Source organism: Echeneis naucrates, chromosome 1 (genome assembly GCF_900963305.1).
Source record: "Echeneis naucrates chromosome 1, fEcheNa1.1, whole genome shotgun sequence".
NCBI lineage: Eukaryota > Metazoa > Chordata > Actinopteri > Carangiformes > Echeneidae > Echeneis > Echeneis naucrates.
Window position 1 is genome coordinate 17666153 of NC_042511.1, and position 141170 is coordinate 17807322.

Consider the following 141170-nt stretch of genomic DNA (forward strand, 5'->3'; position numbering starts at 1 on the left):
AGCAGTCAGAACAAGGCCAGTTTGCCTTGGTGAATATATTCCTATTCATTTGATCTCACAGTTCTCTGCCGGAGGCTGCATATATAGCAATAAAACACACTATGATTACATGGGGCATTAATATTACCTCAGCTATAGTTTCCTCGCTTACAGTAGCAATGGCTATTATAGTGTAGTTAATGTAAATCATAGCAAAATATTTAAAATGTTTGATGTAAAACCTAGAAAATGTCAGAGACTCTTGCAATGCAGATGGACCTACACCTACACTATATCTATAGTGTTACACACAAATTATATCTGTTGTACTTTCACCATTCATTTCAAGATCTAAATCTGCCAGCCAAACTATCCATGTTGTCAGTGTGAAAACTGTTTTTTAAACTGAATCACCCCCACAAACCCATGGTGTGAACATACTGAGGCAGAGTTATACATTTACAGACTAAGCAGTGATGACAGTAGCCTGCTACAACTGTCAGCACCCAGCCCACCCCAAAATATGATAGCAGAGAAAATGTAGAAACATTTGGTCAGAAATGTGAAAAACCTGGTGACAGGTTTAGGTGGCATTACAATGACATTAAAATGTGAAAAGCTACTAATCAGTCTGATGTTAAGCATCATTCCATCTACCCATTTAATCAGAGTAAGTTTATTGGCCAGAATAACAATTAGTTACATATGGGTATTTTATTTATCCCCTATTAGTGTTCAGGGCTGATTTTATTATGTGGCCTGAATCAACAATCTTTCCACTGCAGCTGCCTCTCTGAGTCGTTTTGAGTCGAAAAAACTGAGCAACAACTGACTTTTTACACTCAGTAGAAATATTTGTAATTTGAGATGTGGTTTGTGGTTATACTGTCACTACATAGTCAAAGTGGTTCAGCACTTTTTCAAGGGAAGAAAGCTTTCAAAGACAGGATCCTCTGACCAGCTGGTTGAAAAAGAAAATGCAAAAAAACCAAACCATCACCATGTATCCACAAACTGCAGATCCCAGGGTTGACTCTGACATCCCGACTGCCCCCGCAGAAACTGTAAACAGAAAAAGTGACCTATGGAACAAGAAAACCATATCTTTAATGTTGAATACCTGAGGCGGATGTCTGGTGACACACTAGGCCTCACTTTTCAGAGTCTCTGCCGCTCTGCACCCAGGATGCCTTGCTCTCCCCAGAGTCTTTTGGAAACCTGAGAGGAGGATGTGATTGAGACGAGGAAGAGGTCAGCAGAGTGGGAAGTGGGTAGAACTGCACTCTACAACGATTATAACAAATAATAATGAGGAAGATAGTGATGACAAACATTTTTGAAGGTGATTAGATAAGTGCGATGACAATTGCCATAGTGAGTCAGGAACAGTAATCTGCTGCCAGAAAGAGAGAGCAAGATTTCTGGAAAATGTCTTTCTATGTGTGCCTGTCACATACATTGAGCATCACCTCAATGTCTCCTCCAGGTCATTTGAATATAAATGCAATGTGAGTCTTTCCCTGTGTGGAAGCAGTTCATTCTGCATGATCACTTTCTGAACCAACACATTGTATTTAGCTGGTTGGTACAATTTTACTCAGTGAGTGCACACAAAGCCAATTTGATTCCCTGATGATGTCTCTTAATGCTATCTACAATGGAATGGAATTAATAAATGAGCTGCCTCTTCAAATGAAATAAAGGGTATTGAAAATTTTAAATTGAATCATGTTTTAGCTACCACCTGCAGTTGTTGCTGTAACGTAACAGGTCTAAAGTACAGCCAGTACCCAGGCCGTACATAAAAATAAATGTTCATGTCAGAGTACCATACTGAAGGTTTAGATGGGTTTGTTCTGTGCACTTGCTACGCTACTCGCTAAATTATGAATAAATGCTGAAGCTGTCATATATTTAATGTGAAAATGTATCTACATGTCAACATCTTGTCAGGGCAGCAATATGTGTTTATCAAAGTACATTTACTCAGTGAAAATAGTTGCATACAACTGTAATTAATTTAATTAGGCATTATTAGCCGAGCGTGAAAAGAAGTCCTTCTCTGTTCCCTCCATCACTTAAGACCATTTTGATACAGACCAGTGATATAGACTTATCTTAGTTGTTTGTTTATGTAGCTGGATGTCAGAACAAAGAGATAGCTATTATTGGATGTACCAAAATAATTAAGAAAACGATTCATTTGAACCTGAGAGAAAATGTTTGTGATAAAAAAGTGTCTTTATTTACCAGATACAGTGTGTTCTGTCATGAAGTTCTGTTAAGTATCTCCATGTTATGTTAAACTCCTTCTGAAGGAGCATGTCCTCTTATGGTGTAGAGGCAACACAGATATTTGCTCATGTATTCATGCAAAACAGCCCTTCACCACCTTGTATCTGCTTTCAAATCAGCCAGTGTTGATGCTGTTCTCAACATAATAATCTCGGCATTTGCAATCAGTATTTACCAGCTCAGCTCAGAATAGCATCAAGCTCTCGGAGATCCCCTTCAGTGACAAAAAAGGCACTATTAGGCTGACTGACCGAGACGGACGAAAACATTTCACAGTAATCAGGATTCGTTTCCAAGCACACAGTCACCTTCGAATCAATTCAAGCCCCAAACCGCAATGTTATTCACACCACATAATTACTTTGTTTGTCTGTGGATGTTCAACCTCTTAATGAGCTAAAGATCCAATGACAGAGCCTGCCTGGGGGCTGAGCATCTGAAGGCAAGGTTCATGGAAAATGGCTCATGTGGTGGTCTCTACTTGTCATGCTCTGGCTTTAGAAATGGATCTCCAGCTGAGGCCCTGTACCTCATTACACATTATTGTGTGGAGGGATCAATATCTGACAACCTGAAGATGAGGACATCTAAAGTAATTTATTCTCAAATATGAAAATCTCTGCACATCTAGACCACCTGAGGAAAGCAAAGCCATTTCACTCCCTGTTTTCTGGAGGTGATGAAATGAGTAGGTTTTCTAAGGCACATCTGAAAAATGAATTACTACTGAATTTAAAAAACTACATTTCAAACATATGTTTGTCCTAATTAGTTACAGCATATGCACAGAGGCAGTGCTCAGTAAAGGTGCAATATTTCACCACAAAAAGGCTATAATTTGATGATAATTGTGTGGATGACAGCAAGGCTTCAGATTTGTTATGAAGATTTGTTATTTTTTTATTCTTTTCTGAAAGATGGGACAAGCAGTCAGGAGTGCAGTGTCCGGCAATTAATTTTAGGAAATGAAAGGGTAAGATACCAAGAGGTGTTTACATGCTGTGATGATATTTCTGACAATATATACATTTTTTTTTTTTTTTTTTTAATTTAAGAGAAATTTAGTTTCCACTCCCAAAGTAACAGCGGAGTCTTAAATTTACAGATAAGAACGCTGAATAGCTAAATGAACAACTACTTTTTAAGATTTTCTTTGTTACAGTACTTTGAACTTTTTTATTTGTTTGGATTAAGATTTCTTGGATGGGTGGGGCTTTACGTTTTCTTCTGCTTCAAAATAATTTAATTTAAAGTTTTAATTTACAGTGACCATGTAGTGATATTATAAAAGTCCAAAGGAAGTGATTTTAGCGATTCATGTCGTTAAAGGTCATTTGATTCTATTAAAATTATAAATGTAAAATATGCAAATCTTGTTCTGGACAGATGAAAGTGAAACAAGAAATCAACTCACGTCTTGACTTGGCCGGCGAAGTGCTGGCGCAGTACAAGAGCCAGAGTGGAGAGAAACATGATGGTGGTGCACATGGCCCCCAGAGACCACCACTCAGCTGACAGGAGACGGCAGGGTTAACATGAGGCATCCATCATAAACAGTGGACTCTTGCAGCCACCAGGTGTTTGTCTCTTCCCCTCTCTGTCTGTCTGCTTGGATCAGTAACGTTGGGGGATTAGTAAATCCCAGATTACAAAAGATGACATGGTGCATTATTCAGACAGAGCACTGCTGCTGCATGTCTAAGCCATGTTGTGATGTGTGTGCAGTTACTGTGCATGAGGCAGATACTCACCTCCCTCCAGGTTTTTGTCATTGTTTTTCTTTTGACTGCTCCATCATGGTTATTTTTGCATCATTTTCTGCCTTTTGCAAAATCCCCCTGCTTCAGCGTTTCCTGTTGTCTCGTGGCCCAGCAGGTGTGCTCTTTCTGCTGCTCTGCAGTCTTGCCTGATCATCGCCTGCCTGCATATAGGGGGTTAGTGTTATTACGTGCTGAAAAAAGATGCCTCCTGTTTCCAAAAATGTGGGAAACAAAGATAGTGCAGTGTTTGAAACAAGCAAACCAAAAATATTTTTAGTGGGTTTATCGAAGAGAGGTGAAAAGGGGAAAGGAAAAACATGCAGCAAAGGTTGCTGATGTCCAGACCACAGTCAGTGTCGGGTCAGATGTTTCAGCAAATTAAATGATAATCTGTGTATCTTGCATTTGGGCAACTTTTGAGTCCACAAAACAACTAATGGCAACAAATCAGACTTTCCCTAACATTTATACTTTGACCAACAGCAGTAGATCTGAGCAAAACTCAATGACACACTGGGCTTGTATTCACTCAAAGAATTGGGGATTTTATTTCTGTAAATTTCTCAGTTTGTCTCACAGGAACAATCCAGGAATTTTATTAAACTGGGTCAACATGTGAAGCAAAACAAACCTTGTATTCTCTTTGCTGGCTAGATACAGCTTCTTCATGTTTTCTTATCATGCAAGAGTTATATCAACAGTTTTCCATAAAACTTTCGTCAGATTTATGGTTCCCAGTGTCTGCACTCTGATGAATTTTCCACTCTGTTAGTGCTAATAAGCAATTCATGTTTCCATATCTGCAGGCACTGAGGGTTTGAATCGCGCAGCCTTTATCATCTGAACATGTGCGAAACACGGTGAGGTTTATTGTTTTGGTTAAAAGCAAAAAAATCAAAAAAGCTAGAAACTCTGAAAACACCCGAAGTAAACTAAAAAAACAGACCTATGTAAATACAAACCAAACATTTTATATATTTTTACACTCTGTCTAGCTTCTTCACATAAGGTATATTTTTTGTTATATAATATGATAGATTTTGGTCACACTACAATATTTCCTGCCAAATTATGCACAGGAAAATTGTGCATGGAGTTATTAGATTGCAAGCACTGGCTTCACGTGTCCCGAGAAAGTAGACTGGCTGTTTTGTTTGTCCGCCACACATATGTGCTGTATTCCTCAGTCTTGGTCTTATACGCTGTTTTTATGATGTGTTTTTTACTTTTTGATTCTGCCAACAAAAGTGCTCTTTCAAGGTGAAACTCTATAATTCCTTGCTAACTTTGCTGTTTTGCTTTGGGGTGCAAGTACTAACTTTTCTTTCTTTCTTCTTGTAAACAGAATATTTAGCAGCTTAAAGAAGAGCTGAGCTGAAAGAAAGTCGAAGGCTGTTATATCTGGATTTGTCATTTAGACCATTCTCTTTCACATTTCATGTTGTCATTTGATTGTATCTTGACATCAAGTACATATGCAACTCCCTCACCAGTATAACCAACAATACAGAGCTTGTGAATTCCCACATGATCACTCACTGAGTAATCCCCCTGTGTGTCAGGATACAATTGGTTTATCCAAATACCACCTTACCTGCTGAGAGAGACATATATGTGTCTGTACACGTTACTTGCCATTAAAGCTGAAGTAGCCCTGATACCATGTCAAGCTATTTCTGCTGGTGAGCACCTGATGCTTGTTGTTCCATTCCAGTTTTAGCCTGTGTGTGTTTTCAGGTGGGTGTGAAAGTAATTTGTCCAGGTGGGTTTTCACTTCAGTCCCATGGGATGAGATGAGCCTCTGTCACAGGCGCGCTGCGGAAATGACAATACCTGGCAATGGGAAAACATGTCGCCATGGTGACAAGTCAGTGTCCTGTCGAACATGCTGCACATCATGGACACACTAATGGGAAAATTACTCTATTTTCTGACTCTTGTTGAGCTCCCTACATGCCTTACTTATTCCTGTTACTCAAGCCAGGTAGCAGGATGGTAAAACTGATTTCCTTACTATAATATTGATATTACAGGCAAACCATTTGACCATATTCACCTGAAATGTTCAGTGGGAAAACACTGGAAATATGAAAAGCAATAATTGTTATAGCATTCAAGAATATTTAAGTAAATAAATAGGTAAATACAGTAAGACAAAAATATTAAACATCCCGAAATGTTTGATGATTGGAAGTAGGGCTTGAATAAATTATGGCATGATATTCTAAAAACGAACGTCTTCCCCCTGCATGAACCTCCCACTGGAGTCTTAGATAGTCTCGCCTGGAGCATCAAGCAGTAAACAGGCAACCATTAATCATTGATTCAGAACATTTACATCTCATTCCAATTCCAATCTAATTATCTTGTTCCTGAAACTGTGGGACTGCCACGCAGAGTGTAGTTGTATTGACTACCTGCAGGCAGGAGATATGTGTGGTGCTGGGTTAACTGGGTCAAGTTCACATTTTATAAAGGGGGGGGGGGGGGGGGTTAAAACAAAAAGAATTACAAAAACTAGGTTTAAACTAGAAATGCATATAATAAACAATTGTCCTCAAATAATGAAAACGCTGAACTTTCTAATGCTTTCATGACACAATAGAGTGTAACACGCCACTATCTCTTCTTTTTAAAACCACTGATTTTAAAATACTCCTTCTTTCTAGAGCACTGAATGGTTCAAAGCCAAAATACATTCATGCTCTGCTGCTATGGTGAAAACTGTCTTAGCCTCCCATGGAGAAGCACCATTCATTTTCTGAGCATCAAGCTCCAGCTCTCATGCTACTTTAAAGACTTAAAACTCATCTGCTTAGTGCTTGAGGCGAAATGAATAGTAAGGTCTTACTCTGCAGTTTCACCCCATTTCACATTGTTATCTCTTGTTGTATTATATGTTATTTTTCTATAGTTTGTTGTTTAAATTTCGCTCCTTTAAAATGTTTTTAAATGTGTCCATTTAAAAGCCTGTAAACACAACTTTTAAAATGATGTAGAACTAATTAACAATGTAATATGTGAAAACTGAGTATTCATGGGTTTCCCTGCTGTTAAACAACCTTTCCCATGTTTAAATACAAAGGCTCTGTCCACATACGCACTGAAGCTGTAATAGGCACCTCAGGTGGAAAAAAAAAAAAATATTAATGTGAAGACGACCTTTCTGATTTACACACCACAACACTCAGCCCGAATGACAACCAACATGTCTGGGTTATTAGTGAGAGACAAGCAGGATGAGATGGATACCTGTAAACCCGTTTAAATACAAATTATGGCAAGGCATTGGAGAAGAAGGGCTGCGGCAGCATGGATGACAATGAGAGCGACTGCTGGAGTTTTGTACAACCCGTGACTTTATCATTGGAATAATTCTCCTTCCACATTGTGACTCCACCAAAACTCCTGAGCTGTTTCTCAGTGACCTCAGAAACTGGACAGCAAGCTATTGATGTGACTACTGATGTCACAGCCTCATTCCTAGACTGACAGTATTTAGATAAACTGAGCAAATATTCAAAACTTATTTATATCCCATAAATACAGTCGGTGGTGAAAACTATTCCAGATTTGACCCTAAATTCAAATCTGTGCCTTTGTTTCCATTTGGTGTGCAATGCATTCTGGGAAACTTAACTCTAAGTCTACATAAATCATGTCGAGAGCCATACTGCTGGAACAATCAAGAAGCAAGAAGCATTCCTCATCTTTACTGGAGTGAATGCAGACTTTGAATTGAAGCAGTCCATTGGCTGCGACTGCTGACGTTTGTTGATGTTTAAGTGCAGCAGGGAAAAAAGTCACTCAATGTTTGAGTGAGGTTGGGCACAGACAAAAGTATCAACAAAAGTATCCACCTGGTAACAACGACAGCATAACTCAGACTGAGAGAACAGGATGAACAGCAACATGTCAGCAACATTCACAATCCCGGAGTAAACAGGGGGTTTAGAGCTGGAGAATACCTTCCAGATTTCAGTAGATATTGAAGACCACACAAAGCTTGACCCACATCAATTATCAGGAGAGCTGAAGTCCCAACAATACACGTAGGATACTGTTAAGACACGGGTCAGGAACCGCCAGGGGAGGAGTCTGTGGCTAAATAGGGAAAGTGTTCCAAGTGAAAGTGAGCTGCCTCGCTCCCATTTTCTTGGAAAATACAATTGGGATACAATGGGCCCTAACAAATGTGAAAAACATTCGTGCTTCCTGGAAATCCAGAAATATGTTTTGACTCTTAAAACTGTTGGGGGTTCATTAATCTGGTGGTTCCGGTGCTGATTGAGGATTTGACTTTAATTCTACTCTTTCAATCTCAAACCACAAATGGTTCTAGATATAAAATGCAAGGTGGTGTATGGGTTCATATCCAAAGGCATTTTTTTTTGGTGATGTAACCCGATGTAACATTTCCTTGTGAGAAAGGGCAACGAGATGCAACAGACACATCCACCTGATTTAACTGCAGCCTTCTCTCCAGACAGGAACCTGCTCATTCATCAATATAGCAGATCAATTTAAGCCTGAATGTTGACCTTTGTTCATTCTTACACTCATATTTTGCATTGGTTTGTGTGTGTGTGTGTACAATCCAATACATCCTCTTATAACCTCAGTCAGATTGGCCAGAGACAAACTTACTTAAGTACATTTTATTGATGGTCATGATTCATTTTCACCAGGTCTGCAAAGATACAAGTTTGTGGTAGGCTGTGCAAACATGCTCAAAACACTACAAAGCCACTGCACTGGCAGTATACAATGACATATTCATATACAGTATTCAAATACATAATATCCCTTCTCAGTGATATATTTAGAAAAATATAAAGTCCTAACTTTTTAACTGATGACAGAAACATTTCACAACAAAGACACATAGTTCCACATGTGATGCCCTTAATTGCTGGAAGAGGATTCCTGTGTGAGATGAATTAATGAACAGAGGAAAGCCTGAAAATACAAACTGGATTACATCCTGCTGCAGTATACTTGGCATGCAAGGACATGCCCAACTTGGCCAATTTAATGCAAGACCACATTAGTGCGTGTGTGTGTGTGTGTGAGTGAGTGACAAGCCATCAAGAAACTGAATGAGTGTGATTGGCGTTGTGTCTGAACTTAATTGTCTGTGTGTGTGTGTGTGTGTGTGTGTGTTTGTGGATTTATAGTGTGATGAGGAAGAGAAACAGCACACCTCCATTTTGTCTGTTTCCTGATGGATTTCATACCGCACAGTGTTTAATAAACAAGATGTCAGAGAACTCTATTCAGCAAAATATTGCTGAGTGTTGAGTTGCTTGAGGTCAGATGTCAGGGGGACACAGGCGTCAAGAGTCGGGAACAAAAATAGGGCGAGTGTGTACTTTGAAATGGATCCTTTCTGACTGGCTTTACTGCCTCCTGACCTATTCGAGACAAAGTAGAAATAGTTTAGCTTGAGGTTTGTTTGACTCGTGTATTTGTTTGACTGTGTATTTTTATCCACTTGTGCAACTCGACTGGCTTATGACACCCCTGTTAAACTTGAAGGTTTAACGTGAGCTTTTCATAAACGTGTGCAGGAGCTGGATATTAATGGCCTAGTCAAGTCACTGGTGGTTACTGCAGTTATTCTAAATCTTGTTATTTAAAGATCATGAGTTAACGAGTCAGCCGGTTAACTCATAAAAACCTCATTTCGTAATAATAAATTAATCTTACAATCTCATAGTTATTCAGCTGTTGAGGCACTGATACATACAAAATGCATCAAACTAGCACAACAAATGAAACTCTACATGAATAAATCTCTCAGCAAGATGCCAGAACAAATCTTTTTACTTCCATCCAAATCTAGTGCATAAATCAGCAGAAGAAAATCCTAATTCATCCACATTTTTATCCACGACTTTTATGCAAATGTTGGAAATTGGCTGAGAAGCTAGAGAGAGAAACACAAAGGACGGATCTTATCGCAGTTTCCTATAAGTAACACATAATCTTCTGCATCTGCTAAGTGTATTTCCTCCTCTTTTCAAAGTTCAACATTTCCCCTTTAGACTTTTAATGTGCAAATTGATGTGCAAAGCATGAAACCAGGTAGATTTAACAATTAACTTGATGACAGTGGGTCTTAAAGTAGTAGAGGGCACAGAGTGTGGTTGAAATATCTCAGCAAACTCTCTTCCCTCCATAGAGGAAATAGAGGAAAAGATTTTAGGAAAAGGCATTTGTGGTGCAGATAGAATCTGACTGCATTTATGCTGAGATTGTTTCAGAAGCAACTTTCTCAATAGCATATAGGTGATAGATGCTCCTTTTCCTTAGCCCAAAAACTAAAACTAAACTAAATAAAGTAAAATCTTAAAGTAGAGAATACTGTAGTAAGACATTAAAATCATAAGTAAATAAAGTAAACGAGAGAGAGTGAACGAGAAAAAAAGTGATGTGGATGTTTTTAACATTTTAGAAATTAGTCGTAAAAATAATACAGTATAATTTTACTTTATATAAATGCATGATGGGACAGAATTGAATGAAACAGCATTAAAGTATTTTAGAATTAAAAAATAAATCTAATATTCTAGCTCTGTTAGACTTGGGAGTCAGAAATCTACATTTATGGATTTGAAGCTCAGCCAACTGCAACAATTTCAACAAGTGTTGGGTTATGTCACGAACATATACATGTTCTGTTGTTTCTACATTTACACAAGTACTACAATTACAATGATGCTTTGCTTTAAATTTAAGATAATCTCCTTTTGAATTAAGGGATTTGATCTCATCTTGACTGCTGCCACTTCTAGTTCATTGCACTTAGGCAACATAAACAAATACAAGACAACTATGCCATTGTGAATTTTTAGAGTTATTTCATATGACATTTGACTTGTTCCCTTTTCTTTTTTTCCCAGTATTCTACCTGGTTGATAAATAGTGAATCAATTCAAACACCTGGGGATGAAATGGTGAACAAGACAAGGCATAATGCTTAATATCTTCAGGGAAAAAAATGTAGGTATTCTTTTTTTTGTGATAGTTATCCTTGAGCAAAACTCATTCCACTCGAAGGGAAATTAATGCAATTTTCGTAAAGAGTTGCTGTGAATTGCTGCCATTGTGTTGTGGCTTTAAGACCATCTGTCCAGTCATAATTAATTTTTTTTCTCAGTGACATTGCTTCAACTGAGGCAATGGGAAGTTACAGTAGATGGATGACCAAATGAGGAGGAGAGGAGACTCATTACCTCCTCATTAATGCCAGATGCCGATGCCAAGGGGGTTCAGATGGGAGATACAGGACATCACTGCAGCAGATGCAAACTGAAGATTGGATAAAATGTCCGTCCTAAACAGATTTGCTGCGTATGCTTGGGAATTGACTAGACAGACTCTTGGAGATGGGGACTACAAACAGTAGCGCATGTGCTGGAAATGAAGCAGGTGAGGTTAAGCAAGGAGATGAACGTTAGTTTCACAGCATTTCGCATTTTTGATGAGTGACTGATAATAAAATATGAGTACTGTATTCAGGGAGAAACTGCAAGTAAAAATAAGTTACAACATATGACAAGATTACCCACTGTGTCAGAGAATTATAGCAGTATTATTCAAACAATGCAGTTCATGGATTTGTATTTGTTTTAATAATTTCTTACGCTGGATTGGTCAGAAATGAAAAAAGTGGAATGGCACTGAAGCTGACCCCTAGAATGAGTTGCTGAAGCCCTTCATGGAGCCTTTAATGCAGCCTGTCTATCTGATGGGGTTTTGGCGAGGTAAACCAACACACTCTTTTGTAGATATTAGCACAGGGGAGGTCTTACAGCATGCCTTTGAATGGATGTGTATATATGTGACTGACCGTGTCCACCTGCTGATATTTTTCTTCATAATGTGTTTGTGTAATGAAAGTGAGACACGGAAAAAAGTTTAAAGCGTTGTTAATAGTTCAAGACTTTTAGCAAAGGGGAAAAACAGCCCTCTTCAACACATCAACAGATCAACGTGCCAGTGAGTTGTAAACAAAGGCAGAAGAGTATGCACACTTGCCCACTGTACACTTATACAAACAACACCTCAGTAAAGTTAAACAAGACATTAAGAGCACGTAATGCATCAATAGAGAGAGAGAGAAGGGGCACGAGGCCCCTAAACATGAGGATATACTCGAGTATAACACAAAGAGAATCTATTAACAGTCAGCAGCTCCATGGTCCCTTAGCTGGGGCTTTCACAAGTAACCCCCTCTCTTTCAAAATATATTATATTCATGTGTGTGGCTTAGCCGGAGGGTGTTTCTCTCACCACAGGTTTTCACAGAAATTAACTCTGAAAGTAATGACCTGCAATATTTTTGTACAAATACATGTCTGTTTCTGACACACCAACTGGCCATTCACTGAAAACACACCTTCACCAACAATTATCTACTCATCAGTTTGGAAAATCGGGATGACAAGTCTGTCAAGCTTCAGGTTTCTGTCCCTGCAGTTACAAAAATGCAGCACAGAGAGTTTGGGGATGGTGATGCCTTTTTATCCCTTTTTTTTATGTATCTATTCTTGTTCTAAATGTATGCTACAATGGATAGTATGTCTGCCCCACCAGCTCTTTGTCCATAGCAGTAAGGCTAAGGAATATATCAGTAGCAAACTACATTATTTTTTGGAATTACAACATGCAGCTTAACTTTGTATTTGGTCTTGGAGCCATTCACAGATGTTATGATTATTCTTAATTTCCCTTAAAATATCTTTTTAAAACATCCTCATAGTGCAGCTACCCAGCAATACAACATTACCTTAATTATATTTTTGCAATTAAAGTAATGGTTAATCATTTATGTAGCAGACATTCAGCAGGTTTTTACTGCAAGCCAAATTATCCATAGAGGTTTCTACACCACATTAAAACAAACCAAGGGATTAAAGTTGATACAGGTCAGGGTGAAGAAAACCATTTCACTTTAACAATCAGGGGTTCAACAACGCTCAGCAAGACAGGCTGCCTCTGAGACTAAGACCTGACCTGTTCAATATATGAAAAGAAAATATCTTTTCTCTGATAACGTCCAGACATCAGATGACTAAAATCTTTAAACTGATTAAAATATCATCAACATTTTCTAAAAGGAAACCTCAACCCCAAGCAGGTAATACAGGTGGCCAAACAAGGTGATGTGAAATACCTAGCAACATTTGAGAATTTGAAAAAATACATCAAAATAGATAAACATAGGTTGAGCTATTTTTAGACTTTTTCTTGTGGAAAACATAAATCTGCTTGCCAAAGTTGTTATTAAATATGCCCTTTAAAAGTGCCTTTTTCTCTAAATAAATCATTTTGCTAAGAATTTTGATGACAATAAATGTACCTCTATCACTGTAATCTGTGTGTAGTAAACAGGAAAGCTTGACAGGCGAAACTTCAGGCTGGGTGGGATTTAGTGAATGGTCAATTGTGAATGAAACAGTTAAAAAAAAAAAAAGTCTACCAGTTGAGTAAAGCTTTTGGATTTGTCTCAGCACTTAGTAGATCTTTAATGGGGAAAATCCCATGCTACATAGGAAGTGACGTAATTTATATTTTTGGTAACGGATAAACAGTAGAACAGTTTGGATTAGTAGTGATTAGCTGCACCACTGCCACGGGCTGAAACTTAGGAACGTAAAATGGCATGTGGCTCCACCCTCCTCCTCATCATCATCATCTAGTCATCTGTGAGAAGTGCAATGTGGAAATGCCACCACGAACAACTAAAATATCAACAAAATAAATCACAGATTTGCACAATTAGCACATTAATCTTATCCATGACTGTGAAACCATCCTCTCAGAAACCCTCGCTATCCCACTCATCTCCTCCCGCATCTTACATCATCACAAACACATCATTTCCACTTTTTTTATTTCATTAAGTCCACTGGATATGCCTTTACCCCCTGTTCTTCCTAACTCTTCACACTGCTGAGCTGGAGACCTGGAGCCAGCCCACCTCCGTGTAGGCCCCCGTCACGTGCCAGTACACCGCCCCCATTAGTTTGGTCCACACCATCTGCACCTCTGCAGTGAAGAATTCTGGGAAATCTTCAGCCAACACCTCCAGCATCACACCGCTCAGGATCTGGTAAAAAAGAGGGTGAGAAACTTTATTAACACAGAAAAAAAGAAAGAGAAGGGGGGGAGCGGTAGAAAGAGTAGGACTATGCAGCTATCAAATGTAGGCAGCCAGAGGGAGGAGAGGGCAGAGCAGAGAAATAATATTCAGTTGATAAAGTGGCAGTGAAGTGGCGGACAAAAAAGTGTCCAATTCACTGAACATAAAAGTGGGCGAGACAGGTGAGAATTGAATTGGTATCAGTAAAACATGAAAGCGGTGGCTGGACAGGCAATACAAAGGGCATGAAAATGACAAAGTAGAGAAAAGGGAGAGTGCAGGTGGGGAATGAAAAGATGTAGGTGTAAAAGGAAAGCAAAAATAAAGAAAGCAATATTGATTTAAAATGGGGTGGATGAGTACTGTTGTTACAGCTGCAGCAATGAGACTGGGAGAAAAAGTCATGCAGGAAGTCTCACATTTATCTGCCAATAAATAAAAAAATACTGAAAAGGATTAACTATATTTTAGTAAAAAGCTCTTATTACAGTACACATTTATTTTGTGTTTGCAAAACCTTTAGCCTCAAAGTTGAAGCCTATGCTGTGATTTTTACATATAAAGTTGATAATTTTTATTAGAATGAGAAAATGTTCATCCCATCCAACATCCCACACATCATCCCAAAAATCACTCTCAGCTCTAATGAACTTTGTGGTGGAATTCGGTGCATTGTGTTGCTCTACAGCCCAAAATGTTGATACACAACATGTTTATCAGCCATCATGATAAAAACAGAGGGAGCAAAACATGGCCATGAATCCATTTAATGGTTTATTCACCAATCAGTTAAATGTTAAACCATATTTGAAGGGCTGTTTGTGGTTCGCAGTGCTTCACTGCTGGCAGTTCGTTCTGCTCACAGATCCAACTGCAGACGGCATTCAAAAGACTTGAGGAGGGGAGATTTTACTTTACTCTTCAATCAGAGAAAAAGAGGAAGCATATGAGTTTCGCACTGAAAATTATGCAACCATATAATCTAAACTAAACATTTTTGATGATACTTGGTCCAGCTTCTGTATCTTTCTGCCTCGGCACTGTTATCTTTGACACGAATATCTTGTCATGATTTTAATATTTATTCTATAGTACATTTAGATTTTTTGCCAAAAATATTGTTAATCAAATCAAAAGACAATTTGGAACCATTTTCTGTGCAACTTAAATGTGTAATTTTAATCAGTCTTGCATCTTAATGACTTTTGGAATGTATTTATTTGCTTAAAGTGTACCTCAAAATGAAGTTGTTTCAGTAGCCCACTGGTGTGCTCCAGGGTGTGTTGGTACATCCTGAATCACAGCCTTCGGAAGCTGCATTTAAAGACCAAATGCGTCACAGTCGGCTGGACTAGACTGTCCTGGTTCAAAGGCGCCTTCACATGCTGCTTACAAATGTGTCCTGCGTTTCCTGGCAAACTGAGGCTATAATGGATTGATCCTTTGCAGCTCAACATATCCCAAGATTCATTGTGTAACTAAAAAGATATGGCGTCAAAAAACACCAAGAGGGAGCCTGGGGAAAGCACATTTAAATGTAGTAATGAGTTGTAGCTAACAGTACAACTGTTAAATCAAAGGCCTTAAAACCTCAGGTTTTTGTAAAAAAAAAAAAAGAAAAAGAAAAGAAATTACGCGTTTTCAAAGTTGCTTGGCAACAGGAGCTTTTCCTTCTAACTCAACAGTAGAGGCAGCAGCAACTGGTGATGAAAGGTAAAAATACTTTGTTGACTCAAGCGTCTCATTTCAATTTGGCCTATGTGGTCTCCAACGGCTACCAGTGAAGACCAGATCATCCAAAGGATAGGTCTTCAAACAGGGACAGATCTCGTGACATGATTCCAGGATCGCACTGGATTTATGCTCCCTGATTCTCTGTCATGTGGCTGCGTTATACAACAGAACATATGAAGGGAGTGGAATATATTGTCTAGCCCCATGAAAACTTATTTCTAAACTTGATAGTGTGAAGCAATTATACAGTTTTCACAAGTTCAAACTACTAATAGCATCATTAAGCAAAACAAAGAGATAACTTAAAATGAAATTGTTTTTTTTTTTTTTTTAGGCAAAGGGTTGCTTGGGTTGCTTGGGTTACCACGGAGGCAGGGAGTCCAAGAAAATAACACTCCTGTGGTAATGACATTTCATGGATTTTTGACAGCAATAACACTGAATATTCTTAAAAAATCACTAGAGAGAGAAAAGCAGAAGATGACTGGCTGTGTTTATCAGTGTCAGAGTGGGGGCTATTTCCTGATCTTACCTTGAAGTACATGGGCTCCACCTTGTGTTTGATGGCATGGGCCTTTCCCACCAGGGCCAGCACTGCTGACACCTTCTCTGGGTCATGGAGGTTCTCCACCACACTGTTGATGGCGTTCATCACCCTACGGGCGTGGTGCCGAAGTTGGCTGCTTCGCTCCATCTCCTCTGGATCATCCATGTCCTGGAACTGGCTGAAGTATTGTTTCGCTGATGGGAAGTTCACAAAAAACCTTGAGAGACAAAGAAAAGAATTTGAAAAAATGCTTCAATTGCATTAAACTTACACAAACACACACACACACACACACACACAAAGAATTTGTCCAAATGTGCGGCTCTTTGTATGTGGAAATCCATTTTTCCGTACCCAAAGCAACATTTCACATTATATTTTATTTTCTAAGTGCACAGATTAAGTGAACGACACTAAAATGTATACTAATGATAAACACTGCGTCTCTCAACTGATCAATTTAGTAGCATCTGTTTAGTATATTTGATACTGAAAGCTAGCCTAACTTGTTCTGCTGTTTTGAACAGTGCCACCTCATATTTTCTGTCCTGACAAAACATCACAAATAGTGAAGGAAATGCATTTAGTGCATGCTTTGACATGCTATACTAAGGAGTGGTCCATTCAAAAAAATTTAAAGGAGAAAAAGAATAAAATGAGGTAAGAGAAATTAACATTGCAGTGCAGATGAATTGATACATCATCTACTTAAAGCAAAGGTTTGAAAAAAAAAAGGATGGCCTGATATGATTGCAAGTGTAAGACAACAATAAAGTCAATGTATGAATCAACTGGCAGAAAGAGGACCAGGTAATGTTACATACTAATGTAATAAAAGGCAAACACATGATCATCCCTTCAGTGACTACATCGACCAGCTGATAGTGAAATAGCACTTTCCCATTTTCTCACTTTCATTCCTTGTTTTCTGTTTTAGGTAATTTTTAAGCTATTATTATTTGTACAGTGGGTACAGAAGGTATTCAGACCGCCTTAAATTTTTCACTCTTTGTTACATTGCAGCCATTTACTAAAAACATTTAAGTAGATTTTTGTCCTCATTAATGTACATAGCACCCCATTTTGACAGAAAAACATAAAATTGTAGACATTTTTGTAAATTTATTGAAGAACAAAAACTGAAATATCACGTGCCCATAAGTTTTCAGACACTTTGTTGAGTATTGCAAAGAAACACCTGTTTGTGCTAATACAGCCATGAGTCTTCTTGGGAATGATATTCTCTCTGGCTGGGCCATTTAAGAACAGACATTTGTTTCAAAGCCGCCCTGTTATTTTATCTGTGCATTTAGGGTCATTGTCTTGTTGGATGGTGAGCCTTCAGCCCAGTGTGAGGTCTTGAGCACTCTGGAAAAGGTTTTCGTCCCGGATATCTCTGTACTTGGCCGCATTCATCTTTCCTTCAATTGCAAAGAGTGGTCCTGTCTCTGCAGCTGAAAACCCCCCACAGCATGATGCTGCCACAACCATGCTTCACTGTTGGGACTCTATTGGGCAGGTGATGAGCAGTGCCTGGTTTGCTCCACACATACTGCTGAGAATTAAGGCCAAAAAATGCAGTCTTGGTCTCATCAGAGCAGAGAATCTTATTCCTCATAGTCTGGGAGTCCTTCATGTGCTTTTTGGTAAACTCTCTGGAGGCTTTCATGTGTCTTGCACTGAGGAGAGACTCCCGTCGGGCCACTCTGCTATAAAGCTCCAATTGGTGGAGGGCTGCAGTGATGGTTGACTTTCTAGAACTTTCTCCCATCTCTGGTCTGAGTTCTGGCTGTCCCAAACATCTTCCATTTAAGGATGATGGAGGCCATTGTGCTCTTTGGAACCTTCAGTGCAGCAGAAAGGCCAGATCTATGCTGTCCCACAGGTCTGTCACTGAGCTCTTTGGGCAGTTCCTTCGGCCTCATGATCCTCATTGGCTCTGACATGCGCTGGAAGTTCTTATATAGACAGGTGTATGCCTTTCCTAATCAAGTCCAATCAGTTTAATTACACACAGCTGGACTCCACTGAAGGTGTAGAACCATCTGAGAAATGATCAGAAGAAATGGACAGCAGCTGAGTTAAATATACGAGTGTCATAGCAAAGGGTCTGAATACTTATGGCCATGTGATATTTCTTAATACATTTGCAAAAATGTCTACATTTCTGTGTTTCTCTGTCAAAATGGGGTGCTGTGTACATTAATGAAAACAAAAAATAACTTAAATGATTTTAGCAAATGATGTGAAAAATTTTTTAAGGGGTCTGAATACTTTCCGTACACACTGTATGTGAATAAATGCCAAGAAAAGCAGGAGGAATATGAGAAATGCTCCTGTTGTGTGCCATTGTTTGTCCACATTGTCTGGCAATCCTTTAAGAAGAAACACATGCTTTAAATTCCTGTATACATAGCGTATTGAAACCACAAGCAGAAGAACAAGATTGTTTCTATTTATTCTTGAATTGTTCCCGATAAATAAAGATAACAGCTATATGGCATCAATTAGACTTAACTGGGACAAATTGCATTCATGTCCCATAATAAATCCATAATGAATGTGGGCACTCATACTTGAAAAATGAGAAATAACCAAGAAATGAATGGCCTACAGATACAGAGTCACTGATTCATAGTACAGAAACAAGATCCAGACTCAAACAATGCAAAGATCTCCTGAAGACTTTCAACACACATCATGACATATTCCAACTAGTTTTAGGATTTTCTTTCCTTGTAAGCAATGTTTTGAGCCAAATGCACTTCTCACAGTCACAGGTGCTTTTCATTGTCTCACAAGGGTTGAATCCATCAACAGCGTAACTGGAAGAAGGAGCAGGACAGAAACCTTCAGAGTGTGGCAGCACCCGCGAGACCCATGATAGGTGAGATTGATCAGCCTCTTTAATGGTAATTGGATACAGGTGTTCAAGAGAGGTTTTTTTTAATTTTGTGTATATCTGGTGCTGTTTGTGTGAGTGGATCAACCTGAAAGACGCCTGCCGGAGGCACTTTGAAAAACATATGCCAGTAATATCTTTTTAGCTACCACATTGTTAAACTCACGGATGCTATTAAAACAAGCTTTTTCAGTCATCAGGCTTTAGAGCAGCTGACAGCCTGCATTTTTCATCTCTCCATGTTGTATGTATTTTCTAAAAAGGTTTAGTTTTCACTTGATCATTAAAGTTCTTCTGATGTGTTTTTAAATGATATAGAAATACCTTTCTTGGTAGAAATTTTGGTGAAACAACAGGCAATGTCAGGATGGCAACAGGATGAAATATCCTAATATATCCTCATATGAAATAGAGCTGCAGTGGCGTCTTTGTGAGGCTCCATGTATGTGTCTGTTACAAGAAGAAAATGCCATGATGATGAAAAGTGAAAAGACAAGCAGTCCTCCCCTGGGGACTATGAATTAAAAGCCAGATGCTAATATAGTTTGTTCATGATGAAAAGGTTACTACAGTTAGCCTGTCCTGACAGACTCCTTCAAACCTGAGAAACACTTTCTCAGCTGCTCTTTACTTTTACTTCACAGCTTTTGAACTCTCCGATCTGCATTAAAGAGTGGTGATGTGGGAGTAGATGACACTTATCTCTGATGTGTCTGGATTGTGTTTAAACACGTTTTTTTTATGGAGTTATTTTAGGTGCAGATGTAGTAAATTCCATTTTCAAACCACCCTGGTCGATGTAAGGGAGATAAACAAAGAAAATGTAAATTGTCCTGTGGAACTGTAGTTACAAAGACTTGCTTTGACTTAGGGGTTTGACAGTTTTCATCACACCCGACAGTGAGCTCAAAGCAGCTCAGTATGACAGAGGAAAGAGGATTGGCGATGGTTAAATAAATAAGAATGTCTACACAAGCTTGGCTAAAGAGGTTTGTGAGAAAAGTAAAGTGACAACAACAATTCAGAGTAAAGCTCAGACTAAGCTTTGAAACTTTACACTGACTAATAAACAGATGGATTAGCACAGAAACACACACACACACACATACACACATACACTTATGCTCTGACCCACTTTAAATCTTGTCTGTCCTCCAGCTGACTAGAATTGCTCATACAGTTATTTCCCAGTTGGAGTTTGGCCCTGGGCATCACTGCTACACTACATCCACATCTCTCAGATCCTGTGTCATGCTAGGCCCACAAAGGCTCCACTTGCTTGTAGCACTCCTAAGCTTGCCTCTACCAGCTGTCATGATACATATACACTCCTCTCTCCTTGGAGTGAGGGAGAATGCAGTCAGTTTTATGTCGCTTAGACAAACAGGAAAGTTAACTGCAGTGCTGCTCCAATTCTTTCTTTGAAGAAAAACAGTGCTTGTCTTCTTGTGTAAGGATGGAAAACCTTTTATCCCCTGCAGCCAAGGGAAGGTTTTACAGTACATTAAAAGGAAATATGCAACAGGCAAATTGCCAAACATGAGAAACTATGTTTTGATCTTGCATCAAGAAGTCTCTATCCTCCCTTTAAGGTTTGTCCCACAATCCTCAGAATTTGCTGAGAATATAAAGACAAATGTTTTCTGAAAATCAAAGCAGTATGAAGGACAACACTGGTGGTGATACTAATGGAAAAGTCAGAAAATCAGAGATATTACTATTCATCATCTGAGAACCATGACTATCTGCATCAGATGTACAAATCCATCAAATGAATGTCAAGATTGTAAAAACTTTGACAGTAAAATCTGTGTTGCCAACACCAGTGGGAGTCATTCTGCTGGTAAAATACATCTCAGAATTGTAATACCTGCATATTGAAGCAAACTTGGAATCAATTTGTTCCTGTGTGAGAGGAGGAGTACCAGTGTCAAGTAGTTTGGAGAGCTCTCAACACATTTTTGCACCTGTCTCTGCATTTAAATGAATTCATCAAAGCCATCAGGAGGGCTTCTTGATCACATTTTGATTAGACTGGAAAGGTCTTTTAATAATTTTTTGGAATAGCTTGAACAACTTTGAGTCTTACTGCTGAAACTTAAAGGATGCGTTTCTCACAAGCCAAAAAAAAAAAAAAAAACGTTTTAGAAGACCTGCAAAAAATGTCTATATATTCATAAGCAAATGTTTAACACAAAGACATATTGGCAAAAAGGATGTCATACTTACTTTGGAATCTTGAACATACTGAGATCCATAATAGCAATAACTGTCTACTGTCCAACCCCTAGTTCAGAGGCAAATGTCTAAATAAGTGTCAGATGGATTGCCATGAAACTTTTAATTCTGGTAATTTCCTGAAACCTCCTCGGACACCAACATGTCCACATGTTTCTTTTTGAGCATTGTGTTTATTATATTGTATCTGTCAAAGTTCAGTTCAAAAGATGAGACCATTCCTGCAGTGTATGTTTCAGTGGTGATTACCTCATCTGATACCTTTATGCATTTACCAAAGAATACAAATACACCAGGAAAGTACTTCAAATACATTTAATGAGATTTTCTCAAACTGTATTCATTGTGTCACAAACATGCTTGCTTGAAGAAAATGTGCTTGAATTCACCCATCAACACTTAACTATATGAGTAAAAATAGTGAGAGGTTGATTTTATTCACACAGCCATATTTACTGTTCTGTCGATGCCTGGAGTGTGCTACTCTTTGGTGCAATTGCATTTGTGCGCATTGGTGAAATCAACTGGGCTATCATCCATGCATCAAGGCAGATAGGTCAACGTAATAATGTGAAATTCGTGTTGTGGACTGATGTCAGAAATAAGATCTCAACGATGCAAGATCTGACCCAGAGTCAGCCTCAGGTAATATTATTTAACTGAGGATCCGTTAATCAGTTATCCAACTGATTTATCATTTAAGTTTTACTATGCAATATTGTCTTTTTTATATCATTGTGAACTTAACATCTTTGGGTTCAGAATAGAAGAGTTCAGGGGCAAATTGGAATTGTATATGTTCTTACTGACTGTGTCGTATTCCGCAAACACATTATGTCTTTTGTCCTGCTACCTAGCTGTGAGAAACTGTTTATCAATATGAATCAACACCAAAGTTAGCATGATAAATTCCACCTTTACATCATGGGAGCAAAATATGTGGCAAACTTGGGAAAGAAAGCTAAAAAATTTAAAGTAGTGACTGAGAGAAGACAGAGAGTGAGACTGGGAGGGAGACATGTAAGTGCCAGAGCTTGTTGCTGTCAACCACAGATAAGAGCACAAGGATGCATGCACACACACACACACACACACAAACACACACACTAAAGATGGTCTTTGCCCTGAACACGCTCCACCCTAAGGGATTTGCTTCACCACAACCTGAAAATCAGTTTGTCTCTCTCACATCAGTCTCCTTGGCTACAACTCGCTGTCCATTTTAACAAGCCCTTAAAGGCCTTCATAGTATAACAGTTCATGCGCGGCCATTCAAACAAGTCCTTCTTCTCTGACAAGAAGAAGAAAGAAAAAAAGAAGCTGGAAAAACACAGTCAATCTGCGTTACATCCCGTTAGCGAGCTGCACTTTGCAGCTCCAAAGAGCATTAATGCCTGTTGAAGAGCTGTTTCTGTTTATGCGTTTTGGCAACTTAAGAAGATGGTAGCAGTGAATGAGCATCAGCTGTGAATAATATGAAAATAAGGTGCTTCCACTATACACAGAGATGAGAATTCATGATGCCTGAACTGTCTTCTACACATGAATTATACACAGACCAAATATAAATGAGACAAATCCAACATATCAGATACTGGGTGTCTTCTCAAAGCGTAACAAGTAAAGGGAGACAGAGGAATGCAATGTTCCTTTCCCACAATTACCAGAGCCCAATAATTGGTGAAAGGTTGAGGGAATGGGTTTGGAAAGCACAAAGTGTGTGTGTGGCAAAATGCAGCCTCATTAATTGTATCACTGGATTACCTTCTTCATGTGTCTGTTGTTGAATTTCTAAAACATTACTCTGCATGCGAGCACAGATCACAAACCTCTCTCTGTGTGCCTTGGATCATTGATCGGATACATCACTTAAAACATGGTAGAATTAACTGATTATTTCTATAATAAATATTATATAAGGACTTTACAACAAGTAATAAACACCAAAACTATTCCAAAGATATAGTGTATTATTCAAGAACCATACATTAAAACATATAAAACATGGCCTCTCTGGTTCAGGTCTGTAACGTCACCCCACAGTGATCATACAGTGTACCCCCATATCATACAGCACACCCCAATGTGCACTCCTCCATTGCTGTGGCAAGCTGGGAAGTTAAATCACTGGAGTTCATCAAACACAAGATATTTTTGTTTGCTGGTGTTCTATTTATGCTTTTTTTTTTTAACTTATAAATCCATACATTATTATCCATACACTAACCCTAACCCTAACCCTAACCCATTTAATTGCAAAGACTAATAATAATATTGAACACACATAATACGCCAAGCTATTGCCCAATGTCTGTTCGGGCTGTCTGTAATAGTAGGGTATGGTATATGATACACGTCAGTAAAGAGTGTGCTGAGTAAAAAAAAAAAACATGAGACTTAGTTTGAATTTGGTGCGCTGATAATAATCTCGGGGTCATGGCCATTATTGTCTGCACGAACTGGATCAAAGTATTTACGCTTAGGCATAATCCTAGAGATGGTGTTTCAATGAGAATGGTTGTGTCGAGGATCATTGACACGTGAAGGTTTGGTGTGACGACAGAAGACCTTCAGTCTAGTTCACAGTGTCCCTGTTGTTATATGGTTAAGGTGATATTGACTGATATCATGCTCTGACATGGCACCCAATTCACTCCCCTTCAAAGTTGCTCACTGAAAAGGCTATTTCGGCTTTTCCTCAGGCTTTTGATTATTTCCTGCTGACTCACCACACATGCTGATGGAGCAAAAATAATTTACCTCTTTGTCCTTTTTGTATTTGGGTAGATAATGAATCCAATTATTCTAATAAAACAATCACTTCAGGACATTCATGAAGCTCACAAAACATTTATAATTATTTAAAAGCTGTGCTTTTTATGATAACTGTAGGCCTATTTCGGGCCTGTGGGCATAACCTGCAGTTTTCCTCACAGCCCAGATGGAGCTTGGTAGGGATTTGCAGGAACTTGGCCCATGGGTGAAGGTAAACTCTGTGCTCTATAACCTTGACAAACTCTACAACACTGGAACTGAAGATTCATTCAGAAGCCACTGAAGGGAAAATTCAAGGAACGTTCACAGCAACAAAATAAAATCAGCAACCACCAACACATCAGCACCTTTACTTTTAACAGATTGCCGATTTCCTATCAGTGCCAGGTTATTGATATCAATAATCACAATGAAGCTTTCATCAGATCCCCTCCCCTCATTGTTACACCGCAGTTGATGTGTTTTAAATCATGTGGTGGGACGTTTTACACCATTTTACAACACAATGTTTCTCATATTTCTTAAATCTGATGTAAAGAAATTAGCACCAGTTTAAATGAAACCAACAACTATTCATATGTCTACAATTACTTCTGAGCCTCTACTGCGACTTATTAGTTTTTGTTGTTGCTGTTTTGGTAATTTATCACCAAATATCTTGGTAATTCAGAAATGAAGCAACAAAAATTGAGATTGTTGCGCAAATCCTCATTACTGCTGAGGTTATCAACCCTTACTATAACCAGGCATGCTAAAAGTCTGTCACAATTGATTGTCACATTGGTTTGGAAACAGTGGAATGGTTGGACTTATTTCCTAACACGAACTTTTGCAATAAGGCTTCATCGACGATATGCTGGGTTGTGGTGACTGACAAACAGATCCCAATACTTTACTCCTCAACCACAGATGATTTATGATACAGTGGCAGATAATGAATGAGGTGTCAGGTTTGATTGTGAGGATAAAGCATCTTCAGACAGAGCGCTCAGGCAGCTGATGGCGGTAGAGACTTAAAACTTGATCTGTCCCTCATCTCATGCTCACAGGTCCAGTCCTGCTGATACAGCCGTGTCTTACACATGTACACCACAAACAGCCCTCACCTGATGAGCACGGACACCCCCACGTCCTCGCAGTTCTTGTAAACGTGGCCCCACGTGTCCTGGATGATCTCCCTCTCGGCGTCGGACAGTGGCTCGGCCCGCTCCGGCCGGTCCTCGCCCGGCACCCTTAGGTGCTGAAGCGGGGGCGGAGGGGGCGAGTGCGGCGGCGGAGACTCCCTGCGAGACATCCTCCCGCGGCGCAGCAGCCCGGAGGCTCCCAGCAGGGCTCGGGGGAAGTAGGGAGCGAGGGAGGGGGGGAGGGAGATGGAGAGCTGAGACCCCACGGCGGGAGATGGGAGAGGAAAGCCGGGGTGAGAAGAGGGAGCGGAGAGGAGGATGAAGAGAAAGAGGAGGAGAAGGGGAGAAGGAGAAGAGCAGAGGCAGACAGCGCTCACAATTCCCCCAGAAACAAAGGAAAGAAAGAGGGAAAATGGAGCACCCAAACCCCCCCCCCTCCCCCCTCCCCCCACCCACCAAGCTCTCACCCCAAACTCTCCCTCACTTGTCCTCTAGCTTCCAAAAAACTTCTTTCTCTCACTTCTCTTCTACCTCCCTCTCTCCCTCTCTCCCCCAGTGAGGGAGTCAGGGATGCTGATGCTGCTCCTCTACCACTTCCAGTCTCCCCCCTCTCTGATCCTCCCGCTCTGCTGAAGGAGATGAGGCAGCCGTGTGTGTTGTGAAGACCTGATGGGATGAGAGAGCAGGGGTGGGGAGAAAACAGAGGGAAAGAGAGAGAGAGAGAGAGAGAGAGAGAGAGAGAGAGAGAGAGAGAGGGTGGAGAATCCAAAGATGAAGGAGGGGAGAGGGTCTCTGAGAGCAGCCTCCAACACACACACACATGTTGTTCACGTTTGACCGCACGTATCGGCACACTCACAGTGAGAAAAGGTTTTCAGACACACATCTCATAGTCAAAATTGACATATAAAATAAATAATTCATGTCATCAGTGGTTTTATTGTGATGGGGATTACACAAAGAAATAAACCCACAAAGAGATTTCTGTTTTCTTTCAGCTGGCTGTTTTGGTTTTATCACATCACTCTTCTGGTTGACCCTCATTTCTTTTTACAGAAAAGTCAAGAAAAATGTTCCTCATTGCACAACTTGCTACTAAAGAGCAGACAGAAATGGGTAAAGACTAGCTGTTGAACATATATGGGCTCTTAGCAAGTAACCATCCAGCCATTTCTCTGGTGGAAACCAAAGCTGAGCTACAAGAAATGATGATCAGACAAGTCAACAGATGATGTAAACGAAAAGGTAATGTTGCGTCGCGTGCAACGTTGTGTGTTCTCTTTCAGACATTTGTCATATTAGACTTTAAATCACATTTCAAATGACATTTTGCACCTTTATACAGTACAAATAGAGAGACGATGTCCTTACCATGTCTGGCTCTTTGATCAGACATGGTTTAATGCTTGTAGCTCCATTGACATCCACCAGCTAGATCCAAACCTCATCTGTTCGAGCAGGTTAAGGGAGTTCAAGCGAGGTAAAGTTGTGGACCAGAAAATGGAATTTCATCACTGACAGATATCACTGAGGGAATATTGTTCCCTCGAAGGCCTGGACTTGGTCTCTGACAATGTTTAGATAGGCGCTACATGTCAAAGTAGCAGCCATATGATTGGCAGGACACATTTTTTCCCAGCAGAACATTATCCAACGCATCACACTGCCTTGGCCAGATTAACTTCTTCCCATAATGCATTTTGCTGCCAGGTAAGCAAAGGTAATATTCATATGATGCAAAAGAAAATGTTGACGTTGATGGTGGAAGAATGTTGTCATGGACACGCTGACTTTCTGCAGCTACATGGCCCTGTACATAACTGACTGATGGGCAGTGTGCTTTGATACCTTTTTTTCGGAACCAGGATTTGAAGCCACAGTAACTTGACCTGTACATCCTTATGCTTGCAAAGTATTTTATGTTTCCAAGACATAAACATGCAGACAAAATGTTCATTTATATTTTTAACCTGTCGCAACCAGTCTGGTGAGTTGAGTTCCCTTTTCTATTGTGCTTTATTTTGATACTTAGACCTTGTCTCTTTTCAGTTTCCTCCACTTATTGCCCTCCTGTCTTTCTGGTCTTCCCTATCCCACTGTGTTGGGCATATTTTCAAATTCCTCTCCCCTGTTGAGTATCTAAACTAAGCTATCTAAGTTTGTACCACTTTGTCTGTAAACCTCTAGATTCCTGGCCTGTTTTTACCTTTTTACTCAGTCTTTTGCCTGCCAATTCATCTACTTTTGCTCACCAGCTTTAAAAATTATTAATGGTTTTAGAACATATGTTTAGTCTGAATCTGCCTTTGCGGCCAAGCCTGTGGTTCAGCCATGAGGCCATCCACTGACAGGTGCCATTGTAACAAGATAATCAATGTGGTTCACATTAATTGTCTACGGTCATAATGCTATGACTGATCTGTCCTTTAGCTTTAGTAGTGTTTATTGTGTGTTCTGTTGCACCAAAATTACTAAAGAGTCTAATGGAGGTTTAGTATTCTATAAGAACCTATAAATGAGCTATACAGAAATAAAATGAATATCTTTTACAAATCCATGGCTACAGATGACTATAACATGTCAGAAGCTGGACTTCATAAGCATTAAAGTCATAAGTCCCATTCACCCCCCTAAGAAATGATTCCCCAGAGACTGAAAAATGGTCTCCAAAATGTTGAGATAAGAAATGGGAGACGATGGTTTCATACTGTCAGATATGAGGATCAAAAAACACTCAGTAAATTGCTAAGCAATAAAGAGAACAATTCTGGCATTTCACCTGTTTCCCACTGATTCCTTTTTGTTTTGTGAGTGATTGTGAAGGTGTTTTTTTTTTTCAATAAAAGGAACAAACAACGAACATCAAATGATATTATTTTTTTTCTAAAAAAATAATTAGAGTGAGGAAATTTAACCCAGTGAAGAAATTAAATTTAAGAATTCAACAAAAGACAATGATTTACTGTGACTGAGGTTTTTGCTAAGAGAGCACATAAATTTATTTATGTACAGAAAACCAAAGACCATGCTTGGGGAGGTCAAATATTTATCTCTATCCGGTATTGAAAATGGCACAATTTACATTTCTTATCTGCACAAGAGAAGAGAGAAAAAACGCTGCAGATGTGTGATAAACTGCTGTCTAGACAAAAGCAAGGGAGGGATGGTGGAGGACGATGCTGATGACAGGTCTATTATGCCACAGAGGCGACTGAAGAAGCCAACAATTGGGAGATGGAGCTGTCACAGCATTTTGCAAAATGGCAGATTTCTGCGCCACACCAAAGGGTGTCACTCTGTCACTCGTCAAGACAAGATGAAATCATTCACTCAGACTCCTTGCATCTGTGACTCAAGCTACGCTACTGCTTAGTATGTGCCATTAAATTTTAAAAAAATTAACCAGTCTGCTATTTCTTTCTTTAAATCTGTATGGCAGTGCGTGACTGTTTCACAGTGACAGTGAAAGTGAACGTGGGAAAAGAGCATACAAGGAATACATAACCGAGTTAGTTGACACCCCTGTGTCGCTGATAGAAATCTGTCTGACTCCTGTTCCATTCCATTGAAGACTGTGAAATATAGCTTTATAGTCGCATTAACAACACATCTTACATGTAAATATGTGCTACACATAGACTGGACCTGAGTTCAATCTCTGCCAAGTCAAAGGTCTGCAGTGCTTTACCTTTACTGCTGCTGCCCTCTACTGTCTGCCGCACTTCATAAAACAAGAAGTTTCTTTGTTTAATGAACCCTGACCCATGGACTGGAGTTAGGTGCATGATTAACCATGGACCTTACCCAGAACCAGTGTGTAAGGGTGAAAAAAACCACAAAGACAGAAAGCCCAAAAGCCTAAACCATTCATTAAATGATCTGTTCAGAAAATGGTCTGATTAAGAACATGTTTAAACACAAGAGAAAAATTTTACATGTATTTTTACTAATGATAGACATTCTAACATCAGCAACAAATGTTGGACATCAAATAAAATAAAATTAATGGCCAAATTCAATTTAGCCCATAAAAACATTGTAATTATTCAAAAAATATTGTTATTATTTCATTTTCAAAAACATTTATATCAGACAAAATAGATTTAGCAAACAGGTTACATTGAAAAATATTTCGGAGAAATATATTCTTATATTACTCATATATTATGTTATAGAGTCTTGTATGGTGCCAAGCTTTTATTAAGCTTCACCAAAAGATCAAAGAAAAACCTGAGCAAAGCATAAATGATGCCAAAGGAAACTGCATTTTCTGGTCATGTCAGCTCCTGATGAGGAAGTGGATGATACAGTCCACAGTTCATAAGTTGCCATTGCCAAAATAAGGCCTGCTCGCATGAAAACTGATTTAACCTTTTACTTTATACCGTAGGTGTCGAAACAGAGATGCTCCTCTGGGGCAGAAAACAGAATATGACTGTGTTCACAGATGCAATGTAACAGAGATGCTGGAGGTCTTGATCTGTGTGGAGGCCTGAGGTAGAGCTACTTTCCTCTCCTTTCAGGCAGTCACCTGGTGGAACAATGTAATACAGGCTCACAAGATATGTATTTTAACTGCCTTTCATTAATTTTCTTGAAATCATGGAAATATGAAAAGAAAATGTTTAAGATTTTGTAGTAAAACAGTATTGTGGAATATTGACAACAACTTATTGCTAAATATTTCAAATTTCAATCTTAGTCCAATTTTAATTTGGCATTTTAATTTTTAATTGGGGGATTAGCTTTCCAAATCTGTCACAAATATAATAAGGACTGCAAAGAAAGCAATGAGTTAACACAGAAATGTGATAGGATTATGTTGATGATGTCTGCATTTTCTCATATGCCTCTTGATGTTGCCCAAGGAACACTGCAAAGCTTTTGATCCAGCCTAAAGAGAAATTGCAAATGAATACCTAAGCAAGACCCTTAAAGCTAAAACAATTAATATCATAATACCTAATAATAAAAATTCATCGTAATTTTTTAGCAAATCTCTAAACTATGTTTCCTAAGCACAAATTAGTTTTTGTGGATTATGTTTTTTATTATTATTATTTTAGATCTCAGCTTCTCATATCAAGCTATTTTACATGGAGGCACGTGGTGGATAGCAGTAATGCCTATCATAATGCAACAGGGGGCACTATTTTAACACACAAAGATGTCCTACAAGTCTGAGGAGGAATACATGTGAAACAATAATGAAGGTAAAAATAATAAAAGGCCATTAATGTATTTACCAATATCTTTTGAAGAAAAAAAGCTCCTATATTATTTTTCTAAAGATTGATGTCTTTAACCTGCAATATACCCTTTAAGATGCCTGGGTCTCAGATTGAAAGCCCTTATTATTGACATTATTGGCAATGTTAGAAAATCATATTTCATCTGAAAGATATCAAGATCTTGAGGTTTCCCTGTCCATTTCTTGCATTTGTATTATTCTCCCTTTTAATTTCGTAAGACCACATGCGTGCTTATCTCATGGTTTGTTTTTTTAAAATACTACCTCTGTTATGCATATTGGTTGTATGCATTTAGCTTTGTTGAACTAGTTTGCTTTGACTGTCCTCTGTAAAATACGTGAGACAAGTGAAACACAAATAAACAAATAAATAGATATCTGATATAACTGAATAATTAAGAGAAATAAAATTTGAGATTATACAAAATTAGGTAGACATCTTTATCTCTGCAGAGTCAAGTGTAAGAAAGAAAAACTAGAGTAAGACATATATTTTAAGATTTAAGATAACAGAAAACAGCAGAAAGTTTATAGTACAATTCGTAAATACGTGGGCAAAATGTGAAAAAATGAAAGAGTGTAGTTTAAATAATACTGGGATTAATTCATTTCTATAATATATGTGTTTATATGAAACTGATGGATAGAAACATGTTTCCAGTGGCTCATTGCTCGATGGAAGATGCAAGACGGACGCTCTGTGCAGCCACCGCAGCATCCACAGGCTGCAGGTGTTGGTATCAGGGCAGTCAAACGCCAATACTCAAAGTTTGGGGATGGAAATTATTTTGGACCAATCACGACGAGGCATCAGACTTGAACATCCAATAAGATTCCAGAGCTGCGTGGTGGGAGTAACCCTAAAAAACGAATGGGCAGTGCGGTGGCGCGTTGCCGTTGCCCGGCAGGAGTTCGGTTGAGACGGTGCTGGATGGTGGCGGGGTACCACTGATGAGAGAGCGGCCGAGGAGAAGGGACTGTCTTAGCACGATTACACCCATCCACTGGATACAGTGAAACAGCCGGGCACAGTTTCTTCCCCTGCCGTGTGCGAGGTGAGTCCAGCAGAAGAGAGCTGGGGCCGGTAATTTTCGGGAGGGATGTGGTGGCTAGCAACAGTAACCGTTGCCGTTAGCAAGCGGATTATTGTGCCGTGACTTTTCAATGATGGAGGACCGACACGCTGAGCTAATGTTAGCCGCGCACACACTGCGGTCTCTTAGCGTCACGTACCTTGAATTAATATTTGTGTCACGGGCGTCCCTTTGTTTGATTGTTTGTTGTTATTGTTGTTGTTTTTTTTATGAGTTTAATCTTTAAGAGCTGCAGTGAAACGGTGCGGTCATTGTCCGCCTGCTTTTATCCCCACCCAGCTCTGAGCCTCCCGCACCCATGATGGAGCTCTGCTTCAGCAGGCTGCACGGTTCAAACCCAAAACTCCCGTCTACATGTAAATTTGACGATTTGGAAGTTTATTTGTCCATTATAGTGGCCTTATAGAGAAATGGGCCGGGGCAGACCCCCCTGTTGTGTTTAGCTGGTTGCCCAGTGCTGGGTCCTTGGATGCATCTCTTTCAACGGGTGGGATGTGAAGCCAACTTTGCGCTAACGTTAGCAGGCTAACCTAGCTGGTGCAGCTGTTGGCTTGGTCTGGCTTTATTGGACCACGGCGAGCTATTTTCATAGGCAGCGTTCAGATGTCCGACTGTCAGACTGTGTGCTACACATCGCCCGTGGCGTGGAACTGTCTGACGGGTAAAAGTAAGCGTTTCCCAGCTCAGAGTGAGGGGATGCACTGACACGGCAGCCACACTGCCCCCTCCTCCCTTCCATCCCGTGACCTGACCCAGATTCATGTCTAACCAGCGGCTGATTTAAGCACAAGGCTTGATTGTAGGTTAAATATCCTCTGAGCATTCATCAGTTGATGTAGTCTCAGATTAGTAAGAAGAAAGAAGGAGTGATGTCCTCTCTCCACATTCATATCATCAAAATGCCAGTTGCTCTTTATTAAAAGACATCTTTAAGCTGTATATAATAATGTGTCAATCATTTTTTTGCCTTAAACTGTATGTTTTGGATGTTTATTGCGAAGGTTAGTTAATTGCTTTGGTATATGGATAAATACTAGTTTCCCTCTTGGTTTTAATCACACAACACAGTTAGGATTCCTGATGCTGCTGAAGATGTGGATGTGGAACATGTGGATTGGCTATGCACAGGGATGGCGGTGCAAAGGCTGGACGAGAGCATGCCACTTTGTGTGGGCCAAACAAATCCCTGAGCAAAGCAGTCTAGCTAAACCTTATTGCACTCTGACTACATTTTGTTGAACTTGAATTTCTCTATTTTGTTCAAATAAAATATTTTTATTTTCAAACACTATGGGTGCTCTCTTTTGCTCACCCTGTCACTGTTTATAAGTCATGATGATTGTGACTGGAAAATCAATGACATTTGTGACATGTCATCTAATCAGATTTGCCTTGAAGTATGATTGCTTGTAGGTTTTTGACCCTGATAACATGTCCATGTTGTTAAGAAGAGAACCAATTCCAGAATGCACAATGAATGTATAAATACAAATAACACAATACAGCTTTTTTTTTTAATTTATTCTATGGAAAGTTACAATTATTTATCACAGCAGAAAACTTTTGCGTACTTTAAAAAATGTGTCTGTCCTGTGCAGGAAAAATTAATAATTGTCACTTCACATAAGATGTGAATTTTGATCTTGATTTTTCAGTCTTCTCTCTTAAAATGACTGCTTTATAAGAGAATTTTATTCAACTTTAATTTTTAAGGTTTGTAATTGACTGGATTAACAGAGGAGTGGGCAGGAGGACCTGGAGCGGTACCTCTTTGTGGACCGACATCCACTTTTGGCTTATTTGAATCATTAATAATAATCACTTTATTTCAGAACATGTACATACAACATAAACAAATGACAGTGATATACACTGATTTAAATACTGTCGTGGTTTGGTATGTCACTAGATCACTAGAACACAGCCTTCATTAATGCCAGTAGTAGTCGTAGTAGTAATTTTCTTCACAGGATTTTTTTATAAAGTGAGCAAAGCAACTATCAACTGTGTGAATTCTTGATGTTGCATTTTTTTTTTTTTTTTTAATTGGTGAACATTATGCTTTATTTCCTTGCTCTAGGTGGGCGAGTGTATTCTGCTTTCCAGCAGCAATGGCACAGAGGAGTGGGCAGGAGGACCCCGAGCGGTACCTCTTTGTGGACCGCGCTGTGGTCTATAACCCAGCCGCCCAGGCTGACTGGACTGCCAAGAGACTTGTATGGATACCATCAGAACGCCATGGGTTTGAGGCAGCCAGCATTCATGAGGAGCGTGGAGATGAGGTGGTGGTGGAACTTGCTGAAAATGGGAAGAAAGCAGTTGTCAATAAAGATGACATCCAGAAAATGAATCCACCAAAATTCAGCAAAGTAGAGGATATGGCTGAACTCACTTGTCTGAATGAAGCATCTGTGCTGCACAACCTCAAAGACCGCTACTACTCTGGCCTCATCTATGTGAGTATTTCATGGGCTGTTACCTCTAAAAAAAATAATTTTGGAAACTAACAAAAAAGTTACAATTTTATAGTTTAATTATGTTGATATATCACTTTGTCAGAATTAAAGAAATACGTTTTGTTGTTAATGTCACACAGTGAGATTAAGTATTATCACTGCAGTCAGTAAAATTTTACAGTAACACAGCGTGAGTAATAGATGAGAGCACGGCGATCAACAACAATAACTTACAGATTTTCCATTACTTGTATTGGAAAAGCCGCTGACTGTCTAAAATGCAGGAACAGGATTTTGTAAATTTGTGAGCCCAAACACCAAAACCGTGTCAAATGTAACTTTGTTAATGTCAATGCTAATATTGCAATATATTGTTATTAATTGCCACTCTTAAAATCATAGCACAACAGGAAGTTGTGCTGTGCAGCTACTGATTTAGAGCAGCAACGAAAATTTTATTTCTTGTACTTGATAAGCTACAGCAGCAGGAAATAATTTTCTAGCAATGGATTAAATTCAACAAAAACATTTACCTGTTTTAATTTTTTTTTTTTTTGAGTTGCTGTGGCATTACTGTTTAATACAATGCACATAGATGCCTCCATCATACTGAAAAAGAAATTGTGTCCTCCTTAAGCTTCCAGTTTCCCTCATGATGTCCCACTTACTCACATGCATTCCTGGAATAGCCCAGGCATGGAGCTTATGGGGCACTTGAGACCCAAGGGGGAGACAGGGGCTGAGGAGTTCACACATAGAGGCCACATTAGGTATTCAGTGAATGATTAATAAGTAATAAAATAAGATAAAAAAAAAACTCTTAGGGTTGGGATTGTGTGAAAACGTGGATCTTTGTTCATCAATTTAAAAAAACTCCCATTTTGTCATTATTCACTAGCTCTTATATTAGGTTTATGGGAAGATGCAGTTACAAGTATTTTGTGGTTTGAAACAGATGTTTGAAACATAATGGATGAGGTCATGCCATTTGAAAGGCTAATGAAAAAGTTAGGTATTTTTTATGTTGATGAAGTATAATTGTGCCAGGGTCATCTTATAGTAGCGCCCTGCCAAACCACTAATATTATGGTATTAAGTCCCTTGCAGGTTAAGTAAAAAAAAAAAAAGAAAAGACTCCACTGACAGGTATGGAACCAAAATTCAACAGTCAAATAGTTGACAGTGCCCACAATGTATTCTTGGTCACATTGTTCATTATTTAGATTTTCCTCCAGTCCATAAAGAGCCCAGAACCCAAGGTGACTTAACTTTTGTAGAAGGATATGAAAACTGACCATGTTGATGTCATGATGGTGGGAGTGTTAATATCCAGGTAAGGTGTGGCATTTTGAACTTTCCCATGTGGTCACTGTCTCCTGATGGTTCCCTGCCACGAGACTGCTTGGTCTATTTATCTCCTAAGTGCAGAAGTTGTTAGCCACTACAATATTTCCTCTGTGACTGAGGGCTTTTATTTTCTCAACTGCAGAGGGTACCAGGCCCAGGTACAGTTTGAGCTTTTCAGATTTTTTTTAAGGGGGAGGGGTGGCAATTTTGGAAAATGAAGCAACCCCCCACCTCATCTATTAGCTCTGTGAAGCTCTTGCTGAGTCACACTGTAACCAACTGTAACAGAGTTCTTTATGTTCTCTGATAAGAAACAACTGTCTACTCAAATAACAACTATTTTTCACTTTTGCTGTTGAAAAATGTCTAAGTTAAATTAACCACCACTCCATGCCATCTTCTGAATGTTTATGCTCTTCTGGGGGGTCAAAGAAGTTTTATTTAGATCCATTCAGTTTACTTGCTTCGTCAGTTTTTGTGTTGTAAAATTAGTAATAATGATTTTGATTTTTTTTGTTTGTTTGTGAAAGCCAAAGCTCCCAAGTAAGGCTAATGAGCAAGATTTTTTTTTAAAGATGTTTAATTTACATTCAAAAACTTTATTGCCTTTGCATCAAAGGATTTTGAGGCTTGTATGACCTCTTAAGTCAGTGCTAAATAAAGCCCATACAGAACCTACTTTATTACTCCAATCCACACAGAATGCATTTTGGAAATATCATAATCATTCTTCAAGTTATTTGTATTAGAAAATGAAAGGAAAAGGCAAAAACCATTTATGGACTAGATATTTGGAGATCGGGCTAAAAATATATTTCAGTGATTGAAATTGTAATGGACCCACAGTTCCTTATGCAACTTTTATATAGCCTGGGTTTGTTGATTAGAGTGGTTGACAGAATGGTTTAACCAACTGTCTAAGGAGAAAAAAGACTGGATGTCGTAGTGATGCCATAATGATGTATTACTGAATGCAGGTCACTTGATGTACATCCTTTGTTACATTGTTGGGGCAGAGTGTACATCCTGAGGAGGATAAAAGGCAGCTTCAGGCTGAGAGCTTTGTATGAATGTCTGTATTGACTGCTTTTTCTCTGTTCGCTAAGCTTGCCTTTGACTGAAGCACAAGTGGCATATGGTTGACTTATTGGTCCCCATTAACATGACACTGTGACTCTGTTGGTTTGCTTTTACTCTTTTATGTAAAGGTTTTCTTCGCAACCTCTAATTACACCCCCTGCCTATACAATATACACACAAACTATGCAGTTAAATGCTAAAAAAAATTACTCACAGTTTGTTGGCATTTATTTGTTTCATTTCATTTAACTCCCTAACAACAAACTTTCACCCTGCCCTATGTGCCCTAAAGATCTAACTAACTAACTAACTAAAATATCTAACTAAGCCAGTGAGCAGTGATAGCTAACATGTCCTTGGGGTTATCAGGTGGGAGCCTCCTTTCACCGGTGTTTCTTCTAGTTAGGCCCACGACACCTCTGAGTGGTTAAACAGTGATCACTGGCGTCCCAGAGTCACCCCCCTAATGCCAGCCATCACCGCTTCTCACTCAAGGCAACTATCTCACACAGCACTACCGTCAACTACTCTGACCTCTATCCAACTGGACCAGTGAAAGCGGGGTGGGGATACAGACCCTGGTTCGGGTAGAGGGGAGAAATAAAGACATGGAGATAAAAGTAGGGATGGGATACAGACCCTGGTTCGGGTAGGGGGCATGAAAGTGTAGAGGGTGCAGGAGGTGGAGGACAAGCTACACAAGCAGGTTCAGCAACCAAACCCACCTCAACAGTCCTATACTCAAACCAAATCAAACCAATACAGGCCAACCCACCTGGACAAACCGCATGGTCTCAGAGGATTTCTTCCTCTGCTTCTCCAAAGAGTCTGCCTGTCTGGGCCCCCAGCTACTATTACTTCTTCAAATTCAAACCCACTGACTGGATATTATTGCTTCATCCGACATTTCCCTCGCTTTTTTTCTCACCCTCTGTCGCTTTCCTCCTAACTCATTCAACAAAGCAACAACAGATCTTGATACAAACCCTCTACAACCTACTTCCACTGGACAAATCCTAACCTTCCATCCTCGCTGTTCAGCATCCTTACCTAGATCTGCATACCTGAGCTTTTTCCTTTCATATGCTTCTTCAACTGAATCCTCCCACAGTAAAGTCAGCTCTATGAAATATACTCTCTTTCTTCTCCTAGACCACAAAATTATATCAGGCCTTCGCTTTGTCCTGGGGAACAACAAGCTTTCCTCCCAAATCCACTTGCATTTCCCAGTCACTAGTATCCTCTAAGCTGCCTTGCCTCCTTGTTATCTTATTAACTTTCCCTCCTTCTTGAACAAACTGAATTGCCAATCTCTCTGTCTTAGACCCTCCTAAATTTACCTGCCTCTGTATATCTTCAGCGCCTGCAGCTAAACTTTTAAAAACTTGGTTATGTCGCCACATATACCATCCTTGTGACAGACTAACCTTACAACCTGGCAAGATGTGCTTTAGGGTTGCCGTATCTGAGCACAACAAATGTAGTGGGTTAACCTAACCCTAACCCAGAGTTTTAGGTTCTGGGGAGTTGGCAATACATCATATGTTGCCCCTATCAAAAATCTAATACTACTTTCCTCCATACGCCACAGCTCATTCCAACTAAGCTTTTTCTTCTCTACACTTTCCCAGTTCAACCACTGTCCCTGCTCTACAACTAGTTTCCTCTTCTTTTTGGGACCTGTTCTACTTCACACCGGTTTGCCTGGGCCAAGCCCCAAACCTCACCGGCTTACTTGTACATTACCCACAGTCTCTGTATGCCTAAGAGTTGCTTTCCCTTCCTGCACTGCCATTCTTGGATTCCATTTTCTCCCCTTGGTTGGGTTTGGAACCACCTTACTAACTACCACATCTTTACTCCCAGATAACAGGAGCTTTGTCCTAACCTTAGTACATTTGAACTCCTCCACTAGACTAGATACTGGGAGCTGAAGTATGCCTTCCCCATACAGTGCCACAGTGCTTAAACATCTTGGAACACCGAGCCCTTTCCTAATGTAAAAGCTTACTAGTCTTTCCATTTTCTCTGCAGCAGATATTGGAATCTCATATACTGACAGTGGCCACATCAACCTGAGAAATAATCCAAACTGCAAACACCACAGCTTCGACTTTCCTGGAAGTCCTGATTTATCTATTCTTTCCAGACCCTCAGCAACATCCTTCTTACCTGTTCTCCGTCATGCAAATCTGCCTTGTACCACCTGCCTAGACTCTTTACTGGTTTTTCCCTAATTATTGGAATTTCCTCTTCATCTATTACAAACTTTTGATCACTTAATCTTCCTCTACTTATTGAGATACTTCTAGACTTACTAGGCTTGATTTTCACACTAGCCCACTTTAAGTGTTTATTAGGTCTCAAGTTCTCTATTCATACATGGTACTGTTGTAGTTATCAACCTCATATCATCCATGTATGCCCTAATTGGTGTAAGGCGCATCCCATCCTGCTGCCTCTCCCCACCTACAACCTACCTTGAAGCTCTAATAATTACCTCCATTGCTATTGTGAATGCTAATGGAGAAATTGTACACCCTTCCATAATACCTATTTCCAGCCTCTGCCAAACTGTTGTAAAATCTGCTGTACTTAAGCATAGTCAGATATCCTGGAAATATGCTCTTACTAAATTAACAACTACTCCAGGCACTCTGCTATAATCAATCGCCTCCCAAATAAGGATATGTGGCACTGACCCCAATGCATTTGCTAAGTCCAAGAATAAAAAAATCTTCCCCTCTACATTCGTGAGAACGATCATACGGAACTGACTCAGGTCTGAAGACTCCTTCTCCTTTGGAATAAGAACATCTCCTGCCCTGCGCCATGCTCTAGGAATAGACTGTTTCTTCCGAACTATTCTTAATTGCCGACACAAAAACTTTAGGATATCAGGTGCGCTTTTATAGACCTGGTAGGGGACTCCATTTGGCCCTGGGGCCGAAGAAGCCTTCACACGCCTGACTACGTCCACAACCTCCTTCCACCTAGGTGGTCTAACATCCATACTACTCTATTCTGCTCAGAATCTGAATATGTATTCCTCAGGTACTCTTCTACTTCTGTCTTTGTTGCTTTACACTGCCCTCCCTTTTCCTAGTTAAACAATCCTTTAACAAACTTGAATGTGTTTCTGTAAAACGCTGTCCTTACATATTCTTTATTTTTCCTCTTTTTCCTAAAATATTCAGCCCTTCTGAGTATTGCTAGCCTACTTCTCAATCCCTCTTGCAACACATTAATTCCCCCCCTCTCTCCCTCTGTAGTTCTTTTCCACCATAGGAGTAAATTATGTCTCCCATTTTCTCCAATCTATCACTTGCGTCTCCTCCTAGTCTACTCAGAATTATTGACAAGTCCCTGTTGACTGTCTCCCATTCTTTGCTACTATTTCCCAGGCCGTTTAACTCTAGCTGCATCTATTCTTGTAACCTCCTCCTCTACCTCTGTGGCTGTGTGTGTTGTAAAGATACAAGGTTGTTAGGTTTAAAAAGCCAGTTATATCAGAATGCAGGGCACTGATTGATACCATAGTAAAGACCCTAGATTTTTTTTCCCCATTGTGAGGGGTCCTGTTGCTAAGCACTGCTCGATTCAAGGATATTTATTCGGCCGTATCCGGAGAGCTGGAAATCTTTTCAACTGTGTCAGAGTTCTTGTCTATTGACAATTAAGTCTTTTGGCAGTGGGCTCAGGGCTGTGTTGATTAGCTCAAAATCATTTAAGGGCAGCACAGCAGTATAGTGGTTAGTATTGTTTCCTCATAGCAAGTAGGTCACAGGTTCAGTTCCTAAGCATGGGTCATTTCTGTGTAGAATTTGCATATTCGCCCTGTGCCTGTGTGGGTTTCCTCCAGGTGCTCCAGTTTCCTGCCATTGTCCAAAGACATGCATTTTTAGGTTGATTGGTGACTCTAAATTGTCCTAAATTGTTGAGCGGTTGTTCATCTCTGTCTGTCGCTTTATGCTGGCCCTGTGATGGACTGGCTCCCTTTTCTAGGGTGTACCCCATGCTCACCCAGTGTGAGCAGGGATTGGCTCCAGCACCCCTCTGCAACCCGGAAACAGATAAATGGTAGAAGATGAATGAATCACTGATTCTGATGAAGTTCAGCTTTGATGGTTTTATCCTTTGTGCAAAATGTTGTGTTTTAAAACAAGGAATACATCACAACACAACCTGGTTGTTCAGACATCCAACCTCTTGCACTCAAGGCACCACTTATTCCCCAAATATCTTCTTGGGTCCACTGTCAAGGACAGCCGGCTGAGTCATCCAACACCCCACTGCCCATGGCCCACGCTGGGTCACAGACACTGATCTGTCTGCCTGGCAGTGTGCCCATGTCAGGGGCCTTGGATGCAGTTATTGTGGCAACAGCCAGCCCACAGTAAATCCCACAAAATAAAGTTGATGTTTACAGTCAATTCCAGTCAACAAGGTGAAAGATCTGTTTTAATAATGTCTTTGCCAATGGGGAAATCTGATGATGATGGTGATTTCTGAGGGAAAAAATATCTACAGTATATTTTGACCAGGTTGCAGCTCAGAGCTCTTTTTAAAGCGTCTGTTTACATAAAACAGATCAGGGCGGGAGGGGGGTTTGATGACCATCTGGTGAGCTTGCCTCCATGTTCCATACACAGACCACAAAACCACCAGTTCTTCCAGTCTTACAGAAACAGTACATATGTTTCTCATATGTATAGCTTTAATCCCATTTTAATAACTTTATGTTCATTATAAGCCTACTGCACTTCCAGCCACAACCACTGAAAATACTTGCAGGTTATAAACTCATTCAACTAAAGTTTGGTTTTGTGATGTGCTGCTGACTTGATATGATGCTTACTGGGCTTAAAATATCATATGTTGGTTAAAACTGTTGTCCAACTTGTTACTATATCACATAATATTAAAACTTGAGGTGAGCCTCGAAGTTTCTGTCTTCCAGCTGCACAAACTGAGAACCAATGATGACAGAACACTAACATATGGCACTTTTTAAAATTCAGATCCCTCATAGCCAATGTCTATCTCTTCCAAAGGCAATGCATTTTTTCACCTAACACTTCAGTCATTCATCTGAGATTTTGCTATGATTGTATTGTGACTGTTTTGACACGTTAGAGGTCTTTCACTCACTCAGTTGAACACAATCCACTCTGCTCTTACAGCATGCTTCAGCCATGTCACCACTGTTCCAGCTCAACAACTCAGTTACCTTGCCCTGGCCCCCCAGCACTTCACTGGCTGCTACAGACAAAATAATTAAAAGAATCTGGCCTTGCAGCTCAGCCAAGGACAGAGATGAAAAAAATAAATAAAAAAGTTAAGGATACAGTGAAAAGGAGAAAAGAAAAGAAAGTCGGGGCTACATTACGCACTGACAGAGTATATGGATAAGAGGATGTCTTTATTTGCAGATAAATCACAACTTTTGTTCTGTTTGCTATGTGTCCTGTAAGTTTGTGAAGTGCTTGTGGATCAGGAGATATGTCACGGATTAACCCAGTCTTCAGCTGTCTAACCTAATTTATGTCAGCATCATACACCTGAGGGAAGATAACCACCCCTTCAATTGAATTTCTGATGTCAATCAGAAGGTGTGTGGCTAAATATGGCCCTGTTTGTGTGTGGAGAATAAGTGCAAGATGAAGGAATATTAAAAATCTACTGCAGGATAGAAGTGTGTCAAGTGATACAACAGTGCTGAATATATCATATTCAGCACTGTTTATCTAAGTTTTTCATGTCATTTTGTTCACATAATGATGCACTACATAGATCTCATCAGTCATTTATGTGCTTATTCACTGTACATTAAAAGTTCAATGTCATCATTGCATACAAGTAATAAAATACCATAAAGGAAATATTGTGGGTGATAACGATGGCATGAGGACTACTGTGTAATGAATTAACAGTCGGCATTTTTTTCTTTTCTTTTTACAGACGTACTCTGGTCTTTTTTGTGTCGTCATAAATCCCTACAAAAACCTGCCTATCTACTCAGAAAACATTATTGAGATGTACAGGGGCAAAAAGAGGCATGAAATGCCCCCTCACATCTACGCCATCTCTGAGTCTGCTTACAGATGCATGCTACAAGGTAGGTTAAGTGTTACTGCTGTATATGGTTGGTTCTTAGCCACCTTATTCCACCCCACCTCCAGGATACAGACATTGAATGACAAAATATCACTGAATTGCTTTCAGTAGGTTCTAACGTCTTTTTGAGTTAGGGAACTCCTTTCTCTTCTACTCACCGTATGTTCAGATTAGATCATTATCACTCCTGCTCTCAGTGATTTATGTATTTTCAATGTGTTGCTACATGTGCTACATAGACATGTTAAAACCTATGAATGTCACAATGAACTTAAGAGCACTCTATCTCATCAGTCATTTAGTCTACATAAAATTAAGAGCTGATTGTTTTAATCTTGAATTATCTGTCCTACACTCATCTTTTCTTATTGTGTCAGTGTTCATGCTTTTAATTATGTAATGTAATAATGTAATGTTATGTAATATAATGGCTTGTGTTCCAAAATATATTTCTGTGTATGTATTGATATTTGTATGTGAAAGCACAAACATATCTTTCAGGTTTTAGCTAATTTCATGCTCATAGCATGATTTTCATTATTTTCAAACTGGTCTCAACAAATGGGAGTTGTATCACTCCGAAGTCAGTTACATATTTGTGGGCATACAAGCTACCACATGAACATCTCCGGCATCCAGTCTGCATCAGTTGTCAGATTTACTCAATTTTAATTCTCTTGGGACCATAAAATCTTGGATGTGAAGGCGGTCCAAGCTGTATGATGTCTTTAAACATCATTGCCTGCAGTTGGCAAACTTTCAGACTGAGCAGTGACTGACTGGGATAAGACCAGCGAGAACAGAGAGGGTGACCCCATGGCACTGAACAATAGGTCTTTTGTGTGATTGTGAGGGCTGACCAGTGGGGGTGGTGACAAACTGGACAGTCCTGTCAGTCCTTTCAGCTTTGCGTTTCCCATGTTGGTACACAGAAGGAAGTTTCAGTTGTTTCAACAAGTAGACGTTTTTAGGTAGGTAGGACAGCTTGAAGAGTGACAGTAAATGTGGGAAAGTGAGTGGGAATGATATGCAGCAAATGACCCAGACTCTTTTTAATCTAAATAGTCAATCATTGAAAATTGCAAGACATGGCAAAAAATAAAAATAAAATTCAGAGCTCTCCTATTTCTATACTTTGCTAACATAAGTCTTAAGGTAATTGCTGTCTTTGGAAATAATGATATTGATGCACAAAATAACTATATCAGTTGTAGCCTTGCTGAAGTTGTTGATACTCTGCCCACTCGTCATTTTGTCCAGATATTTTCTCGACTTCCTCACAGCATGGGTGATGGTGGATGTTTATCAGGGCGGGGCTGGACAAGCTGTTACTTAGTGTTGTGATAATTTTTCATCATTTGTGCAGTTTCTTGATTCTTTCATTTGAATGAAGCACTGACCTCTGCCCTCAAGCTTCTCTAAATTGTTACATGTCTTTACTGTACGTCCTGAGAACACAGGACTGACACTCTTTTTAATACACTACTACTCCAACCCATATCTGGTGCTATCAGAATTAACAAGAGTTATGGTCGAAAAGGAGGTTTGTAGGTTGCAGATTAGTGGTGGCCAGCTGCTGTTCAGCTGTGGCCTTGAGCACTTCAGCAACCTGGTTAATGTAAGAACATATCCAGCTGTATAGATTAGCACAGATGCTTTTTTTTCTCTCTTGACAGAAAAGTCACATTCCATGTATTCTGTGTTCCTATTTGGAGTGTGGCAATATTTTAGGTAAAATTGAGACACTTATTCAGTAAATTGTATATTATATATATAAGTAACACACACACACACACAGTGTATATAACTATAACCTTTCACACTGTTAGTCACACACTGTGTCACACTGTGTCTCTGGCAGTGTGACCAGGGGTAACCCAGGCTAGCATTGGTGTCAACAGTTAATCTGTTAGCAATGGCAAATTTGGCCTAATTCATAATATTGGTATCAACAAATTAGCTGGGATTATAATGCTACTGTCATTAATAAAAACAGACATGTAACATTATGTAGCATCAAGTCATTTATGGAGGAATAATAATGAATAAATGATTGTTAGATAGGAAATACGTGCTCATTATTTTACTGCTAAGTAGCAGACACCTAATAACCTAGTAATATCAGTTTCTAGCTGGACAAGGAAGAACATTTATTTCAAATGATTTGCTGCTCCCAATGTAAGACCAGTGGAACAGTGCAGATATACGTGAATTATACTTGAAAAGAGTGTAAACTTTGCATGGGTCTATTAATTATTGCAACATTGTGAATCCAGTCAGTGCCATTCTTGAGGTTAAATGAGGTAATACCTAACAAAGACAAGGTGTGTAAGTAGACCTCTAAAACTCACTGCGCATCTGTCACTGATTAGAGGTCTAGATACTTTACATAATTGCCCTCACTGCTCTGTTACCATGAACCCACTGACGTACAAGAAGATAATTCATATCATATCTGGAAATATGCAGTAAGAAAATGCTGATACCTGCTTAAATGAAAACATGTGTTACAGAAACAGGAAATATGTCAACAGTTGTGCTGAATTCCAAGAGTGGACATGCATCAGCAGCAGTGCAAGTGTCTCTAGGTGTGGTTGAGAAACTGGGGGTCTTTGTTCCAGTGGAAATGGAAAAAGAACCCCTTTTTTTGAATCTCTCCCTGGTGTTTAATCAGGGCAATAGGTCAAGTCTAGCTAGATCCATCTCTGCTCGGTGAAGCTTTGCCTCAAGCACAACTCTGATTTCTGTAATAGCAGTGCATTATACCAAGAGTAAACACAGTACTCTTCACCTCACGTCAGCACCGTTAATGACATTCAGATGATGAAGAATGTAAAGTATGTTCCATGAAGTTCACAGTGTAATCTGTATGTCAGGGATGGGTGATAAAACAGGCTTGGGAATGTTTATAATGGCACAGTAGACTCTCGACAGACACTGGCCCGCCTGACACTGATAAGGCCGATGGCAAACTGCAATGGCTTTGATGGCCTTTTGAATTGAGCCTTAATTCCAGCCTTCTTAAACCTCAAACCTCTTCCTTAAGTCAGGCACAACATTTTTGTTTATCTTTGGAATAAGCAAACCACTACCACATTTTTAAAAAGATACCACAAGCAGCAGTGGATGAGGTACAGATTTACAGTCACTGAAGCTATTGTTGTTTTTCTTTTAAACAGTGCTTCTTTTCTTCCACAAGCTGAAACAGATGTAATTGTGGACAGTGAAACCACTCTGTCAGTTATTGGAGCAGCACTTGTGTTTTCTTTGTGATGAATTCCATCAAAGCTGTAGTTTTTTTTTTTTATTCCAAAAAAATACACACATACACATACCTGGAACCATGGCTGTTAATGCTATTCTGTCACATATTACTGAAATTGATATGTCCTCTTTAGATCAAACTTAATTGGACAGATCACATAGGCTACCAGAAGAGAAAATAGAACTGCATCTAGTCAGTGCCCCAGAAATTAAGGATCTTTGTGGAGACCTTGTATGCATGAAGCTAATACCTAACTGATACATACCTCATATATTATGTTTTTCATATTATATGTTTTTCATTCCAAAAAAAGTCCTCTCTCCCACCACTACTATCCTCGCTCTATACACTAAGTGCAGAGATGGTGTGCATTTGCAGCAGATAAAAATAAGGAGCGGCAGCATTCATTTTGAGTGACAGACCACTGTTCATACATGAACATTGCCAAAACACTGCAGTTGTCAAGCAGCATGGAGTAATTTCTCACAGAAATTTTTCATGAAGTCTCAGAAAATTCTTTATGCACATGACCATGCTTCATGACCTTACATACTGTTTGTTACAACAGCCACTGAAACTGAAACTCAATAAAATTATATCAAATAATGCAGTATTATGAGCTGAAGCAAATTTATTGAAGTTTTTCTTATATTTCTTTTTCCCTTATGTATAGTAAATATATTTCCTTCTGCATTTCTATATTCCCTTTCCTATTCCTTGATTTCTTGTCTTCTTTCTTTGGCTGCCAAAGGTGCCGTCTTCAATGATTTCTTTTATACCTGATAGCGACATTAAGTACACACTACTTGAATGATTTCCATCAGTTCAGTTTGTATGATTACTTTGGTGAAATGTTGAAACTCTGTTGACAGTGTTACTCAAACACAGTTAATATCCATATAAAATTTCTTTGACAGACATTCTTTCTTAGAAATGCTCCACATAAGACCTGAACACACACTGTTTGTTTCCATCTGTAAGTCTTGGCCACTCCAGAGCTCCTGACCATTATAGCCCCAAAAGGAATGGCTTTTTAAACAGTGGTTTTCAAAGCAGGATCCAGGGTTTCACAACCAAGGGAATAATTTCACAATTCACAATTCCAACCAAAACCTACACAATGACAGAACACAAGACTAATAATGCTGTGGATCTCAACCAGTATCTTTTTTTCTTTCTTTTTTTTTTTTTTTTTTTACAGTCCATAGTCCAATTGGCATGTCTTTGACATGAAAAGAAATTGATAATTATCTTATAATGATTGATTATTTTGACTGTTTCAAACATATTGACATATACCTTTGTGTCAGGGGGTAGTCTAACTCCCTTTGACTCCTTCAGTTTTACCTAGGTTTCTCAGATTTAGATGGATGCTCATTACTTACTGGGATAAAGTCATCAAAGTAACTTAAGCTGAAATCCTAAGCACCAAATGTCGTATTTTGATTAAAACCAATCAACAGCCAAACTACTGACTAATCACTGGTAAAAGAGAGAGTTTACAATTAATGGACAAAAAAATGAAAAGCAGACTAATTTTAAAGCAGAGCCTCTAACAATCAGAATAGATACATCATTATTATTGCTTAATTTTAACTTAGCTAAATTTTTAGCTAATCTAACAGGATTCATTACCATACTTTAATATTTTTCCATCACTGCAGCTTAGAAGAAATTATAGTTTATATTTTTTCTTTCTCTCCTGATTTTCTGAATATGTATTCAAATATTTTAGTTTATGCACAGTCAGACTTTCAGTTTTGGAAATTATTTGCATTTCTACTTAACAGAACTTTTAGTTGTCAGTTTGTTTAATATTACAGGGAGGTATCAGCATTCATTCTTATCTTATATTAAGTACTTTATTCTTGGTTCAGATGATGTTGCTTATGAATAAAAAATGCTGCTTCATTTGAATCAGTATTCTCAAACCTTAAAAAACATATCACAGGTTTGTTGATTTAATCATTCCTTTGAGGATGTCAGTGAGTGTTTTTGTGATTGTTGTGATATAACATGCTTGAATTTGTTCTAAAAAAAACAAAAATCGAAAACAAGCATTCCCTCCTTTCCTCCTGTTAATAAGACATTATCATAGTGCTCGTGGTTTGACATTATTTTGTTAATATTCACATAATGTGTTCTTTTATTTACACTATAGTCCTTTTCTTTGGAGGTATTTGTATTGCTGCAAAACTTGACTAAAAGCTAGATTAGCGTGCAGGACTGGCTTCTGAGGTGAGTGTTTACACCTCATTCCCACTTCTAAATACAAGCAATAGCCACCAGAGATGGATCCTGGACCTAGCCCAGTATGCCACAGACTCACAATGAGCTCACTGTCATGAGCTGAGATCAGCTCCCCCTCTTTCCCTCCCTCCTTCTTCTTCTCTCTCTGTGCAGGGAGAAAAGACACATGCAGAGCTGCTGTGTTTATATTAAAGCTGCAAGACATCCTCAAATTTTTAACTGTCACCAGTTTGTAAAACCATTTATGTAGACCTTTTTTATGTGAGAACTGTGAACTGTGAGAACTAATTTGATCAACATCTGTATAGCCTGTAGCAATCCTGTAACATCCTTTCAATCTGAAACACTTCTTAATCCATCGTTGCGATATTTAGATCTGACAACCCAAAGTATGAATGGCGACATTCAAACATCCTTGCTTTCACTTCATTGAATAATATTATACATCTTGGGGGTATTTTCAGTGCCCTCAAACATATTGGAGTCATGTGAAGTTGGCAAGATCATTACCAATCATGCAAACCCACCAAACAGTCCTTATGACTATTGAGTAATGTTATGGAAATAACGGTTGCTGTTTTAGGTTGTTCTCATCTGCACGGGCTCAGAGTCTCCTGCCAGTAATCAGCACTTTACAGTCTGGACAGACTGTTAAGGTTGCTGCTCTTCTGGTAAATTGGTGAATAGAATTGAACTGACTCACAATGAGTGGATCGTATCTTTGAACTGCATCTGCTGCAAGTCTGATAAAGGAGACACAAGCTCTCTGTGGTTGTGTTTGTGTGCAACCTAGATAGTGATGTGCATGTAAAGAGATGTGTAAGAGATGGGGGCTAATGGAAGATTGCATGAGTAAGAGTTGACGTCATGACATAAGGTACCCTAAAGGGATGATTGGAGTAGCTTTAGTGTGTGTGTGTGTGTGTGTGTGTGTACACGCTTGCATGCATATAAGCAAAGTCAATCCCTTACATTACAATACTTAGCTGCAGAAAGTGCCTGGTCAAAGTGAGGAAATCCAGATTGTCCCTAATGAGACATCCAGCTGTGTCCTCAGTCAGATAGCCTTCCATCATTTCACCCCAATGGAAAACAGTCAGCATTTCAGTCTGGGAAATCTTCACCTCTTGAAGAATGGTCCAGCCCAGTACTCACCATGTTTGCCATGAGCTGAATTCACAACATGGTCTAGAGTAGCGCTTTAGAACCTTTTTTGGCAGATGACCCATCCTGAGGAATGTATCACATCACTGGTCATGGCTGGTGAGCAGTTTAAGTGATTTTATTTATTATTTCTTATTTATTATTTTTATTTTGTTAATTTGGAGTTTAAAAGGCTACAGACATCAAAAATATCCAGTATCTCACAGCTAAAGAAAACTGAGACTCTTAACATTGATTAACATTAACATTGATTCTCCCTGCAAGGTTTACAGCCCCATTTGGAACAGCTGTCTTAGAGTATATTCCTGACTAGTTCAAGTAATCTGGAAGTCTGAATATGAAATTGATGTCCCATTTCCTCAGTCATGGTGATAAGTAGATTAGGTAGCCAACAGAGCAACCATGCTGAACCACATTCGTTCAGTCATGGAGGAAACTTCGAGCATTCTGCAAGAGTGCTTTGCTGCTACACATGGTTAAATGATCAGGCCTCTTTTCCAGGCACCTCACTTACTTTGCTTTAGTCATGTATATCTCATTAGTTTGACGATGAAATGGGAGAGGAACCATGCAAAATAATGTTTTTTCTTCCAGTATTTCTAAGGAAACAATAATTTATATGAAATAATAATAATAATAATAATAATAATAATAATTGTAAAGTGATATTTGGAATCAGGCTGTGATGTCGCTAATCTAAGAGTGGGCTGAGGAACATGTTACAACAAAAGACATTGTAAACAAGAAACATTGAATAATATACCATCTACCATCAATTCATTTTCAAATTCTTGTTGCCTTCTTGCAACAGGCAACATTTAAATTGAAATTGAATTTAAATTTAAAAAGTTCTTTTTGGATAAATGCCTAGAAATGTTTTGTTCAGTGTTACAGCACTGCCTGTAATTTGCTGAGATATTGAAGCCTACCTCTTCTAAGTCATTCTACTAATATTACAGCTTGCTAATCACACGTCATCGGTAAGGTCTTCAATTATTTGACATGCAGACTTTGCAATACAGTTTCAGTATTAATGGCCTGTGATTTCAGCCCCCGTGATGAACAGGCACTTTCTCATCGAATAGAGATAAAGGAAACTGTTGTAGCTTTCGTAAAATGGGGGTAGATGCACAATTAAACTATCAAGCCTTTCATGTCTTTCTTAGCAGCACCATGTGATGAGCTGCTTTCTGCTTCCAGTGATAAACTGCAAGGATATTGTTGCAATTTTTTGTATGTGACAATAAATATTTTATGGTCTTATCATTATAATTAAGGATTTAAGAGGATACTGGAATTATTTCCATTCCAACATTTAAACATTGTGAAATTGAAGTCAGTAAATAGTAGTGTTGTGAAATTATGCTGTTTTAGGCCCACTCAAAATTCCGAAGACAAGAGGCACTGTCAGAGCCAAAGTTTTAGCTCTGAACAAACAGTGCAGCATCAAGTTGGTACACCACAGAGTGTAATGACTTTCACCTAATCTTTAGACTTCTTGCGGCTTAGTCAGCCATGTGACTGGACAGGAGGCCCAATCCCTGTGGTTGAGCAGAAGACTATTGATAGGAGTACAAAGAACTGTTTTCCCATGACATCTACACCACTATTTTCCCCTCCAGGGCCTTTAGATGACTATGACATACCTCACTCAGATCTCACAAGGCACACTAATGGGATGCCCCAGAGGTTTATGGACATGTCATATTTTATTGCCACATGACCGCAGTGCAAATTGCCCTTTGAACATTGAATTTCAGGATCATTATTTGACTTGCTCCCCAGAAATTGTACATGTTATGCATTTGGATATTCCTAATTTTGTGAGGATTGTAATAACAGAATTATAGATGAGCCTGGAGGGGAGGGGGGGGGTCATGTGTTGGTTCATCAGGTTGCAAGCATGCTTGCTAAAATGAAATGATTCATTATTATTCTTTTTAACTTTGATAATGAAATTACATAATAAGTCCCAGAAGACTACAGAGATGGTGACAATTTGCTGGCGAGAGTCCATGTTTTAAAAGTGATGATGTTTTAGTGTCAGCTTCTCCTGTTTACCCATATAATTTTGGCATTACACTTGTGTAATCTCTCCTGTGCAGTGATTTGACTTCCCAGAGCGGCTTTTCTGACATTCCATCATGGAACATATCAGTCTTAAATTTTGCAATGCCTGAGGTTACTGAAAAATATGCTTTTTTTTAAAAGTAATTTTGCTGCTCTGATAAAGAAATTTGTCTCAGGCTGTAAGAAAGAAAAAGAAAAAAAGGGGTAATTTTAAAGATTTTCATGGCAAACTCACATGCAAATACTATTCTACAACCTGCTGATAAGACTTTACTGTTAGCACTATTCTTGGGGTTGTGTCAATAGAATAGAGACTAAGTCAGACACACACTGCTGAGGTTGAGCTTTCTTTCTCCTCTTCTTGTCCCCACAGATCGAGAGGACCAATCTATCCTTTGCACGTGAGTATACAGATTTATTCCACAATTACATGGTGTTAAAATATGTACATTTCTTAAGCTAATCATGAGGGGCCTCACAAGCCTCTGGCTTTTGTCCATGTCAAGTGTCTGTAGACAGCAGGGATGTCATCAAAGAAAACCCCACAAAGGGTATGAGCTTACTGTATGGACCATGCAGACACTCTTATATCACACTGTTGAATTCAACCCAGGAAACCTAGTTTAAACCATGATGTGGATCAGACAAGTTGAAGTCATATTCCAGATTTGCTGTCGCTGTAACATTACATTAAGACAGCTGCATTTTAAAAGACCAAACATAAAAGATTTAACAATAGTATTACATCAATGCAACAAAATCCAAACTTCTTCCACATATTATTTCATAGATATTTCGTGCCATAATGATTTATTTAAAGCGTTTTCATGACCATTCTGTACTTGGCTCAACATTGTGTCTGTGTAAATTTTGCGCTTCTAAGTTTATGCCAAAAAGCTATTAAGTTGGTGTTTGAGTTAAATTTTTGTCATGTCTTACATGTCTCTAAGTTTCTATATCTCGCAATCAATTAGATTATCACTTGATTCATTATCATTACTTGTATGGTTATTTTGTTGAATTTCATTTTTGTGTAGAAAAGAAAATCTGGTAACATTAATATAATATACATCACAAATGTTGGAGTTGAGGAATATAACTCCCAGCAGTCCAAGGCCAACAACAGAAACACTGACACAATCCCTCCTAGATTCACTTCCTTACTATAGCCAGTGAGACTGATGGCACTTGACACACTGCTCTCTCCTGTTTACTCTCAGCCACATCACACTCTGTCAGTTTGAAAGAAAAACTATATTTTGTGCATATTTGGTGTATATAAATTTGCACTTACTGTAAAACCACATGCTGCTTCCCAAAAGTTTGTGCATAGCTTGGAGGAATTAGAATAAGGCGAGAAGATGTCTTACTTTTTTTTTTCAGTGCCACAGCCACTGCATGATAGAGCAGTGAGAAGCAAGCTGAACAGCCACATGCTTTCAGCCACAGGCCTAACCCAAAACTTAAAAAAGTGTATATTTTCACTGTCAGACAATCTTTGGGCTTTTGTCATTCACATCTATCAACAAATGTGTAAAGCTAATGAAAGACCACAGTAACATTTTGGCTCACACATTGAAAGGTTCATCCTTAATAGTTTTGGTTTTGATACTCTTTAATGCACTTCTTTTTTTTTTTTTTTTTCTTTTTTTTTTTCCCCCGCCAGAGGTGAGTCAGGAGCCGGCAAGACTGAAAACACCAAAAAGGTCATTCAGTACCTGGCACATGTTGCATCCTCCCACAAAGGAAGAAAAGACCACAACATTCCTGTGAGTACTCTCCTTCTATATTTTTATAATTCCAGCTTGTTGTGTCTGCTTTAAATCCATGACCTGAAGAATATCCCGAAGAAATGTGTTGAAATGCTAATGTTAATGGTGGTTTATTTGCAAAAACATGTATTATTGTTTCTATGCCTTTTACATGCATTTTATATCACTCCACAACCCCTGAAGACCGGGTTATTCTTTTAACAATTGGAAATAAAAATGTGTGCATCATCAGAACACCACATGTGACGTAACAATCAATGAGCAATCTGGCTGAGTTGAGATTGTTGTGTATTTTCCTGTGAATAGATAAGGCCACAAGTGAATGAGGTGTTTTGATGATTAAGAGTGCAAGTATCGGTATTGGATTGTAATTCCTTTAGTGGACAACATGACTTTGTGCATCACATGTGTGTGCAAACTATCTAACAATTTGCATTTGTTTATCTGTAACAAACAGCCAGAATCACCTAAACCAGCTAAACTGCAGGCAAGTTTCTATGTTTTTTTTGTACACCATGTTCATATGCATGCTACACTGATATTTTGTTCTTGAATACATCCATTCATGGTTAGTTGGACTAGCAAAACCTGTTGAAATTTACAAAAAAAAAATAAAATAGAATAAAATCAACATATGTGAAAATTCTTTAAATAGCCTACTTGGCATTTACTATAGCTCTCTATCAGGATCAAAAGTTAAATTTTAAACAGGCTTGATTATTCAAATATATTGTGCTCTGTGTCAGTGTGCCATATTGTAAATTTGCTTGCCTAATTTAGATTGACACTCAATGAAACATACCGACCTGCATGCTTGTATCTGAATGTTGTCAGTCTCACTTGTCATCTTGTGAATCTATGTGAATTGTAGTCATTTCTGCTTCCAAAAATGTTTAAAATGCTAATTGTATAGTAACGTCCTATCTAATTTCTGCTTTGGACTGTTAAAATAGACTTGCTGGCCACATCTATCTGCTAATGTATCTTCTGAAAGAATCTGTATGAAGCAGTTTATGTTTTAATGTTTTAATTTTTTAAGTTTAACTTTCAGTATCAGCGTGATTCTGTGTCTACCCACTTGGATATAGCAGCTTGTTGGTATCCCTTGTAGCTATCTAACCAGTGAAAGAATTATATCAAAATTGAGGTATGAACTCAGAAATCCATTAGTAACCTGGGTCTTGAGGGCAGGATTACAGTCCACTGAAGTATAACAACACTTGGTGCTAATTCCATTTACAGTCTGCTGTAGATTCTGATGTAATGTGTTATTTCAGAAATATTATACATAAATCTGAGGTTCATTGGTATCCATGACATTAATGCAGTTTATTATTTTCCATAATAACAATTGAATCTCCCCCAATATCTTACAGAGTGGACCCCTGTTTTATGTGAGTAGTATGTAGTTTCTCACCTAACTCATCCCACTTACAATATCAAAGGGGTACTTTACCCACTCTGCTGTCACCTACTTGTTAACCTCCAATAGCTCACTAACTCTTTAATGTTGTGCCTGAATTTGGCTTGTAGATGCACTCTAAACCACCTGCTCTAGTTTTGCTTTAACTTTTTTACACTGCATGATCTGTATTTATTTTGTCCAAACTGCTTCAATAATAATTTGATAAGTGCACCATCAAACTACCATTTCCCATCTAATTTCTTTTACTTTAAAATTAATTTTTTTAACCTTGCATAAATTGTTTAGTTTTTGTATTCTGTTTCTAATGCAAGAACCCTCTGTTGGCATATAATGACAAAGATGTGATGCATTGAAGCCCTTAGATCTATGTACCTGGAGCAGTCAAACAACATCATGTGTTACATGTGTAACTTGTCATTTGGAAAGAATTTAAATATGAGAAATATATGTCTACATTTCACAGCACAATTCACCAAACTGTATTTACTGTGTTTATGTTTTTTTATAACCAATATTTGGATGAAGAGTACAATTGCTCACACTTCCTATACCTTAGTCAAGCATATTTGAAAATAATCATGGCATTGAAAAGATTGTTGCACTGTATATACTGATGTTAAACAACCCCCATAGTTGACCAGTTACTACGTATGTACAACTGCTTGTATGTTGCATCTGACATAATTGATGGAGATGTTTACCATGTAAAAACCAGATTCATTATTATTATTATTTTGGCAACTCACTGAATTTATGTTAGTTATTTACCAGCTCTGTAAATTGCCAACATAATTTATCAGACAGTAACAGTGAAATCAACATTGCATGGCTTAAAGTTTTAATTTCTTGGGCCTGTTGATAGTATAAGTCAAACTTCTCATTATTCAAAAAAGAAACCATCTGAAATTGTGATTTATTTATGATTATTTTTTTTTTAATCCAAAAACAGTAAATAATTTTGCCATACCACTGGCCTACAAATGCACTGTACCCAAGTATGCAAGTGATGGCGTTTTAGGCCATCACTTGCATGGTTAATTCTTTGCTTCAAAGGCTTTGGGAAATTAGTGTTGACCGATAATTAGTCAGATGGTTTACATGTTGTCACAGTCAACAATAGGCCATTTTTAGCGGAGAAGCCAGCTCTGTTGGCTATCAGATGTCTGACACACTCATTTTGCAAGAAGAATGTGGGCCAAACTTGTAATCCTCCTAAATTGGACCCCCTTCGTGTTTGCAATCTGCTCTTTGTTTTTATGTTTGCACAGCAGACAGCATAGATGAATAAAATTCACCAATGAACTGTTTTAACTACAAAATTGTAATGTAGATCTGTATTCATGTCGAAACAAAGGCTTTTGGTTTAAATCCTCTGGCCTCTCTATGTTTCGCTGGGTTTCAGGCTAGCTCAGCCTTGCTTCAATCCAGCTGCACAGAAATTCAATTAAAATCAGTCCACCATGCTCTCCTGCCAAAGATCACATTACATGTCTCACATCTCCCTATCAGCCTGATGCTGGTTCCTCTGTTCTTTTGTGGCAAATGGACTCCTGTGTGCAGTGTTTTTTATGTAATGGGAAAATATTTTACTTCGTAAAATACCAAGAAGAAAAAAATGCAGGAGAAATATTTTTTTTCTCAGTCATTTTGATTTCTCTGGGCATGACAAAGCCCACAATGTGGCTTAGATAGAAACATAGTGGGCCACCTGTCCAAACATCTGTATCATTCATTTATTTGGTTATACAACCTCTTGAAGTATCCAGGCAAAAAGCCACTGTTTCTGTTGTGTGTTGTGGATAGCTGGATAGCCATATTTTCCACCAATATGCAAAAAAATAAAAAACACAAACCCTAATTTTGTTTTGCTAATTGAGGACTAATTAACTTGATTAAAATGAGTCATTTTAATAATGATTTCCATGGACTGTCTGCATATGCCTAAGGGATTACATCTTTTATAGGTTTTCATTTAAAACGAAATGTCTGCATGTTTGTGGTTTCTTTTTTCTTTTTTCAGTTGTCAGTAAGAAGTACAACTTTCTCAACGTTTGTGTCTGTTGGTCATACCTTTTCTTGTTTCAACATCCCCCTGTTTTTACAGGGTGAATTGGAGCGTCAGCTTTTACAAGCAAACCCTATCCTTGAATCTTTTGGGAATGCTAAGACAGTGAAAAATGACAACTCCTCAAGATTTGTAAGTAAAGAAAAATCATATTCATGAGGTGACTTGTCTGTTCTTCGTGAAATGTCTGCTGAAGTGTTTGTGAAGCCTTCTCCTGTCGTTTTTTCTTAAGCAGAGTAATTGAATTATTGTATTTTTCCTGTTAGCAGCTGCACAGACCATATACCCAGACACAGGCACCTGTTAATCACTAATAATGCCTTTGATGTACTGAAGCCTTTAAGAACGGAGGCAACTCCACTAACAGACTTCTTTTTAGTGAAATAGGACAATTTGTTAAATTCAATAGAATTTTTTCTCAGTTTATTAAGTGACTACATTGCTTTATTACATGCTGGCCATTGTTTAAAAAAAAAAAAAAAAAGTAAAACCATACCTTTACTCAACATGGCAACTTCAAAACATTGCCTCACTTTATCATCAATCAGTATTCATAAAAGGGACTTGTCATTCATAGCGTGATTCATGACTCATAAGAGCATGTAAGAAAATGTACTTAGTTTGACATATTAAGGAAGCAGCTTATTTGTGCAGTATAAAATATAATAGTCAGCTCTGTAACTGTGCATATTGATGGTGTGTGTTACATATGTGTATCTTGTTTCATTCACTTCCTGAACATTTATCTTGAGTACATTTTTTAAGGGGAAATTCATCCGGATCAACTTTGATGTCACTGGATACATTGTTGGAGCTAACATTGAAACGTGTATCCTGTTTTAAAATGATTTTATATTGTATATATTTCATTGTCAATCTAGGCATCATGTTTACATAGAAGCTTTTTTTATACACACCAAATGCAGTTTTAGAAAATTATGTGGAAATTTATTACTAGATTAACTAAATCTATAATATCACAGTGTTAATTAAGTGTAATTAGTAAGTGTTTCAAATTCAAAAGAAAGCTAATTTTTAATCTTAAATCAAACAAATCAGCAAAATAACCTTAACCAGTCTGTGCCAGACTTATTGGAAAAATCCAGAGCTATTCGTCAAGCCAAAGATGAACGCACCTTCCACATTTTCTACCAGCTGCTGGCTGGAGCTGGGGAGCATCTCAAATGTGAGTAGATTTAAACCACCATACACAGTGGTTACTTTTTTGACTGGTCTGTCTGTCAAAAATTCTGAAAAATTCTTTTAGCAGTATTACTTACTATCAAAGTCATAGTATTATTCAGTATGTTTTAAGTTTGTTTCAGCGTTATTAATGCCATTAAAAACTTTAAGAGGTTTCTGCCTCTTAAAGGAAGTTTTTCCTTGCCACTGTCGCTGAGTGTTGCTCATGGGGGGATCTGTTGGGTCTCTTAAAATCATTTGTAAAGTGCCTTGATGTAACTTTGTTAGGATTTGGCGCTATATAAATAAGTCTGATTTGATTTGATTTGATGAATGATTGTGCACCCATCCAAATCTTATTTACATTTTCTGTCCACAGCGGACCTGCTTTTGGAGGGATTCAACAATTACCGTTTTCTGTCTAACGGCAACATCCCTATTCCAGGACAGCAGGATAAAGACAACTTCCATGAGACAATGGAGGCCATGCACATTATGAGCTTCGCCCATGAGGAGATTCTGGGTAGACTTTCTAAAATACCAACATAAAACATACAGAACAAGGAGGAGGTTGCTCTTAATTGCTCTCTTTTTTTATTATTATTATTCTAGCCTGTGGAACACTGCTGTTTGATCACTTAAATATGAACTTCAAGTGAAGACCACACACAGATTATTTTCCAAAATGTAGTCCTTTATGGTTTTTAGAAAATGTTCCAGGTTAAGTTATAGTAAAACAGCAGTTGCAGTCACTTCAGTTCTACAATGTCGCTTGGGTTAACAATAACAGCAGGACATACTGAGCTGTGGAAGATTGTTAGTTTCCATCCACACTCCAGACAAGGTAGATGTTAAGAGTACAACTGTTCTATTGGGAATGTAAATAAAGTTGATAACGTATAGAAACTCACTTCAACCAATGATATTGCTCCATTTGCTACTATTTCCCCGGTCAGGTATGGTTTTATGACAATGGGGGATTTTGTTGTGAATTTATCCCATCAATAAACTAATGAGCAGGATGAGTCATCAGAAATGTCGAATGATTTTTTGATAGATTGCTTTGATAGAAGGTTTTTTTTATTATTATTATTATTACTTAACATTTGTTAGAATGTGGCAAAAAATGATGTCTTTGTGTCCAGTGATATAAATATTTATTCTCTTTCCTTTAATGCCTTCATAGTCATGAAAATACATTATGCTCAATGGTGACATCTTGCTGAGTAATTTCATTTTCTCTGAATTCTTATGCTTGTAGCTATGTTGAAGGTTGTGTCCTCAGTGCTCCAGTTTGGTAACATTGTTTTCAAGAAGGAGAGGAACACTGACCAAGCCTCTATGCCTGATAATACTGGTAGATCCCTCTCTCTTTCACATGCTCACACACATGCACACAGAGCAGTCATTTTACATCTCCACAACCCTGTAACTTGGCACTACCAGGTCAAGACAATGTTCTCCTGCTGTTCCTCTTACCATTTATACTTCAACTACTCTCCTCCCTTTTCCCCTACCACCCTCTGTGGTGCACGGTGCACCTTATCCGCTGAACAGAAGAACTAGTGATTTATATCTCTTCTCTTGCTGAGCCTTGTCGACCAGCCATTAAGCCACATCATTATGAGGATTTACTCCTGAAGGAAATGGGGCACAGCTTTCCAGTTCCTTCACATGTGGCACTGCATATTTGGCACTTAAACTGAATAGACTGGGAGAGAGGATAAACCTAATGCCAGTGATGCATCTCAGCCAGATATTCCAAATGTGATGAGCAGAACCTTGGACTGAAGCAGATGTCTTCTTTTAGTAGATCAACTTGGCTGACCTAAATCCTACTTTTCCACATGCTCAAACCATAAAAAAATTTCCCCAGTGAATTTCACTTACATTGAAAACTTAACATGTTTCAAAAGTGTTTGCTTCATCTTAAAGTTTTGCTAAGACATCTTTATTGAAACTTTCCACCCTTTTCTTTAAACTCTGAACACAAAACCCATGTTTTTCATACTACATTCACAAAACCTGACCCTAGTGGTGAAACTGAACAATCACCTTAAAACAATTCCATCTCTGCTAAAAACCAAATTGTGAAAAAATTAGAAATTCATTTTGTGTAGACCACCTCTTATTGTGAAGTCAATTAACATTTCTTCCCTTTTTATTTTTCAATCCCAGCTGCTCAGAAGCTTTGCCACTTGCTGGGTATGAATGTAATGGAGTTCACCAGAGCCATCCTGTCACCAAGGATCAAAGTGGGCCGAGACTATGTCCAGAAAGCACAGACTAAAGAGCAAGTTAGTTAGATTTTTTTTTTCTTTACAATCATTCAGGATGTGTATCTTCTTTTGCACAAAACAATATCTGTGTATGTATTGTGTTAAACTCCAAACTCCACTTGTTTGTGAATCGGCCACTGGTTTCTCGCAGCTTAATAATTATAATAGATGCAACTCAGTGGATATAGCCTTTGTGCCAACTGTAATATGTTAATGAAAATGTGACTTGGAAAAGATATGAAACTTTAGTACTATAAGGACTTGCCAAGATGTACAAGTCTATTTGTCCAATGGAGAATACATCTGCCTTTAAGGGTATGGCAGCATTTATGAATTACAATGACTAAATGCACCACATGCTTAGATCATCTCTCTACCTCACTCAGAGATTTCCTTCTTTGGTTTTCTTCTCAAATTTTGGGCAAATAATTTCTCTCTTCTCAACCTCCTTTCAGGCTGACTTTGCTGTCGAAGCCCTGGCTAAAGCAACATATGAGCGTTTGTTTCGCTGGCTGGTCCATCGTATTAACAAAGCACTTGATAGAACCAAACGACAAGGAGCCTCTTTCATCGGCATCCTAGACATTGCTGGTTTTGAAATTTTCCAGGTTTGGATTAAATTTTGTTTAAGCAGAAGAAGAAGTAAAAATTCAATAACCATTTCCAATACTGGCATGAGGAAATCATGTTGTTTTTTTTTCTTTGTTTGTTTGTTTGTTTGTTGTTGTTGTTGTTGTCAAACTATATACATTTGAGGTTTTAATTTCGTTTTATTTATACATCTTTTTTGTATTTCTCTATTATTGCAGTTGAACTCATTTGAGCAGCTTTGTATCAACTATACAAATGAGAAGCTGCAGCAGCTCTTCAACCACACCATGTTCATCTTGGAGCAGGAGGAGTACCAGAGAGAGGGGATTGAGTGGAGCTTCATTGACTTTGGCCTGGACCTGCAGCCCTGCATTGATTTGATTGAGAGGCCGGTCAGTCTTAATCAATCCTTTTGGTTGAAAGATTATTTAAAGTACACTACTTTAAAATATGCATTCCTAAATGCAAATTAGCCACAAATTGTTACATTATGCTGACAAGCAATTTTACAGCAAAAGAATCCTCATTAAATAGTTTTTTAACCTTCTCTACTTTAAATGTGAATAAAAAAAATCAGTTTTATCTAGAAAAGTAATTGTTGGTACAAATTGTTGGGACAGGTCACGTTTATTATTCTTTCTATCTTAAGTCTTCACTTCTGTCATGCGTTATTTTTTTCAGGCAAACCCTCCAGGAGTGTTAGCGCTGCTGGATGAAGAGTGTTGGTTCCCCAAAGCCACAGACAAGACCTTTGTAGACAAACTGATCCAGGAGCAGGGCACACACACCAAGTTCCAGAAGCCACGTCAACTTAAAGATAAGGCAGACTTCTGCATCATCCATTACGCAGGCAGGGTACGCTGGCGCAATCTCTTTTAAAATCACACTCAGCAGGTTTCTCACACAGCTTATGTGAAAACCCACCACTATGTGTGCTGGATTCTTTTTAATCCTGGAAGTCTGTTCTTTGTCAATTTTGAGAGGGGAGAAGTGTCTTTTTGGAAATTTGGAAAGAGCATGTTTGTAGGGCATTCGTCAGATTCTCTTCTAGAAAGCACTCCCCAGGACAAGAGTACAAAAAAAGTACTAATGCTGATCATTATAGCTGTTATAACAGACACTATTATCCTAATGTATGAACTTGGACTTGCTTCAGTTCATTATAAATTTATGTGAATGCATGCCCCATCGTTAAGGCACTAATTCAACTCGTGGAAAACTTGCACATAACTATGGATACACTCTCCTACTTTTTAAGTACTTAAGTTCTGTGTTGGACCAGTTCCTTAATCTAAGTCTACATTCATATTTTCAAGACATATCTTTTCCTCCATTGTCCTTTGTTGCAATAATCAAGTGAACAATTTCTGGCTTTCAGGTAGGATAAAATAATGATAAATGGTTCCACTGTCGTGGGATATCAGGGACGAATCCTTAATTTATAAGACATTGTATGTGAGTGGATTTGCACACTGTAATTATAGTTCTGCAATGGAAGAGCAGAACATTTAGCTCAAACAGACTTGCTGAGTAGCACATCTGCTTATCATTAAACGGACTGTGTCGTTTTACAACAGTCACATATTTTGAACTCGAAAATCGTCACTGTGGAAAAATGTCTCCAACATCCCAAAGCTGTCTCACATGTTGTCAACACTGGCGTGCACAAAAAAATCTAATCATATCTATAATGTGAACTATTAAATAATAATGACTTACAGTTACATCCCATCTAACGCTAGGATTTTATGCCTATGATAAATAGTTAAGATTTTGAATATTTTTCTGTTTTGAGATAAGTGTTTAAATTGATGTGCTTCAACCTCAGTAAACTGGCCATTGGATTAAAATATATTAGATTTGGAAATGATCATCGATGTCTTTCTGCCTTCAAAAATTCAGAATCATTCAGGTGGCAGTTTTAGTTGTATTTTTTTAATCCATATTACTGTTATACTGTTATACTACTATTTTACAGGTGGACTACAAAGCCGATGAGTGGTTAATGAAGAACATGGATCCCCTGAATGACAATGTGGCAACTCTCCTTCATCAGTCAACTGACAAATTTGTAGCTGAACTCTGGAAGGATGGTGGGCGACTAACTTTTTATCTCTAAACACTAAAACAGCACCAGATGCATCTATGTACACCAGTCACACTCTATGAGATTCATTATCTATGTACCTGTATGTTTATTCAGTTAAACACATCAACATATTTCTCACTCAAGCCTACTAACAACAGCTGTCAACCTTGTTGCCTCAGGCCTAAAAATTCATGGAGTGTAAGGATTATGTAACATTCCCTCCCCTCCCTGTCTCTTTCTTTGTGTTGTAGAGATTCAGACCATTCAAAAGGCTTCATTCTATGACAATGTCACTAGTCTGGATGAGCCAGCAGGTGAATGACTGGGTTGTGCTGTAGCAGACCTGGGCCAAAATAATAAAAGATGAAAAATGAACATTGTTGGGTTTGGAACCATGCTGCTTAAAGATTTAACAATCAAACTGCTCCCTGAACAGGTTTATTTCTTGAAAGTATATTTTTGCCCAGATCTGGCTGTATGGTTCATGCTTCAGCCAATAGTGTGTCTACCATAGCTACAATGCTCCCATTTGCTTCCAGGCTGCATGGCTCATGTCTGCCCAAAACTGTAGTGCATAGTCCCTAATATGTTCAAGTAGAACATGGGGATTAGCTCCCTTTAGTTAAATCAGTGTGCCTTAATTTGTGTCAGTTTTCATGTGGGCCAGCATCGGTCCTGTGATCATATGATGGATAACCTTGACACAAGCCTTCAGAATACAGTACATATGTTTGGGGTTGTCGTTGCTTATTTCAGGCCTTGTTCCACCTCTGTGATGTGATTAAAGATTTGAAGCTTGACTGCAGGGTATTTAATGGTATTAATTTCTCGCCTTCAACCTTCTTATATAAGCTGTCCGTAGCAGGGAAGTGTAACCAGATGTTGATTTTGATATTTGCTTTGGCTCAAAATGGCAGTCTGGTAGGTCCAGAAAGCAAGCCATACTTCAGTTGGTGACTCATAGTACTTTTAACTTTAAATTCACTACTGGGACATTAATAAGTGACAAAGTGTATATTTATTTCAATGTTAAGCCATAACTCATGTGCTGGGTCATTTTGTTGAGCTGTGGTAGAATTATTCTGCAGGTAGTATTACCCGATTATAAGTAATGCTTATTGGATGAGTCTGGTAATTTAATATTTTTCTTATTGTCATTAAAATTGCACAAAAAAGGATCACAAATGGATCCTGTTGTCAGAGTTGCAAAACTATGATATATAGCTCTGTTGTGGTTCAGAAATTTTTAACAGCACATCAGTCAGCCAGTTCATCACTGTGAACATGAGCACTCCACTCCCACATAAATACTTGCTATAATAATGCCTAAAAGTAGTCCCTGTCAATTCCTGTAAGTAATATTAATTTCTAATAAATTGATCTCTTAACTTGTTTTTAAGCTTAAATGAAAACTCAGGACTAAGACCTAGTGAAAGGCCAGGAAGTCACAAAATAATTGATATGTATTTTTGACTTAAGTCTCATTGGATAAGTTTGTAGGATTGTTTTCTCAGCAGTATTGCAGGTTTTTTTGCCATGAAAAGTAAAATATGAAATCTCTCATACAGCTGCCATCAAGCATTTTCTCTTATTCACTGCGACCAGAGAAGATCTTCCAATTCTTGCTATTAAATTTCAAAATGATTGAGTACACATTGTAAGAAATACACTTCTTCTCAGGTACAATAACATATAAAGCTGTGTGCAGCAACTGATAAGATGTGCTCCATATCCATCTGCAGAGGCTAGTGGTAGTTATAGACTTTGAATGTGTTTGACAGCTGCTGTTTGATTATAGTCCGTCATGTGTCTTTCATCCATTTGCACTTGATCATGTAGCTACAATATGTCACTGTATTGCCATGGCACTTTCAACAGAGTGATTCTGCTTCTCTCTGAAGTCTCCATCCTCTAACCAATTCTCCCCTTCTCCCCAACAGTGGACCGTATCGTTGGCCTGGACCAAGTGGCAGGAATGAACGAAACAGCCTTTGGAGCTACTTATAAAACAAAAAAGGGAATGTTTCGTACGGTGGGACAACTATACAAGGAGTCGCTCACAAAACTCATGGCCACACTGAGGAACACCAACCCCAACTTTGTCCGCTGCATTATTCCCAACCACGAAAAAAGAGTAAATACAACAGATATGTATATATATCTATATAGATATAGATAGATAGAGAATAATAACCTTAGCCCTGTTCTTCCACATCTCTGATGTACATTGCAAACTAAAATTTTCTAGAAATGTGGCAGTACAGTCAAATTTGCTTCAGTTTGTAACTGTATATTTGTTCCCCCCTTCAGGCTGGTAAACTGGAGCCCCACCTGGTTCTGGACCAGCTGAGGTGTAATGGAGTCCTGGAGGGTATTCGTATCTGCAGACAGGGTTTCCCCAATCGCATTGTCTTCCAGGAGTTCAGACAGAGGCAAAAAAAAAACAAAACAAAACACTATAACAAAAGGCTTCTCAATTCTGTAACTGCTGAAGAAAGATTGGCTTTTATTTCAAGTTTACCTTTTTTTCTCTCTTTTGTTCACAGATATGAGATTCTGACACCCAATGCAATCCCCAAGGGTTTTATGGATGGCAAACAAGCCTGTGAAAGAATGGTAGTGTTTTCATTGCTTCTCTATTTTAATTTTAAAGCTGCTCAATATTTTGGATTTTAAAGTGTATCAATTAAATTGCTGTATTAAAATGTATTGTGTAGAATATCAATCCTCTGAGGATACAGAAGTGCTCAGGATACAGGGGGTGCAACCGCTTCTGCTCTTCAGGTGTAAAGGCAGGGGAACAGAACCTCAAAAAAAGCTGTGGAACTTTTATTATGAAAAAGAAGAGACCTATATCCAGCAAGTCTAGAAACAAGACAGCACTAGAGTGGGAATGCATTTCAATCCAGACACCACTGATCAAACGCCTGCCATCTACAGTGATCATCAGATCATAGATGATGTTCTCACACCTGGGGGCAGTGTAGCTAAATTGGACCTCTGAATGGTTAGGCATGCAATCAGGGCCTTGCTGCCAGTAGCCTAATTATCTGGCCACACCTCAAATGCCAGCCACCAGGGAGCCACATAATCAGGGACAGACCCCCTTTTTCACACCGTATTCAGAACAGCCAGCCAGCAGAAACTGCTTTTAGGTCACACCCAACCACCAAAAGTTGGTACAGCTACTTTTTCACAGGAAGTACAGCTTTGTTGGCAGGAGGTGGAAGAAAACAGCTCAACTAAACCAATTGTAGAGTTGGTTTAAGCAAGAAAAAGTATCTGACAATGTTAATGTCAATTTTGACTAATTTGTTGAGTGTAGGGCCTCATACATTATCACAGGTCCACTGCCATAAAGATTGTGAGTTGAGGGGTCTTCATTCAGGCCATGCAGCAGTGTGATATCCAGTTCTTTGTTTTGCACAAAGTGAATCTCTTGAAGAGGAACATCTCTTTGAAATGCTTGAGTTGAAACCACTGCTTACTGTAGCAACTGCTGCTTATATTGTTGCCTGAAAATGGCATTGACTTGGTTAGTCACTCACTATCACTTTGTAATGTCTTGCAAAACAAAACAAAACAAAAAAAAAAGAGAAAACACTAATTTTGTTTCTGACGAGAAGACAAACAAAATGAAAATGTAAGTTGTTTGAATAAATTCTCAATGGGGGCCTGACCTCAAAGTTGATTTCTCACAAATTCTGTGTTTATTTTATAGATCCAAGCCCTGGAACTGGATCCTAACTTGTTTCGTATTGGTCAGAGTAAAATCTTCTTCAGGACCGGTGTTCTGGCTCATCTGGAGGAAGAGAGAGACCTGAAGATCACTGACATTATCATCTACTTCCAGTCTGTGTGCCGTGGATATTTGGCACGCAAGTAAGTGTCATATCTCTGCATTTTACTTTCAACAGGATTTCTAGGGAATATACATACATCTATTTTTATAGTCATGATCTGTCATGATCTGATACAAAGCATCCAGTTGTTTGCAAAGGGAAACATCTCAATCATGCTAAATCCCATATACTTGACATATCCAGGTATTTATTTTGTGTATAGTGCTATAAAGGTCTACATCAAACTTCAAATATCTGGAGGTTATCAACTGAATCTCCAGCTCTGCGCAACCTGACTGGGACTTGTGTGTGGAACAGAATGTCTTCTTAATTGTCCTGCACTAGGAATCTTTCTTGCCAGTTTTCAGATCTGATATGATTCTCTTTCTTCTGTCATCAGGGCTTTTGCTAAGAAACAGCAGCAGCTGAGTGCACTGAAGGTCCTCCAGAGAAACTGTGCTGCTTACTTGAAACTACGACACTGGCAGTGGTGGAGGCTTTTTACTAAGGTGAGATGCTAACCTAAGACACAAAATAAAATAAAATAAGTTCAAATATGTTTTAGAGATGACACAACTCTAAGCTCTCTCATAAGTAATTGTCAAAACCTTCTTTGGTTGGTTAAAATAAACAAGTACAAGCACTAATATTATCGCACATGTTTTTTGCCAACACATAGAGTTTACATTGCCACAGAAACTGAGCAAACTCCATGTGCCCATGATGAAAACCTTGAGAATAAGCTAACTCTATCCATCTCTCTTTTTCAGGTGAAGCCCCTGCTGCAGGTCACCAGGCAGGAGGAGGAGCTGCAAGCTAAAGATGAAGAGCTGATAAAGGTGAAGGAGAGACAGCTTAAAGTGGAGAATGAGCTGGTGGAAATGGAAAGGAAACACCAACAGGTAAACATGTCCTTGTGGAAAAAAATATTTCACTTTATATGAGGAATGAAGGGAAGCCTGGATGCATTTAAATCTGTTCTTGCTCTGCAGCTCATAGAGGAGAAAAATATTCTAGCAGAACAACTCCATGCAGAGACGGAGCTCTTTGCTGAGGCTGAGGAGATGAGAGTCCGTCTGCTTTCTAGGAAGCAAGAGTTGGAGGAGATCCTCCATGACCTCGAGTCTAGAGTAGAGGAAGAGGAGGAGAGGAACCAAAGCCTGCAGAATGAGAAAAAGAAGATGCAGTCACACATCCAGGTTTGTATTTAAATATAAAAACCTGTCTCCTATGATATCAAAATAAAGCTTCAATTGGATGGTAGTGTTAGGTATGAATGAGGTTTCAAGAGTGTTCAGAGTATGACATCATTCTGCCCAGTGTCATATCTTTCATGGTACAAAAATCTCTTGTTGCCCAACAATTCTTTCACTCCCAATTCAAAATGATTTCTTTCCTAATGTTATTCTCTAAATATAATAAGTTGTTTGTTGAATGAGAATGTTTCTGACACTAATGTGTCCAGTCGTTCTTTGAAAGACAGCTTTGTAGTTTGAAGACTACTTGGCTTGTATAAACAATTATTTATATAAAATATATAAAAAAAGAAAATGCAGTCAAACTTTGACATGCTTCATTAAGTTGTATACATCAAACTTTAATCACTTTGTAAACCGCATTGGATAATGATTATTCATTTGTGCATGCATTTCTCAACAGGACTTGGAGGAGCAGCTGGATGAGGAAGAAGCTGCAAGACAAAAGCTTCAGCTTGACAAAGTGACAGCTGAGGCAAAGATCAAGAAAATGGAGGAGGACATTCTGCTGCTGGAGGACCAAAACTCCAAGTTCCTTAAGGTGAGAAGATTATATGTCAAAATATACTGCTAAAGTCAAACAGGAAACAGACTTCTTCATGTTAGGACAATTAAAAGTCAAGACATAGATGAGGCAAATGATGGAACCGATATTTTAGTATTAAAAACATTAAACCAAGTAAATGTAACAATTTTATTTATCGATCCAAGATTATTGGTCCCCTTTGCCTGTCTTCCTTTCCAGTTACAGTTATCAAAACAGAACACACATTGACCATTGAGGCAGCACAGTGTTTGTTTCCTACTTTTTATATCTTTGCACCTTTTGCACCACGTTTTGTCTAACCTACACTTGAATTTTACCCAACAGGAGAAGAAGCTGCTGGAGGACAGGATCAGCGAGATGACCTCGCAGCTGGCTGAGGAGGAGGAAAAGGCAAAGAACCTTGGAAAGGTCAAGAACAAGCAGGAAATGATGATGGCTGACATGGAGGGTAAGGGACTTTCAGCCAGCAGTTGTTACTGTCTCCATTTTGTGCCCATAAATGAGTAACATAGGGAAGAGAACACACAATAGGTCTACAGGCAGTCGAAACAGTTGAAAGTCTAGACCTATGGTTTACTGTAGACAGTTAAACAAACTGTCCTCAGAACAAGAAGAAGAATTAAAGCTTAAGCAATTTTCAACAAAGGTCAGATATAGGATATGCAGTATGACTGTCGATGACACTTAATTAGGTACATTTCCTTTTTCCAGCAGTACCATGACTTAATGTATTGGAGAACCTTTAATATGATTACTGTGTCTAGCGTTTGTGGTTTTCTCTGACCTTTTTGAGCTTGTTATGACCCCCCTAAACTTGTGACTATGCTTGTTCACATCCTGAAATTAACAATGTCAGATGCAAATTTGTCATTGTCATCATTATCCTTGTTTGAGCTGCCATTGGTAATAACTCTTACCTAAATATGGTATAATACATTAGATTGATTTGCCTCATTTCAGAGCGTTTAAAGAAAGAGGAAAAAACACGCCAGGAGCTGGAGAAGGCTAAACGCAAACTGGATGCTGAAACAACTGACCTGCAGGACCAGATTGTTGAGCTGCAGGTCCAGATAGAGGAGCTTAAGATTCAACTGACCAAGAAAGAGGAGGAACTGCAGGCTGCTCTGGCCAGGTAGGTCAGAAAGAGAGAAGTACAAACAAGTCAAAATATAAAAGGAATAAATCAAACATTTTTATATTTTGAAGGAAATGCACTGATAATGATCTGGTAGTCCATCTGAATACACATTTTCTTTCTTTCTCTCAGTTTTTTCTGTTTATGTTGAACTTTTTCCTTTTACCTTTAACCCTCTCTCTCATCCTTGAAGTACAGCTATTGACAGATTACATGAAAAAAGAACAATTCACATTATAGTAATCTATAAATGTGTTAGTACAAAACAATTGGGGATCTATAAAATGAATGGGAATTAAATCAAGACTAGATCCCTTCACTTGCTGAGATTCTTTTATTTATTTATTTATTTATTTATTTATTTTTGGTCTGTTGATCACATGACTCCGGTGCAATATAACTGAAAAAACAGCCTTAGAGGAAGCTGCTCAATTCTAATAGAATGAAAGAAGAATAAAATTCTTCTTTTTGCCAACAATGACAAACATTTTAATAACATTTGAATTGGTTGTTCACTGATTTGTATTGACTGGATGCCAAAGTTAATTATTTAAGGATCTGATCTCATGCTTATGTTGTCCATAGAAAAATAACATCTGGCATTTAGGGGGCTATTTCAAAATCAGCTGTACAAAAATATAACATTTGAGCCTTCCTGTTAATGATAAAGGAAGGCTCTAACACTAAGGCTTTATAGTTTATTTTTTAAGTCAATATTTGCTGAATTACCATTGTTACAAACCTAAACTGTTGTGATCAAGTGTTTGTGTTTGTGTTGTTGCTCATTTTCAGTATGTAACTCACAGATTCACACACTTCCTCCAACTAGTACACTACATCCCATTGCCATGACAACTGAACTCCACTATGGTACAGCTATGTCAATAGGAGGACCTGAAATAGACATTCAAATAAAGACAGCACTTAAAGTCAACACTGAACTTGAAGTGGCTAACATCCTCCTCAACAGTAGCAGGTCATTTTTTGAGTACACGCTCACCCGCTTTTTCTTCTATTATTCACCCACATCAGTCTGTCTTTATGGTCACTGCTCACAGCTGCTGCGTTTTCTGGCTGAGACTTTCATCTTAGAGGCAGCCGTGTCTGATTACAGGAAAATTGATGTTGAATGATGCTCTCGGTACTGAACTGTGCATTCGTTTTTCCTCATGAAGCAGTGGAGACTTGGACTATATCAGGATATCAGTTCATGGTGGAGGAGAAGCTGTTCACAAGCATGTTTTTTCTCATGAGGAAATTTTTGCGTTGTGAATGCTAAGGCCTCAGTCTTCCTATTGTGAGCCCAAGATCAAAATGCTTTCTTCATTTAGCTCACTCCTCTATTCATCCAGGTTTGACACACTTTATTTAGCCATCATAACACTTACATGTTGCTGAACTGAAGGTCAGCTCAGAATTTTTATTTGGCTTCTCTGTAGTTTGCTCTTTTTGTTTAACAAATAGTCCAAACTTCAGGAATTAATTATGAAAGTCTGTCTGACAAATTTCATACATAGAAATCATCGGAATACTCACAGCCCTAGATAATTAAGTTTTCATTCCACTTGATATGCCTAATTTTGAATTCAGCAGCTATTTTGAGCACAGTTATATTATCTTTGTTTGAAAAGTGTGGAATTACTTTAATTCAGGGATTTTGCAGTCATTTGTGCCTTTCATTAAAGTGGAACATTGTGTTAATTATTTAACTGAATCATTATGATATTGAGTGTGTTTTATCAGCGACTATCTCTAAAAGTGAAAAATACAGGCAGCATGAATTTTTACTTTGGCTCACTGTTGGATTGTTCTCCTGACAGGACACACACACGAACATACATACACATACAATCTTGCTGTAGTGGATAGTTCACCCATCTCAATTCTGCTAAATGAAAAGATACTCCTGAATTAGCCCTTTTAATGAGCATTACTCTAGACAATAAATAAAAAATCCTCAACTGTCAGTCTGCCTTACTTTAAATGTAATGTAAGTAATGCTTTTATGCTGGTCCTGGTTTTCAGAGATGTGTTTTGTGTCTCCAACCAGGAGTGACGAAGAGGCCATCCAGAAAAATAATGCCTTGAAGCAGATTCGGGAACTGCAGGCACAGCTAGTTGAGCTTAATGAGGATCTGGAGTCAGAGAAGATGTGTCGAAGTAAAGCTGAAAAACTCAAGAGGGACCTTAGTGAGGAGCTTGAGGCTTTGAAGACGGAGCTGGAGGACACATTGGATACCACTGCTGCACAGCAGGAACTCAGGTGACTGTTAAAAGCTGGATTATCACTGATGAAAATGAGAGAAAGAAGTAAGTTAGATGGACCTCTGTAGCCTATTCATCTCTGTCTGTGACATACCAATACCTGCTAATAGCAATAAAACATGTGTTTTCAATTGTTTTGTACAGTACTGTGATCTGTCCTCCTAATTTTCTCCCTTGTGTTTGAATCCCAGGACCAAGCGAGAGCAAGAAGTGGCAGAACTGAAGAAAGCCATAGATGAGGAGACCAAAAACCATGAGGTTCAGATCCAGGAAGTTAGACAGAGACACGCCACAGCACTAGAGGAACTCTCTGAGCAGCTAGAACAAGCCAAAAGGGTAAGTAGGTCATGTCTTACACTTGTTCCTGAAGTTGTTGTATTTGCTCACATACATCTGTCTGAGCAGCTGTATAAACAGACAAAAATTTCTGAGAAATTTAACAAACATGTTCCCACTAGCCACAAATTATATATATATAATAGTATTTGTTCCAGTTTAAACTCTAAGCACTCCACTGGAGTGCTAAAGTCATGAAAACATAAAAGCATATTTTTTTTCTTCTTTGCAGTTCAAGGCCAACCTTGAGAAGAACAAGCAGAGTTTAGAGAGTGACAACAGAGAGTTGGCCTGTGAGGTGAAGAGTCTGCAGCAAGCAAAGGTGGAGTCAGAACACAAAAGGAAGAAACTGGAGGCCCAGCTTCAGGAGTTTATGGCCAGGGCCACCGAAGTAGAGAGGGCCAAGGTGGAGCTGGCAGAACGTTCACACAAACTCCAGGTAAGTGTCCGCAGTCAGGAAAGTAAAGCTCCAAAGCAGTTTTGCAATAATATGAATATGTGGGTGAATATAACCTGATATGTTTTCTTTTAAGAATTGGACTTCCAAGGTTGCCTGTGGTTTTTGGATTAGTGTCAATATTTGGTCACCTTCACTGTAACACTATTTATCCTGTGTTAGACCGAACTGGACAATGTTTCCACTCTGTTGGAGGAGGCGGAGAAGAGGGGCGTCAAACTGGCCAAGGAGGTTGACAACTTGAACGGCAAACTGCAAGACTCAGAGGTGTGAAAGACAGCAACTCAACCTACTTGTCAAAACTGGTTTAAAGCTAATGAAAATGTTACCTCAAATCACTATATTTACTCGTGTACAGATCTTGGAGGTGTACTGTAAAAGTTAAACAAACAAACAAGTTAATGTCATCATAATTGGGTCTGATGTCCAAACATCAGGACAGTACTTTCTAATAGATGTGTGAAATCAAGGCCATTAGAATTATGTGAAGATAAATATATCACACAGAAATACGATTAATGCAGCATCAAAGTCAGCTGGTTCCCATTTTCTCAAGTCTAAATTAGCCTACAAAGCAGCTTTCCCTATCTGTTAGACAAGCTTAGCTGTCTAACTTGACAAAATTAGGTGAAATATGCAGGTCCCCCTGCTTTTCTTTTGTCTGATCATCATGGTGTGTAGGAGTTGCGCCAGGAGGAGACGCGTCAGAAGCTGAACCTAAGCGGCCAAATCCGCCAGCTGGAGGTAGAGAAAAACACCTTGATGGAGCAGCAGGAGGAGGAGGAGGAGGCACGACGCAACCTGGAAAAACAGTTGCAGTCAGTGCAAGCTCAGGTACAGTTATTCACAAATGTCAGTTTGTTTTATATGCAGGCAGTTGCATTGTCACATACATACTTATATAATGGCATGTATAAATCCTAATATGCACATGTAAGACAAACACACATACCCTCTACTACTGATGCTTGTCTGAGCATAAGCTGTGAACGCCTAGCCATGTGCAGTTCACCATCGAGACAGCTGTAGAGAAATAAAATCTTAGAGCAAATTATAAACCCATTAAGTGAGAATGTGGCTCAGAATAACAAGGATATTTCAACAAGAGTCACATGAGTTGAGTGTTCTGAGTGCATGTTGTGAGCCATTTAAGTGTTCATTAAAAGTAAAAGCATGGGAGATTAAGCAGATCGTACAACCATACATATTGTACAGGTTAATTCGTTATATTTGTATTTGAAGGACTGGAAAAAACCTGAATTAAGAATATGTAAATAGAAGATGTCACAAGCAACCAATTGTTGCATATTTCATCGCTGACTGCAAACTAGATGACTAACTACAATTCTGATACTTAATGCCCGAAGGAACGACAGATTACAACTTCTAAATGTTGTATTATCTTTATTGAGTAATTGATTTTAAAATGGATCTTCCTCTAGCTTTATGAGACAAAGAAAAAGCTGGAAGATGATGTGGGAGCAATGGAGGGCCTGGAGGAGGTGAAGAAGAAACTCCAGAAGGACATGGAACTGACCAACCAGCGTCTGGAGGAGAAGACTTTGGCCATGGACAAAATGGAGAAGACGAAGAACCGATTGCAGCAGGAACTGGATGACCTGACAGTGGACCTGGACCATCAGAGACAGATTGTCTCCAACCTTGAGAAGAAGCAAAAAAAGTTTGACCAGGTACACTGGCTCACCCAAAATGCTTCAGAAATATTTGTCAGTGTGTTTAAGGAAATTGTTCCTCTTGTTTCTCTTTCTGCACTAGATGTTAGCTGAGGAGAAGACCATCTCAGCTCGTTATGCAGAGGAGCGTGACCGTGCAGAGGCTGAGGCCAGAGAGAAAGACACAAAGGCACTGTCAATGGCCAGAGCTTTGGAGGAGGCCTTGGAGACAAAGGAGGAACTGGAGAGGTTCAATAAGCAGCTGCGTGCTGAAATGGAAGATCTCATGAGCTCCAAGGATGACGTAGGGAAGAATGTAAGTCACCATCATCCTCTAAATGATAAAATATTCCAAGAATTACTCTTACTGGGCTGACATGCTGTTTTGTCTTTTGTCCCCTTACTGTGGACAGGTCCATGAACTAGAAAAGTCCAAGCGTATGCTGGAACAACATGTGGAGGAGATGAGAACACAGCTAGAGGAGTTGGAGGATGAACTGCAGGCGACAGAAGATGCCAAACTGCGCCTGGAGGTCAATATGCAAGCCATGAAAGCCCAGTTTGACAGAGACGTGCAGGCCAGAGATGAACAGGGAGAGGAGAAGAAGAGGGCGCTGGTCAAACAGGTACACAGGGCACATGACTTATGACTGTAATAAAAAGGCTCCTGAAGTTGTATTATTTCTATGACCTTGAAAAAGAACAATTCTGCTGCACTACTTTTAATATTCTTAGTTTAGCATTTGGTGATCTTTGAATGACAAGGTTTTCCTTTCTTGCTTGAATGCTGAAATTGGCCTAACTGAATTTGACTAACCTCCAGGTGCGTGAGATGGAAGCAGAGTTGGAGGATGAGCGGAAACAGAGAACTCTGTCTGTCGCCACCAAGAAGAAGCTGGAGATGGACCTGAATGAGCTGGAGGGGCAGATTGAAGCTGCCAACAAGGGCAGGGATGAGGCTATCAAACAGCTCAGAAAACTGCAGGTACGCACCCCACAAAGAGATCTCTTTACTTCATAACATGTTTGAAAAGAAAATTTGCACAAAATGATTTCAGTTCACATGTCATTAGTTATATTGAGCTCATGTTTCTCATGATACATCAGAATTGATATGGTCCGCATTGTTTCTGTTCCCCTGCAGGCTCAGATGAAAGATTATCAGAGGGAGCTGGAGGATGCCAGAGCTTCCAGGGATGAGATCTTCACACAGTCCAAAGAGAATGAGAAGAAACTCAAGAGTCTAGAAGCTGAAATCTTACAGCTACAAGAGGTTGATATCCTGGTTTTTAATGTTATTTCACTCCTTCATATTGTTTTAAACTACAGATCAGCAAACTCTATTTGATGTGTTCTATCTTTCATATATGGGTTAGAGTGAAAATGATAAAAATAAGTTACCCTAATGCATGCGCGCGTGTGTGTGTGTGTGTGTGTGTGTGTGTGTGTGTGTGTGTGTGTGTGTGTGTGTGTGTGTGTGTGTGTGTGCGTGCGTGTGCGTGTGCGTGTGCGTGCGTGCGTGCGTGCGTGCGTGCGTGCGTGCGTGCGTGCGTGCGTGCGTGTGTAGGACCATGCAGCATCAGAGAGAGCCCGTCGACATGCTGAGCAAGAGAGGGATGAGCTGACAGATGAGATCTCCAACAGCGTCTCTGGAAAGTCAGTGTCACTGTCTTTGTACAGAGTTTTGGCTGGATCGCACCAACAGGGCCAGTCCTAATATGGGGAATGCAATCAAATGGATGTATGAATGAACGTTCATATTTTCCCCATTGATCAGCAGAATGCCACAGCTGGAGCATGTATGGTGGCCTAGCTGGGTCCCTTTTGTTAAAGGCAGACATTAAGTAACATGATAACTGCTAAACTGAGGACATCAGCATATCTGAATAAGAACACAACAGAAATAGAGACGATATATTTCATACTGCAGCACATCAATAAAAAAAGAAAAAATTTTAGAAATGGAAGAAAAGGATGTCTGCCAAATGTGGAAATGCCAAAAGCCTTTTAGTTTCAAACCGTTACAAGAAGTTTTTGGTTTACATCAGACTAAATGCAGTTATTTCAACATAAGAGACAGGAGCAACTGAAAGCTTGACCTATTCTCCATGCTAAACAGAAAACTGCCTGCTGCCTCCACCACTTTAGCTAAATAAAGTCCCTGTTTGCTGTTGAGAGACAAAATAAGAACGATACTCCCTCCGAGCAGTTGGTTTGTGAGAAGGTGCCTTATTATGAATTCAGCAACCAATAGATTAGAGTCAGAACAAGGAATTTAAACGAAATCTGTGCCAGGTCGTCACTGCTGGAGGAGAAGAGGAGGCTGGAGGCTCGTATCGCCCAGCTGGAGGAGGAGCTGGAGGAGGAGCAAGGCAACATGGAGATGCTCAACGACCGTTTCAAAAAGACTACCCTGCAGGTAAACTATCTGCTCATGAGAGATGAGGAACAATCTTAATCATGATTGAACAAAATCAGACAAGCATGAACCACAGGAAGCAGTCAGTAGCACTGACTGCTGCTGTCAGAGATCAGCCTATATCTGCAGACCTCCTCTATGAAGAACCAAAACTACTACATTTTCAGCATATTAACTGCATGAAAATATATTTTCTCAACATGTCCCTGCCTGTCCTTTTTCTCTCTCTCAGGTTGAAACCCTGAACACTGAATTGTCTGGAGAGCGAAGTGCTGCACAGAAGAGTGAAAACGCTCGACAGCAGATGGAACGACAGAACAAGGTCTTGTGTAATTCCTTAAATTGATTGACATATATGTGCCTGTTACCAGTTGGTTTTGTCAACAGCTTTGTCTTTCACACCTGCATCACAGCAGTGCTTAGTGCAGGTTGTCATCTTTCTCTGACATAACAATTACTTTTTTAGTCCAGGCTTTTATGGATTGCCTTCCTTTACTCTGTAATCACCAAAGTCTGTCTTAGTTATTTCTGTGTCCTCTCTCTATGTTTACTCTCATCTGTTTTCCGCTCTAATCGATTGTGGAAACACGTCAACATGCAGGAATTGTTTGTACTACAAAGTGCATATCTTTTTTAAGGACTAACATTATTATGAATGCAGGATTTGAAAGCTAAGCTTGCAGAGCTGGAAGGAGCCGTCAAGTCAAAGTTTAAGGCGTCCATCGCTGCCCAGGAGGCCAAGCTCCTGCAGCTGGAGGAGCAGCTGGAGCAGGAGGTCAAGTAAGTGTCCTGCTGAGCTGTTTACATTAATCAGAGTAAATAAACAACCGATTAAAAGTCCATGTTAACATTTTTTTGCTCAAATCGTGAGATACATATTTAAAGATCAATAAATCATTCTGACATTAATGGCGATTAGATGATGTTTGCAAATTAAAAAAAATATTATTTAAACATTATTTGAACTTTCAGGGAGAGAGCAGCAGCCAACAAAATCGTCCGCCGCACAGAGAAAAAACTGAAGGAAGTGATGATGCAGGTGGAGGATGAGCGTCGTCATGCCGACCAGTACAAGGAACAGGTATTGACTCATGAGCAAATTGTCCTGCATGGAAAAGTTTGCTTTTACTCTGTAAGGCTCTCCTACCAAGTGTCCACAGTCTCTCACTGTCTGTCATCTGTCTCTCTTCGTATCCATCTTGCTGTCAGATGGAGAAAGCCAACTCTCGTATGAAGCAGCTGAAGCGTCAGTTGGAGGAAACAGAGGAAGAAGCCACCAGGGCCAATGCCTCACGCAGAAAGCTGCAGAGGGAGCTGGACGACGCCACCGAGGCCAGTGAGGGTCTCACCCGGGAGGTCAACTCACTGAAGAACCGTCTCAGGTAAGAGACAGGACTCTGCCAACACTGTGTGGTAGAAATGTCCTCAGATTCCCTGTTAATGTCCACAAAACTCACTCAAGAACCGTCTCAGGTAGGAGACAGGACTCTGCCAACACTGTGTGGTAGAAATGTCCTCAGATTCCCTGTTAATGTCCAGAAAACGTTTTCAGGGAAAATGATAAAGAGCAACATGAAAAACTGAGTTCAGCCTGCGGTCCAACGGACAGGAAGGCTTTCCTTGTGGTGTTATAGCTTCTTTACTGTCCCCAAATTTACAAATGTTAAATTACTTCAGTTCATCCACAAATATTCTGGAAAACAACAGGTTGGGATTTAAAGAGGGGTCACATCCTACAACCATTTGACTTTCACCAACCAGTCAGTCCAGCACATACTCAGGCCCTGTTTATTTTCCTTTTTCCACTTGTTATGCTAAGCCAAGCTATCGCCTCCTGGCTCCAGCCACATATTCAGGTGCTGTTGATCTTCTCATTTAAATTTCTGCAGGAAAGCACATTTGTATTCCTAAAAGGAGCAGTGGTTTAAAGAGTTTTATTTATTTGTTTTGACCAGGCGTGGGGGTCCAGTCAGCAGCTTCTCCTCCGGCCGTTCTAGCCGCCGCAACCTCAACCTGGACGGTGCCTCCGTCGACCTGTCAGATGATGACGCCGACAGCCGTGCCAGTGACTTCAACGAGACTCAAACCTCCAACACAGAGTAGTCACAGTTACACCCTGTCCTTGAGTTTCCCTTCTCCCCACCTCCCCCTCACTCCCTCTACCTGTGGCCTACGCCAATTTTCCTCCAGAGGCCCCACGGTGTCACTCTGGTCTTCATTCATTTCAAACCACTGAGTGGACTGACGGTTGGAGCAATGAGCAATGAGTTTTTTGTTTTGTTTTTTTTTTTTGGTGAAGCTGGTCAGGGTGCCATGGCAGCGCGCCTCTACTCTTTTTGTATCAGATAACACTGCAGGGAAAATCCACCGCCCTCCCCTAAAGAAAAGCCTCCAGGAATGGAGATTTAAAGGGGCAAAAAGACAATTCTGCCTTATGTTCTCCGCTGGCTCGCTGCTAGCCCCGGCTCATCTGTTGGCCATCTATCATCTCAGCATCATAATGCAACAAGCTCTTTCCATCAGACGTGACATTATCTGCTCAGCTTGTCGAGTTTGCGTAGGTACAAAGTGCTTTTTATACGTGTGTGATGTAGACGAGGCTATGAAATGCAGGACTACAAGGATTTCACTCTGGTTCACTAGTTGTGTAAAAGCCATCTCATGTGGGACACACCCCCTCCCCCCAGAGTTTGGACTGATGGAAAACAACCAAACCCCGGCCCTGCCTGCTGCTTCTGTTGCATGAGTCTCGCTCTGATGTACAGACTGCAACATTACAGGAACCACCAACATCTCGGGACTTTCAAACAACTAAGCAAACTTTTGAGTCAGATTATGAATTGAAAATGTATTACTGTGAAAAAAAAAAAAAGGTGTTTTGGTTTTGTTTTTGTTTTTTTCTCTCTTTTGCTTCATCTCAACATTAGGAATGTCTCACTGAGTCTAAAGTGAACTCTTTTGTCTTGTTGACCATCAGGAGGTATCTGGTCCTCCAATATGGACAGACTTGAGCTGAGTGATGTAGACACAGCACAAACTGCACAGGAAGATGAATCTTAAACTGGAAATCAACGGGAGATGGGAGCTCTTACTGGAAGCACTAAAGCATTTTTAATGGTTGTGTTAGTTTAAACATGTAGCTGGATTAGAAAAGGAGACTTCATCTCAGTGTTTGCTTGTGCCTAGTCCCAGTTTGGATTACTATTCAAGTCACATCACAAACTATCAGTTTTTCTGAACAATAAATACCTGCCGACCTTAAAAGAACCCTGAAGACTTATCAATGTTTTGAATGTTTTTTTTTTTTCTTTGTTGAAAATTCATGGAAATAAGTTTCTCAACCTGTTGCATAGTAAGATTTTAAGTTTGCATCAATAATTTGTCCTTCAATGCTCAGAAAAACAAAAATGTCAAAGTAGTGTAAACAGCTGTCAACTCTTTCCCATAACTAGCATCTAATAGTAAAAAAGATGGTTGCTGGAAATTTCAGTTTCTGTGTCATGAAGCAAAGAGTATTTTTTTTTTTGTTGTATTTCATGTTAAATTTTCCAAAAATACAGGAAGCTACATTTTTCTTGTCATACAAAACTCTGCTGTATGACATTTTTATCAACTTACCTAACTTCTTCATCAGTTCGAACAGATTGTCCTACATGAGTCTGAATGTGTGACAGGAGACCTGGACTCCCGAGGACGTCCATGCTGACGATTTTATTGTGCAATAGACTCAATTTGGGTTTGTCAAAGAAAACAGGAAACTTGGTTTAAAAAGAGGCTCTGTGTGGTGTCTCCCAAATGGTAAAGCATGATGATGAACAAACTCGGTCTGGTCTGTGCCAGGAAACCTCTTCACACAACCAAAAGAGCTGCTTTTTTTTTTTTTCTCTCTCTCTCTTTTTTTAATTCTTTCATCACATTTTTAGTCAAGTACCTTTTTAATAGCATCTTTTAGTGAGGTGAAAATACAGCAGGAAGTTGAACCACTTGAGTGAATAAATAGGTCATTCATATCCATCCAAATCTTCTTTTAGTCCTTTCCTTCATACTGGATTTGCCAACTAGGCTGACTGTCTGCGGCTGACTACTTTGCCCTTCTCCTCAAATGTTAACACTTAACAGGATGTTTCTTTAAACGTGCCTTAGACACTAAATAAGAACATAAGTGGGCAAAGATTTCATTACAGACGTGAAACAAAACCCTCAGAAGATATTCAGCACTTAGTCTTTTCTTTTGTATCATGGCTGTGCTTCATATCATATCTGCCGCATACCTCTGTGTTCACAATAACCTCATAGCACGAGTGTTTGACTCAGAATCACTATTACAGTATTATTATTATTATTATTATTATTATTAACTACGTGAGAAGTGGAGCCCTCGGCAGCTGCATGTCCCAAAATGATTTTGAAAACTTTCCCCCTGTAACTGTTGCAGGTGAGTACTGAAGCTACTTTGGGAAAAAATGTGCTGCACAGAATTTCATTTGGTTGGAAGCTTTAACATCCTCAAGTAGTTAACTCTTTTTTTTTGTTTTGTTTTGTTTTGTTTTTCTTCATTTATTATCCAGCTGGCTGTTGACAACCAGCCATTAAACTACAAATACATCTTATTAGTTGTATACCTGTATTTCTAGATAGTAATTTTTTCTGTTTTGTTTGTTTTTGTAAAAGGAAAATAAAGCATATTCATTGTAGCTGTGATGCTGTTTTGGTTCATTCTTTAAACATTTGAACTATTTTACCTAATTAATACAACTTTAACTACTAATGCAACAATTCACCCAATAGATAGATAGACAATAGACAAAAAAATGGATGCTTTGATAAATGATGAATGAACTATGCTTGAAAAAAAAAAAAGACTTAAAGCATTTTCTGGTTTTTCGAAACTCAACAAAAACAAACCAAAACATCTGAAGACTCTACAGCTACATAGCATCCTTTACTATTCTGCTATTTTATAGAGAAAATGAGAAAGAAAGGCTCCTAGTTGTCAGTAGTACCCATCACAAATGACACACTTTAGTCTGAAAAATCTCAAAGCTCAAAAGGATCATTGTGATCATTGTGGCCTCTCTGTGTCCAGATTAATGCCACAGAACTGGAGTTCACTTCAGCACCAAAACACTTTTCGTCTGTGGCTGAAAATCGTCCAACACATGGAGGGCTGAGTCAAAGTTTATGTCTGTGACTGTTCACCAGTTACTTCACCTTTTGCCTTTTTTTTTTTTTTTTTGGGAACTGACTAAGTAACTCTACTACTGGAAAGATTTCTTTATCACTCAACTCCGTTGCAGTTTTAGTTGCACTATAAATTTTGTCCAGGAGGAAAGAACTTAACGGCCCATAAGGACATTTTCCTGTGATGTCCTGAGACCTGCTGATGTTTCAGTTCAGGCTCAGCTCAAACATCAGCTCGACATTAGATGGAGGGGGAAAAAAAGTCAAGAGGAAGCATGATGAAAACCACCTGTTCTGTTTAATTTTATAATTGACACACAAAAATAATCTACAAAAGACCAAATTATAGTAACCAGTTAACCACGAAATGTCATTTTATCCTCCCCCCACCCCCAAAGAAAGCACAATTCATAAGATGTCACCCACTGCTCCGGTTACATGACTTCACAATGACAATCATGGGTTTACAGTTTTAGGGAGGATCCATCACACACCCTGACTGACAGCACCCCATCTAGAGAAAAGGTCTACAGGAGCAATCTTTGGCGTCGTTCTCAGTGCTGCCGGTCGTTCAGACACACATGGAGGGGGGAGAGGGGGGAGGTAGTCGGGGGAGGACAGCGAGACTCAGGAAGAACGGTTTTGTTAACAGAGGTATTCAGCAGAGGGAAGCTGTCTCTGTCTGTGTTCACACTGACGACGAAGGGAATCGTCTATCATTTTGACTGTCGGGCGTTTTTATTTTTCTTTTCTCACCAACAAACACAAACAGCCATTTGTTGTTTGTGTCTGTGTGTTTGCATTCAGCTCACCAGAAACTGGCTCTGGCTGTTTTTCTTACATGTCCCTTTAAATTTCATCATCAAGCCCAACAGGTAGAAATACCAAATACCTATTACTCCTAATGGGCCAACATGTGTGCGCATTAGTCCAACATCTTTTAGCTTTAAATTTACCTTCAAATCAGGTACTTTTGTTTTTTTTTTTTGTGTATACCAACTATATCTACATACAAACAAAAAGTGTGCAGCTCCTATAAAATTAGTTCCATCATCATCATTAGAAGAGTTTCTCAGGTGCAACTAGAAGTTTCTGACACTGATCTCCCGTTGGGTGAAAACAAGTCATCAAATACAATCAATTCAGCTTTGGACTGAGAAACTTATGTGCTGTGACCATAAATCCAACAGTGTCACATAAAAAGAATATATAAATTTATTCTCATTACAAGTTTCTGTCTTCTAAATACCAGCTTCAGCCTGACAGTCATAACTGTGACTGGGAAACTCAGACTTCAAATTTTTTAAATCTGAACCGAACGAACATCCCAAGATCCCAAGTCTCTTTCAAGGGACAGAAGTTATACGGTCGTTACTGACAGTAATTTTAAATCCCAAACTTCTGTAAACAAGGAGGTCTGGAGTTTTTAGTGTGCAGGTCATTAACACGGTCGAACATTTCCAAGTTCGTTTTCTGACCTTTTCCTGTTAAATGTTCTGTGAACATTTTGTGGAAGCAGCTTCGTCTTGTCAGTGAATCATAAGCAAAACTTTTGCCTAAGCGGAAACATTTTCTCTCTCTCTCTCTGACCAGATCTGTAACGCTTCCTTTCATTCCCCTTCGTGTTCAGTCTGAACATACAGCAGAAATGACGGAGTCTCAAGTGACATAACATCTACAAACATTCACAACTCCAGAAATGCACTGACCAGTTGAGTCGAGGTTGAAAGCCAAGCGACAACTTGCACTTTTGCATTGAGCGTTTTACAGTCCTGCATAGATCTTTTTCATACTTTTTCAATATAAACTAAGGCGTTGTGTTATATTAAGTTGGTTTGAGTCAATAAGCAGAGAAAGAAAACAAAAAAATCTTCACCAAAAAAAAAAGAAAACAATTCAAGTAGGCTACTTCTTGACGTTTCCCCCCTCTCTCACAGGTGGCTCCTCTCTCTAGAAGAGGAGCCCCAAACTTTTTCAATTCAAGTCTTTTTTCCAGAAAAGGTCCAGTGTGATTAATCAGCACCAAGAACACACTGAGCAAGAGAGGGGCATCAAACTTACACTCGCTCATTACTGTTAAAAGGGGAAACACATCTTCACCCATTCATACAGAATAATCAGGGAAAAAAAAAGAACAGTAAAGTGTTTTTATGTATATACACACACATTCAAATCAACCTCTGCGCTCTCTGAATCTCTCTCTCACAAACACACACACACACACACACACACACACACACACACACACACACACACACCATAACATCTTGTTGTCCCTGTGTAAATTACAAATAATTTATTAATATTAATTTAAGCTACTACTTAACAGTCATTTGTGGGAGCAGAGGTGACCAACAATAAAATTTCTACGGACACAACGATTCCCACATCTGAGACAAAAGACAAAAAAATAAGAATTCATTACTCAGTCTGTTTTTCTTTTTGTACTGCAAGAACAAGAGTCCTGTTATTCCACATAAGTTTAAATACAAATTATATTACGTAGCATACTACTACTATTGTCATCTGTACCGCCGCCACCTCGCTCACACTCATTCCACAGTGATCAAGGTCGGTCATATGTAAACATGTTGACGAAAAGAAAAGTAAGCTGAACAAAAATAAGTGTCATCATTCACTCCGTCTTGTTCTCATACCCGGATCATTAGAAAATACAGTTAAATTAAATCATCATTGCCACTTGTAGCGAAGACAGACTGACTCTCCTTTATGTCCATTTTAAAAGGAGACAGCGGAGCCCTGCCCCTTCATACTGCACCGTCATGTCAGTCAATGTGAAGAATCCTATTGGTGGATATGTCTGGGACACCGTGATGTCACCCAACCGGTTCCCATCTCCTGCGCTGTGATTGGTCAGTGGGACTTCCTCTTCATGTCTCCGCCCTGACTTTGGTTCGTATCTGAGAGGAGAGGCCGCAGAGTTTGAACTTTCATCAGATTTTTCTCATCAGCCTGAAGCCCCAGCTGAACCTGATGACTGCTCCACAAAATGCTCGGCCAATAAAGGTAACAAAGGTAATAAGGTAATAATCAATCCATGATGGCATTCACCTTACAGCATTCTGCAGTTTGTCAAATGCTACAATTTCAGTTTCTATACATTTTGAAATTAAAATGAAATATTTTTGGTTTTAGACTTTTGGTTGGTTGCAACATGTTTTTTCTTGTTTTTAAATACTTTTTTAAAGATTATTATTTGATTAATAGCTATTACTATTAATTACTATTTACTAGATAAAATGTTTTGGTCATCAGGAATCCTGACCATTTTATTTTTAACATATAAATATGCAAATGTATTCATCCGTAATTAAGTCAGATCATCTAATTTACCGTAAGATTGGAGTTTCTACACTGAAGTGCTTAGTTACTGTGCTGACAGGAACAGGTCACAGGATATTAAATAATTAAAAAATAACTATTAGCAGCAAGTTATTCTTTCCGATAGATATCAGGGTTTTTTTTTTGGTGTTGAGGCAGGTGGCTGCCCTCTCCGAGCCCAGTTCTGTCCAAGGTTTCTGCCTCTTAAAAGAAGTTTTTCCTGCCACTGACACCAAGTGCTTGTTCTTGGAGGGGTATGTTGGATCTCTTTAACAAATCTATAGAGTCAGTTATGCAAAATATCCTGTCAAGCTTTAAAAAAAAAAAAAAAAACAACCACACGGTCTAATAGAACTCAAGGTTTTAGCCTCAGGTACTGAAATCTGAGTCTGGACTTCTGTCTAAGTTGGCTGAAGAATAAAACTGCTGCACAGAATCGTCCTGGGTTTATTTGAGCTGATGGGAAACAAAGTCTGTTCTTCAGATTGTCCAGCAGAGAGCACTGACATTTCAGCTGTAAAACATCCCCATCACAACTAATCATTGTCCCAGCTCCTCGATAACCCTCAGCATTTACATCATGGCAGCAGACGTTGCAGCTGAGAGCTGCTGACAACTGTGGGCTAACTTTCTTATTTTCTAATTATTTGCTAGAGGAGGCATTAAACTGAGGTGATTTTTTTGGTTGTTTATACTAATAATAGTAAATGGAAATGTGCTCTATGGGAATAACTTTTCAAAGGTTCATAATAATAGTCAGCTTGAGGTTCATCACATGTTGAGCTGGGGCAACAAGGCAGGAAAAGTTATCTTGTAAGTAGCTCTTCCACATAGGATGAGCTGTGTTTGAATTTCTGTCTCCAGGTTGAGATGTTCAGATGGTTCTTTGATCTGGGGGATCTAATGAGCCCATGTGAGACCGGACTGTGACCAGGCCAGGCCAAACACACAAATGATTCAAACATAGCTGAAGTAACATTAATACAATTGTTCAGTGATGAGGTAAAACAAGCACTTTGATGGACAGACTTTCAAACCACAAGCAAATGTTCTACATTTTTCAGTGAGCACAAACACTGAAGTTTCAGTTGTTGATCAAGCTACTGCTCAAATCAAAGAACCATCTGCACAGCACAGTTAAAAAAAAAAAAAGAAACCCTGAATACTCCTGCAAACAACTGCAAAGACAAAACATCTCTGAATAAGTAAGGTTCAGCAACACTACAACATGCGACTCAATGGCTACAGCTGAGGATGCATGCCAAATACCAAGCACACAGAGGCGACCTGACACAGACAGATGGAGACGGGAGGGGGGGTGAAGAGGAGTAGGAGGAGGAATGCAGATTACCTGAGAAAGCAAGCTGCAAGTGAGGAGGTAGGGCAGCCTGCGACCCTGACTGGAGACTCTTGTACAGATCTGAGGAGAGATGGAGGAAAGGATGGACAGATGAGAGAGAAGAAGGCAGAAACAACAGCAGCAATAATTGAGGGGGGGTAGAGAAGATGCCAATGATGCCAAGATGAAGGATGGGAAGGAGACATGTTAAAATGGCGGCACAGCAACAGAAGACGTGAGAGGATCAAAGTGAATGGGCAGCGAATTGAACAAATACAAAAGGTTGAGATGACAGAGAAAGACAAAAAAAACAAAAAAAAAAAGACATAAAAGGTGGAGAGCAAAGGTGGGCGGCAGTGGTTTAAAAAATAAATAAATAAATAAATAAATGAGAGCGAGACAGGGGGGATGTGGAGCACAGCAGGCCCAGTGGAGACACTGCAGATACACTTCAGTATCAACACTCATCATACAGAAGCTGGAGTTTAAATAATTAAAAAAAAAAACAATTTAACTGTTCCCATTAATTTTCAACTCCTCTGTCCACCCTTAGTTTGACCTGTTCTGCTCTGTACAAAGGAAACTATCTGACTGCTATTCTGTTGACAAATGGTGCAATCATGATTCAAACTGCAAGTTTTACGAAAAGGAAAATGAAAAAATAAAAAGATAAAATAGCTTATTGTAGTGCACAGGGATTATTTTCTACTCCTCACATGAAGAGCTAACACTTTAGAAGTAAAAAAGTTGCTCTGCTACAACTGACTAAATTTGCTGTCTACAGAGATCTTAACAAGCTGTGAAACATTTACTGAAAATGAAACAGTTGTTAGAATACGATGTTAAGACTGAAGCGACTTAAATCAATAATCACTTGGAAAAACAGTTCAGGCAAAACATCTGAGTTACTGAGGTTACACCCACATCTGTCCCTATTCTCAGTCACTACAATATACACCTTCTTGTTGTCCTACAACAAAAGAGTACTGATCTATTGCTGAAAATAGTCCCTGACAAATCAAAATATTTCTTCCTGTTTGAGTAAAGATATTTAAATCTGTATTGTACTTATCAGTTTTAAAAAGATGCAATTTCTAAATTAGAGATAAACACAAAATCCAAAACACATTAAATGTTTTGCGAATTGACCGACGGATCTTTGATTGACTCACCAATTAAGTCGCTCTGTGCTAGGGGGTATCCTGAGTTGGAGCTGGGGGCTGAGCCCATGCCAGCAGCCCCTGGGGCTCCAGGAGGGCTGAAATTGAGCAAGTGGGGGAACTGGAAGGGTAGTGAGACGGGTACCAGGCCTCCCAACATCCCAAAACCCAGAGGCAGAGTAGAGGGGCTGCCCAGGAGGGGAGTGCCTGCTGTTGATACCTGCAGAAATAGCAAATAGTCAGACTTAGTTCATCTTTTTTTTCATTTATTCAGAAACACGATTTTTGTACTTTGGTCACTAACCTGTGAGAGGTGTGATGTTGTGGAGGACGTGGCCAAAGTTCCTGAAGCCGCCCAACCGTTTCCTGCCTTTGAACCCTGGTTGGACCCACCCACCACCCTCTGCCTCTGACCATGATTGGCTGAGACTGAAGGTGAAGAAGACGGGGGAGTTTTGTCTGGGTGACTGCTGACAGCTGATACCACCTTATTGTTGGAGTTGTTGATGCTACTGTTGCTTGTGGTGGTCTGAGGTTTCTGGCCTCCAGTGAAGCTGGCCTGTGTCTGCTTCACCTGCCCACTGCCCGATACACTGAAGGGAGGCCTGAAGGTTTTGGGGGTTTTGGGGGAATACTGGTGTTGTTGCTGTTGGCTGGGGATCATCTGATGGGCAAGCGAGTGTGAAGGTGAGGATGAGGGGGAGGGAGAGGAGGAGGGAGGTGGTGTGGGTGCAGGAGGCCGAGGGGTGAGCTTGATGATGGGGGAGGAGTTGTTACTGTGGGACGACTTGGTGAGAGTGGCCTGCATGGGTGTGATGAAGTTGGCCTGGTGGTGGTGGTGGTGGTGTGTTTGGGATTTACCTTGTGAGGGATGTGAATGTGAGGTGTGGGAGGTGGGTGATGGTGAAGATGCCACTGGGGAGGGAGGGCAGAAGGACTGCAGACTGGGGTGGGAGGTAGAGTTAGATCTGGACTGGAGGGAGGGTGAGGAAGAAGGTGTGACGCTGCTGCTCACAATGCTGCCATTGCTGCTGATGCCGCTGGCTTTGGCACTGCTCTTGACCATTCCTTGAGGAGCTACCATATTCCCCATCATCCCAGCTGGGCTAACAAAGCCCTTCTGATGGGGGGGCAGCAGAGGGGAAGCAGTGGGTGGAGGTCGTTGCTTTGGAGGCGATGGGGAAGGGTGTGGATGCAACTTGCCAACCCCGCCTACCACAGGGCTGGGCCTGTGATTGGGAGATGCCATGGTAACATGTCTCTGAGTTTGAGTTTGGCCCACAGTACCAGAACCTTTGATTGGGCCATAAGGGCCGTTTGCACTTCTGGAGGCCGGTGACAAGCCTGCTGCCTGCACACGAACAATAGAGGAGGCAGCCGGAGACGAGGAAGAGGAGGTAGACGAGGAGGTTGGTAGTGTTGTTATCGTTGTTGGCAAGTTCCTAGCAGATGCAGTTGCTAGAGGAACAGTCTCCACCTTAGACAGGGAATGATGCTGTGTTGTGGAGGTGACAGAGACAGAAAGCTGAGAGGCCGACGGGTAGTGAGGAGTCACAGGAGGAGGAGAGGAAGTGGGTATTTGGAGGGGCGGGGGTGACAAGGGACTGTCTGAGGGCCCAAGGCCCTTGGACGCATTGCTGAGCAGGGCCAGAGCGTGGGAGATGGAGTCCAGAGAGGGTGCAGTTAGATCCTCATCAAGGGAATCTGACAGACAAATAGGTTCTGAGGGTGAGGAAGAGGAAGGGGGGCGGCGATTGGCCGTCACAGCAGATGTAGAGATGGCCAGGGATGGTGGAGAGGTCATAGAAAGAGGTGGTTTGTGGATCCATGGACCGTCCTAAAGAACAGAAAACATTTAAGTGTCAGCAAGACAACCATTTAGCCATTTATTATTAAATTTACCTCGGTGGCAGAAACAATAGGGCTTTTATTTATCAATTCTCCTGCTCATTGGTTAATGTGACTGAAAACAGCAGATTTATAAAATCACCATTATGTTGTATATTATTATTTTCACAGCAATCAAACTATCAGTAAAGAATCAATTGCCATGAATGAAACAACACTTCCTCCACAATTTTCAAACTCTTGCAACCTTGATTTTATTGATGGGAACATGAGAATAACGTGATAACATGAATCCTGCTCCAGAAAAGACAGTGGAAATAATGAAGAAATGTGCCTCATACTAAATGTGTGACAGGAGCTGCTGTAGTCGGCAACAGGCAACTTAACCTCCCTTATTGTTTTTCTGTTCAATTTGTTTCTGCTCACTGCAGCTACTGTTTGAGACTCTTATTTTAAAATTGACTTTTATATTGCAAAAAATTATGATGTTTAACTTTATCAAGCACCATTGAGCCATTTTATTTATTACGAAATGAACAATAAAATTCATTCTCCAGAATGGAGAATATATGATACTGTTGGTAATAACCTATTGTAATTTTCTCCTAATTTTTTATGATAGAATGATGTTTAGTAGACAAATTTGAATGAAATCATTATATCATCAATAGTGGAATATATATATACATATATATATATATTTTTTTTTTATTCGATGTAGAAACCACTCACCTTGGTTTTGGCCTTGGGCCCAGGTACCATTCTCCTCTTGACACTGTACCAGAAAAATACCAACAAATATTCAGCCTTTTCCCATTCAAGCGCAGTCTTGGAATAATTCCTGAGCAGTAAGTGTTATTGAAAAAACACAAGCTGTTTGAATAATGTAAATACTTACAGGTTTCCAGTGAGGTGACTGTGAACAGCCAGACTCTCCTTAAACAGAATCCTGAGCAGAAGACACAGACACACAGAATAGCTTACTAGTTGTATATGCTCCATTTCTCAACTAGCACTATGCTGTCATTAGAGTTTGAGATATGATGAAGGGAAAATAGTTATCATGTGAAAAAGACCAAATGACTTCTTTGTGTGTTAACTTCCAACAGAGAGACTGGTTAACTCACAGAAAAAAATCCCTATCACAGTATGTTAAAAAAAAAGGTTAACAATTACTGTTGTGTAAAATTGGACACTATCTGCTAGCATGTGTCATTCCTCGCCATGTATGCAAGATGTACTGTAACGGCACAGTTCACTCATCTTCTGTTGGACTGTACTACGTTCCACGAATGCATGCATTGAACACCGGATGCTATTATTTTACAACAGCAACAATCTTTTGATTCCTCCTGGTAGTTTGCATGATTTTCATGTTGTTGTTTTTCTATTGATTTTATTATTTTTTCCCCCATTTCAGCATCCTGTCGTTATAGATTTGTACGTCTTCTCTGTATTAGAACATCATCTCTTGCAAATCAGCCAGCTGGCAAATGGTGACACATTTAAAGAATTGTGTTTGCTAAAATGTAAATTACTGTAAACCTGCAATTAGTGGAAATCTGTTCCTCTTTTTCATTTATGTTTGAGACATGCCAAAATATTCAAATTATACTTGCTGAAGGGTCTTAATACTGCGCCGTTGCTGTATGTAACAACGCAGTATAAAGCTTTACCACACCACTCACTGATAAGAAACTAGTGGGATCAGTTGAGCCAGCACCACAAGTTCTGCACACACGTACACAAATACAGACACACACAAACCTGGTCTGCATCCAGCCCTTGGGCCATAGTGGTTTGACCTCATTCTCTAAGAAGGCCTTGAGGTAGTCCTCCACAGACAGAGAGCACTGGTTCTCCATGTCATAGCAGCTCAGCTTCACTCGCACCAAACTGCACAGCAGGTTCCTGCACGAGCACAAATCTTCAATTTAATACAAATCATTTCATATTAAAATCTACATTACACTGCTTACAATGAGTCAGGTGTGAACCAGGTGAACCACAGTGTTAAAAAAAGCACTCTCTCGAAATGTGGAAATCTGCTGATGAATTGAATGATAATTGAAAAGCAGCAGCCAGGCTAAATCTCGAATCAGTAGAGGCTTTTCTCTGAAACTCCACAATAAATAACTTTGTCAAAAATACAAAACCCATTTAATGCATGATTTAGTAAAGGAGTGTTGTTGGGGAAAATAAATAAATAAATAAATCATACAAATCAAGCCAACAGCTGAGGGTTAGGGTTAGGGTTATGTATATGTTATGTTATATATGTTACTGATTTGATTTTATCATAGCCCAACCTATCATTTTCAAAATCTTTGTAAAATTTTCCCCATCCCAGCAATTGTGAAGACTCTCTACTGCCTGTGGAAGCTCTATTATTCCTAACAGTGCAGAGTAGCACAAGAGGCGAGTGACATCACAAACACACAGCATTACCTGAGCTTGTCATCCCAAACAAACTTTTTCCGTGGCCCCATCACCCTTTTTCCAGGCTTCTCCTCATCCTCCTCCTCTGAACCATTCTTGTCGCCCTCCTCTGACTGCTGCCTGCACACACAGAGTCAGCAATACATAAACAAACATGCAAACATTCACAAACCAACAGCTGTAAAAACTTCACTGGACAGGCAGAACAACTTTTACACATTAGCTAAAATGCATCATGGAAAAGTAAATGCATCAATGTCTCCCAAAGCAAAGCACTGACAAAATGTTTTGGTAATAGATAAGTAGGAAAGATATAACGTCATTAACGCTTCACTGTGACTTTAGTTTCTTACTCAGTTATCCTCTGGAACATAAAAAAGATAGTTGCTTACTTTGCAACTTTGGCCATGCAGTCCATGTTATATCGTGCAATCTGCTCAGGCATCACACTGCACACCGCCAGCTTCAGCTTCAACAGCGGTGTACGTAGTCGGTCATCCTGAGATTGAGAGCAAGATGGGTGTATTACCAAACCAAAATAGTTGAAGGGATGAAATTGAAGTCAGGGTGAGGAGAAAAGGAAAAAGAGAAGAACAGTCAGTAGAAGAGGCAACAAGAGAAAAAGTGGGAGAAGTATATTGATGTAGTTTGCCAACAATGCTACTTAAATGGTCCATGAAAAAAGACATTTGGAAGCCTGTTTTCAGTGGCAGTCCTTGTTGCATTTGTCTTCCTACCGAGCTCCCCATGCACGAACAACTGAAGCAGTGAGGATGGCTGAGGATTAAAAGCTTCATGAAAAGAAAACTACTGTGGAGAAACTACAGGATAACATTTGGGGTTAGACAGCAGGAGCTGAGTGAAACAGCTCAAATGCAAATCAGAAAATAGGAACTTCAGTCAAACATTTGATATTTTGCTCCTTGCTTCCCCGATGGGTTTATTATGTAAAATCCTCAAATAGCTGATATTTTGTGGTCAGAGATGCGAATGCATTTGCTGCCAAATGAACCATGGGAGTCAAAAATATAAAATTAAACAACACTGGTATGAAGCAACAAAAATAAAAACATACAAAAACAGGAATCACTCAGAAGTGATTCTATGAAGGGACAGAAGCACTTTCATAGATTCAATCTGTAATCTTCAACCATTTTGACACTTCTAACTCAGAGTGAAGCTGAACTTCAAAGCAAAGCTTCACCTAAAATCAACACCACTGTTAGAGTGTTTATATATGAAACATTTTGTGAAAGAGTAGTTAGTGCACGACCTCTGGCACATCATATGAACTAGGTAATGTTATAGGTAATATCAATTGATGGTTACAGTAAATTTTCATCAGAGACCTGTAAGGATTCAGTGATTAGGTTTGTGCACATTACTCCCTCAATGTGACTGTTAGTAACCACAGAGTAATCAGAAAGACTGCAGCACAAAAGATTTTATTCAATTAATCACCTTACATTCTTGATAAATGTAATGTCACTGCCACGCACTCAGATAAGCCACACTCACCTGAATATTGAGGCTGAGCTTCTTCATGCGTTTGAGCAGGGCCTCTTTGTTGCACGGCACAAATGCCTCCATGTGTGAGTAGATGTGTGAGCGCACCTCAGGAGGCTGCTCCTGGACCTGCAGCTCAATACTGAGAGGAGGAAGAAGTAGATGAGCAAGTCAACAATATGGGATAAACTAAAGTCTAGATAAATAGTGAAAAAGATAAAGACAGTGGGATAGACAGAGAATAATACCAAAACAGAGAAATACTTGGTCGTGGTAGAGGAATGAGGAGGATGAACATAAAAGAATGAGAAAGAGATGAAATAAAACAATTCGAGATGGCAGCAGAGGTGACAAGGGAAATCTGCTGGAAGTGACCAAGAAAGAGTGAAAAAGGAGGAAGAAAGTGAGCTGGTATTTGGTTGATGCTGATTTAAACGTTGTTGTACTCACTCCAGGAGAATGTTATTCATGTCCAGGGTGAAAAATTTCTTCCTGCCCTCCTGATCAAACTGCCGCGAGGCCTGAGGGAAAGAGGGTTGAGTCAGCAAACAGCACTGTTCCATACAGTGTACACACACGCACACGAGAGAGAGAGAGAGAGAGAGAGAGAGAGAGAGAGAGAGAGAGAGAGAGAGAGAGAGAGAGAGAGAGAGAGAGAGAGAGAGAGAGAGAGAGAGAGAGAGAGAGAGAGAGAGAGAGAGAGAGAAATTCACTGAAGGACAGAAATACTCCACCTCTCAGATACTGACTTTACTGGCCTTACTCTAACTTTAATATAGAAGGAAGCTGTGAGCCCTGTGCCGCTCGGCTCAAATTAAGTTTGGTGCCTTTGGCAGTCAGTTCAGTTCATTTGGGCAGGAGTAAAAAATCTTATTTAAATTCATATTAAATGTGCAATTTGTTGTGTGAAGCTATAAGATTTCTATTTCTCCTGATAATCTGGAACTGTAAATGAATTACAGCAACACGTTTTTTACTTTTGTTTCTTCTGTTTGTTTTATGATGGTGCAGTTTGCTTCTTTTTTATCCAGTGCAAATGACATTTGAGTTTAAGATTAAATATGAATAACACAGCTCAAAACAAACAAACACTTCAGATCAAGCAAAGTGATACTATACTGACTAATTCTGACTCTCGAGCTTCCTCTACCTATCTTTAAAGTAACAAAAAAAGTTCTTCATTTATTCAGCCACCTTCCTCCTCCTCACTCTTCTCTTCTTCACCTTTGTATCCTTCACTTGCATCATACTTTTCAATTGCCTCGATGCCGTTTTTAACCACAATCTAGAAAAAGATCTCTCTGCAACAGATTGACTCCGTGGCTCCGAGATATATGAGCAACAAGAAAATAAGAACCTGCAAAAGTAGCAATGCCAGCCCTGTTGGTGTAGTTACATAAAACCCCTCAGGGCTCAGTGAGGAGCTAATACTTAACAGGACACTATTCCTGTTGGACTCAACAATAAACATTCAGTGCCACTTCCACAGCTGATTGACACTGTGTCTAACTTCAGTAAAGAGGCATCACCAATAATTGCTGCCCCCACAGACAGGCTACCGTTGACTCACCGCCCGCAGGTCTTCGATGCGTTTAATAAGAGGAGCAGGCAGTCCATCAGGCAGCGGGGGTGGAGAAAACAGTCCACTGGAAGAACCCAGGCCTCGCCCTTGGCTCCCTCCTCCTCCTCCAGCTGCTGCTTTATACGTCGGAACACCAACTCCAAGGATGCCGTTCTCTCTGGCAGTCGCCATTGCATGCTGTTGGTCACTATCTAGCAAGCCAAAGTCCAGGTCGCCAAGGAGATCCTGCAGCTCCTTCTCATTGGCAGAGCCCAGTAGTGACATCACAGCAGCATCTGAGGTGAGGTCCGCCAGCGAGACATCATTGCTTGCTGCATTGCCCTGCGGGTGGGTGGAGTTAGAGGCTAACAGGTGGTTTGTAGAGTTGGCAGGGTTGGGCTCATTAGCCACACCTCCTGCCAGGCCTAGGTGAGGCATGTTGGGGTTTCTTTTCCTCATTTCCTCCTTCTCCCGAGTGAAGCGACGGAGCATGGCTGCCAGGTAAAGCGAGTCTTTCATCAGCTTCTTTCTCTTCTTCTTCTCTGGCCGATGGAGGCTGAGAGCTGTCACTCTGTAGTAAAACAGAGATCTGTTACATTCATGTTTTGTCTTTAAACTGCATTGGTATTTCTTTTTTTACACTGTGCTTTGCTTTCTTATATAGAGTTTTCATATTCAGGTTATCAGTTTCACATGGAACATGAAAACATTTATACACATGCACATAGAATCTGATAAGATTTCTGATCATCTAGGTGCAGATGTCTCTGGAGCCACTGTTATGTTCCCACTGTGAAAATCTTATTTTCAGAAAATATCCAATTGGAGCACTGGAATAAGGCCTTGCCCAGGTTTTGTAAAACCAAGATTTGATCTTTGCCTGCTCAAACACAAACCTGGGACCCTAAGAAAGCTTGATAGTAATCAGGATGATGATGCACTAATAAGCATGCTTATTATGACCATGTCACCATTTTCCTCTCTAAGAGGGAAGATACATTGATTTACTTCATTCTAACCAACTAATAGCAACTGCTGTACCTGTCCCGACGATGTGATTATCAGCTGACACCAAACCTGCAGTGGCCCTTGCTATGATTGTTCATGTTCTTCACCTTCAGAATAATGCATAGATAAAGTTGTTGTTTGTGTAAATAGCATTCGGCCTACAAATCACCATGATTATTTGTTCTGCAATTCTGGCTAGCTGGTCTTCTTAGGAAGTGACGCTGCAGAGAATGAAGCAGGTTTACTGGAGTAGAGTTGTGCAACGCATTCTATTTTGATATAAAAGCTTGCACAGCTGCGTTGATCTCATCCACGCATGTTGCCACTTTTCTGTTGCAATTTTTGATTAATGTAACCGGGAAGCTCTGTAGGAAGAAGGTGCCCACATTCTTGATCCCACCCTCTAAACTCTAATTAGTCAACTGTTTATCCAGCTGCTGGTAACAGCAGCAAATGGGCAGGTCTGAGATATAGGCAGCTAAAGTGGAGACTGAAACCAGACTACTCCATTTCATTTTATAAAAATTACAACAAATTCAATAGCTGGAATTCTACAAATCCTACAAAGGAAATAAAGACAGAGAGAAAAGAGCGAACAGATGTGAACCCGCAATATGAATAAATAAAATGTGATACAAATGCAGTAAGTGACATTATTACTGGAAAACCGAGGTATCCATAGACAGTGACAAAAGACGACTGAAAACTATGAGATATGTGGAACTGTGGGAATTCGGGGGATTAACCTGCAGTCTGCTCTCAAAGATCTGACACACACAACTATATAACATCAGCTGTTTCGTAACGGCACAATGGAAATAGCTGCTGCTATATTTGGAAGGTGTTTTGAGAACGGTAGCATATTGGAGTATTTGGCCTATCCTAGTGTGAATAAAGGAGTGTTTTCTAGAAATTGGCTCTGGCCTGTCACAGCAGCAAAGAGTAAGTCACAGTCAGTGTCTCCACCTCATGATAGATGTATGAGATGGAAGGCATAAAAGCAGGGGAGTATAATGTCTCACAGGGTGGTGGATTATTAGCACGGTAGAGTGGACAGACGCATCATAACATATTCACAGTGGCCCACAAATCCATGGGTATCCAAAAATAGAACTTTTCAACCACGGCAGAAAAGTTTTTCATTCCCATAAGTGTCTTTGTGCTTTTGACGTCCTGGGATTCAGCAGCTTCGCTTCATGTCAATTAATCGCTTGATTACGTGGGAGAATTTTCTATTTTACAGGTGCATGGGAAGCGTATTGGAAAAAGAAACTGAGTGGATGAGGAGTCTTAGTTTGTTTGAGAGCCATTTACGTAATTGACATAAACCCAAAAATCCCATACATGCAAGAAAAACTTCACCAACTGACCAAAGACAGAAATAATATAGTGTTATACCCTTGTTTAGGTACTCTGTTCTTCTTCTGGCTCTTTTCTTCAAGATTGTTCACTTCCTTCTTTTTCCTTTTCTTCAGCATCTGTTCCTTGTCATCAACTGGCTTCTTAAACAAAAGCACATAAATTCGTAAGCCAAATAAGCGAATGACAACACAGTATGATAGGAAAGGATGAATTCTGTCTGAGGAGAACACAAACACACACAGAGCTCTGTGCGTGTTTGTGTATGGGTGTGAGTGAGTCCTTCAGAGATTCCTCTTGATGTGGTGAAAGATAACATCTACACAAGCATTCATATGTCTCGTCATGTAGTGATCCAAGATGTGGTTTGTCCCTGAGCATCACACTTTTTCAGGTTAGAAATAAAAACATAAAATTATGAGATACAATTCCCTACACCAATATTTGTCCACAATATACAAGACGTTATTTTGCATCACTGAACCTGGTTGGCAGAGACAGAGCAGGATTTTTTACAAAATGCTAGTTATTCCAACAGCACAATGAAGTTGTTTGTGGACAATGACAATTGAGTTCAAGTCTGTCAGTAAATTTACATATGCTCAATGACAATGCCAACATGTTAAGAAACACATTAGCACTATTCAAGTAGGTTAAATATTTATAATGTTCGCCTTCTAAGTTTAGTATGTAAGCAAATAATTGTCTGACAGCTAAGCAGGAAACATCAAGAGATCATCACTATCAATATTAATCATCCTCTGGGGATGTCTATACAAGTTTTTATGTCTAGCCTCTAAATAGCAAATAAGATATTTTAGCCTGACCACCCTGTTTTCCACAGTACTTTCAAACATACGGATTGCGAAAAATAATATATACACTTCCATATTATTGGAAAAAATTATTTCATATGAAACTAAGTAACCAGAGTTTCATAGTTATAGTCTGCACTCTTTTCAGTTTATTAGGTACACCCAGCTAGAAGTAATGAAATCTATTACAATCATTCTGTAAGAAATCCTCTTTCATTATGGTTCAAGCATTTGCAGTCATGATGTTTTCCAAGGGCTGATTTAATTTTATGGTTAGTTTGGAGGCTGCAGCTTTGTGGTGCAATTGAAATGGCATTGCATTTCACTGACAGGTATTCTAATAGTTTGTCCAACCTAATTACATCAGTGAGGGTAGGCTAAATATGTATAATGCAAAACAATTAGACACAGTGTCATCCTTACTTTTGAAACACTATACAATTTAGTTGACCTTCACACACAATTAAACAAATGGGAAAAATGTTTAGCTAAAAACAAGTTCAACTCACCTTGTCCTCCTCTCCCTCTGAGTCAGAAGCCGCTCTGAACTGCAGTGTCCCTGTGTTGATGTAAAATCCCCCCAGCTTTGTGGTTAGAGAGGCAGGCACCAGTTCATCATACTGTGAAAAAACAAAGGAAAACAGTTTGCAGTTTAAGATCACTGGAAATTAGAGAACAATAAATCATCTAATAAAGCAAGATGCCAAAATTGCCTCCACATTTTGAGTAACCGATAATGTTTTTGGTAACATTTCACAAAGCAGCCTGTGCTCCTGATGGTCAGTGAAAATGAATGACTTGCACGCCAAAATAAATAAATCAAAGTCTCACAGGGCACAGATGAAAACAATTTTCCCATCACAGAGCATATCAAAACAAAAAACAAACATAAAAAAGGGTCAAACTGGCGCTTTCAATGTGCAAGTGTCAAAGGACAGCTATCAAAACAAAACAACAAATTTCATGTAATGGTTGAGGATCTATACAAAATGTACAATTCTACTTATTACAGTCAGAGACTCTGAATGCTGTGCAGCAAGCACTGTCAAAGAAAAACTGAACTGCGCGGACACGGAGAGCACATACGTATTCATGAGTCATGAGGATGATTTTAGACTATAGTCTCAAGTTGGTAGTAATAAAGGACACGTGTCTATCTTTAGAAATGCCTTTGAATGTATTGTACTGGAACATCAAGCAAGGAAATAAATATTTTATCACAGACGAGTACTGTCTACCTCAACACAACAAGATAATATAACAACAGTTCATGAATATAAGAAAATAAATCAGCAGATAACAACATTTTTAAAAAAGAACAATGTTATTACACAGATTAAAAAGCAACATGTGAATAAGAGTGACAACTAAGGAGTAAATTAAGTGTCCTGGAAAAGAGAAACACAAGGGAAAAATAACCTCATTATTAATAAAAGCAAGAATACTCACAGCTTCCGAGTTGTCAATAAAGGGGTCTGTCTCGTCATACCCAAAGCCAATATCGATTAAATCTTGCATTCTGTCTTTCCTCTTCTTCTTCCCTGTATTACCCTATAAAATAAAGACAAGCCCAAATACTGATTAATGAATACTGATTTAATTTTGATTCCTTAATGTTATTGTTATAATGGTTTGATAAACTGTTCTCCTGTTCTTTCTCAAAGTGACTGTTGTCCAATTGACTTGGCTGTCTTAGCAATACAAAAAACTATGTTTATATAAGCTGATCAATATTAGCCATATATTGTTGTTTCTCTTCGCACTGTATGTATGATCAGATATTTTCAGATTCTCAAAAAAGGCACTATCAACTATAAAAACTTCCTAAAAAACAAAAATAAACAGTAAGTTTGACCAGTTTCTCTGTCTTATAGCCCAATGCAGACAATAGATTACTGAAATGCCAAATATATGTCAACAAGCTGAAAGATCAACTTGTTGAAAATTCAAAAAGTAGATTTTTCAACTGTAAATGTATCAGCCAGTATTAAATTATCAGATTCTTTGACATTGATACTGGTATATTGAGTATCAGTCAGGTGATAAATGTACATGTGATCAGATGTGTATCACTTAAAAATGAAATATATAACTCACATATTTATTTTCAAACTTTTTTGCCAGCGCCTCAACCTGGAGCCGATCTTTCTCCTCATCATCAAAGGGGTCGCTGGGATTGCAGGCTGAAGTTAGACTTGGAGGTTTATTTTTGACCTGGAACAAACAAAACTGACTTTTAAAGATCAGAAACAGAAATGATCAGATATTGGTCAGTTATTGTGCTCGTCACAGCTTCAGTGAGACCTCTTCTTCAAATCATAATATAATGTCCAATCAGCAAAATGTGATTACGTCATCACGTTACCATCAAACTTAGAATAAGTGAACAAATAAAAAATTTAAAATTAAAAACAAGCAAAACCTTGTGCAAGCCTTAAATGAAAATTGGGTTTTTTTTATTTTTCTGTGGTTTGGAAACTTTTTTTCCCACCAAACATTATAAAAAAAAAAAAACGCAAAGTGAAAATGAGTGCAGGCTCCGTTTGATCCCTCAGCTCTGACATTTGCTTGCTCTCATGCTACATCCTGGTACTTCCTTCAGCAATGCTCTCTCATCTATCACCCGCAGCCAGAGGGCCGAGCTGCATGTGGCATTCCCAAGTGCTGAGATGGCTGAGTGACTGAGCTGTTGCTGGGCAAGTCTGGTGAACAGGACACAACACAGGCTTCACCTCGACATGTGCAAAAAAAAAAAAAAAAACGGGACATGATAATAATGATCATAAAAGAAAAGGAGGAGGTCCCCAGTTAAAAGGCTTTAGCGTGTTAAAGCTCCAGCTGAAGTTGGAAAAAAGCACAAGTGGACGGGCTGCATGAGTGTAAGAAAGGAAAAGAAAAAGGAACCGTCTTTTGTGTTGAGTCGCACTAATGGTCAGTTTCCAGCACGGCAGTCTACGAAGGACAAGGTGCACTGTCCCCCTCTGCTTCACTCAGCAATGACAAGTCCACACCAACACTTAGAGCGAGAAAATTAAGTCCGGCTCTCACCGGCCCCATGATGCCAGCCAGGGGATCCTACCTGGAGGTTCTGGATGAGTTCGCCGTAATTAAACTCGGCGGAGGAGCGGTCGTCGGGCTCGGACAGAGGCAGGTTGAGCCGCACCGTAGCCCTCCGCTCGGCTCCTGCCTTGTCCCTGTCGCCGGTTTTACCGAGACGACCGTTGCTGGCAGCTCCTCCTGCCCCGGTCGCTGCCTCGATCTCCCCGGCTCTGCCGAAGCTGAAGTCGGCCTCGTCCTCCAGCCGGCGTTTCCTGGACTCGGCGGCTGTTCCAGCTGCGAAGGCCGACAGGGTGACAAATTGCACTTTTCTCGGTTCGGCCATTTGGATGAGCTGCCTGCCTGAACCTCGCTCCGGACAGACAGCGACAGCGAGGAGAAGAGCTACTTCGCGAAACTACTCCAAATCTGCGGACTGAAGACGGTCCGCCGAGCTCCGGCGGCTGCTCGGTGCCTAGACGGATGTCAGGGCCTCCTCCGGACCATACAAATCGGATTCCAGGGGATGCGACGGTGGGGGAAAAGTTGTTTTTTCGGTAGCTACTTGCATCCTCAATCTACTATGGGACCGAGACATTCACAGGAGCCATCTTGGGTTTCGGGAGTAAATAAAATATCAGAAGAGAGGGGTCGCTGCGCCTGCGCATACGCAAGCAACGGAACCATTGTGACACGAGGGGGGCTCCTGGCGGCCAATCAACTCGTGCCCCGATCCTAAACCCGCCTCTGTCACAACAGGCGATAATAACAACACTATTAGTACTATTATGACCTTTATCAAGTGTGCGGGTCCTGTGTGCATCCCCACATAGACTGCAGGCTCCGTCCCCTACACACATTTCCGGCTACTGCCTCGCTTTCAGAAAATGCTTCATTATGCATTTTTCCACAATGGCACCAGCTCACACTCCATCAGATCCTAAACGAGGCCAGTTCACTGGATTTGCAACACAACACAGATGATAGGCTTACACTGATCACCACTTCTTGATATTCCCAACCAGATATATAAAAATACTGTGCACTGAAAAATATGAATATGTGATTTTCAATTCATTAAAACTGAATAAAGAGTCTTCCTCTATATGTGCCTTGGTTCAGACTTCTAATGGTTTCTGTTGTCAGAGAAATAAGCTCAGACCTGCAAATGTGCAGCGTATTGCAGTGTTAGGTTAATTTTTAATCAAAACACAAATGTCCCCCTCTCGGAGACATATAATAAAATAATGTTGATCAAAGGACAATTGTGGTTAAGAATATTTAGGCCAATGAGAAGTCATGGGATTTGTTAATGTCAAAATTTGATGTCATGTACTTTTTAAACATATATATATATATATATATAAATATAGATTTTATAAATATATAAAATCATATACTGAGACAATGTAACCAAAGTTACTTGGATTCAATTGAAAATGGAGCCAGAACATCAAGCAATTGATTTGATATTAAAATTGATGTTTGCCATTCAGACACCGTTTATTAAATGATTACCTGGTGGAGGTCTGCTGGGAAATGTTCATACAGTTAAAGTGCCCTTTAAAAGAGTCGCATAAGGTTTTTACATGAGACTTATATTACAAGCAATCTTTTCCATGTCCCCAGGGGAGAATGTCAGCAGCATCCGGAGATGAGGCACCGGCAGTAATTGCACATTCAGTAGTAATGTGTAAAGTTTAAGAGATATGAATGTATACTAATGGTGAAAACACTGCAAACAATAATGTAAAACAAAGGATATTTGTTAAACCCTCCTGAAAGGAGGTTTGTGTCCATCAATCAGTCATTCGAGTGCTTACTGGGAATATCAGATCTCAACCAGACATATGAATGCTGATCAGTTCAAACTCTTCAGTCCCATTAGAGTTGCACTGTTAACAGCATCTAAGGTTAGCAATGAGAGTGACACTGTGATTTAGCTTGACCATGGCATGTTAGCCTGCGTTAGCTAAGCCACATTTGAAGAGGGGGGCCGAGGATGCAGCAAACTTTAGGCAGGTACACACCTAAAACACTGACTCTGCCTTCTCATGTCAAACTGGTCATTCATCATTCAGTGCAGTGAGGTTCAAAGAGAAATATGAATTGCCATAAAACATTTTGACTTTTAAATTAGGCAGGGATGCTTTTAATTACAGCAAATGGGGCAATACAGTTTTCAGTGATCTTTGTAATTTGTGTTGTGTGATAGATCTAATGGGTGGATGAAATTGTTACACCAAAGAGCATTTGCTGTTGCCCGCTCTAAACCTCTACCTATTATACAGTGTGGAAATTCCTGCCCAGTTGGCAAATTACCTATTGAAAGAGCATTCCCCCAGTTTTACACGTGAAGACCAATCAGATCATCCGATCAGCTTGAGAAAAATGTTGCGCAATGTTTTCTGTCCTCAGCTCTGAGAGAGCCTTGTAAAGTCTGAGAAAATAACTCAGATCAGGTCATCAGAGTTCATGCAAGAACATTTGTTTTAAAATCTGTAAAACAAACAGGGAACATAATGTTTGAAATCTTCCTTCACAGTTCACATCTTTACACTTGCTGTTCTTTTCTTTGTTATCCTGCCAGTTAAATTATCCAAGCATTTTGGTAGTACTTATCAAAAGCAAAGAATAAAAGATGCACAGTTACCAAAATGACCTTAACACAAATGAAAACACAAAAGTAATTTACAAAACACAAAACATTTATTTTAATACAAATATAAAAGTACATGGATAATTATAACTCTAAATTGTATTTTCCATTACAAAGCAAGACTTTATATCAGATATAATAGCTCAATATTCTTCATGTGGCATTGATGTAATTCATACAAGTCACTGAAATGGCCAAATGCAAAGCAAAAACTGCTGATTTCTGCATAATGTTGCTATTCTTGCTGGAGGCCTACAGTGAGGTGAAGTTAAATTCTGTCAGATGTCATGAGAGGAGAACTCTGTTGTCTTTGGCCCACTTCCTCAGAGCTCGGATGATGTATTCAACCTGGGGATTTCCTGAATTTCGCAGCAAGGGTACCACCTCTTTAAGTGTCTCCCTACAACACAAACAGGATATGTGAGGGAACACATTAAATCAGGAATGCATTCCCCCTTTTTTTCTATTTTAGACATTACATCCATTTAAACACACCACTGATGTTTGATGTGCAAGTCCTAATGTTTTACTGGGTAATGACAGGGATTACAAAGAAAAATGTTTAAATTCCCTAACCCAAACTACGGTGCAGAACATACACACAAAAAAAGAGAGATCAACATACTTGGATTCCTTGTTTGCCAATATGAGCTGGAAAATGCCAACACATGCACCTCGCTTGCCCTCCCAGTAGTTCGATTCTGGGTCCAGCTTCTCCAGTGCATCAAAAGCTTTGGCTGCATAGTAGAACTGGCCCATCTGAAATAGAAAGTTGAATTCATGACCCACTGAAACCAGTCATAGATTAAACCACTTCTCCACAAAATGAGACATCCATGGAAAGAGCTTATACAGAGCTCTACATGTTTGCTAACACTTCCAGATGCATTTCAAAAACTTTAGAAGAGAACTCTTCTCCCTTGATTGAAGCAGAGAGAGTACCATGAATAACAAGACCAAACTTGCATTATTTCTATTGAAGTGGTAAGAGCAGATGATATGGGGTAGAAGAAGTCACCTTGTAGCAGTCATTGGCAATGAGCTGCAGTAAACTGAAGGAATCCGAGGAAGTGCCCATCTTCAGATAGAGCTCCCAGGCAAGCTGACACTTCTGGTTCATGATGTCTAACAAGAACAACACATGAGCTCAATAATCCATCATTCACAGCCAGTTTTGGCAATTTTCATAGATGGAAATTTGGAAGATTTTAAATGCCTTTGGGCAAGTTTTATTGATCTGGATTAAACCAAGAAAAGAAGAATTTTTTTTTTTTCATGGAGATTTTCATTTCTTAGAGCTGCAGAGTCTAGCTCCAATAGTAACCCCAAAATCTTTACAGGCCTCAGGCTAGGAATCTGACAGTGATTTTTGATTCAGATCTCAGTCTTAGTGTTCTCTGTGTTTTTATTCCAACAGCTGTACAGTACTGTAATGTTGCTCATGTCTTAATAAAAAGACCTTGCCTTTATGCAGCTGATGCCTAACACAGATGAAAATCCGCCAATAAAAACTGAGGGACTGACAGAGTCCTCTTTTGGTGCTTCTTTCACTCTTGTTCGTTCTATATGTAAAATGTCAACTCCTAGACTTCCCTGCTAACAGTTAACAGCTAGTTACACGTATAGTTAATTTAATTTTACTGTTGTTATTGTTATTGTTGTAAAATATGTTGTAATGTTATAAAATATCAGCAATTTCAGCATTCTAAAGCGTTTCACTACTTTTGTGCTAAAACTAGATTATGCTGTGATTTCTCAAAAGAAAAAAAAAATAAAACAGACATTCATTATTTCAATTTTTTTGAAACTCTGTCCAGATTGAAATTGTATTTACATTAAAACTGTGGATTTTGTAACCCGTGTTATAAATGATTGAATTTCAGTTATTTTTACTTTTAATGTTGTTTTTGTTTGCAATGGAATGCCTGTAAATAATAAATATTTTCACATTTTCCTTAAGTCACTTTTCAAAGGCATATTTTCAGTTCATTTTAAGTCTAAATCTACGTACATCTCTTGTGTGTATAATGGGACAAAAATGCAATTCACTTGTATATAGATATTTTGTTCTTAAATATAAATAAGCATTACACAAGTTTTATACATACAGCATCTTGCCAGCCAGCTGAGGTAAATATAGTCATTCTTGATCTTCTCACTCTGAATGAGCAGAAAAACCTAAAAAGACATTTAAATTTAGAACAATAAAATTTAGAGCAATATAATGTTCAATCACTTAAGTAAGAGGAATCTGTTCGATTATGTAAAGTACCTCTTCTGCTTCCTTGTAGTTGCCAAGGGCCGCTTTAGCCTGAGCATAGTTGAAGTTGAACGTGTCATCATTATAAAAGTAACCCTGTAAAAAGAAAACAGTTATGCCCACACAAAAAAGACAAGCAGCCACTTGTCCAGAAATACAGAGTATACAAAGCTTCAGCTTTCTGGTGGAATAAATCACCGGGAGAAACACAAAAACATACACCTGCATCTGTCAAGCACCACTTTTCATCTAAAGTGACACTTCTAACCTAGTGTGTGGGAGTCTTTTTTTCAGCTCCATCTTACAGACTGATACCACAGTACAGTAACAACAATATTAGTCTTCAATGGAAAGTGCCTTATAATGCCCACTTGTACTGAACATCACTAACCTTGACTGAGTTCAGATAAATGAGAACATCTTCAAACTGCCTCAAGAGGAAGAAGCAGGAGGCCATGCACTGTCTGCCAGGAATAGTGTCTGAAAGGGCAAAAAATTTTTATTCACACACGCTCGCAGCGTTTCCTTAAAAGGATCACATTGATTAAACCTGTATTCAATGTACCACATTCACTAGCTGAGCCTCCAACCAACTGAAAGAACTGCTGTGCAATTTTCAAGTGATCCCTCTGAAAAGATAAAAAGATAAAAGCACAGTAACAAACATTTGTCTCACATTCACACATTTGTCTCTCTATTGTGTGCATGTTACTCTTTATGGTTATCAGAAGCACTCACTGATCCAATTTCTTGTCCCAATGCAGCATTCACTACTCCTTTCAAAATGTACTCCTGATAAAAAATATATGATAATTTCAAGACACAAAAATCAACCAACCCATCAGTTTCAGGTGACATTAAAATGGTTTTGAAGAGATGAAAAAACTTCAGGAAAAGAACACTAATTACTAGCATTAATTGTATATTGTATTATCACAGTAATAGCACAATTTTATTGTAAAAGATTAAAACCGATCACTCTTAAGGCAAAAAAGTTAATTTGAACCTTTTTTACCATTAAGCACGGCTACTATACTATTACTGAAGTGGAACTGGGAAGGTCTCATTACTGTCAAGTAGTTATAATACACTTCAGAAAACAAATGACACTTCATATTGAAACTCAACATCCTGAGAATCATCACCTGAGGTGTGGTGGGCATCAAATCTTGGATGAGATTGTAGGCTTCTTGGACATCATCTAGATTGTAAAATAAAGAACACGAATCCCTGAAATGGTGGAATGTTTCAATAAAATCTGCCAATTACAACAACTGTTAAGCAACACAGAAAAAATTTATGCTGAAATTACATAAAAATGTTTTATTCCAAATGTGACTGTGTAAAAAGTAGATGAGGAAAGAGGACTAATCTTTTTTTTTACATAGCACATTTCACATTAGAGAGTGATGGTCTCTTATTGAACCATTGTCATCTTACTTGAAATCTTGTAAATGTTCTTGAATTACATTTGGATTTTAATGATGTTTACTTGGTGAATGCGTTAGACTATTTAAAAAAAATGTTTTAAAGATGCCATGTCTTCAGGTCTTCACTTACCATTTTACAATAAAATGTGCTATCCATTTGGATAGAAATCTTGTTTATCTTGTTGCAGATAACTGTACTGACACACCTACATACCCACCTTGTCTGAGATAGTAGATGACCAAGTTGAGTCTGGCCTCTGGGATTACATCAATCAGAGGAGGCAGCACCTGCAACGCACCCTCCCCACCGCGAAACACCACCTGCAGTGCACAAGGGGGAGATTCCGAGTGTAAAAATTGGCATGTAAGTCACTCGTTTATGCACACACACACCTACAAACTAAGAGACAGAGCTTGTGAAGAGCTTACCAGGTTGTGTCGGATAAGCTCCTTAGCAAACTCAAAGGAGCAAGAAGAGATGTCGATTAGGTTCTTCAGTTCAGCCTGAAAGAGAGAGAATGCAAAGATGAAGTAAAAACTACCATTACCACTACCGTTTAGTTGCCCCAAAACAGTGAAAAGGATGATCAGAGATCAACTATAATACAAAGAAACATTTAATGATTAAAAAAGCATTAAACAGATATTTATCATACCAGAAAAAACAGAAAAGCACTGTACCTTAACCTCACTAAAGATAGATGAGAATTTTTCATTGTTTAGCTATTAGTGCATGGTAGCATTGGTGGGAAATGTTTGCAATGAACTTGTAAAACAAAGTGAGCTGTGACTTATTATGTTTGCCTCCTAAATAAATTATCAATATTAATAAGGATTTCATAAGGATTTTACAGTTATCTTTTTAACAGACAATAACACAAAATATAAAAATATGTATATGGAAAGGTAAAAATGTGTAAACCAATAGCTTTTTACCTCTGCTGCCTTGCCATTGTAGAGCCTGAAATGATTGCAGGCCTTCAGATTAAGGGCAATAGTGGAATCAGGAATGCTCTGTAGGTACACGGCCAGAACCTCCTGGGACACATCATAGTAATCCAACTTGTAATAACACAGAGCCACATACACTTTCAGGGCCAGAAAATCTCTGAAATGACAAAATGTAGTATTATATTAGTACTAAATAAAGAACAAGAAAACCGCGAAAAAGTATGTACAAAAGATGACAAGACAAGGTACTTCAGTTTCTCAAAAATTGTCTACATTGCTTGATCCAACATAGCTCATTATCCAAGGATGATCAACTAAATACTACTTAAGTTAGATGATTCAACAGAGAACTCATTCCATCTTATGACCATGACACAAGCAAATATTTGATGACATGGTGTAAAAATGTGAAAATATGACGTGAACGCGCATTGTTGCATGACTCAGTTTTGGCTCCAAGTGTTACTGTTTGCAGGGGTAGGCTAATTTGTATTCCAACAATAAGTGTGCTAAGTGCTGCTGCAGAGGCCTGCAACTATAGAGAGTGTGATACTTTGCACATCTGTGAACAGGCAAAGATCAGAGTGATGTAAATTTCATGCATGTGCAGGTTTTTGAGGAAATATATTTTAGGCATAAATCTGTCAAATCTGTTGTCAACTGTAAAATAATGTCCATCCACTTCAGCCACAGGTGCTACAAAGCCAAGCATGGATCTTTGAGAGAAGTGGCACAGAATTTTTTACAGAATTAAAGTCTTTTAATTTTTACCCATGCTACTACAGATATGATATATCATCGTTAGAGACAGCTAGCTCAGCAGGTCTGAAACACTAATGCATGAATTGTCTTCATGGGTCCATCATGCATTCACAACTAACACCCACCAAAGTGATATTATAAAGACCCTATACCCAAGTGCAACAGACTTGTGAAGCTAGTTTACGAGATTAAGAGATGTAAAAGTCACAGACCTGTTCTGCAGTAGAAGGCGTTTATAGATGTCTATAGCTTCCTGGTAGTGTGACCGCATGTAGTGAATAGATGCCAGGCTCAGCTGATCCTCTGTCACATCCTCCAGGTTTTGGTGGAAACCCATTAACCTCTTCTCGTCATTGAACTGAGACATGTTTTGAAGACAAACAGAAAACTTCAAACAGAGTGACAAAAGTGCTGTGAGACTGGAGAGAAAGCACAACGATATGAATTGCACCATTGAACAAAAACATAATAAACAGTGGAAACACATGCGCGCGCACACACACACACACACACACACACACATATATATATATATATATATATATATATATGCTAAGTGCTGCTGCAGAGGCCTGCAACTATAGAGAGTGTGATACTTTGCACATATATATATATATATATATATATATATATATATATATGTGTGTGTGTGTGTGTGTATAAATAATTCTTCCTCATTGTTGTGTCTCCGTATATATATATATGTATATATATATATATACGGAGAATTATTTGCCTATAGTGAGGCCTATAGTGCCTATAGTGACATAACATTTGAGGTGACATGCACAGAAAGGGGCCAGAAGCAAATAAGACACTGGAAAAACAACACTTTTCTTCCTCATTACTGAGCTCAAGTAAGATAAGATGAAAATACAGCACAGACCTTTAGGTTTCCCTGATATGAGACAAACTTTTAGAGTTTCTCAGGGACAACTTATTAATGATTGAGTGATAGTAGAGGCAACAATTAAACTGGAAAATATTATTTGTTTTTCAACCTTGTGAGCCAAGTGGAAGAGGAGCCGGTTTTGGAGTGGAGACATTGGTGCTAAAAGAATAAGAGATACCAAATTTTGTTAGACAGCAAACCATGTGAGAATAAAGGCATAATTCATTAACATCATCATCCTACTCTCAACAGAGAAATAACTGACTGAATAGCATTGTAATATGATCCAGCACAGAAATTGTAAAATGATTAGGAGTGGTTTAATGGGACCTAGAGGTGTACAGCAAAATCACAGAAATAAATTACCACTTAAGCAGCAAATGGAGTACCAAAGGACTGCCTACTGACAGATTTACACCAAAATTGTGTTCAAGAGGTATCTGGGTGTAAAGTTAATATAAAAGGCTTTTGGATTATATTTTGTAGAATCGCATTTACTCAATATTACAGACTAATAGCTAATTTTCAAATTGTTCATCCTATAGCTGATGAACATTTGAGTGATGATAAATAGGACGCAAACTTGACCTTTAAAGGTCACAAGTCGAATCTTAAATATATTGTATGCAGAAATCGTATATACGCAAGTAATTGGCACTCAAACCTTTTATTATTTCTTTATTTTTTCATAATTTGATCCTAAAAAACTGAAAGTAGTTCACAGTTCATATGCAAATGCTTAATAATGCTACAGAGCAGTGATGAATTAGAAAATTATCTCTTAAAATAGCATAACAAAATTTGGGTTAAGGCAAATGCCTGGAATGCCTACCCTTAGACGCAGCGTCCTCGGCCTCTTTATACAGCCCCAGAAAAAACAGGGCACAGGCCAGATAGACCCACACCTCTGCAGGACATTCAGGGTTTATAGTCAGGGATTTATACTCCTGTCAGAACATGATAAGGAAATATTAACACACTTGGACCTTATTAAAAATGTTGGTCAATTTGCACACTGCATTTAAAGCCTTTATGCACAAGTTTCCATATATAGATACATGTCTTAATGAAAAATACCTCCATAGCTCTTTTGTAATCACCCAAGTGAAAGGCACAGTAACCAATCCAGAGGTCTGCATGCTCCTCTTTCTCTCCAATACTTCTTTGAAACTGGAAAGGACACAGCAACATGTCAGCAGCAGCAGAGGCACACAAGTAATACAGCGATGTATGTTGCATAGATGTGGGAGAAACTTTTTTCAGGGCAACACAGAATTTCCTGTAGCAGGATTTATATTATATTTATATTGAAAAGGAAAAAACAACAACAACTCAGTGAAACTGCATAAAATAGCCAATTGGCTGATCAGTTCCATCTCTAACTATCCATACCTCTATATGGCTATTTTTAGTGGAGCGGGAAATGATTGCATCTCTCGACAAAAATATATAATCAGGTAAATGGTAAAATAGAGGAACACAAAATTACAAAAAATAGATCCAAAAATAAAGCTGCTTCTCTGTACATCCTCCAACCTTCCCTGTCTACTGCTCCTGCCTCCTACCTCTATCTGCCATCTAGAGTAAGTATATAAACAATAATGTGACATATGCACAATAATGATAATTGTAATGGGACACTTTTTGTGCATTTTGCTTTTTTTTTTTTTTCATTTATTTATTTATTTTTTTAGATCTGGACGTTGTTGAGATCCTAGTCGTGTGTGGTAGAGGTTAATTATAAATCTACAACTTTCTGGTAAACGGTTTGCCTTGAAAAACGCTTAAGAGTCAGTCAAAAAGTCACAATCTGGTTTTGCTTTACCTCCAACAGCGTGAGGGCTCCAAGATAGTCTCTCTGCTGCAGATATTCCTCCAAACGGGGAACCTTTGTTTTGTTTTTCTTCTTCTTCTCACTCAGGCTGACTGGTGTCTCTCCTCCCACAGCTGGTTTCACACGAGAGAGGATCTGCCAAGGTACGAGGACAAAATGTATTGATGAGCTGGACTCTGAGCATTCTGGCGGTCCTGGTCACAAAACTTAGGTGTCCATTGACGTTAACTCACCATGACGACGTGTTTTCAGGAGGGGACTCTCACCTAGCAAGACTTGTTAATCAATAAACAAGCTAACGTTTAGTTTTATTTTCTGTTAAAACAAGAGTCAAATCGCTAACCTTGGCTCCTGTCTCCTCTACCCAACGTAAGGTTTTCAGCCCCTAAGTTTCACATTTCATTGAATATCTTTTCTAAAGTTGATAATAACACAAACACGTTCTTCACGATCCAGCGCGGGGTCGGTTCTTTTCGCTAGCTTCGGCTAATAGTGTCAAGTTATAGAGAGGAAAGGATGTTTTCCTCTCTTGTATTTTTCAAATTAAAGGCGCATGCAAAACAACTGAGAAACTGGTGCGGCACTAAAACTCATACTGATAGCGAAGTGCTAATATTGTTCCATCCAAAGCGAGGTGAGCGGCTAGGCCTGGGATGGCAGTCATAGGACAGGTTTAAACACAATTTTTAAACGCAATTATTTAAAAAAACTTGCGATAGACTGAAATTTATTTGCAAACAACACGAACCAACAGGAAGCAGCGGCTCTTCTGTGTTGCACTTGACCCGGTGGTTTGTTCCTTGTTGCCTAGCAACAGAACGACTGCGCCGCACAAACTGATTTTGGTAAAATATATTTTATGATCACATTTATTGCACAGATAAGCCCTCTCTAACACCTAGTTTGTATACTACAAAGATACAAATGTTGTTTATAGATAAAGAATTTGTGTAAAAATTAAAATTTCCAAACACCGTGATGCAGGGCCCCAGTGGCCTAATGGATAAGGCACTGGCCTCCTAAGCCAGGGATTGTGGGTTCGAGTCCCATCTGGGGTGGTTCGCTTCTTTTCATTCTTCAAAATTATCAATATAGGTGGTTCGAAATACTGTGCACTCTGTACACTTTGCCTGTATTTTAGTATTAGGTTCACAAACGGTTGACTTGGATCATAAATCACTCAATATAGACAAAGAAGACCTGGATTAAGTTGTTTATTTTTTTCTATGTCTTTTTTTTATTATTTTATGTGTTACTTTTGATATGTTTTCCATTTGAATTGTACCGTAGATTTCATTCCAGGGATACTATCTGCAGATTTACCTTAATTTTTCTGTGGCAATATAGAAAGGAGTGAATACCGTAAACATGGCGTCACCTGTTGTCTACTGTTTTTGTTGTTTTGTTGTTTTGTTTTGCAAACAGTGGAGTTTTCAGACGAATACAAATCAACAATTCTTGAGTCTAAGTCTTCTCAGATCTCTGTGATGAGGTTCACATCAGTGGATTTCTTTCTTGTTAATAGCAGAAGCCAAAATATTCAATTGCTTTCTTTATGAGTTAGTTATGTCTGGTTTCCAATTTAGTATCTAGTTTCATTGCTAGAGTTTCCCGTTTGGTAACACCTGAATTCACTTAGGTATGCACTGTATGCAGGTCTAGACCAACAGATCCCCCGATGAGTAAGCACTTGGCGACAATGGCAAGGAAAAACTTCCTTTCAGAGGCAGAAACCTTGGGCAGAACCAAGCTCGGGGGGAGTGGCCATCTGCCTCGACTGGTTGAGTTGAAACCGCGCAGTCTATTCTTTCATAGCTCAAAACTGTACACGAAGGACAATCATAGAGAATGCATTGTTTTGGAAACTTTTGGTCTTCACATCTTGCCACAATTTATAACAACAACAACAGCAACAATATTAACAATAATGATAATAATGAATGCTATTATTATTATTATTATTAGTCAGTATAGTCAGTCTCTTTGTCAATGTCTCCTTCAGCTCTTGTGCCAATCTCTGCACCCCCCAGGGTTGTAGTGCCTCCGGCCAACACCCTGGGATATAATTTTGAGCTACTAATCATGAATAATTTTATTGTTTATTTATATTAATATTTTTGCTTGTTCATGCTGAGTGCATGAAGCTTCAGCCATCCTAACATAGGCCTAACAACTACAATGATAAGTAGGTAGCCAAAAAGTAAGGCACCCACATCCAGCTGCAAATTATAGACCAAAAAGGTAATAATAGCCACCTGAAACTAATTCATGGCACAACACCCAGTTTCCTATTGAGCAATTTACACACAGTAAATATATTTTTTATTCTTTTTCTATTAATTATTCTATATTTTCTTCAAAAATTTCTCTTCTGTGGTGGTATTGGCTATAATGATGTGGAGCACATTTAAATAAAGTACCCTGGATGGCGTCAGAACAGTTTACTTTTTAAAACTGGCAGTTTTTTGATGCGATCAAAGCAAAGAACTGTCATACAGATATTACTAATGGGAGAACAGTGGTGTTACTTTAGGCAACAGCCTTTTTTATAATTAGTCAAGCGCATTCCAGTTCTTTTTTAAAAACCTATAATACATCTTAACCAAACACACAACTCGGCAAATCTGTGAATTTTTTTTATCAATGCCTAGTATTCATTGTGGCCAAAATGTTGTATGGCCTGATTAAAAGTTTCTTCTTTTTATACATGGATGTTAAACAAGTTTGAATAGAAGAATTACAATATTTTAACCCTTTCACACATCAAAATATCTCAACAAACACTCACTCACTCATCTTTATCCGCTTTATCAGTTTCTGGGTCGCGGGGCTGCTGGAGCCAATCCCTGCTCACATTGGGCGAGGGGTGGGGTACACCCTAGACAGGTTGCCAGTCCATCGCAGGGCCAACACACAAGGACAAACACAGACAAACAAACACTCACGCTCGCATTCACACCTACAGTCGATTTAACGTTGACGACATGCATGTCTTTGGATGGTGGGAGGAAGCCCACGCAGACATGGGGAGAACATGCAAAGCCCGCACAGAAGACCCGATCCAGGCCGGGACTACTCTATATTTTACTGGCAGCCAATGAAGAGCAGCTAACACAGGAGAGATATGATCTCTTTTCCTAGTTCCTGTTAATATTCGTGCAGCAGCATTCTGAATCAACTGAAGGCCTTTTAAAGATTTGTTTGGACATCCAGATAGTAATGAGTTACAGTAGTCCTGTATTTTCTGTATTTCCTCATTTTTCTGCATCATCCTGAGAAAGAATGTTTCTGATTTTCCTAATGTTTCTCAGGCGGAAGAAAGCTGCCCGACTAACTTGTTTTATGTGAGGGACAAAGGACATGTCCTCTTACAGTGGAGCTGGAAACCAAAGTGATGCCGTCCAGACTGATGAGATGATTAGATAGTATTTTTCTGAGGTGCTTAGGGCCAAGTACAATAACTTCTGTTTTGTCAGAGTTGAGAAGTAAAAAATTTCCAGTCATCCAGACTTTTATGTCTTCAAGACATGCCTGCAGTCTGACTGAGTTCATTCTGAGATCTGAGTGAGTTCATTTGGCTTCATTGATAAGTACAGCTGAGTATGGTCTGCATAGCAGTGAAAGTTGTTGCTGTGTATCCTGATAATGTTGCCTAGAGGAAGCAGATAAAGCATAAAGAGGATTGGTCCAAGTACCAAACCCTGCGGGACTCCATGACTGACGACAGTACATGAGGAGGAGCTGTTGTTAATATGAACAAACTGATGTCTATCTGATAAGTAGGATTTGAACCATCTTAGTGCAGTTCCTTTAATTCCAATTTCATGTTCCAGTCACATCTAACCTCCTGAATCTGTGAAAAAACATGGTCTCCATAAGTCATCACAAAGAACCAAAGCTGCAATTCGCTCCATGTCCATTAGTTCTGCTTTTGGGTCCAAACCACCCCACTGTCAGGAATTACTTGTTCTTAGTGTGTTGTGTTTGAACAAAATACTCGGTAGGCTTATTATATATACTCTTCAAGATAAGTGTTCCTGAATGTTGCTAAACTCTCTTTCAACCTCTTTTAGCCATAGCCTGGCCTCCATCTCCCACAGCCTGTATTACTACATTTGCTGCCATACTTGGCCAGATATGCATTTCCTCATAAAAATCCCACTGGCTTTTTGGACTTTGTCATTCTTCTATATGCTCAGACTCAGGCTCCCAAACCTGTCAGTAAGCCTTTTATGCAGACTGCGATCATTCTTCATGGTGGAAGCACAATGGATTTTATTCTACTCCCAGAGATGTCTCATCCTACTGGCTCACTAAACTTGCTTGACTTTTCACTGTTCAGGTACCAGAATCCATCAAGCTGGATCCAAATAAATCTCCTGGCTGTGATGAACTTGATCCAACGTTCTTAAAAGCATCTGCTCATGTTACTGCGGCTCTCATCACAACAATATTTTATATCTCCATAGAGCTGTCTGTTCTCCCTCTTGACAGGAAACTGGCCATGACTTTTATAGGTGGCTCTGGCTCCAACCCATTTCCATATTACCATGCTTAGCCAGTTCCTTGTTTCAAACCACACCTTGTCTGACCTGCCATCTGGTTTCTGGTCTGGTCATGGGTCTTAACATTATCACAGCTTTGACAGCATGCAGGTCTATAGAGCCACCTTTATTGACCTTGCTAAGGCCTTTGACTCTGTTGATCATGAGATCCTCCTAATAAGCTCTCTAAAATTGGTCTGTCCACCAACTGCTGTGATTGGTTCACCAGTGATCTTACTAACCATGTCCAGCAGCTTAAGACTGAAAATATTTAGTCCAAACAATTTATAATCTCCAAAGGTGTACCTGAGGGCTTCACATTGGGCCCAATATTATAATATTATTCTCTATCTAGATTGATGACGTAGCCAAGGCTGCTAGCAGGTCCAGGATCCGTCTGTATATCGATGAAACCGTCCTATGTTCAGCTAACTCTTCTTTCTACTCTGTCAGATCTGTTCTTCAACTCAGCCTCACCTCGCTTGAACAGTCCTTTCAAAACCTCCATCTCTGCCTTAATGCAAATAAGACAATTTTAATCGTAAATATGCTATCTCCAGCCTTCCCTATTGTCCCGATGGTTCGAATTTGGATTATGCCAAATCCTACAAATACCAAGGCATGTAGTTGGATTGATTGCTGTCTTTCATCACACACGTCAACAACCTTCAGACAAAAGTCAAAGCCTGAGTAGTTTTTCTCTTCTGCCATAAAGCTTCTTTCACTCACACTCCCTTATCAAGATGACAATTCTCCCAAAACAGTGATATCTACAAAATGGCACCAATCACTGCTCTCAACAAACTGGACCCTCTTCATCACTCAGGCTTCTGCTTTTCTACTATTGCCCCTTGTGATCTCTATAAACTGGTGGGCTGGCTCTCCGTTCATACCCGGTGGCGCCATCACTGGTTTCACTTTTTCTATACGACAGTCCTCGGCAAGACACCACCCTATCTGTTATTTCTTCTTCAATTTACCCATAATCAAAATCCAACTAGGCCAAGTGAATGCATCAAGCTCAACATCCCCAGTAACTCTACTATTTTTGGGCACAACTCTTTTCGCTTTGTAGCAGCTTTACAAAACAGCCTCAAACATCCATCTCTGACTTATTTTAGCCATACGCACACACACACACACACACACACAGACACATACATACACAGACAGACAGACATTTTAGGATTTGACATGCTTGCTCCTGTTTTTTTTTTTTTTTGCGTGCTTGGTATGTTCATATTTATCTGTATTAATGCATTTTTCTCAATTCGGGCCTCCTTGTCAGGTTATGTTTTGTAAATGAGAATTGGTTCTCAAACATTTTAGCAGGTAAAATAAAGGTTAAAAAAATTAAAAAAGTAAAAATAAAAGGAAAGGCCATTTTCTACAGATCAACTCTTTTGGTGTGTAGCATCTTACTTGTTGACAATGTGCAGATTAAACTGTACAATGGGAGCTTTCAAATTGTGGATGTTTGAGTTTCCCTTACAGTACTTGAAAAACAGGTAACCGTTGTTTTATCATGCCCTAAAATGAGCTGGCATTACACTTTAAAAACCTCTATTCAGGCGTTTTTTCTAACTTTGTTTCTTCATGGCTCTTTAAAATGCAATTTTGACCAGGTGATTCAATGAAAAATGAGGAAAAACAAATGTAAATATAAGTGTCTGTTTTGCCAAAGTAAAACAAAAGATCACATCTGAGCACCATTGGCTTTTCACTACCACCTTCATCAACCCTCACTGGCTGAATAATGGTGGGAGTTTTTCCTGAAAACAAATATGAAATGAATAAAGTGTGTTATAAAAATTACAATGATGCCAAAACCAGCAATGGCGCATCAAGGAGCATCTGTGGAGAAGATGGAAAAATCCCTGCTGCAATACCTGGTGAGGCAGATACCTTTTACCTTGAATATGTATCCAATGTTGACTACAGGGTGGTCAGCATGGATCATTTATTAGACTTGAAGTTCAAACCGCTCTGTTTTGTGAGTCTTCAGGAAACCCTAGCTGCATCGCATCATATACTAGTATGTGACATTTGAGACATTAATCCTAGTAAATTAGATTCTCTCACACCTTGGTGAGGTTGTCTCTCGTCTTGGTTTTATTGTCTTGTCATTTCCTGTTTTATTTTAAAATTCCTAACTCGCTTCTCGTTTCAGAACACTTACTCTTCCTCATGTATCCTGTGCGTCTTCATGATTACCAATTGTCTCCACCTGTTCCCCATTTCCCCCCACAGCTCAAATAGTCTGTCTTTAACTTTCGATAGATTGTTTAATTGTTTATAGTCTTTGTGTTTTCCTCCGTTTGAGTTTCCGTAACGTTATATCGAGTTACCTTTGATCCTCCGCTTAGACGCGTGAGTTTTTGTTTGTCTAGTCAGGGTTTTCTCCTTACGGAGTATTTTCTGTTTTCCTGTGTTAGGTCCCTTTTAGTGTAGCCTTATTATCCTCCTTCTGGAGCGATTTTATTTTATTTTTTTTTTACTTAGAACCTTGTGGCTTCCCTGTAAATGTTAACGTTTGATAGCACTGTTTCTTCACTCGGTTCTAAGATCATTGCTCACACGAATAAAGATCTGAGCTTCACTACCTCTGCATCTGAGTCCTTTCTGGGTCCCGGCCTGACAGATTCTTTTGAAGAGGAAAAAATGAAGCTGTAATGAGAAAGGAATTGCTAATTCCTGCTGCTCTATTTGATCACTTGATTTTCATTATGTGTTTACATACATGTATTAAGCTTAGATGTGAATCAATATCATAGTGTCGAAGCTGTACATAATAGTTGCTCCTTCTACACTTGTGAGTCCTTTTAATGTGCTTTTTTTTTTTTTTTTTTTTTTTTTTTTTTTTTGGGGGGGGGGGGGGGCACACCTGAACGTTGGAAGCATTACCATTACAGTTAGCCTAGCTCAAGCTTATAATCAGGCACTATGAATTTTACAGTTAATTGGTATATTTCAGTGTACATTGATTTGCTTTATTTAGGATGAGGAGCGGGATGTGACAAGAGTAGCTGGGAAATGGAAGTGAGATTTCCCAGATCTCTGCAAGTGCCATCCTGGCCCTTTTTATCGAACCCCCTAGAGAGGTACCCTTTCTCTGACCCTCCACTCGGGTCGGCCTGATAACATTATCAGGCAACGGATGCAAATCGCCGCTCTGGAATGCACTTAGGCCAACAAGAACACAAAGACTGATATAAGAACTTGGTTATTCCGATCAAATGGGACTGCAAACATGCCGAACTGATTCCCCCGCGAGAAGAGGACTTCACAGCTGTTCGAACCATTTTTCTACGAGATAGTTTGGCTGAGATAGAATTTACACCGGACAAGGAACTAGTCCAGTTATGTAACAACAGCGCCACATGAATAACGGAACAACCGGAACCGATGGCATATTGCCTGAGCAGCGTAATCTGTTTGGTTATTGCCTATAACTGTTCCGGAAAAAGAAACTTCATACACAGTCCATAGTCATACGTTTCTGATTTTCCACAGCCGTCAAGACATGCATGAAAATGTTCTTCGTTAATTTGTTTGTGTGCTCTGTGATGTCGTGATTACCTAATAACAATTTAATTGTTTTACAGTGAATGAGATAAAACCATGTCCACCGAAGTAACCACAACAGAGAAAACTGTACATATCAAAACGATACATTTATCTTTGTTTCATCTATAACTTTAAACTTGGATGAATGAAAGGCGTAGTTAAAATCCAAATACCGCTCTTGCTATGATCTGAAGCTAAAGGGAGAAATTCGATTGGACTGAATTCGCGCCGACAACCAGGTTACATCCGTGGGATGTTTTATGGAGTCTTGGTAGAGTTATGGGGAAGTTCTGGAGAGGAAAGCTTCCCCAGCAGACCTGACGAAGCAATAACAACCACAACCGAAAAATAAACTCAGTCAGATTTCAGCCGCTAAGCTACACGGGCTAAGTTCCAACTTGAAGCCAGGCTGCTGGAGACCGGAACAAGTTTGGCTGCACGCAACTCAGCGTCTCGAGCCAGACCGACAGCCACGTCAGCCGAGGACCAGTCTAGCTTGGGAGGCCAAGACGAAGGACCTCGACGGCCGCTCTCGTCGGGCAGTTGAGTCGTCTACCAAGGTGGCGTTTATCTGCGTCCCCAGAGGTTTGTTCTAAGTGGTGCGAGGTATAGCTATTAGACAACAGTGAATCAAATTTTAGTTTTAGAGCTCTCCTTCCTCAGACAGACTCAACCTTGTATTTTGCCATTAATTTGCCCAAATCCTCAAGAATCACGAGCCGCTTAATTATCATTGTTAAATCATGCCATCCCATTTACATATCCAAGCTCACCTAGTTTATGCTTTCATTTGCACCTGTATATAATGAGAACGTTTTCATTTACCCCTTTTTAATTAATGTAAACCCCCATAAATTAAGCCATTCTTACACTCCTTCCTTCAGTAATTGTTCTTAAGTCAATCCACAGAGATAAGAGGCAATACTATAGACAATCCTAGGCACAACATCAGTTGGCTCGTAAATATCCAAATTTAAAAAATTTATTTTTGGGTGAATTGTGTCTTTTAATTAGTTTTACCTTTCAGTTTGGGTACATCAACCCTAGAAAAAATATGTTTTTTTTTTTTTTTTAATTTAATGGCAGAGGGGTTCACTGAGTGGTTACCATGCCTTCCATGTTATCACAGCATCCTAGGTTCGATTCCAGCTTGGGACCTATGCTGCAGATCATTTCTCTCTTGCCTGTCTCCTTTTGAAGCTTTTAATGTCAATAACAGGAAATGTTATTGTTACTTTTACATGAATGAAGACGACAGCAGAAATGTAGTGTCACCAGATATCAAAACCTGACTCAAGAGAAAATCTAACTGGAGAGGAAGCTGAATTTATGTGGTACGTATAATAAAACATCATCTGCAATGAAATTTTAGAAAGTGCAAGTTCAAACATTGTGTTACTGATATTACAGGTTAATATTCAAGTAAATAACATAAAGTAATACAGAAGTAGAAAATCTCCAATCTGATATATTCTGATCCAAAATCCTGATATTCTGTGTACGTGAATGCGTGTGAACTTTGGTTAGAATCAAAGTAAGAATGCAATAACTATCATGCATACTCTATGTTACAGATGTTGCCACTGCTGTTGTAAGAATGTATTAGACAGTCTAATTAATGTGATTCATCTGTTTGCACAGAGTCACAGAAAGTGAGTAAAACTGGAAAAATGTCTTTACTGATGTAAACATGATTTACCAAAGTGCTACTGCATGCCTTTGTTCTGCCTTTTATTACAATAAAAATGCATAAATAGTTGAGAGGGAGTTTTTTTGTCCACCAACCAGACGGGTAAGATATCTGGAGCTGTGAATACAAACTGCAGTGATGAATAATGATAAATTGTTAGGTAAGTAGGTGGTTGGGTAAGTGTGCAATTCAAGAATGCAGCCAAAGCAAAGAACTATCATACAGCTATCACTTTCAGGGAAATAGTGGTGGTAAATTACATCAGGCCACAGTCCCCAGTTTCCTGTTGAGGAAAGACACACACACAGCAAATTGAAAAGAGTTAAATTTTGGGTGTTGGTGAAATGTGAGCAAGAGTAGACTTAATTTTACTCTGGATAGTGTCAAACAGCATATATTTAAAGACCCCCTAATCCAAAAACTGAGTTTTTCAAATTATTAACGTCTATGTAGTGTTTGGGTTCTGCTAAAAGACATTTCAGCCGCGAAGTCTCTAGTGCGCGCCATAATTGAGCATTTTAGATTTGAAAATGCAGTTTCAAAACCAGATCTGAAAAAGTTGGATTCAGTTTTTCAGCTCCTCAGTTACGTCACAAATCCTAGCAACCAATCCCGTGGATTTTCTTTCCCAGTTCATTTGCATAATATATGCAAAGACTGGAATGCCTGAGCAACGTAAAACAGACAGCGAACGCTTGCTCTGTGTTTAGGTGTGGAGAGGCTAACCGTGATACCAGCCTTCATCTTTTACCAAAGAATCATATGGTTGCAATTTATTTGGAATGATAATGTCCCCGAAAACATCCCAGCTAAAACGCGGGTCTGCAGCAAGCATTTTGAGGACAGCTGCTTCTTGATCCTGGCGCAAAAACGGATTCGTTTCGCCACGAAGCTCAACTTGAAGCATGATGCTTTTCCGAGCGTTTTTCCTGGGGTTGCGACAGCGGTTGAACGCTGACGCAGCACACAGCTGTTACCGAGCAACTCAGATCAGGCAGCGGCGGTGGGCGGGCGCAAGTCTGATGTATTTACATACTCATGAATATTCATAAAACATGGATTTATTTATTTATTTATTTATTTTAATGAGGGAGAAATAGTGGACGTGTTTTTAGCCTCTTTTTAAACAAATTGTTCTTGTGGGAAAGCAAGTTCACTCAAAAAATAGTCAGGTCAGGGGGTCTTTAACAGTCAGTTGACAAGTTTTTGGTGTTAAAACAGAATGTCAAAACCAAATCAAATCTGCAAGTGTAATTGTAGTAACATTAACTCTGAACGTTTCACTCTGAACTCTAAGCCCGGCCATAACACTAAGGGTGTAACTGGATTCCGCCCCCTTCGTCTCTCAAACTGAACGCTTGATTGAACCGATGGAGTCTGAAAACTGTGACTGCGTTTCAGCTTGTTAAAGCTTGGCTCTTCTTTGCATTTTTCGGCAAGTGAATTAATTTATGTTACCATTATGTTTTGGCATAAATGTTTCTCCTCCTGCACCTGGTGTTTTTTGGATTGTAAATCACGTTCACGCTGTCGCATAGCCACCGCTAAAATTCAACATTTGATAGCAAACACCGAAGTTATGATAATGTTTTGTAAGATAGTTTTCCTACTGAGTTGTTCAAAAGCTAAAGTAACGCTAACTCAAGTAGTGTTTTGGTCGTGGGCTGTTAGCAATAAGTTAGCATTAGCGCTAGCTAACATCAAACAGTAATGCTAACCACGACCATATACGCATACCACAATGCTATTCTGGTGAGACACTACAATGTTAACATTATTTTGTACAACTAGCTGGGGGAACATAAGGTGTGCCTCTAGGAATGTTTACTGCAAGTCTAATCACAAAAGCATCACTTCTGTGCCACCACAGAGCTACAAAAAGATTGTAGTGAATAATTTATCTTCATGTTAGATTAGCCTCTGAAGAGTCAGGTGCCCTCAGAGTTTGCTTATAATTCACACGTTTTTTGGCTTTCTGTGTTTAATTTGGTAATGGTATATTATCTTTTTATGGTTATTTTTATTGATAACGAAGATTATTGTATTTGTGATATCTTTTGGGTGCCCTGTATGACATGATGCAGTAATATCTTCTTCATTGACTTTTTAATTATTTATTTAATTACATTGGCCAGATAAATTGTTCAGAAAGCGGATGTCATTCTTTCACTGAATTTATACAGAATATGCTGGCCAAGGTGGAATATGGAGGTGTCCAAAAATACATTAAAGTTCCACAGAGTAATGACAACTTTGATTACATCCTTTTTCTTCAAGAAGGTGCGTATATATATATGTGTGTGTATATATATATATATATATATATATGAAACAGATTTCATGACATGATTTGATATAGCAGCTTAATGCGATTTGCTGTCGAAACCCCAGGCTATATATATATTTCTCCCAGTAACAAACACATTTAGTCTGCAGACTAAACTTCTAACTGAAGGTGCCCTCATCTTGATCAGGTACTGAGGTTGATGCAGACATATTTGATGAGCTGATAACATCAGGGGTACGAAACTTCAAGATTGGGTATCGCCATTATACAGTAAAAGGTAAGATCATTAAATATGTATTGGGAAGAACTGACTCAGTCTTGGTCATTGTCATTAAGGGGAATGGTCATGAATGTATGAGGCAGTAGTTGTTCAGTGCCTGGCACCTATACAAATCCAGATCAGGCTAGTTTTGTTTTTTTGTTGGCCTATTCCTGCGGGCGGAGGCAGCAGTACATATTTTAGCAACATTAAAAAAAAATCAATATCAGTTTAGTTAACCCCAGACAGCCCTTTCCATAAATATCCTAATATCTTAAAATATAATTTAATCTGTCATACTATGATACTATTGTCATACTATTGTTTAAGCACTTAAATCAGTATTTATATTTTAAAATTAGTTCTCTGTGGACCAATTTATAGATCTTGAGATAACTTTGGTAGCCGAGGAATTCCTGTCATCTGTATTGAGTGACCGATCAACATCACCAGCTTCCCTGGTAGTGCCCTCACCAGCTCCACTGCCAGACCCCTCAGCATCACCAGCTTTTTCCGATTCATCAGGTTCAACAATTATCCTCTGAACCACAAAGAATAGGACAAGGGACCTGAGAGAGCTGGATCGTGATGAAGCAAGACAGGTAACTTATGTAACCATCAACAAATGTATATTTTAAGATTATTAGTATTGAATAAGCATCACTATTGAACTACTATCATGCAGCTCATACCAGTTTATTTTTAAAACTAAAATAAATTTAACAACACTCAGTAAATATTATATTTGCTAACACTAACAGTTTGAAAAACCATTTTTGCAGAAGATTGATACTGTTCTGAGGTCCAGTTCAAAGGGCGAAGAAATATTGAAAGAGTATGACAAAACTAAAAGACTGTCAGATGCAACATGCACACAGATGGTCAATATACTGATTGCAGAAATGATAGAATCATATGGGTAAGAAATCACTTAAAAGGACCAGTGATAATATACACAGATTAGATATTAATGTAATAAATATTTGTTTTGAAAGGAGGATTCCACCCATGAGTGTACGGACCAGCCATGCACAGGGAATTGTGACCCTTTTTCCATATGTCCAAGATCCATACTCAAAAAATGGATATGTAAGTTTCAGTGTCTCTTTGAAGACAAAAACTGTGTTGTTGCATTTTGTTAATTAGACCGTATTTCCTTATTAATTTTGGGAATGTTTTTGACTCATTGTTTTGTGTCTGTGTGTGAATGCTTGTATGAACAGGAACATTACTATGATCCTGATGCCAATACTGGCTATCTCGCTTGGAGACTCAAGACAGTCAAACAAAACTCCAGTGATGGCTTCCAGGTGTGTTCCAGGTTGACTTTTTGATTGTTGATTGACTGTTAATATAGTGTTCTCCCCTATCTTGATCTGTTACCCAAAACATTTGATCTCTGACCACCATAACATATTTAAAACCTTGTTCCCTGAAAAGAAATTCATCCCCAAACACCGTTTAATGATTCACTAGCCAAGATGCATTAAAAAAATTGGCCCGTTTATCCATATATGGTGTATAAAATTTGAAGCAAAGTTTTTTTTTTTTTTAAAGTCTGTAAAAAATTGTAAAAACCTTACAAAATCTCTGAAGCAACACCAGCATCAACTGACTTTTTACTATGAAATTGAAATTATGAAATTATGGCACTGAATACCAAATTGGTCTTTTTATATGCACTGAAGCATCCCATGACCTACCCGTGTTCAAAAGAATTTGCAATATTATCATACATGAGCAACGTATGTTTATAATAGGCTGTTACCACACTATACTTTGATGAACATTTTCATGCATATTGTATAGAGGAGAAACCTAATGAATATGCTGTGATTTGTATTGACCAGCTCACTTATTTTACAACCTTTGATAAACAGTACTCTAATGACAGTAAGAGAGCATACATTGTTCCTTATTGTTATATGTTTTAAAACTGTTATTTGTGGTGCACTTTTGAAATAAATGTGTTTCAACCAAATGTAACCTTTATTTTTGCAAACTTTCAGAAGAGCCGTTATACCTCACAGTGTTATTGTTGGCATAACATTGATTTAGAGTTGATAAAAAATGCCTTGAGAGAGTTGATGTGTAACACTCGTTTAGTACGCTCAGTTAGTGTTAACATACCAACCCCCCAAAGAGTTAAATTAACACTTTGTGGTGTGGACCCATATAGACACTTCAAAAGTGTTAGAATCAACTCTGACAGAGTTAATTTGGGTGTGCTGATTTTGCTGTGCAGGCATACAGAAAGTTACAGATTCTTTTGAGACGGTTTTACTCTTACAGTCAAGAGTCTGATACTGTTGTGAATTCAGAAGAGACACTCTGTGGACTTTGACAGTATCTGGCACCTCAGGACCTAACTGACCTGTCAGTGCAGCTGAGCATCATGGATCCACAGCTGGATATCTATGTGAACATTGAGAGACCTGGTGATCACAGCAACAAGACAAGAAAGATGAGAACTTCAAAATGTATTTATGATAGTATAGTCACTCACAGCCTGGGGCCAAACAGGGCTGGACCTGCATCATCAGATAATGAAGACAAACAAAAAGGTACATGTTACATTACACAAATTAAATATCATTGTATGGTCTAATTCAAAGTCTCTTCTTTCTATTCATTTATCCACAGATGCAAAATAAGCTTAAATACAGATTTACATTTTTTTTCTTTCAAAATGTTTCTGGTGGAAACCCACAGCTTATAGATAGTCCTTGCTCAAGTTTCAGCAAAGTAATGGAGAACCTGCTAAACCCATCCAGCAGGTGTCACTGGAGGAGCTTTAACTGGAAATAATTACAGGCTGTCTGTGTGACGTTGAATACAATTGGAAAAATTATGTAATCATGTATCCAGGTCACAAGCGGTTTATGAAGAAGTTAACAGGCTTCCTATAGCCTTTTATTGAACTGTTTCTGTTTTTTGTGCACATTAAATAACTGGTTCACTTAAAACAAAATTTAAATGTTGCATTGAAACAGGATTTTTTTTGTAAAACCAAAACTAACTCCCTCCTTGAGATGCCACCTTACTTAGGTGGAGGGGTTTGGGCACCTGAATGATCCTAGGAGCTATGTTGGTGGGAGCTCAATACCTAGGGTCTCCCAAGGCAAACAGGTCCCCAAATGGGTCAGACTAAGATCAGTTCTAAAATCCCCTTTTGGACATAAAGAACCAACACAGGACAGCTATGTTGCCTGGACTTGTGATACTGGTGTCCCTCCCTGGAGCCAGCCCTGGGGTTGGGGCTCGTACACAAGCAACTGATGAATGTTATTTGCCCACGAGACCAAGCCTGGCCCACCCTGAAAGAGCCTCGTAGGCTCACCACCCGCAGGAGGGAACATAGGGAGCTGCTGCATTGTGTTCTTGACAGTAGTCATGCGTAGAAAATGGGGTGAAGGCTTGGGCCATTTAGTCTGTGGACTACTGGCTATTGGGACATGGGACATGGTCTTCTCACTGGGTGAGAGCTAGTGCAGGAGGTTGCGGGGTACAGGCTAAATACTGGACGCCTCCATGCCAGGCTTGACCTCTGGAACCAAACACCTTAATACTGAACCATTCACCAGTGGAAACGTTGGTTTTGATTACTCGCAAAAAGAGATAGCTGAGAACTATTAGATCTTGACCAACAGCTCCTGCCTGCCTGCATGTGCTCAAGGTGACTGAACCCAGTCACCAATGTGGTCAGGCCTGGACGGTATCCCCCGTCTGGTGGCAGCACAAAGCCAGTCCTTTCCACTAGAAACAAGCATGAAGCAGGAATTAACTACAGGCTCCAGCTGCTGTACATTATTGAGTTCAAACAATTGAATCTGTCATTTGAATCATTGAGACAGTACACACACAAGCTCCACCCAGTCCCAATCCCCGCCTATTTCACCCTGCACCTTAACCTTTTATTGATTGATTGATATAATGAATAATTTAGTAGGCAGCAGACCTTCGGCTCGGGTAGGGGAGGGGCTCTCCCGGCACCGGTGCTGAACTGGGAGTGACAGACACAGGCCTCATGGGTTCGGTTGAGTTCGAGGTTAGAGAGGACAAGAGGTGTGACGTTTTATATGCCGTGTTATATGCAGGTTATCGCGAGAGGAGACTACCGTATGTGGTGTGCGTGGGACCAGACTACAGTGAGCAGGTGAGTGACAGCTCATAGCGGGTGAGGGAAAGGCAGTGAAACTGTATACCAGAGCCGCTGCTTTTACCAAAGGGCTAAAACAGTGATTACCTTCAGTCCCCGCAGTCACCGTCGCACAATAGTGACGTTATCGTGTTCATTCTAGAACATGCGCTTCAACAAGAAGCAGCAAAGTCTGGTAGCTCTCAATTTATACAAAATGTTACCATATTTTTGTTGCATTTTTATTGTTTTTTGCCAATTGCCGATGGTTATTTCTGTGGGGAGAACAGTTTACTCAGGATAATGTTTTGTTTTTTATATTTTGAATGGATGATGTTTTGTTTTTTGTATTTTTTATTTTTATGAGCTCCTGACTAGGTGAATTACCCCTTGGGGATTAATAAAGTTCTATCTATCTACTGCTGACCCAAAGCACGAAGGTGGATTAAAAACAAAAAGCAAGTCAAAGTCAGTAACATCGGCCGTCAGAGCTCCGTGATGTTTCAAGAACATCCCATTATCATCGATATTAACTCTCACAGACTACATCGGTTGTTCAGTCCTTTCTCAACACCAGCCAAGTTCCGTTTGTGTTTCTAATTGTCTTAACGATTTAAGATAATAAGATAATGTGTGCTGGGGTGCCATGTGATTACATCTTTTCTTGATTCCTCGAGTTTGATTGTTAATGTCAGTAGGTCCAATTCTTTCGAGTTCTTAAGTAAATTAAACAAACCAGTCATCACGGCATGTGTTTGTGTTGATGTCAGTGAGAGTGGTTGCTCCCCCTTTTAATCCCCCTAAAACTTTGGGAAAATTATCAGTATTTATCCATGTCTTTTAAAATGTTTGTCGATTAAAATCTAAAAAATCTTCTTTGTAGCATCCACTAAGTTGAAAAATGACCCCGGGACTACGAACTTTCCTACATGACTTGAATGCAGCGGGAATTTAAGAGGGGTGGTCATTATCAAAACTTAAAGACCCTCTAACCCAAAAATTTAAAATGTGTAAAAATGCTCTGCTATGACTATTTTTTTGATTGAAATTGCCTTCCCACAAAAAAAATTTATAAAAAAGCTCTTAAAGAGGCTAAAAACACATCCACTATTTCTCTCTTATTGAAAAAAATAAAATAAAATAAAAATAAAATCCAGGTTTTATAAATATTCATGAGTATGCAAATACATCAGACTTGCGCACGCCCACCGCCGCTGCCTGATCTGGGTTGCTCGGTAACAGCAGTGTGCTGCGTCAGCTCTCAACCGCTGTCGCAACCCTACTAATGACATTACTTTCAAATGTAGTATATTAGGCAGTGTAAATAAAGTATATTCTACATCGAATTAGTAGACTGCGTTTAAATTTGATAGTTCAAATTTAAATTATCTAAGTACGTTGAAATTGATTGAGTAGAAATGAAATCCGGGCTAACACTGTATGATTGTAATGTATTCTCTGAAATATACACGATATAATACACGCCTGCATAGTAATGCATTTTTTTTTCATCTTCTGATTTAAAAAAGCTATTTTTGGTACAGCATTTCTGTCATCGTAAAGTAGAGAATTCAGAACCTTTCATATAACACATGTAAAAAAAACACTTTGACTCTAAGCCTGCCTTCATTAAATGTCTGGATAGGAACGATCATTTACACAGAACAGGGGTTATATTTCTGTGTGTTCAAATTCTAGAGCGATCATGTAAAAGTAATTGATCCCATATGGAATCGTGAAGTACCCAAATGTAGCCAACACATAAGACACACACTTGGGTCTGCTCATAAATCCTTCTGAATATGACACAGGAAAAGACACTATCCATGATGACGGGATTAAAAAGAAGATTAAAAATTTAAAGGTAATCAATTTTCAAGTGCAAGTGACCCCCCGTGGCTGCCTGCGGCTGAGACAGCACCGCCTCCATCCTCCAGCTCTCCTTCATTCATCCATTCATCCGGTTTACACCGCTGCGCCACGCCTCCTGGACCAGTTCAGCCCGGGATGGCACACACACCGCCGAGGAACAGGTTGACTCTTTCTGAGCACCGAGCCTCGCTGAAAAACACTCGATAGTGTCCGTCCATAGGTCCATAGGTGGTGGCACACGGCACCAGTCAGCCAGGGTGCTTGAATATTGCGCTTTGCTGTGGACCAAGACCCATATTGTGGAAGGCGTGGCTTGGTGTCACCGACACAGGGCTGGTTTTTCCATATTCATACCTCCGGATTTAGCCCTCTTTCCGCTGACACGGACGCGCCGATGGCACCTGCACGGTACGGTGCATAAAGCGTCTCCCAAGGTAAGACATCCTCCTGTCTCTTCTGCACACAGTGCTCTCCTTCGTGTCAGATGTTGAATTTGTTCGCAAGGTCAAATCCAATCAGCAAACATCAGTGGCCTCTGAGATGCCGGGGTGGAGCAGGACTGCGAATCCAGGTTATGATACATGACCAAGATTTTAACTGGCCTGAATAAGTGCATCAGTGCAATGTGGGTTAGGTTTGGTGTTTTGCATGAAAACTGCTTATACTTTTGTTATTTTCTGCAGCTGCTGCAAGGCGAGAAGCTCCAGACAGGAGGGCGTTTTAACTGCACAATATCTAAAGGAGGCCAGTGCATGGTTTCCCATAAATATTTACACCTTGATAACAGACAGGCAGATGCATAGTGGCAGAGCACATAAATGGTCTACCCCCGGCCCATGACAGACAACAGCAGCCTACTATTCTTCAGCTCCCATTCAAAAAATATGCTTTTCAGGGAGCATGTATGACAAGAGATTGATTGGGGTTGTTTAAACGGGCGACAGGATTATTTTTGTAGTATGCAGACATAAATATGACTTGGTTGCTATAGAATGTATTATGCTAATCATTTCCCTCCCAAAGGGGACTGATGATTAGACTTGTGAGGAATTAACCCAAAGATGTGGCTGAGTTTAACATCAGACTCATTGAGATGAGCTGCGCATTACACTGAATTCGTTTCTATCAATACTGTCACTTAAATGGACACGACCAACTCCCCACGAAGTTTACATTGGGGTTTCACATTCCTTTCTATAATGTATAGGCTGTTATGAAAACACTCACTGATGGAGCAATTTGTTTGTCTTATGCTAAATCATGAGAAATTTCAGATGTTTGCTGAGTGCTGGCACATCACTCGCCAAATCAGCCCAGATGCTATAACACATTCAGGAGACAGACTGAGATGGAGTTATTCATCAGGCCCGGGATGAAGAGATTTGTGGGACTGTGGGTAACTGCTCAGGTTTTGGAAAAGACCATTTGCAGGACGAAAGAGGGTGTAAAGACATGTTGGCTTTCAAGACTAGAACAGAGAATAGTAACTCAGCTTAGCTGCTGACATGACAACAAAAATGCAAGCTGTAGCCTGTGAGAGGGACTCATCTGTTAACTTGTTAAATTGCTTTACATATTTAATCACCCATTTTTCTTTGTATTTACAATTACTTCAAATGATATTTGCATGGTTAGGTGTTCTGAAACCAACGAAGACTGGTGGGTCAGCTCAAACCACTAAATAGGAAACATCTAAAATTGTTGGTGAAAAAAAACCCTTTATCTGTAAGCACTTTGAGCATGCATAACTGAAAAGTCTTATTTTTATTCTTTTCTTACTTCGATCTGTAAACTTTAGTTTGGCGTGATGCGGCATTTTTGCTTACTGCTCAGGGATTACCTCCAGATATTTGTTATTCATACTTTTTCCCCAAGTTGTTGTAAACATATTTGAAGTCTCTAATAGATGTTTATAAAATCAGAAAATTACTTGTACAGTGTTGTTTAAATCCTGCTTTTACTATGGGGAAATAATCACATTGCAAGGAAACATAACTTGTGAAAAAGACAAACTCAACATCTGCATGATTTAGACATGCGTCATTGTTATCAAGACCGAATGATTATTTAAATATATGTTATTAACTAATCAAAGAAACTATGGGAATCTTACATAACTTACATAATGAATATGTCAATGTGGAGTACATGTGTCTGGTTTGAATGTTTTGGTCTAATTTAAGATGTAAATGTGGTGAAAAGTGAGGCTCAATCAAAAGCCAAACCAAAGAATACAAACTAAATCTATTTCTATCTTTCTCTTTCAGGGGCACAAAGTGAATGGTAGCATATTCTTTCACCTTGATCTGGATTACAACTATTTTATATATATAAATTGAAACAGTGAATCAACTATGGGAACTAACCCAAAAAGGACAGTGACAGTCCAGATGGTGCCTCAGCTGGCTGTGGCAGACACAGTCAGCAATAAGGAGTCGAATACCAGCTGGACTAAAGAGCCCAATGTCAAACTTGCTCAGGTTTGCCCAAATGCCACCCTAACATCTCCTGACCACAAACAGGATAACTTATCCCTGACTGATGCTACACCTAATGTCATCACACATTCCCAAATCACAGCATCCAAAGGAAGTGAACTAGTGAGCAGCACTGTGTCAGACAAACCAGTTCCCTCAAATGGAAACCAGTCAAAATCTGAGCATGTGACAGGTGGACACCAACAGATGCCAGAATTGTCTGTAACAGGCCAAGGTGTGGGTGAGTCAGGAGGCGATCACAGGGATTCTAATGCCAACATAAAAATGCTAAGTCTGAGTGATGACAAAAAAATCTGTAAAGATAGTGTGTCATCTGCTGGTACAGTGTCAAAGGTCAGCGTGCCGACCAGCGACTACAGAACAATAGGGCCAAGTGAAGAGGAGGAGGCGCGTATGAAGCTAACATCTTCAGCCAAAGCCACAGCAGCAGAGGACACTAATAAACATGGCTCTCCAAGTACCAAAAATCTTAACAATACTTGTGAATTAAGGCAAATAGCATCTGCACCCCAACAGGAGAATAAAGGGATTACATCGGCTCCCAAAAACAAGGACACTGCCACAGCAAAAAAATCTAAAGAGTCTGATCATATTAAAAGTTTGTCACAAAGCGACATTAGTCCGCAGGAGATTCCCAAACCTAAAAAAATTACAGACACAACAACCCCACTTGACTCAACTACGCCTCCATTTAAGAGCAAAGAAGAAGAATCTGCATATATAAATGAGAATCCAAGTTCAACAACTCCAGAGAAGGATTTAGAATTAGCAAAGACACCTCAGGTCTCCTTGAATAAATTTCAGCCAGTGTCTTCACAGAAGGACTCCTCGACTCAGCCCCTGCCAAAACAAAACATGCCAGCATGTGGGCAGGTGGCTGAAGAAGCCAGCCAGAGTGACACAGCTGTGATTGAAGGGCAACAGCAGCAGCACTGTAAACTCTACAAGGAGGCTTCAACTATGACCTCATCCCAGTCATCCACACCAGTCAAACACTGTCGCAATATGGAGGTTCAGGCGGTGGCTAACATGTCAACTAAGGCTGTGGCCACAAGCCCAAGCCTGCTGGCCTTCTCTGTGACACGCAAGCCGAGCGGTGGTGCAGTCCCCAGGGAGGAGGCATCGAACCTGGCTGTGGTCTGTCAGGTGGACGGAGGCGTAGGTCTCCAAAAGATAAATTTGATTTCTCTATCCACATGCACTGATCCGAGGTCAGAGACACTCACAGTTGAGGCAGAGATGTGCCACAACCAAAATACAGGCATGGTATTTAACTCTCTATCCCAGCTTCAAGACGCCAAGCTAGGGGCAAAGCCTAAAGAACCGGGGCCAGCTTTATGCAACATACAGCCAGTTTATCAAATCAATATTGAACACAGCAACTACAAGGAGCAAAGAGAGAAAGGTAGCTGCCAAGATAAAACTGCTTCCCAGACATCTGCAGCAAAAACAACCACTGCTGAAGCTCCAGCTTTCAAAGCAGGGACTCCCCCAGAGACAGGTGGTGCATCCAAAGCTGGATTGGCTGACAGTAACAATGCTGCACCATGTCAGGTTACTGTTACAACCAAGCCTGAAAAGGCCCCACTGATAACAATAGCAGCAGCAAATACCACATCTAAGTCAGATCGAACTAAAAACAAAGAGGAGAGTTCAAAAGAAAAGAGCACAGAAACTAGAGATAAAGCCCTGAAGAAGGAGGCACATTCTGGAGCAGAAACGATAGTACCAGAGGGAAAAGAAAAAGGGGATGACCAATCGAGGAAACAGAAAGGACAGAGCATCCACGATGTTGTTTGGGATGAACAAGGGATGACCTGGGAGGTATATGGTGCATCTGTGGACCCAGAATCACTTGGTTTTGCCATTCAGAGCCACTTGCAATGCAAGATCAAGGAGCAAGAGAGGAAACTGATGGCACAGACTTCCTTCCGAAAGTCAATCTCTGGTGTTGACTCACCAAGACATGGCAGGAAGAGCAAAAGGAGGCAGAACATTTTCAGGTCAATGCTGCAAAATGTCAGACGGCCCAACTGCTGTGTGCGTCCCCCTCCCTCCTCTGTCCTCGAGTAGCACAGCACAGAGGTAGCCAATGTCAGAGTCCTCTTTTTTTCCTAGAGGTCAAATTGTTTGTCCTCCCCTCTCCATGACTGCAACGCCAAGTGAAACATTAGTGGGATGATGATCCCTGTACCCTAAACTGGAATGCTGTAGCAAAAAGAGTCAAACTATTTGTGATGTTTGTGATCAAAGAAGGTAGGAAATAGAAATAGAAATTGAACAACTCAAAACTTATTTTCTAGGAATAGATATTATAAAAAAGAGAGAAGACTTCTAACAATTTTTATTTAACAAAGGCAATAATAGTAAAAAAATGTATGTTAGTTCCAATTACCTAAAAGGGCAGACTTCTACAGTATATGACGTTGATCACGGGATAGACATATTACTTACTGTCAAAATATTTGTGCAAATATATCATGGCCATCTCATTATATTTGGTGCATTTGGTATCTGTATTTGAGATGTTTTAGGATCGTATATTTATAAGACTGCTGTATTTTTCCTTTCATGCACATTTATTTTTAGTGAGTGAATACATTGTGCAAAAAAAAAAAAAAAAAAAGAAATCCACAAAAAAAAACCCCAAAAAACCAACAAATCGAATGCATACATGCACTGTTTATTGTCTGTTCTTCTTTGGTTTTCTATTAAAATAACCCCCCCCTCAAAAAAAAAAAAAATGAGTTGAGTTTAACACATTCTTTATTTTTGATACGTTGACCCAAATATAAAATATATTTTCCTTTTTTTTTTTTTTTGTTGTTCTGGTCATTTTAAGAATATTTCAGGTCTTATTTCAAAGTTTATTTCAAGACAGTACTCAGCTATAATGAATAAAATGACAGATCACATCAGTAATTCAGTAAGAGCTAGTCCCAGGGGATATGTCTAAATAATGTGCACAAGGGCATGAGTGCTACAGGCAGCATCAGGGCTGTCCACAGGAGATGTAAAGGAGTGACACACTACTACTGAGAGTGAAGATATAGTCGACTATAGACTGTGCTGGATAGAGTCAAGCCTATGAACGATTTTCTGATCCCTAACAGAGGCAAAGATCTTTCCCCAGTTAGTGCTAATGTTTGACAGATTAAGATTGCATTTGAAGTTTTCAGGTGGGTGGTGTCAGTAATGCATTCTTTCACATGAATCCGACAGTTAGCATCGCTTGGTTTTGTGCAAATGTGAAAATGTCCCGTTACACGATTGTGTAAGGGAGTGAGAAATGAAAACCATAAATGCATTTATGTGAAACCATTTGAAAGGCCAGTGAAGGACATGAGAAATCCAGTCACAAGGATATTTCCAAAATCAAGCTGTAACATTTGGTTAGGTGTGAGGCTGACTACATTTCTAACAGGTTATTTGCTGTAAGTGCAGAATGACAGAAGTCATAGAAGAGGAGGCTAGCTATCGGTTATTTGCAGTTTAGGGCCTGAAATTGGCCATTTTAGTTTTGTGTGCATTGAACTTAAAATTGTGTTTTTTTTTATTGCACTGTCTGGGAAACTTCAGCTACGCATGGTTGTATCACAAAATCAGGGTTTATTGTTATGTACACGTATGCACCATGCAGATAAGAACCAGAATGAGACATTTTATTATTTTGCAAAAGGTGAGCTAAAGCTACCAAGGCTCCAAGTCTGAGGGACACTGAAGAGACTATACACAGACAGGAAAGCAGCCCATTGAAAAAATGTGTATGGGTGTGAAAGCATGCTGAGGATACCCTATGACTTGGTGAAGATCCCACTGGGCCTGATTTTCAAAAGCAGCGTCAGAAATTCACTGTAAAGTGAGTAAAACCACATTATACAACCACACAAACAGTTTCTGTGCTTTAATGCTGCATCACTGCAGCTGTGCTATCAAAGTTATTGTGTGTCATTTTTTTTTGTGATGTTAATTTTCAAGGAAAAATGTCCAATAATTAAAATGTTGACATAAGTTTAGGATACTCTATGTGAAAGGGAAGTTTTCATGGAGGTACGATTTATAAATTGAATGATTTATCAAAAAAGTCAGTTCTTGATTAATCAATCTTTAGATATAATTGGTAGTTTCAGTGGTATATAGCTGACTTTGGTATTCAGTTGTACAGAGGTGCCATAAAAATCAAACAAAATATAAAAGGAAATTGGTCGGTTATACTATTACATACTTATATATTTAATGCACAATATTTTTAGCAATAATGTGACCAAAGGTTGTCTGACATCTAAACACTGATGATGATGTGTCTCCAAGCTCCTACAAAGATAATAAGAATAATTTAGTGCCACCGGCTTTAGCACAGAGGCACTACTTAATCTTCTTCATACTTATCATTCCGTGACTTTTTCGGCAATTAATGCGGCCCACAACGTTGAGCAAAGCCCAACAATATATATATCAAAACGTGCGGATCGATCGGGAATAGTGTGCTGAGTTCTCACGTGTCGAGATTCCGATTTTCCCCGAAGTTATTCCCAAAAAACGGCCGAAATTTTCCATAGGAAATGCATTGGAGCCGACGAAAAATCGCCACTAAAATTAACCTGTTTTCTCAGTCACCTAGCTCACTCATACCTGCACGTAGAAATGACATTCAAACTTTAAAACGGAGGAAATCTTGTGCTTTTCCCCTAAAATCAAACCTTTTTCTCCTAAAGAGTATACTTTTCAAACTACGAGCGCTCAAATGAGCAGTCCAAATCACATTTTCCTCAAAGTTTGAGTGGAGCTGCTTGTTAACTAGAGTAAGAGAAGCATGAAAAAATAACCATAATTTTTAACTCGAGCTCACGGGCAAACCGTACAAAGGAGACAAATATTTTTTGTAATGTAGACGCAGGTGTTGGGATTCATAAAATGTTATTTTGAGAGGTGAGCTCCTCACCAAATTTAAACGGGGGGGGGCAGAACGTCGGCAACCCGTTTCTGCCCCAATTGAACATAATGTAAATCAAGGTTTTCCTCAAAACAATCTCACTCTGTCTTCGCACTGTGCGTACACGCTCATTTTAAGGAGTTTTTGATTCAAATAAAGACTGTCAGAATCTGCAGGCTCTTCTGTCTCTCACTATGTTTTCGCTTTTCAGACGAGAGCTACGGTTTGCTCACAATTTGCAGTAGAGCGGGACCTAGTCAGAAGCCACTTTCGGGGGACTTTTGGGGAGAGTCTGAGCTCTGAGCAGAGCGAATTCTCAAATCACCGTGGCAACCGCAGGTCCTTCAGCTCAGCTCTGTGTGAAGCTGCTGGTGTTGGATCAAACCCACCCCTCTTTGGAGCCACACTGCTTCGTCATACTTTGTCACAGAAACGCGGTTCAAAGTTTAAAAAGGTCTCAAGACTTTGGACTCTGTTGGTGTCAACAGGCTTTATTATAGCTAATACGCTTATTACACAATCACAGTTCAAGAGTCATGCTCGTCTCAACTCATTTCTGCTGAAAATTTCAGTTTCCCATGTGTGTGTATTGCATGGAATGTGAGCTCACTCTATCTGTTGGCTATGGCCATCACTGTGAATGATTTCTTCTCCGACTCGGACAAATCAATGTACTCATTCCATACTCCTCTGATATGAGAGCAGTTGATCAACAGTTATGACTGACATTCCTGTTAGACTTCAAAACACACACACAGAAAGATATAGAGACGCACACACACACACACACAAATATACAGACGCACTGATACACATATCCAGACACACACACACACACGCACACACACACACACACACACACACACACAGACAAATATACAGACACAAACAGAGACAAATATCCACACGCACAAACACATATTCTCATTCATCAAGGTCAAAGTCATATCTGTCAAACTATTGAATCGAACGTAATCAGTTCTCCGAACCGAAATTCGATCAGGAAGACTTTTGAAAGCAGGGCCGTAGGTGGGTTGCTCGTCCGGGCGACGGGCCCCGTGGCACTTCAAAATTTCCCTGGAATTTTCTAGTTACTACTGTAAGCCCACACAAGTAAAGGAAATATGGAAAAACGCAGTTTATACAAAATTGGAAGAACATTTTAATAACAATGATTAGTTTTTAATTAGTTTTTTGTAATAATCTATTAAAAAAACAAGTCAAAACACTTATCCTGCACGGCGCTGTTGCCCTACAATAAGAAGTTTGTGCGTTCTATGCCCAGACCTGGAGCCTTTCTGTGCAGAATTTGCATGTTCTTTCTGTGCCTGCGTGGGTTTCCTCCCACCGTCCAAAGACATCATGTTTAGATCAACTGGTGACTCTAAATTGTCCGTAGGTCTGAGTGTGAGTGGTTGTTGGTTTCTGTCTGTCTCTGTGATGGACTGGTGACCTGTCCAGGGTGGCCCTGCCCTCACCCAGTGTGAGCTGGGATTGGCTCCAGCACCCTCCACGACTCAGAGAAGTGGTAGAAGATGACTGAAAGAACTATTTTGATGATGAATCAGTCGTTAAAATCCTGCCAAACACGATGGTTCCACTTTTTCAGATATGAGGATATTTTGTTTTTCCTTTTCCTTATCTTACCTTTCATTGCAAATTGAACAATTTACCTTTTGTTTGTTTGGAAAGTCATCTGACCAATCTGATATCATGGGTCATTGTTGAGTAATAAGATTACTAATTTCAACCAAGTGCTGCATTGACTAAATCACGACCACACAAGGGAATACCCTCAGCACCCATTATATGACGGTGAACCGTTCAGTATGAATTTACCGTCCTGACAGCCATAACACTGATTCCAGGCGACTGCCATTATCATCTTAATAAGCATGTCACTTTCGGGTAATGTCAGGACGTGTTAACAGGGGAAGCAGTTCTCTATCTTCATAGTCTGTGCTGTGAAATGTCACAACCTGTAAAGAACAACACAGACTGAAATGCTTTATCACTCTTTTTTTTTTTGATCCACAGGTATGAGAGTGTAAAAGTACTAAGTCCTGCTTATAGCTGTCTCATCCTACCTTCACACATTTGTGTAAAAACACGAGGCTGTGAATGCTCTTGGAGGCAGCACTTCCTCCCTTGGCCTCTTTACATACAAATTCTGCCTTGGGTAAAATAATGTGACACTTGCTCCTCCTCCTTTACACAGCATCTCTGTGTAAAGCCCTGTCACCAGCCTTTATTTTGATTCTTTCACCCTTTCTCTGATTAGCTGTGTTTTGATTTGAAATAACCCCCGATTCAATGTGTCAATGTGACTGGTTCCCATTTGGAAGTGCATATTGAATTTGACCACAGGCGGTGGATAGTACAGAGGGAGATTTATTCCAATGACAAGAAACTCTGAAATGGATTTCAAAGGCACATGAACAAATCCCTCCCACTGGCATGATTTCCAGAGGTCAGCATTCAGCTTGCTTTCCGTGCTCTTCATGACCTCCATGAATATTTTGATGAAAACATGTCTCACCCACATATCTCCATTCTCGTTTCTTATATAGGAAAACCAGTGGTCTAAGACACAAACTGTTCAGAGACATATAACATTCTGGGGTTGAATTAAGCCGAGGACCTTTATGGAATCTATATACATCTTACATAACTAGTTTGCTGCAGAAAATATGTTAAAATAAAAATGTATTACCCAGCGGTGCAGTGGTTGGCACTCACGCCTCATAGCGAGATGGTCCTGGTTTGACTCTCTGGGGCTTTTCTATGTGGAGTTTGCATGTTCTCCATTCACCCAGAGAACTCCAGCTTCTTACCACAGTCCACAGAGCTGTTAGGTTAATTGGTCACTCAACATTGTGCATGAATGATTGTTTGTCCATGGACATCAATTCTGCAATAGACTGGCAACGTGTCCAGCTGGTGCCCTGCCTGGTGTCAGCTGGGATTGGCTCCAGTGGCCCTGATGGATAAGTGATGTAGAAAATAGATGGATGTCTTTCTATCAAGCGTTTTTTAATATGTATGTATACATATGTATGGATGTGTGT

At 39.3% G+C, this 141170-nt stretch overlaps 5 protein-coding genes and 1 non-coding gene across 12 annotated transcripts; 3 read left to right on the forward strand and 3 right to left on the reverse strand.

Moving 5' to 3' along the window:
- Nucleotides 1-13986: 13986 nt before the first annotated feature.
- On the reverse strand, nt 13987-25674 carry cygb2 (cytoglobin 2). Its single transcript, XM_029509569.1, has 3 exons — nt 25487-25674; nt 16451-16682; nt 13987-14151 (listed from the first exon to the last, which is right to left on the reverse strand). Exons 1-3 carry the CDS (start codon nt 25672-25674, stop codon nt 13987-13989), a joined length of 585 nt encoding a protein of 194 aa, XP_029365429.1.
- A 2616-nt stretch (nt 25675-28290) lies between these two features.
- On the forward strand, nt 28291-79035 carry myh10 (myosin, heavy chain 10, non-muscle). Of its 4 annotated transcripts, XM_029503125.1 has the most exons (44): nt 28291-28306; nt 33959-34305; nt 42694-42850; nt 51972-51999; nt 53265-53367; nt 53828-53857; nt 56901-56993; nt 57627-57690; nt 57949-58047; nt 58423-58566; nt 59305-59400; nt 60222-60340; nt 60778-60930; nt 61132-61305; nt 61595-61768; nt 62892-63006; nt 63254-63316; nt 64943-65136; nt 65313-65434; nt 65549-65618; nt 66724-66884; nt 67245-67353; nt 67615-67746; nt 67837-68043; nt 68504-68641; nt 68972-69095; nt 69608-69779; nt 71833-72045; nt 72239-72383; nt 72616-72822; nt 73003-73107; nt 73522-73674; nt 74283-74531; nt 74617-74829; nt 74927-75139; nt 75337-75498; nt 75658-75786; nt 76081-76169; nt 76809-76932; nt 77165-77254; nt 77594-77712; nt 77905-78013; nt 78142-78314; nt 78888-79035. In XM_029503125.1, the coding sequence occupies exons 2-44, from the start codon at nt 33961-33963 to the stop codon at nt 79033-79035; spliced, it is 6027 nt and encodes a 2008-aa protein (XP_029358985.1). In that variant the 5' UTR covers nt 28291-28306; nt 33959-33960. The 4 variants fall into 4 exon arrangements, with proteins under 4 accessions (XP_029358985.1, XP_029358979.1, XP_029358964.1 ...); XM_029503119.1 differs by lacking the exon at nt 28291-28306 and having other exon boundaries at nt 33958-34305; XM_029503104.1 differs by lacking the exons at nt 28291-28306; nt 63254-63316 and having other exon boundaries at nt 33961-34305.
- Nucleotides 79036-82392: 3357 nt separating this feature from the next.
- LOC115047124 (ubinuclein-2-like) lies at nt 82393-102181 on the reverse strand. 4 transcript variants are annotated; one of them, XM_029507873.1, is made up of 17 exons: nt 101570-102180; nt 100588-100704; nt 99940-100041; nt 99000-99110; nt 97715-97815; nt 95318-95879; nt 94198-94268; nt 93760-93889; nt 92634-92740; nt 92251-92361; nt 91570-91713; nt 90701-90751; nt 90535-90577; nt 88259-89791; nt 87967-88174; nt 86807-86875; nt 82393-85034 (listed from the first exon to the last, which is right to left on the reverse strand). In XM_029507873.1, exons 1-17 carry the CDS (start codon nt 101870-101872, stop codon nt 84988-84990), a joined length of 3810 nt encoding a protein of 1269 aa, XP_029363733.1. In that variant the 5' UTR covers nt 101873-102180; the 3' UTR covers nt 82393-84987. The 4 variants fall into 4 exon arrangements, with proteins under 4 accessions (XP_029363733.1, XP_029363725.1, XP_029363742.1 ...); XM_029507865.1 differs by having other exon boundaries at nt 97715-97818; XM_029507882.1 differs by lacking the exon at nt 86807-86875 and having other exon boundaries at nt 97715-97818; nt 101570-102181.
- A 2035-nt stretch (nt 102182-104216) lies between these two features.
- On the reverse strand, nt 104217-112788 carry ift56 (intraflagellar transport 56). The gene is made up of 18 exons (XM_029505416.1): nt 112548-112788; nt 112306-112449; nt 111558-111650; nt 111313-111427; nt 110590-110639; nt 109801-109946; nt 108812-108983; nt 108305-108379; nt 108094-108196; nt 107591-107646; nt 107184-107237; nt 107011-107074; nt 106837-106925; nt 106458-106541; nt 106294-106363; nt 105204-105310; nt 104811-104944; nt 104217-104585 (listed from the first exon to the last, which is right to left on the reverse strand). The coding sequence occupies exons 1-18, from the start codon at nt 112548-112550 to the stop codon at nt 104471-104473; spliced, it is 1674 nt and encodes a 557-aa protein (XP_029361276.1). The 5' UTR covers nt 112551-112788; the 3' UTR covers nt 104217-104470.
- A 511-nt stretch (nt 112789-113299) lies between these two features.
- trnar-ccu (transfer RNA arginine (anticodon CCU)) lies at nt 113300-113372 on the forward strand. Its single transcript has one exon. It is a non-coding gene; the product is annotated as a tRNA-Arg (tRNA).
- A 19651-nt stretch (nt 113373-133023) lies between these two features.
- On the forward strand, nt 133024-135242 carry gprin3b (GPRIN family member 3b). The gene is made up of 3 exons (XM_029497330.1): nt 133024-133263; nt 133300-133389; nt 133495-135242. The coding sequence occupies exons 1-3, from the start codon at nt 133026-133028 to the stop codon at nt 135240-135242; spliced, it is 2076 nt and encodes a 691-aa protein (XP_029353190.1). The 5' UTR covers nt 133024-133025.
- Nucleotides 135243-141170: the final 5928 nt, after the last annotated feature.

What these genes read in the sequence shown, in the direction of transcription:
- gprin3b (XM_029497330.1), top strand. Translation starts at nt 133,026, where the DNA reads ATGGGAACTAACCCAAAAAGGACAGTGACAGTCCAGATGGTGCCTCAG. An exon ending in AATCACAGCATCCAAAGGAA is followed by an intron (nt 133,264 to 133,299) that starts GTGAACTAGTGA and finishes CAGACAAACCAG; the next exon opens with TTCCCTCAAATGGAAACCAG. An exon ending in TGTAACAGGCCAAGGTGTGG is followed by an intron (nt 133,390 to 133,494) that starts GTGAGTCAGGAG and finishes CTGCTGGTACAG; the next exon opens with TGTCAAAGGTCAGCGTGCCG.
- myh10 (XM_029503125.1), top strand. Translation starts at nt 33,961, where the DNA reads ATGGCACAGAGGAGTGGGCAGGAGGACCCCGAGCGGTACCTCTTTGTG. An exon ending in AGCTAGAACAAGCCAAAAGG is followed by an intron (nt 72,384 to 72,615) that starts GTAAGTAGGTCA and finishes TCTTCTTTGCAG; the next exon opens with TTCAAGGCCAACCTTGAGAA. An exon ending in AACAGCTCAGAAAACTGCAG is followed by an intron (nt 75,499 to 75,657) that starts GTACGCACCCCA and finishes GTTCCCCTGCAG; the next exon opens with GCTCAGATGAAAGATTATCA.
- cygb2 (XM_029509569.1), bottom strand. Translation starts at nt 25,674, where the DNA reads ATGTCTCGCAGGGAGTCTCCGCCGCCGCACTCGCCCCCTCCGCCCCCG. An exon ending in GGGGTGTCCGTGCTCATCAG is followed by an intron (nt 16,683 to 25,486) that starts GTGAGGGCTGTT and finishes TTGTCTCTCAAG; the next exon opens with GTTTTTTGTGAACTTCCCAT. An exon ending in TGGAGCCCATGTACTTCAAG is followed by an intron (nt 14,152 to 16,450) that starts GTAAGATCAGGA and finishes CTTTTTTACCAG; the next exon opens with ATCCTGAGCGGTGTGATGCT.
- ift56 (XM_029505416.1), bottom strand. An exon ending in TCTTCCACTTGGCTCACAAG is followed by an intron (nt 109,947 to 110,589) that starts GTTGAAAAACAA and finishes AACATGTCTCAG; the next exon opens with TTCAATGACGAGAAGAGGTT. An exon ending in TTGGCAAACAAGGAATCCAA is followed by an intron (nt 104,586 to 104,810) that starts GTATGTTGATCT and finishes TTTGTGTTGTAG; the next exon opens with GGAGACACTTAAAGAGGTGG.
- LOC115047124 (XM_029507857.1), bottom strand. Translation starts at nt 101,872, where the DNA reads ATGGCCGAACCGAGAAAAGTGCAATTTGTCACCCTGTCGGCCTTCGCA. An exon ending in AAAAGTTTGAAAATAAATAT is followed by an intron (nt 100,042 to 100,587) that starts GTGAGTTATATA and finishes TTTATTTTATAG; the next exon opens with GGTAATACAGGGAAGAAGAA. An exon ending in ATGAATAACATTCTCCTGGA is followed by an intron (nt 93,890 to 94,197) that starts GTGAGTACAACA and finishes TCCTCCTCTCAG; the next exon opens with TATTGAGCTGCAGGTCCAGG.